Raw genomic sequence first — 144,179 nt, 5'->3', positions numbered from 1 at the left:
CGGGGTTCGAGTTTGCCCCCCGAGGCCAGTTCGATGGATTCGAAGTTGGTTCGTTAGGTTTCGTTGGTTACACATATGTAATCGCTGAGTAAAAAACAAATTGCAACCGTACCTTCACTTAATACTATTACACGAGCAGACGAGAGAACAATAGATTGGCCTTTCTTTTGCCTACCCTGTTCCTTTTTGGTTATTCAGGGGTTTGGATTAACTTAGCGTACCCAGTTCCCCGCCTCAATACTCCTACTTTATTAACTTATTAACCGACGCGTACCGTACCGACTAACGTAAGCGGTACACGTGGGCAGGTATAGGATACAATAGTTCGTTAAATACGATTGACCGTTGGTCACAGCAGTATTTTTGGCGTATTATAGACGGGAAAACTGAATTAAATCAAGCCGAGTCACATAATAGAACAGATAAAGTAACAGTTTAAACAGTTCTAAACGGCCTAAAAAAACAACCATAGAACGGAGTATAACGGCTAAAAAACCACCAATTTTGCCCTAGCGCCTTGACTATAACTGCTCAAAACTGAAAAAAAGAAAACAGAGTGTATAATGTGGTAAACTTGTCGATGAAAGGTGAAAAATGAAAGTGATGGAATTCGTTATGTTTGATAAAAGGTTACGGAGGGACCGTTCATAAAAAAGATTCCCATCGTCAAGCATTTTTGTTAAACTTTTCATAACAGGTGAAAGTACCATCCATTATCGGAAAACCAGGGTTAAATTCTGTCGCCATTTCCGAGAGTTGGTTATCAAATAGAACAAGTCGAGTTCAACGCGGCGCATGCGCATACCAAATACAGTTGAATAGACAGAATGACTCTTGTAAAGGCAAGTCTGATCTTATCCTGTCGGTCCATATGTTAGTCTTGTGATGCCAGTACGTATCGATCGCACTACAGGGAAAGAATAAAAAACAAGGAAGAGTTATGGGAATATAAAACGATTTTATACAAGTTACTTTATTACATGGAAAATTTTGCGCAAGTTTTATTTCGCCATTTTACGGTGCGCGTTTTCGCGAAAAGGGCAAAGAGTGCCGTAATGTGGAAAACTGTGTTGCTTATTGCGGAATCACCACTTTAATTTTAGCGTTTTTAAGTAAGCACACTGATTTTATTTAATTATTCTTGAATCAAAAGACGACTTCATCAACAACATCGTCAAAATTAACAAAAGAGCCCGCGGCGCGGTCTAATGAAACATTACTGACAACAAGTCCTAGTTCTTACAATGTCCACAAGACATTTAACGCCTGATTTTGCCAAACGTTTCAGTGGTTAATAAACGTATTCGTTCTTGATTATGGAAACTTGTGATGGCATTAATTTTCGCGTCATGTTTATGTTCGCGAAATTAGTTTTAGCGTCACTTTAATTTCGCTATTTTTTTTAATCGCGAAATCGCGAAATTAGGGTCGCGAAAATTTTATGTAATAAGTAGAGCAAAAAAAGCAAAAATAGCGTAATAGACAATGATCGTTCGTTTTGTTGCACGGACGTACGGAGCTAACTTTAACGTATATGAGATAGGTTACTAAATAATGTTAAGTTAGTTCAGACCTTTGTAAAAGGCACAGATATACAAGTTCACAAAATAAATCAAGTGTATTCTTACCAGACTTGGTCAGTTCTTAACTTCTTCAAACAACGTGTGGATAGCTGAATGAAAAACATACCGTGCTCCATGTCACCACTTACATAAAGATCTAGGGAAAGCCGTTTCCAAACGTGTTGACGTCAGATATTTTATTATTGTATTAAAATACAATGTGATAAGTCTTATTTTAGTAAAAATAATCTGCCTTACAAGTCTCCACGATAGTAGGGCACTTGTTGCCGGCGCTAGAAGATTAGAGACATAATAAGTTATTATATTATTATTAGTACGTTTGGGACACTTTGCAAGAGTCTTTAAAGTGTGGCATATACGGTATATCATTCCGTTATCTTACAATGAGTAAGGGGGATACAAAATTTCATGATTCGATACCATTTTGGCGTTGAATCTAACCAAAACGATGAAGAAAGAGCGTAAAATAAGTTATAACTTCCGTACGTCACGGGGGTCAAATAAGGCCTTAATTCTTACCAATGACATATAATAGCAGGAGTCCCTAAGGGAAACAAAACTCAAGAGTAAAATAAGGAGTCTAGATAGAAGGGTGTGGGAGGGCGAAAAAATACCATTAAGGAGAAAAAAAATATACAATTTTTTTTAAATACGGGTGGGGTGAGAGAAGTGTTTCGCGAGAGGGGGAGGAATCGAAATGGAGCTCACTGGAGGAAGTCGATCGCAACAAACGACTTCTTTTTCGTCGAAAAACGACCGTTTCCATGTGATCTGATAAAGGTCAAAATTCCAAATTAGAGCTGGTCTTTCGATGTTTGATGTATACAGACTGAGCCAGTCGAGATTTGATTATTCCCTAGGTACAGCATCCATGCCAGAACCTGATGGAATATTTTCATTCGTTTTTAAGAAACGCCCATATGCTCTTCGGACGTTCAGGATTTTTTTTCCGGCTTGAGTTGGCCGAATCCCGAAAACTTCAGCTACTAGTTGTTACTTCCAGTGCCAGCGGAAAGTTTGTAAACAAGAAAACCGTTGCTATGGCATTACAGTTTTAGGAAGCATTGCATTTTCGGAAAAAACGATATGTTTAATACATTACGATCGTACGATCGAAAAAAAAAGTGTTTCCATGATCGCAGGCGACGATCGAAATGGATCGAGACGGATCGCAAAATTAGAACCCGGTTCTAATTTTTCAATCGATTACGATCGTGATCCAAACGATCGTAGCGATCGAAAAAACGTTGCTTCCATATGATTACGAACCATCGAAAAATATCTTATTTCGATCGTTCCGATCGTTTTCGATTATATGGAAACCAGGCTTAATGTAGCAAATCCGAATATTTTTGCGAGCACTGTAATGACGCTGTATTTGCAGCAAGCTATTTCGAATATTTTTGTCGCTGTCGTGCGACACTACTACGAAAATGTTAATACTTGCAGCACAACAGTCTTCGCGAAAAGTTAAAATTGTGCATGCGTAAACTATCGAATCTTTTATCATAAAAAAATCTTCAATCAAGGGAGAGACCTAAAACACTCTTAAGGTATAGTTCCGGACCCTTGCTACAGTGCATCCAATTCGCGCTGTTTATACCTTTACTTGCGCTGTTTTGAAAACTGATTTAAATAATGTCAGAAGTTGAATCCTTTTCTATAACTTATCAAAGCATTTCGCTTAATTCATGGAACTTTTGAGGCAAAAATGAAATGTTTTTACTAACATGCTTAGATTTTTCATTGCCTGACTTGATCACTCTTGACTCAAAACAACAAATTCATAACTTTATAAAAATGAAGTAACAAAAAAATGAATTTGACATGTTATTCTCAAGATCAATTCGAAATACGTCTTAGATTCTCTGGAGATTACAAAGACGATTTGACATGTTTCAGACGGAGGTTAATGTACTAGAACCCAGTCCCACGCGGACAGGATTTGCTTTTTTTGACCAAAAACTTGGATTTAGTCGCTCATAGCTCGTCTATTAGTACGGTGACCCCCCATTTTTTTCTTTTCATTCGGAGCTAGATATCATATTCTTTGGATTTAGTGCGGAAAGAAAAAAAATTATAGTTAAAATTGTCATGAATTTTCAATATCAACTAAAACACACGCATAACTGCGCCGAATTACAAGCAATTTTCGCTTCTAGAATTAACTTTTCACACTACTTGCAAAAGATTTGATGGATTCTTTATCTAGATACGTTTTCTAGACTCAACGCTATAGTTTAAAACAGTTTTCTGTTTTCTTTGTTAAATCGATTCAGGTAATTCGAATTTATTAGAGGAGGAGAGTGAAGCTAGCGTCGGATTGGCAGCGTCGGATTGATATTCATGAGATTCAGAATCATTTTCCGGGGGAGGTCAAACAGGTCATTCTACTAAAATCCCTCTTTGTCCCCTAACGGTGGTAAAATCACAAACGAATTCCGATTTAAACTTTCTTCTCTGATTTCTATTCATGATATTCTACGCTCTTAGTAGAATACACTGCCTATTCTCGACGAATTTACGGATTTTGATCTCAGCCTCGGATTGGACTCGTTATTACAAGTCACGTTCAAAACATTTCAACTGACAACAAACAGACTGACGATTTAATTTTTATCAAACATTCAATTTATCACTTCTAACCTTCATATAGTGAACTCGATTTTACTTTTAACCTTCGTATCGGAATCTACATTTCATGATACTGATTTTGCTCTCAGCCTCGGATTGGGATCGTATTACATCTCAGCCTCGGATTGGACTTCTATTACATCTCAGCCTCGGATTGGGATCGTATTACATCTCAGCCTCGGATTGGGATCGTATTACATCTCAGCCTCGGATTGGGATCGTTTTCGATTCAAAGTTGTTTTATTAACTGATATCTAAGGAATGTTAACTTTATAAACTTGTTCTTGGAAAGCGTGATAGTCAGGGTAATCAATAGCCCGGCAAGTAAACTATAGCTTTAGAATCCGTGTCCAATAATACGAAGCTTAATAAGTTTTGAACTTCGATTTAAAGAGATGGTTACAACTGCTATTAATATATTTTTTTACTTTTATCAATCAAATTAACCATGAATCAACAAAATTTGCTATATCTAATGCCATCGCGATGACAACTGCAGGCGGCGATAATGTAAACTTACTAATTTGTACCCACCTATACAAATTTTTAGCTAATTTCCTCGAGCTTGAATATTAAAACTTTTCGATTAAATAATTTAAACAAACGGCAAGGTGTTTATAAAGTATAATTCTATGAGCCTCACACCACCTTGATTTCATGTCTGCATTGTTTATTCAGTTAAATGTGTTTCTCCATATCTTGTCAAGAAAGATACCTTAATGCCAGTGATCTTTATCAATCCACGCGGCTCGTGTTTCACATCTAAATTCAGTTCCATTGCATCCAACAATGTAACCGGGGGAAGGGAAAAGGTCTTTAAAATGTTGAATCATATTTTTTAAATTTAATATAAAAACATGATCAATCCGAGGCTGAGATGTAATACGATCCCAATCCGAGGCTGAGATGTAATACGATCCCAATCGAGGCTGAGATGTAATACGATCCCAATCCGAGGCTGAGATGTAATAGAAGTCCAATCCGAGGCTGAGATGTAATACGAGTCCAATCCGAGGCTGAGAGCAAAATCAGTATCATGAAATGTAGATTCCGATACGAAGGTTAAAAGTAAAATCGAGTTCACTATATGAAGGTTAGAAGTGAATAAATTGAATGTTTGATAAAAATAAATCGTCAGTCTGTTGTTGTCAGTTGAATGTTTTGAACGTGACTTTGTAATACGAGTCCAATCCGAGGCTGAGATCAAAATCCGTAAATTCGTCGAGAATAGGCAGTGTATTCTACTAAGAGCGTAGAATATCATGAATAGAAATCAGAGAAGAAAGTTTAATCGGAATTCGTTTGTGATTTTACCACCGTTAGGGGACAAAGAGGATTTTAGTAGAATGACCTGTTTGACCTCCCCCGGAAATGATTCTGAATCTCAATGAATATCAATCCGACGCTGCCAATCCGACGCTAGCTTCACTTTGGTTTAACTAAATACATTGTAAATTTGGGCTTAGACTATGAAATTTAAAAGAGCAAAATAAGGTTCAATCAGATGGAAACCGTTCGTGCTGGTCACGTGGTTAGTATATGTAAATCAACCACGCTGGTCGAGTATGATATTGAAAATGAATGATCATCTAGCTCCTTAGAACTTCATTCTTTATTAAGAACTAAGTCTTTGTCAGCTTTGTCTCGGGATGTCAAAAGCTCTCTTAAAACTGTTCGACAATATCACCTAGTAACAAGAAACCCAAGGAGTCGAGGAATATTTTTCGAAGCTTCTCATCATCATTTCCGCTAGTCAATCTTTACGCTTTGAAATTGAATTGAAGCCGTAAAAAAGCGATTAAGTCATCTGATTCCAATTGTACCAAATACAATAAAAAGCTTCTAATTGACTGTATTAGTGAGTGTGTTGTTTAATGGCTAACCTGTGTATCCTGGAACCATGTTTGCTGTTAACTTGTTGTCGCCATTCGGTTGTGGTAAATATAACGATCTTGTGGTTGTATCTTCAAGTTTTGTCGTCCTTAGTTTTTTCATTTCGTGTGTGTCTCTAATCACAAATAAAATAAAGTCAGCCTAAAACGGCTTGGAATATTCTCATCCAAGAATTGGTTTTTTTTTTTTTGCATGTAATATTTTAAAGTGTATATCAGGTCTAGAATTTTTTTACGGTTTTGGCATCTCTAGATGATATGAATAAATATTCCAAAAAAAATTTTTCGATTTCGAATTTTTTTCACCTCGAAATCAGCCTTCAAAGTTAGATTTCTGGCGACGCCCAGTCGTGTTGGCCGTGTTTTAGGAGACTGGTAACTAGTGACGTAAATTCGAGAACCGAGAAAAGCGATTGTCAAGGATACGAGTAGACAAAGTATTGTAAACATTGACCCGTTAGTGACTTTCATTCCTTCAAAAAACATAAATTTCAATATATAATTTCACAAGATGGCTACGAACCATTACGGGAGTGATTGCAGCTCTGAAAGCGAGATTTCAAGTATATATTCAGAGGAAGAGGATGGAGAAATAGAGGACGAATGCCATCAACATGCTGAAACACACGAGTCAGATGATAGCTACCCCAGGTCTGAATCTCACGAATTGGTAGGACCATATTCTTCAGAACCACTTGCTGATGCGGACTGGCTCAGTGAATATAACGAAGAAATTTCAAAGATCGAGAAGAGAAATGAAAAGCTTCAAGAAAGATTTGATGGCGTCACGCCGAATAGCGCTTGGTACGTAACTATCAAGATCTAGCTACAAGCTCACTCTTTTTGCAAAATATTTAGTTTCGTTTTGATTTTTTTACTAACTCGCAAATCTAAACGTTTCCTCTTTTAGGTGTAGATGCGGTCATTGCAAGAAAGACTTACTTCAAAAACCTCAAGAGTGTAATTGCTGTCACGAAATAGAGGGTTGTCTCGAGTCACTGAAGTCTTCCGAAGTGCTCGAAGAATTGGAAGTACCTCCCATTTGTGTGACCTTACATCCAGGGTTTGAGCCTGTTTGTTTAAATCGCTGGTCCCTACGTTCATCATGTGCCAAGTACCGCACTATCGACGAATATAAGTATAGACAAACTGGCAGTGAAGAAGAGTGAGTAAATCCTTTTTTTTCTTCTAAGCTTAGTTTTAATTACATGGGCCCAGAACAAGTAAGATAACTATGACTAATGTTTTCTTCCTTATTTTCTTATATCTTTTACTGTTCACGTGCTTTACAAGTCATACCATGCCGTTTTAAAGTATTACTTATTTCCATGATAATGATGTAAATAGCAATTGTAACTGACAGTTGTTTATTTCAAGAATATATTCTTGTTTGTTTGATAAGTTTATATACTAACAAATTATCATTTCATATTTTAGGCTTCTCCGTGCAACAGCTTACAGGGAATTCACCCAATTGGTTCATGGTTATCAAGGAGGAGGATCCAAGAGAATCCCACTGCCTGCTTGTGCATACCACTCGATAAGAAAACAGTTTCCTAGCACCGATTTTTGTGGATACGAAGATAACGAGTGATACATATTATATTATAAACAGAACATTGCATTAGAGTGATTTTACTCGAAGCATGAAAAAAATTGCACTACATAGTAGTAGATATTCACTGTTTTCTTTTGTTTTACTTCGACTCTCCTCACTAATTATACAACTTTGTATCATGGGTCTAATAGAAATGACTCAAATTGCCTTTATGAGGGTTGTTTTGTATTTGTCACTTTGTATTGCACTTACAACTATAATAAAAAATTATAAAATAATTAATTGTAAAAGTATTACAAAATGATACATTTCTACATATTAATATAAGAGTGAAGTCACTAAACCAGTGAAATGGATAGTAGACTAATACACCTTAGCACTGAGACTCTAATGCCATTGTTTTCTTTTGTGTCTATTTGACTATTACACCTTAACAAGTAATTTCTATTTCACGGGTTTAGTAACTTCACTCTAAAAGCAAGAGAGTATTAACTGCTTTTCTGGTTTTTAGGGCAGTCTTTCACATTCTTGTGTCCTTTCATGGGATTCTTGCAATGAGTGCAATGAGGGATTGATTTCTCTATCCTGCCTTCTCCAATCTTCTTTGTTTTCTTAATTTCGGCAGCTTTGGCTTCTTGTTCAAGTACCTGTGATACTGATAAAAGTAATGCACAAATTAGCATGAAGTGAATAGTTGATGACAAAATTGTTAGTTTATATTATACTTCTATTATGTTATGACTGTTAGATTATTCAACATATTAGAAATAAACCTTCATGACTTAGACACAACAGTCTAATTATGAAGAAAGATCTATAGTGAAAGCACTGAATAAGGACTTGGTGATATTTGAACACTGAAACAGAGTGCAGTCAGTATAACCAGTGAAATAGTACAAAATCTAAATAGTAGTAATAATTAGCACAAATTCATTTGTTTTCTTTTGTTTGGTTAGCACTATTCAGTGCTATTCAGCTAAGCAAATTTCACAGGTATGATGATGGCACTCTTCAAACTTAGAAACATCAATGGGAAATAACATCCTACTCGCATGGTGTTGTGGGTGGTACATTGTCTACAACCATACTCTTTCTTTTTTCCTTTTTTTCCAAAGCCACAGTTTTACTTTCTTTTACCAGCATCGTGTTCATTGATGGTGGGGTCATTTCTTTTAATTCTTTCTGTGCCTCTCTTAACATGTCTTCTTTCTGCAATGCTTCGAGAAAAGTGATGTATATCTCTTCCACATACCCTATTGATAAAAGATAAACAATAACATGTATACAAGTATTTTTTGACCATAATTCTTACCATAATCTGGTTTTATTCTCACATCTCTTACAGTAGCCTCCCCATTTTTAAACTTCGGATAAATAAATCTCACTTGGTCTGATCCATCTGGCTTCTTTTTTGTCTCTCTAATGATATTGTAGTTGAAGTGGCTTACAGCAAGTATTTGTCTTGGAAGGAAAGAAAACAAAGAGAATGATTATAACAAATTATTATTCTTATTATTCGAATATCTTAGTTTGATTTCATTTGTTTCTTTATTTTGCATATTGCAATTCAAGTTTTTGCAAGAATGCAAATATTTAGTCATGCATTTATGTCTTATTTCTTGATAGCTTTTATATGAGAATAATACTATGATTATAATATTAGAAAAATCTATATAGTAAACAAACGATAGTGCTACAGTTGGGGCATATAGTCCAATATGTGTGACATTTTTTTATTATCAATCGACGACTTACCTTTCGGCGATTTCTTTGAGAATTGTTGGCTTCAGCTGAACTAGTCGATGGAACTGGGTAAAGTTTTGGGTATGACACAATTCCGGTCTCATCCCTTACTAAGTGTGCCAGCTTTCTGTCGTCTTCTCCGAAAGAGTAACGCTGACTGTAGTCCTCTGGAGAAAAGTGCTCCGAGCATATTGCCGAAGTCGCCGTAGGCGTCCATTTTGCTCGTCTTTTCAACACAAAATCGACCCATCTTTTCCTTCTAGCCTTTGCTATTGGTCGGTCATCATTAAAATAAGGGATCGTATGAAGTTTTATGCCTTTCTTCGTTATATTTGAACACCCTCCAACCACGCACCTACTAGGCATATTTACAATACTTCGAAAGGCCGATCTAAACTGTGTCACCGAATTTACGTCACAGAAAAACTAGTGCCAGTCCATTAGCGTCTCCCAAAACACGGCCAACACGACTGGGCGTCGCCAGAAATCTAACTTTGAAGGCTGATTTCGAGGTGAAAAAAATTCGAAATCGAAAAATTTTTTTTGGAATATTTATTCATATCATCTAGAGATGCCAAAACCGTAAAAAAATTCTAGACCTGATATACACTTTAAGCTATTTCATCTCTAGTGAGTGTATCGATCATTATATGTTATTTTTCCTTATGTTATTGAATTGAAATCGTGTACTTTTTCCTTGAAGTTTTGTTTTTGCAAGTTCAATGGTGTGTTCGACCAAGAAATATCAATCAAATTTGGATAAGATGTATAAGAATTATTATTAGATACAACGAATGAATTTTTCACGCAACGACCTACAATATTAATACATTGAACTAGCTCCGTCTCATTTTATAAATATATAAGCTTGAATCTTTTACAGTAATTTTTACTATACTTACTGTAGTCAGTTTATCTGTAGCAATACCATATGTGTGACCACATTCGTATTTCAGTTGCGGACAGTATCCACGATATCTGGAAAATAAACAAACATAAACTTGATTTTTTATTTTATGGAAATTTTAAGTGCTTTTCATGAAGTACAGAGGGTTTTAGAATAAAAACCGTGAATAACAAACATGAATTTTCCGCCTCTTTTTATTTTAAAATAATCGGTTTGAAAAACAGAATGACTGACTTTTAAATGCTTTTCGTGAAATATGGATAGCTGTAGAATGAAAACACTAATGATAACAAATGCGAATGACTAAAGAAATGAAAAAAACTGACTATGAGACGAAATTTTCTACCAGCTTTTCCTTCTGTCTAGACTAGATTATACCTTTATCTTTACTTCTTGAAAAATTAAATTTTGAACACTAAAATGGCCTTTAGATCTCAGTAGATACGGTAAATTATCCTTGAGTTAGTCCCTTGAAAAACGCGGCACCTCGTGTTTGCTGGCTTGATAGATACTAATTAAAAGAAGCGAAAATACTAACTTCATGGAGTGATTATTCTAAATAAAAACATAAGTTTTGTATCATCTTACCCAGGAAGATTACTAGCTACATGAGGGTTCGTTAGCTCCGTAAAACCCATGTTGAATTTCGCTCTTTCGTTTCGACCACCTTGCCGTGTAAGCTATAGTTTTCAACTAGTTACTTCACCAACAGTGTCGTTGTCAAGGTACACAATGTGTCGTTGAGAGGCACTTTTGTCTAACAGAGCCGATCGAATTTGATCTTTTTTTTCATCAGCTTGGGTAAACATTTATTGCTAAGTTTAGACAATAAACTTATTCGTAACGACCAATGACAGTCCACATGTGTGAATAACTTTAAGCCAACAATAATGACAACCTAGGATTACCTTGTATTCTCTATATGCAAATACCTTGTCCCATGGGCTTTCGGGTAAACCTGTACGCTGTTTTGTACGCTTGTACACGAGTTTAATAGAACATTACAACACCTCGTCCTTCTCTACTCTTCACTCTTTGACATTTTAACTGTTAATATTGAAAGCAAGATGAATATCTCTTCAAACAATAAAACACTCAAAAACACAAGTGTGTTCCTTTCGGTTTTACTTTTAAGCCCTTTTAATGTCAGTTAAAGTCATTTCGGCCTGAATATTTGGATCAATGTGTCTATCTGGGATATCGTATACGATCTCATGACATCGTACACGATCTCATATCCAACACGTTTCATCTGATCGTACACGATCAGTTTCGTTGTGTGTAAATAATCGTACACGATTCAGCTTTGATATCGTACACGATCAGTTTCATTGCGTGTAAATAATCGTACACGATTCAGCTTTGATATCGTACACGATCAGTTTCATTGCGTGTAAATAATCGTACACGATTCAGCTTTGATATCGTACACGATCAGTTTCGTTGGTTACATTTACAATCGTACACGATATAGTTTTGGATTTCGTACACGTTTCGGGATAAATAAATTTAGGGCTCCCAAACGCGCATGACTATGGATATAACATCACTGGTGACGTAATGATAATGATCATTCATCCATAAATACCGGACATAGATGGGAAAAAGCGATAAATATTGGATAATACATGGAAAAGGAAAAGGGACTAAAGGGATAAAACATAGATGGGACTAAAGGAATAAAACATAGATGGGACTAGAGGGATAAAACATAGATGGGACTAGAAGGATGAAACATAGATGGGACTAAAGGGTTAAAAACTAGATGGCCAAAGGGGATGAAACATAGATGGGACTAAAGGATGAAACATAGACGGACTAAAGGGATGAAACATAGACGGACTAAAGGGATGAACATAGACGGGACTAAAGGGATAAAAACATAGATGGGACTAAAGGGATAAAACATAGATGGGACTAAAGGAATAAAACAACATAGACGGGACTAGAGGGATAAACACTAGGTGGGACTAAAGGGAAATTTAATAAAACATAGAGGCTAAGGGATAAAAACATAGAGGGACTCCTGGGAATATTAAAACATGATGGGACTAGAGGGATGAACATAGATGGGACTAAAGGGATAATAAAAAAAAACGGGATAGAATAAAAACATCAGACGGGACTAAAGGAATAAAACACTAACGGGATGGTGAAACATAGACTCTTGGGATAAGAGGGAAAAAACATAGAACGGGATAGAGGGATGAAACCAAAACATAAAACATAGATAGAGGGATGACTATAGAGGGATAAATAAAACATAGATGATTAAAACAACAAACATAGAGCGGATGATGGGGACGTAAAGGATAAAACATAGACATAGATGGGACTAGAGGGTAAAGGGAAACATAGATATAATTAAACATAATGGGACTAAAGGGATAAAACAACATAGACGGGATAGAGGGAAACTAGAGGGATGAAAACATAGACTAGAGAGATGAAACTGGGACTAAAGGGGGATATGAAAACATAGAGATGGGACTAAAGGGATAAAACATAGACGGGACTAAGGGATGAAACATAGATGGGACTAGAGGGATATGAAACATAGATGGGACTAGAGGGATGAAAACATAGAACGGACGAGAGGGATGTGGAATATAAGATGGGACTAAGAGGATGAACATAGATGGGACTAAAGGGAGAAAAACATAGACGGGACTAGAGGGATGAAAACATAGACGGGACTAAGGGATGAACATAGATGGGCTAAAGGGAATAAACATTAGATGGGACTAGAGGGATGAAAAGATCTAGAGGGATGAAACAAGATGGGACTAAAGGGAAATAAAATATGGGCCTTAAGGGATGAAACACATGAGACGGGACTAAAAGAAAGGGAAAACATAGATGGGACTAGAGGGATTAAACGGCGATGAAACATAAATGGGACTCCTAGAGGGATAAAAATAGACGGGACTAGAGAGGGAAACATAGACTGGGATAGAGGATAAAACATAACGGGATAGAGAGAGAAACAATAGATGGGACTAACTGATATAAAAATCGAATAAAGGGACCAAAACATAGACGGGACTAAGAGGTAATGAAACATCTATGGGACTAAAGGGATCACTCATAGACGGGACTATAGGGATAAAACATAGATGGGACTAAAGGGATGAAACAAAAATGGGACTAAAGGGTATGAAACATAGATGGGACTAAAGGGATGAAACATAGACTAAAGGAAAACATAGATGGGACTAAAGGGATAAAACATAGAGGTCCTTGTGTTTGACTAGAGGGAAAACATAGATGGGACCTAAAGGGATGAAACATAGATGGGACTAAAGGGATAAAACATAGATGGGACAAAGATGGGACTAGAGGAAAAACATAGATTAAAAACAAATGACGGGATAGTAATATTAGGAGATAAAAATAGGGGACTAAAGGGATGAAACTAGAACTAAAGGGAAAAACATAGATGGGACTAAAGGGATGAAACATAGAATAGAGGAATTAATAAATGAAACATAGATGAGACAACACATAGAGGGAATGACATGAACTGGGGACATAGATAGAGTAGACTTACTAGGGAATTGAAACATATGGGACTAGAGGGATGAAAACATAATACTAAGGGATGAAACATAGATGGGACTAAAGGGATGAAACATAGATGGGACTAAAGGGATGAAAACATAGATGGGGACTAAAGGGGATAATAAAAACATAGGGGGACGGGATGAAAAAATAGGGGACCCTATAAATGAAACATTAGATGGGACTAAAGGGAAGAAAACATAGATGGGACTCTAAAGGGATGAAACATAGATGGGAACTAGAGGGATTGAAACATAGATGGGGACCTCTAAATTGGGGATGAAACATAGACGGGAACTTAAAGGGATAAAAACATAGATGGGGACTCCTAAAGGGATAAAAACATAGATGGACTAAAGGGCTTAAAAAACAACATAGACGGGACTAAAAGGAAACATAGACGGGACTAAAGGGAATGAAAACATAGATGGGACTAGAGGGATGAAACATAGATGGGACTAAAGGGATGAAACATAGATGGGACTAAAGGGATGAAACATAGATGGGGATAGAGGTATGAAACATAAATGGGACTAAAGGAATAAACATAGATGGGAATAAAGGAATAAAAACATATGGGACTAAAGGGATAAAACATAGATGGGAACTAAAGGGATAAAAACATAGATGGACTACTAAAGGGACTAAATAAAAAACATAGACGGGACTTATAAGGGATAAAATAAAACATAGATGGGACCATAGAGGGACTAAAACATAGATGGGACTAAAGGGAAATAAAAACATAGACGGGACTACTAGATGGAGGAATATAAAAAACATAGACGGGACTAGAGGGATTGATAAAAAAACATAGATGGGACTAGAGGGATGAAACATAGATGGGACTAAAGGGATAAACATAGAGGGACCTCAAGGGTAAAAACAACATAGACGGGAGTAGGATTGAGACATAAAAATAGATGGGACTAAAGAGGAATATAAAACATAGATGGGACTAAAAAGGGATAAACATCAAATAAAACATAGAGGGACTAGTAGGGATGAAAAACATAGACGGGACTAAGGGATAAAACATAGATGGGACTAGAGGGATAGACTAAAATCACATAGACGGGACTAGAGGGATAAAACAAATGGGCACTAGAGGGAAAACATGACGGGACTAAAGGGAAAAAAACATAGATGGGATAAAGGAATATAAAACATAGATGGGACTAAAGGATGAAACATAGACGGGACTAGAGGGGATATTAAAACATAGATGCGGACTAAAGGAATGAAAATAGACGGGACTAGAGGGATAAAACATAGAGGGATAAATGGGAGAAACATAGACGGGACTAAAGGGATAAAACATAGATGGGACGGGGATGAAACATAGAGGGATGATAAAACATAGATGGGACTAAAGGGAAAATAAAACATAGATGGGACTAAGAGGGATGAAAACATAGATGGGACTAAAGGGATATAAACATAGATGGGACTAAGGGATAAAACATAGATGGGACTAAAGGGGAATAAAACATAGATGGGACTAGAGGGATGAAACTATGGGACACAACATAGACGGGACTAGAGGGATAAAACATAGATGGGACTAAAGGGATGAAACATAGGGACTAAAGGGATGAAAACATAGATGGGACTAAAGGGAATATGAAACATAGAGGGGGAGGGGGGATGAAAAACATAGATGGGACTACTAGAGGGATGAAAACATAGGACGGGACTAGAGGGATGATAAAAGGGGACTAAAGGGATATGAAACATAGATGGGACTAAAGGGATGAAACATTATAGATGGGACTAAAGGGATGAAACATAGATGGGACTAAAGGGATTAAAACATAGAGGGACTAGAGGGGAAAAAACATAGATGGGACTAGAGGGAATAAAACATAGACGGGACTTGAAACATAAGATGGGACTAAGAGGGATGAAACATAGACGGGACTAAAGGGATGAAACATAGATGGGAACTAAAGGGATGAAAACATAGATGGGACGGGACTAAAGGGATAAAAATAGACGGGGACTAGAGGGATAAAACAAACATAGATGGGGACTAAATGATAAAATAAACACATAGGACGGGACTAGAGGGATAAAAATAAAACATAGAGAGATGGGACTAGAGGGATAAAGGAAACATAGATGGGACTAGAAGGACTAGATATTTGAAACATAGAGACGGGACTAAGGGATGAAACATAGATGGGACTAACTAAAATTAAAAAACATAGATGGGACTAAGGGATAAAACATAGATGGGACTAAAGGGATATAAAACATATAAAGGGATAAACGGGGACTAGAGTATAAAACATAGATGGGACTCTAAAGGGAATATAAAACATAGATGGGACTAAAGGGATGACAACAGAGATGGGACTAAGAGGGATAAAAACATAGAGGGACTAAGGGATAAAAAAACATAGATGGGGACTAGAGGGATTGAAACATAGATGGGACTAAAGGGATAAAACATAGACGGGACTAGAGGGATGAAACATAAGACGGGACTAGCGGGTGAAAACATAATGGGACTAAGAGGGAATAAAACATAGATGGGGACGGGATAAAACATCTATGGGACTAAGGGATTAAAACATAGACGGGACTAAAGGGAATAAACATAGATGGGACTAAAGGGATAAAACATAGACGGGACTAGAGGGATAAAACATCGATGGGACTAGAGGGATAAAACATAGATGGGACTTAGGGATAAAAAACATAGATGGACTAAAGGGATAAAACATAGACGGGACTAGAGGGATAAAAATAGATGGGGAACTAATAAGGGAAAACATAGAGGACATATAAAAATAGAACTAGGGACTATGGGGGGGGATGAAACGGGACTAGAGGGGATAACATAGATGGGACTAAGGGATAGATGGGACTAAGAGGGATGAAACATAGACGGGACTAGAGGGAATAAAAACTAGACGGACTAGAGAGGATGGATGGGACTAGAGGGAAACATAGAGGGACTAAGGGATAAAACATAGATGGGGACTAAAGGGATAAAACATAGACGGGAAACATAGATGGGACTAAAGGGATTTGGACTAGGGATAAAACATAGACGGGACTAAAGGGGAAACATAGATGGGACTAGGGGATGAAACATAGACGGGACTAAGAGGGATGAAACATAGCGGGACTAGAGGGATAAAACATAGATGGGGACTAGAGGGATGGAAAACATAGAGGGACTAAAGGGATGAAACATAGATGGGACTAAAGGGATATAAAACATAGACGGGGACTAGAGGGATAAAAAAATGGATAGATGGGACTAAAGGATAAAGGGATGAAACATAGATGGGAACTAAAGGGGATAAAAATAAAACATAGGGGACTAAGGAATAAAAACATAGAATAGACGGGACTAGAGGGATGAAACATAGATGGGACTAAAGGGATGAAAACATAGATGGGACTAAAGGATGGGACTAAAGGGAAAACATAGATGGGACTTAAAGGGATAAAACATAGATGGGACTAAAGGGATGAAACATAGATGGGACTAAAGGGATAAAAACATAGATGGACTAAAGGGATAAAACATAGATGGGACTAAAGGGATAAAACATAGACGGGACTAGAGGGATAAAACATAGATGGGACTAGAGGGATGAAACATAAAGGGACTAGAGGGAAAACATAGATGGGACTAGAGGGATGAAACATAGATGGGACTAAAGGGATGAAACATAGATGGGACTAGAGGGATGAAAACATAGATGGGACTAAAGGGATAAATAAAACATAGATGGGACTAGAGGGATAAAACATAGATGGGACTAAAGGGATATAAAAACCTAGATGGGACTAGAGGGATGAAACATAGATGGGACTAGGCGGATGAAACATAGATGGGATAGAGGAATATAAAACATAGATGGGACTAAGTATGAAACATAGATTGGGACTAGAGGGATAAAACATAGTGGGACTAAAGGGAATGAAACCTAGTGGGACCTAAAGGGTAAAAAAATTCTGGGGTTTAGAGGGATGAAACAGAGATGGGACTAGAGGGATGAACATAGATGGGACTAGAGGGATATAAAACATCGATGGGATAATGGGATGGGAAAATAGGTGTGACTAAGGGATGAAACATAGATGGGACTATAGGATAAAATCATCTATGGACTAAAGGGATAAAACATCTGTGGGACTAAAGGTAAAACATAGATGGGAGTTACAAGGGATTAAAACATAGATTTGGGACTAAAGGAATTAAAAACACAAAGGGCACTAAAGGGATTAAAACATCTATGGGGACTAAGGAATCAAAAATCTGTGGGACAGAGGGATGAAACAATAGATGGGGATAGAGGGATTAAAAACATAGATGGGATAAAGGGTTAAACATAGATGGGACTAAAGGGAATAAAACATAGAATGGGGACTAAAGGGATTAAAAGAAAAAACATAGATGGACATCATATAGGAAGACTAAAGGGAAATAAAACATAGAGGGACTAAAGGGATAAAACATAGATGGGACTAGAGGGACGAAAAAAACATAGAAAAGGGACTAAAGGGATTGAAACATAGATGGGACTAAAGGAATAAAACATAGACGGACTAAGAGGGATAAAACATAGAGGGACTAAGGGATTAAAACATAGATAAAGGGATAAAACTAAAGGGATGCAAAAACATAGACTATGGGACTAAAGGGAGAAACATAGATGGGACTAAAGGGATAAAACATAGATGGGACTAGAGGGATAAAAACATAGATGGGACTAAAGGAATAAAACATAGACGGGACTAGAGGGAATAAAACATAGATGGGACTAGAGGGATGGAAACATAGACGGGACTAAAGGAATAAAACATACATGGGACTAAAAGAATAAAACATAGATGGGACTAAAGGATTAAAACATCTATGGGACTAAAGGGATGAAACATAGATGGGACTAGAGGGATGAAACATCTATGGGACTAAAGGGATGTAACATAGATGGGACTAGAGGGATGAAACATCTATGGGACTAAAGGGATGAAACATAGACGGGACTAAAGGGTTAAAACTTCTATGGCACTAGAGGGATGAAACATCTATGGGACTAAAGGGATGAAACATAGATGGGACTAAAGGGATAAATACCGGATGAGACATAGCTTATTGAAGAAAGTTACCATAAAGAGTTTTATTGTGCCAATTGCTAATCCTTTCAAGTTGATTTAATTCACCATATACTGTTCATACCTTTACGAACATAGCTTATATTTATTTTTATTCTTCGCACTCGGAAACCCAATGCATTTTTGTATGTTATCCAATCAGACAAATTCGAATGTCGCACTAAATACACATAAACTTCTCACAGGTTTCTTGTCGTTTTTGACTTCATATCTCGTCAAACATATCTCCTTATACATACTTGGTAAGCTGTTCTGCTAGGAAGTGCTGTTCTGCTAGTAAGACCCCAATTCCCTTTACATGATCGCATTATGATTATTATGCCTGTCTCGTTAGTTATAGAGGTTTGCTTTTTAGTTCTTATTAAAGTTAATAAACAAATAAATGAACAAAACATTCAAACACACAAAAGAACGAACAAACGAACAAACGGGACGACTGAACAAACGAACAAAAGAACGACTGAAGAGTACTAGTTCTGAATAATACTAGTATTATCCCCTAGCAAGTTATGCAAAGCAATTGACGAACACAAGTTGACCGCTGCGCTACTACTAGATCTGAGCAAGACTTTTGACAGCATACAACATGAGATTTTTAATACATGGAGTCCCACAACGCTCTATATTAGGGCCGCCGTTATGTAACGTCTATATGAACGGCCAATCTCCAACGAGGATATAGACAGGACATGTTAGTAAACATTTGAATGACTTAATATCCGTTGCATCGTTGTGTTGTGCCAATCCACTCCTAATCAACCCTACCAAGATCAAGTTATGATCATTACAACTGTTAAAACGTACCGCTCTACCTTATCGACAATCATTTTTTTATTCTTTCAATTATAATTAGCAAAACATTTATTTTTATTGTCTTCAACGTTTTGTTGTGCTTTCTTATTCTATTGGAATATCGGAAAAACATAGTTAGATTACCTAAACTATGAGAAGATATTTTCATTATTTTCCGTTGTGCATTATTTTTATAGGAAAAATTGAGTACAATTCAGACTTTTATATGTACGAGTGATGTTTGAAAGTTTTCAAAATTGGAGGCGAGTTCTTTTAATAATAATAATGATAATAATAATAATAATAATAATAATAATAATCTTTATTTCACTCTAAAAAAACATACATCCTAGATTACAATACAACTATAAGAATATATACCTAAAAAGAGTTTAAACAAAATACTATTATAGTAAAACCTATCTATACCATAAGATAATAAATGATAATATAAATAAAACTGTATTCCAAAAGAATAACTGTATGCACCTATACAAAACAATTATTAAATCTTTAATCATAAACCTAATCATAATGGTAGCCGTAAACATCATCATCATCATCATCATCATCATCATCATCATCATCATCATCATCATATCAAAGCTGAAATAGTTGACTAAAAACCCATGAAAATGACCCCCAAAAATGTTTGCATAATTTCATGCAGCCCCTCATTTTTGGTTGAACAAAAAGGTATGGCCCCTTCCCATTTGTACCAGCCCACCCCTCCCTGTAATAAATGACCAGTCCCCTATTAGTAAAACACCTATAGCATTTCACACTTGCTTTCTCAATTCTCTCCGCCATTGTTTTTTTTTTTTTTTTTACGCTATCGAAGTATAAAATAGATGGCTCTGATTGGTCAGTTATAACTACCGTGATTCGGGCTTTGTGTTTACCCCCCCCCCCCTCCCCCCCCCCTGGGTTGAAAAGAAACAGAATCAATACATACATAGTGCAGACCTCCTAAGCAACGCATTTGGAATTCCGTCCAGTAAATAGTCTAAAATGTAAGGTCAACAATTTTAGAACTCTCGAATTCTCAATTGAAACGAAAACACAGACTATATTTCCATTACAAAGCTAGCCGGACTATGGAACTGCAGTCCCTTTTTATCTCATGAGCTAGTTTCAAAACATAACTTCAATAATAGCTTTAAAACATCTCAATAATGAATAGATGTGAAAATTGACCGGTGAAAAAGTTAAGATATGTCCACCGTTAACAATTATAACTATTATATTATCAATCTTAATTCTTGTCTGATCACTTCCCATTAAATGCTTATTATCTCAAAAACGAGCCCGGGACGCCCAATTTCTCTTTCCAGATTTGGAAGCATTAAATTTCAATTCGGAAAATCGAAATTTTTAAAAAAGTTTATTTTTCCCCAAGAAGTACGTAGGCAGTCAACCTAGTTTGAGTAAACAGTAATTGAGTAAGCTTCCTTTTTGGTAAATTATAGAATTTTTAATGGAGTTACAAAAAATTCTACGCGTTATTTTCTTGATGTTAAGAATGTTTGTTTGATAAATTAAAAAAAAAATTAATTCGTGTAAATTACACTGGAACTTTTGCTATATCGATATTTAGTATTTGACTGAAAATTACGATGAAATACCTCAGAGGACATAATTGACATATTTTCCATATCCTTATTAGTGAATATAATGTTTAATAGTTTAATATGATAATAATAGTTTAATAATTAATTCACAAACACCTTACAATGGAAGAGGTAATACATGAACAAGTTACATAATCATAAATAGAAGTACAATAAGAATATAATAATAGTTTGAAAATCATCTTTAATATATGGCTAGTTTTTTATACCAGAGTGAAAACAATCATTCCGTGAAACACTAAAATTACTAAATAGTACAAAATAATGCTACTTAAGCAACAGAAAACAAAGGAATTTGCATGATATTGTGCTATTTAGTATTACTAAAGTTTCACGGTTATGTTGTTTTCCCTCTATTGGGAATGGTTTATGTAGTATAGGGGAATCATTGAGGCAAAGTTTTGAAAAGGGATATCTTCGCCTCTAAAATCTCTCCACATTTGTTCGTCCAAAAAGCTTTGCAGGTTACTGGGTCTTATACCCTTCCTGGTTTTTATTTTGGTTTTCAGACGGTTCCATGCCGATTCAATCTCTTGTGTGTGTACTCCCGTTATAGGGTCCACAAAATTATCAGCATGAATCACCACCCTGTGGCATATAATGTTGGGCGCATACTGTCTTAAGTTGCAGTACACTGCACTGTCGTCAGTGTGCAGTTCACTATTAGGCATCAACACCGTTCGAATGATTGGCATCAAGGTTGCCCTATTCCTCTTCTCGACGACTTGGAAATATCCCCGGCAAGGCGATTTTTCAGTGGTTATTATACCAAAAACCCAAGTATCTTGCTGGCTTCGTCTTCCCCGCTGTGCCTATACATTATTAATAAAAATGGGCTTAGAAATATGTTTACAAATTGTGGGGGGGGGGGGGGGGGGGGGGGGTGGGGGGGTAGGTGTTTACAGAAGACTTTCCGGAAAACCATTGCTTGCGTTAATAATAATTATTGTTAATAATAATGATAATAATAATAATAATAATAATAATAGTAATTTAATCACTTATTATGCACGCATTACATTAATAATATATGTAACTATTTTTAAAACTATCTACAAATAAAATGAATAAGTATACATTAATATATACTGAAAATAAAATATGCCACCTCTAAAATATATATATATAGTTAGAGATAGACAGAGGATTCAAAAAGAAACCCCCAAAAAATATCAAAATGCTGATTTGAAAAGGTGGGTTTTAAGATGGCACTTAAACAAACTAACGCCTTTAATGGCGCGAAGGTCCAGAGAACGGGTGCAAGGTTTCAAGGTTTCAAGGTTTTTTTATTTCACAGAATGAGAATTTTATACTTTACATATCTATTAAAAAAATTAACTGAGAGGACCAGAAGAAAACAACCCAAAAGGATTAAGAAAATATTTATGCACCTTGAAACTATATGTAACCGGCGGCAAGGCGCTCAAATCACTAAACAGATTGCAAGTGTGTTGGCAAAAGAGTTTATTCACAACTCAGCTTAGTACATCACAAATCAGTACAAAACGAGAACGAGATTACAGCTCTCTGTCTTCTAACGACGCGAGTTCTTTGTCTTGACTCTGTGGTTCGACGCTCTTCCAAGTTCTCTTGCTATACTGACTAAATTGACTTAAAAAGCTCTATTTATGCTTGAGTCTGCATTCCTCATGTATTACAATAATCCACGCGCAATACGCACAAGGCGCACTTGTTCCGTAAAACGTGGCTTATGCTAACATTACTCATGTAATCCCAGGAAATTAATTAACTACTTGTTTGCAGATTTCACTTGACATAGAGGAAGAACATTCCTTAGTATCCGGAATTATAATTAAACTAATTAAAACTAGGTTAAAGTCCGATTTACTATTGTTCAATATATAAAATAAAGTGAAGTTTGAACTAAATTAAGGTAGGAAATAAAGTTACATTGAAGCAAAACCTAAATAGAATCAAAATTCTAAAGCAACAGATGATTTTTAAGCTTATTTTTAAAGACTTTATGCGTTGAACTGGTTTTTATATTATGTGGTAAATCATTCCAGCTTGTGACAGCTGCATACTTAACACCAAACTTACCATAATTATTCAGGTTTTCTGGAGGGACATATGCCGCCCCATTGTTTTCCTGGTCTTGCGTTTATATGGGGCAAGTAATAAACCTTTGCTAGATCTTAAGTTATAACTCCCCTTATCTTTTATGTTTATAAGCTCAGAAATGGGATGTTACTTTATTGGGCCTTAATTTTTTATGTGAATGTTAAAAAGCTGTCGTTTAATTATTAAGAGCGACTGTCCAGAAATATCGAGCAAAATCGAAAATTTGTGGCCACAATCAAAAAAATAAAAGTCCTTCATTTTTGGTCTGTAGACACTATTTGATGAGTTTATGAACGTACTGGGGTCGGTTTTTCGATCTACGTAAAAAATCCGGATTTTTTTGAAAAAAACGATTTCACCCCGTGTCGGTCTAAAAATTGCTCAAGAAACGGCTGCGAATTACGCTTTCAAAAACATTCTCGCTCCAAGTGAAAACCTAAGTTACAATCAAATTTGTAACTGAATTCAAGAAAAACCAGAGTGAAGTTGGTGTCAGGTTTTAGAGTCAGATTTTGGAGTCAGGTTTTCGGATCTAGGGTCAGATTTTTTCCGGGGGGCGTCACATCATGTTGAACACAAAGTGCTCTATATTCGAAGAAACGCTTTGATTTACCATAAAACCCACACCAAGCTTTACTCACACGATATTTCTTGAGATTCGTTGTTTTTGGGGATCGAAACACTCACCTCAAAGAAAATAAACAGCGGTTTCAGATTTTTTGAGCTGTTTTATCTACTATCAACGGGCTTCATGCCACAAATACTTCGAGTACCGCTCCCTTATATCGAGTTACTGAACCCTTTTATTTCAAAATGTTGACGCACTTTTTCTTAACGAAAAATATCCATGCTTTACGTCGAATAAGCCAAGCCGTAGTTTGATGTCCAAATATACTGTCGATGAAGCAGTACACATAAAAGCATTAAGAAATATCACTTGATGTCAGATTTTTGAGTCAGATTTTTCTGTCACGCCGCGTGAGAGAGTGATCCACAAATTTCTTTTAGTCCCATCTATGTTTTCTTCCTTTAGTCCCATCTATGTTTTATCCCTTTAGTCCCATCTATGTTTTATTCCTTTAGTCCCATTGATGTTTTATTCCTTTAGTCCCTTTGATGTTTTATTCCTTTAGTCCCGTCTATGTTTTATTCCTTTAGTCCCACAGATGTTTTATCCCTTTAGTCACATAGATGTTTTATTCCTATAGTCCCATCTATGTTTTATTCCTTTAGTCCCACAGATGTTTCATCCCCTTAGTCCCATCTATGTTTTATCCCTCTAGTCCCACAGATGTTTCATCCCTTTAGTCACGTCTATGTTGTTTCATCCCTTTAGTCCCATCTATGTTTTATTCCTTTAGTCCCATCTATGTTTTATTCCTTTAGTCACGTCTATGTTGTTTTATTCCTCTAGTCCCATCTATGTTTCATCCCTTTAGTCACGTCTATGTTGTTTTATTCCTTTAGTCCCACAGATGTTTCATCCCCTTAGTCCCATCTATGTTTTATCCCTCTAGTCCCACAGATGTTTCATCCCTTTAGTCACGTCTATGTTGTTTCATCCCTTTAGTCCCATCTATGTTTTATTCCTTTAGTCCCATCTATGTTTTATTCCTTTAGTCACGTCTATGTTGTTTTATTCCTCTAGTCCCATCTATGTTTCATCCCTTTAGTCACGTCTATGTTGTTTTATTCCTTTAGTCCCATAGATGTTTTATTCCTCTAGTCCCACAGATGTTTCATCCCTTTAGTCACGTCTATGTTGTTTTATTCCTTTAGTCCCATTGATGTTTTATTCCTTTAGTCCCTTTGATGTTTTATCCCTTTAGTCCCGTCTATGTTTTATCCCTTTAGTCACATAGATGTTTTATTCCTATAGTCCCATCTATGTTTTATTCCTTTAGTCCCACAGATGTTTTATCCCTTTAGTCACATAGATGTTTTATTCCTATAGTCCCATCTATGTTTTATTCCTTTAGTCCCACAGATGTTTTATCCCTTTAGTCACATAGATGTTTTATTCCTATAGTCCCATCTATGTTTTATTCCTTTAGTCCCACAGATGTTTTATCCCTTTAGTCACATAGATGTTTTATTCCTATAGTCCCATCTATGTTTTATTCCTTTAGTCCCATCTATGTTTTATTCCTATAGTCCCATCTATGTTTTATTCCTATAGTCCCATCTATGTTTTATTCCTTTAGTCCCGTCTATGTTTCATCCCTTTAGTCCCATAGATGTTTCATTCCTCTAGTCCCATCTATGTTTTATTCCTTTAGTCCCATCTATGTTTCATCCCTCTAGTCCCATCTATGTTTTATTCCTTTAGTCCCGTCTGTTTCATCCCTCTAGTCCCATCTATGTTTTATTCCTTTAGTCCCATCTATGTTTTATTCTTTTAGTCCCATCTATGTTTCATCCCTCTAGTCCCATCTATGTTTTATTCCTTTAGTCCCGTCTATGTTTCATCCCTCTAGTCCCATCTATGTTTTATTCCTTTAGTCCCATCTATGTTTCATCCCTCTAGTCCCATCTATGTTTTATTCCTTTAGTCCCATCTATGTTTCATCCCTCTAGTCCCATCTATGTTTTATTCCTTTAGTCCCATCTATGTTTCATCCCTCTAGTCCCATCTATGTTTTATTCCTTTAGTCCCATCTATGTTTCATCCCTCTAGTCCCATCTATGTTTTATTCTTTTAGTCCCATCTATGTTTCATCCCTCTAGTCCCATCTATGTTTCATCCCTTTAGTCCCATCTATAATTTAAAGTACATCTGAAGGTAAATATAACCCAAAGTTGAGGAATGTTTTAAAGCATCAAAAGGCAAAGCTACAAACGGCAATCAATGTTTATATTAAATCTCAAATCTTCGACACAAATTTATGAAAACGTGATTCAAAACAACCTTACTGACTAACCTTGTCGCTCTGTAAAAGAAGACCCATTAAAGAAGATGACACAAACTGTAAACCATGGTTTAGAACTTGGAATTGGATGATAAAGGAACTTTGAGGAGCTATTATGTTCAATGAAATGAGGAGGAAGGAGCGTGACGAACCGAATGACATATCATGCAGGTATCGCTGAAAATATTACACAGGGAACCCAATTCAAAGACAAAAAAATTTGCAAGAAAAATATAGAAACAGTATATTCATAATTATTATTACAAATGTAGTCTATATAGTTTCAAAAACAACAATCAAGGCGAGTAAAAAACGGAGTAAATACATTGTGAATTCCTATTAATACTGATCTTCCTATTCTTTTACAATATCCTCGTGCCCGTGTGAGTAGTGTTTTCGCATTATTATTTTTGATTCTATTTTTAAAGGTAATCGGCATGTTCTCCAACCGTTTCTTGGCAAATTTAGATTTTTTTCTAGACTACTGTTTGTTGCATAACGATCTAAAAGCAGGACTTCAACTATTTATCTGGTCATGATATTACAAGAGTTGACTTTTTTATATGTATCTATTCTATTTGAACCAAACATAGAACGCGAGATAATTGTTCATCTAATCAGAATAATCATACGATAATCCCTTGGTATGTTGAATTCATCGGCTAATCTCTGCCAAAGATCTGGATCTAAAGGAAAAAATAAAAATAAAAATTAACAAATAAAACAGCTTTTTTCCGTGCTTGGTTCAGTAATAAAGCATGCAGGGAGTGACGTAAGCACGAAAGAAGTGTAAGGAGAAGAACGAGCCTTAGGCGAGTGCTTCTCACACTACTTGAGTGCGCAAGGCGCTTTCTAAGTGCCTGATTACTGAACGGAGCACGGACAAAGTTATTTTATTCGTTTTATTAAATAGTTACTAATTTCATTTCGGTATTGAATTTGCTTATGCAAAAAGAAAGAAGGTCGCAGGATCTAGCAGAACCTCGCGCGCGCGGATGGCGTCAGCACTGTGCTCCGTTCACTAATAAAACACATCTGATAGAAATCGGACATTTGGCCCTTTAAATAGAACGGTCATGATCAAGTGCTGATATATCACTTTTATAACAAATCAATTCAGCCCAAGTTCCCTTGTGGAAGGCCCTGCTGAATGGCAAACAAATTTGTAAATGCTTCGTATCTTGAAATCGAAAGCATGTTCGAGAAAAAATAGAATAAAAATAAAAATAACTGGAATATATAATAACATTAATAAAAGCAAAAGTCCTTTCAAATAAGGGAAGGCAGAACAGTTTCTGACGTGATTATGAGCTCCAAAAAGAGTATAACATCGCTATTAACATCGATGTCGTGTACCGTGGCTTTATCTTTTCCAGCAACTAAATATCTGTGTAATCAGCTGAATCTGAGACTTACCACAGAAAGCCCGAGTAATTTCTTGCTTTTCCCTTGAAGCCATTTAAACTCAAACATAGCTGATATTCTCATCTAGAGGAGGGGCTATAAAAGAAATAACTTTAATGTCTATAACGTGCATATTTCATATGTATATGCGCGTTATATCATTCTATATCATATAAAGGAGGCTGGATAGTGTTTTGAGCCTTCACATACACTCGCAATTATGAACTGAAAAATGTTAAATGACTATAATATGACAACAAATTAAACCAGGACAGCCAAAGGCCATAAACCAAAGATCAAATGATGTAAGACGTTGCTATGACAACAACAGAACCCTTGTTACGAGGACGAGGACGAGGACGAGGACGAGGACGAGGACGAGGACGAAGACAGGCACGAGAACTAAGATATTTTAACACAGGAGCTGAGATATAATTAGAAACCTTTTAATATAATAGTTTGAAGAACCTAATATTATGCAACGCAATGTCAGAGTTCCACCAAGCTCATTTCAGTACCACTGCTGCTTTATGTTCCCAGAAGAATCTCTTTTGTTTCTTTTTTCTTTCTTTTATCTGATAATTACAGCTCTTTCAAAAATGATTGTTGGAGCCGAAGCGATAGGATATTCTAAGGCCATTCAAAGATAAAGGGGAAAGTACGGTCATCCGACTATTCCAGCCCCACGACTGGACGAAGATCTTCGATGACCGGTTATTTGGTTTGTACTTAAGTCCTAAAATGAAACGACACTGCATTTTTCCTTGCAATTGGTCTCTTTAGAAGAACTAATGAGCGTTTCTCAGAATAGAGCGGTTTTACACTTTGTCTCGATCGCCTCTCACCTCTGGGTCAGTCTCGGGTTAGATTCCTGTACTCAGCAACAAATGTGAGTAGAGTTTGTTAGGTCTCTCCCTTGATTGGTGGGGTGTGGGTTTGATTCCTAGAGGTTTTTCTCCAGGTTTTCCGGTTTTCCTCCATTCGCAAAACCTAACCAGCTAAATTCAAATTAAATCTGCGAATTAGCCGGTGTTCGATAAAATTTATGAAATAACCAATTTTTTCGCATCATTATGATATTGCAATAGGATAGTTTTAACAATTATTAGTCTAAGGCGAAGTCATTATATATAGGCTAAAAAACAAGTGCTCGGTCTTCCATTCAAATTCAAGACCGAGCACACGATTTTTAGGTTGTTTATAGACCACCATACCCATTTTCTTTTCTTCCCCATCGGTTTTGGAATGTTTACATGCTTCTCTTTGTATTTCAGTAATTAGAAAAATTCATCCGTGCATTTTCTATTGGGAATTATTTAATAGTTATGCCGTATGTGGTTCAGCAATTGCAGATAAAAGAATAATACTAGAGTGGTTTTCATTAACCCGTGAAACAAAAGTTACTTATTAGATGGTAATAGCCAGACTCAAACAATAGAAAACAGAGGAGTTAGAGCGTAATTTAGTACTAAATACGCTAAAATGTATTTCACAGCTTTATGCAAATTACTCTATGGGTGAACTTCTGATGTGACTAAACCTAGAATGCAATAGGACGTTTGCATGATGGTGTCATTTGACTCCCACTTCTATAATGCTTCGCGATCTTTCTTTCTTATTTAAATTTGTATCCCCTCATGAGAATAGTAAGACAATTGGTGCTAATTAACTAAACAAAAGAAAGTGTGCAAGGGAGCTCGAGTCTGGTAGTAGAGGTCAATGACGCCATCATGTTCTTAATTAAACAAAAGAAGGTGAGAAATTCGGGATAAAATCGCATGCACAGTGGAATCGATTCTTAAACTATGAAAAGGCTTATTTCCGAATGATAATTTGGCTTCTTTGTTTGATATCTTTTGACAGGGTTTTTTTGAATACAGTTCAATGCGATCGACCTGCATATTCGCTTTGAACCTGTAATCTTTGATATTCATTTACAGTATGGAATCGGAAGATGAATCGGAGATATTTATAACTCCTTCAAAATTTCAAAGTCAAAAACACGGCTTATTCGAGGTCGATTTGAATTTCGAAGAATTGCTTGGGCCAGAGCTAGCGTATGAAAACAAAGTGAACAAAAAACGCTGTATTGTGAGGTTCATGAATTTGAGTAAAAAATAATTACTAAACTGATAAGTATTGTTCGTTGATACACTATATTAATGGTTTTCCTACTTGATTCTAGTGGAAAAGACGGTAAAGCATTTTATCTAACTCTCTCGAAGCACCTAAAGGCAGTTGCTGGCACAGCTTAGTTCTAATAGGTCATAACGAGTTGTGTTCAACTGTGAAACAACTGAATGAACTTCGAGGTATTTCTGGTTACAGAGCCATTACGTACCATTCCCTTCGGGCTACATTAGCTACGAGACTGTACGAGATGGAATGGGTTGAGCAGCTTATGTGCGAAAAACAACCTGGTAAATGCCATTTTCTACAATTACATGAACATTGTTTATGCCCAGAACTAAAGCTATTTATTTTGTTCTAGGTCATCGAAGTAATGCTGGGAGGTCGTACAAACGAATATCAAGAGAAAAAGAAATCAAAGTTTCTGAAATATCGTATCGTATGCAGAACAGGAATGCCAATTGCAAGAAGAAGAAAAAGATCAAGGACAGTATGTCACGGAACCTGCAAAGTCCAATGTAATGGCACCCGTAAAAAACACTTTGATTTTTTTTTTTTTTTTTTTTTTTTTGGAAATAGATAAGTTTGAATCACGGAAGGAAACAATTTGTCTTTAATTATGTCATAATAAATTAGTTGTTTAACAAATTTACGATGGTTTAGCGTGGTATGTCCTCTTATTTACCACGATATGACGTCAAAAGTTGGTCAAAATGTTATGGACTCACGAGGCGTAAGCCGAGTGGGCCCATAACTAATTTTGACCAACGTTTGGCGTCATATCATGGTAAATAAGAGGACATACCACGCTAAACCATCGTAAATTTGTTTTTTACTACAAAACTCTAGGAAATAGACTGCACGAAATCTAGCATGACGCCATTTGTTGGTATGGCCTCTTATTTACGACGTTTTTTAACCAATCAGCGCGCGAGAAAATTTACAATTGTGGTAAAATAATAAATATTCCACTAAAAACGGTTAATTTTATTGATGGGATTTTTGCTGAGGGACGAAAAGTGGAGAACTCAGTGAAAAGCCTTCGAAGCACATGAGAGAAGCAGAAGTTCATAACTATCTACTAAGATATGAACTTCTGGAGAGAACCAACAAACAACTCTACTCACATATAACCCCAAGCCCGACATGTCTCGAACCCGGGGTCTCATTGGTGATAAGCGTTGCATTAGCAGCGGATGCGCAAACCACCTGTACATCGTGCTTTCAAATTTGACGTTTTCTTTCAAATATTTCTTAGTATTATATTATTTAAGAACACGGAGGTCAAGGTTGAGGTATTCAGTATTTCTTGTAGTAGACAAAGTCATTTTTTTTAAAAAAGAGAGATTTTCCTTCGACCGTGAAAGAACTGTTAGTGTAATACGCAGTAGCAGAGACTACTTCAATTGCTTTTTTTTGTTTTACTTGGGCTGTTAGTCACTGATTATACCAATTTTGTTTCACGGGCCAAGTAAAATTACTTTATCATTATTGACCTACAGCTTTCTATCTCCTTTTCGTACCCTTGCAATTAGCGTACCTGATGGCCCTGGACGAGCATCGTTCGGTCGCGATGGTAGATATCCTTGACGCTATGATTAAAGCATAATAGTAATTTGAAAGAAATTGATCACTAGCTTCAAAAACTGATTTAAATAAGTTATGGTATATGCTTGTTCTCAACATGCTTATTTCCTCCGTGTTCCTTAAGGAGGCTCTGGATAGTTTTCGTCTGGCACACCTAGCAGCATTGAAACGGCTACAACTTCGTCTTGAATGGCTCGATCTGCAAGCGCTTGTCACACAATGTCAGGAAAGAATTAAAGATTTAAAAAATGATAAATTAATTTAAAGCGGACTTTTCATTATGACGTAATGATGACATCATAGAAATCGTTTACCGCTTATTTTCTCGAAAACTAGACCTAAACTTTCAAAGCGACTTGCACCAGTCGATAGTATTCATCAAGGCACCCAACATATTGCAATATGAAAAAAATGTATGAGAGCGTTTTCCAAATATTACGCCATGAATATTTTCATGGACTTTTACTATTATTTCCAGCATGTCAACTTTATACCCTCAAAATCGGGACTTTAGTTTATTGGATTCAATATTTTTAGTAGCTAGAATATAGGTACGGATATAGACACTGTCCTTATTGAGTATGAATCAAATTGTGACTTTCTTTCTAACGTTATGGATTTTTTGATATGAAGCTAAATGACCCCATTTGTTGTCAAAAGCGATAGAAAATATCGATGGAAGCGGCATTCAAAAAGTCGTCGAACGATTTTTTTCTAAATGAAGTCACTAAAAGATGTATCTTTTACAAATATTTTCCTTTAATTTCATATGCATTGAAGGGTTTTAAGGCAGTCAAATAAAAATCAGTACGCTCACAACTAACAGCACACGATAAGGAATAACACGGAAGTCAAGCGTGAATAATCAACATGCATGGAAATGATAGTAAAAGTCCATGAAAATATTCATGGCGTAATATTTGGAAAACGCTCTCATACATTTTTTTCATATTGCAATATGTTGGGTGCCTTGATGAATACTATCGACTGGTGCAAGTCGCTTTGAAAGTTTAGGTCTAGTTTTCGAGAGAATAAGCGGTAAACGATTTCTATGATGTCATCATTACGTCATAATGAAACGGCCGCTTTAAACCAATTTATCATTTTTGAAACCTTTAATCCTTTTCTGACATTGTGTGACAAGCGCTTGCAGATCGAGCCATTCAAGACGAAGTTGTAGCCGTTTTAATGCGGCTAGGTGTGCCAAACCAAAACTACCCAGAGCCTCCTTAAGCGGTGACTGCTACTTTTGAACTCTGGGCGTTTGAGCCCACGATGTGCGCGCGCTCAAAAACCGCAGAGTAATCTTCACGATTTTATTGAAGAACCATAATTAACGCGCTACGATACCTGCAAATTAGCTCAGGCACAGCAAATATTTTGCGATAGTAGTATACGATTTTGTAAAGTAAAATAAACTTAGTTTTCCAAAATCCATTTAGGATTATGTGTTTTGAAGCACGAAAAAAGTTATTGGATTCAAAGTGCTATTTTACCGCACTTCATTTGACAAGGGCCACTTAGATCAAAATCAGAAATCAAAGAATATAGACCAAATTCGAAACTCTCACCGATGTGAGGCTTAAGATGTGAACAAAGGAATCTGGCGTGATTCGTTACTTTTCAATCACGCCAGATTGCTTTGAGTCACGCCAGATCCCTTTGTTCACAACTTATATAATAATAATATTAATAATGATAATATTAATAATAATAATAATAATCATCATCATCATCATCATAATCATCATAATCATAATAATCATAATAATCATAATAATCATAATAATCATAATAATCATAATACTCATAATAATAATAATAATAATAATAATAATAATAATAATAACGGGGTTCTTACATAGCGCATCTTACATGGTCTCAATGCGCTTCACAATCATGATCAGTGGAGGACTTCACGGGCTGCGTATTTAGGTGATATAGTAGCAGCTTACAATCATGAGTGATTTGTTAGTAAGTTAGTATTTAATGCCTCCAGATTGGGATAAGCTGTTGAACCGGGAGACAATCCAATACTCTTATACGATTAATTCAACAGGTTCTTTTGTCCCCCATTTTTACTGTAGGTTAGGAAGGGTTGGGAGACAGGGCCTATGGTTTTAAGTCCTTGTCCGAGAAGACTTGAAGGTCTAACCATTTGCAGATGTAATTACAAAGGCAGCACCTTCTCCTCAGTTATTTCAACACTCTGAGTGTTGGTCCGGCCGAGGCTTGAACCACGACCTTCCGCACAACATACCAACGCTCTTACCAACTGAACTAGCCGGGTGGCCTCACTTCGGTGAGAGTTTTGAATTTGGTCTATAAAGGCAAATAACCATTCAACCAAACGAACAAACAAAACAATAAAACAAAAACAAACAAACAAACAAAAAATTATTAATATGATTAATAATTTTCTTACCCTGGAAAAAGTTTCCCCCGGACTATCTCTTTCAAAAAGTTTAGCTAGGGGAACAAAGAATGTGCACAAACAATCTGTGGCATCATTCTCGCTTGCCAAGAATTTTATAATCAATGTGCTGTCATTTTCGCTGTCATTTTCGCTGTCATTTTCGCTGTCATTTTCGCTGTCATTTTCGCTGTCATTTTCGCTGTCATTTTCGCTGTCATTTTCGCTGTCATTTTCGCTGTCATTTTCGCTGTCATTTTCGCTGCTCTTTTGAAGAGGAAGTTCCTTTCTGCATAACTGATTGGCGATAAACCTTTAAGAAGAGTAAGGTTTAAGATTTGACGTAAAAGAGTACACTTTAAACGAAACTGGATAAAGACTGTGGATTGGGAGAGGATACTGGATCAAAAACGAAAAAATAGTGTTAGGGTTTTCCTTACCGCAGAAAAAATTCTTCTGTTGTTCCTTTTTGGTAGCTTCCTTTTAACCAAGGGTAAGCTTTGTCATTTGGCCTCATCGGCTTATCACCAGTAGAAAAAGCCAGTCGGGTATAGCCTTCATCTAAAAAAAAAAAAAAAAAAAAAAAAAAAAAAAAAAAAAAAGAATCAAAGAGGTTGTCTAACTTATACTAGACTGCACACAATAAACTCTTGCAAAAATTAAAACAACTAAATATTGCTAAATTATATAAAATCAGGGGAAACAGTGATTTGCTAATCAGCCCCATCCAGGAATTATTCACAAGAAACTATATCGATGTGGAAAATTAGCTGAAGGAAAAGGTTCACATGCCAAGTTACTTATTACTTATCGTAAAGCGCTTAGGACAATTAGTGGATTAGCGCTATATTAAAATCCTTTGTTTAAATATTTTAAATACTTTTTAACAAATTTTTCATTTGTTTTCTTTTCAAAGCAGCCGTTTATTGTGAGCACATGATATTGTTCTTTTCGTTATAGTTGGAAACTAATAAGCGTGAACCCTATTATTATTGTTTTAGTACCATAGTACAAGGCCGGAGCAATAAAAAAGGCGCATCGCATAATTTCAAACGTTATAAAACCATGATCCATATAGAAGCCTTTAAGCACACAAGATGCTAATACACCCATTTTCAAAATTACGCTTCCTAGACAGCTCCATATTCGTCTGGATCAGGAGTTTTGGGTTCCGTCAGTCAAAGTTGCCGGAAGGATCGAGTTCAAAGAAATTCCGCTCAACTCGACAGCCATTTCAAGTTGCTATGTAATCGTGGCTACGCTCGAATACTGATAATTAAGAAGAATTCAGTAAGTATCAACAGGTCTTTCTGATTGGGATTAGACTCTCAACAAATGGATAACCTTGAAAATTAGGCATGAAAACAAACTCAAATATACTTTCTTAATTTTTTTAATATCTCTATTAACGTACGTTGAATGGTTGCTCATTTCAAGCGTGGGAACAATGGCCTCTGATTGGTTCAGCGGTAATTTCTTTTAACTCCGCAACTTTGATTGACGGAAGCCTAAACTCCAGACGTCTGAAGCCGTCTATGTCGGGTAATTTTGAAAATGGGTGTAATATCTGGTATTTGACCTTTTAGAAGTTTAGAAACCTCCTTCTGATCATGATTAGGAGCACAAATCAGTGTCGTCGTCAGAGACTCGGCACTATGAGCGGTGTTTTCTTTGTATACTCCAAAACAGACATCTTGAGGAGGGGTGAACAAGTACCGAGACAACTGACGTATCTTTTCTATAGGAGTTTCATACACCCAGACCCAAAACCTTGAAAAAAATAAAACTGTTATGACATAAAGCGCGACATTTTCAGAACAAATTAACTAACTTGTGCATTGAAAAATTAGCATCACACGAAAAATGCTTTTAGGTTTGAACTTTAAAGCTTAAATTTGAAACCGTAGTTCATCTAATAGGGAAGCTTAGAGCTCAATGAACGATTGCGCTCCCTAAATAGTAGATAGTTACATGGTATTGCTTTCAAAGAATTGCCTTCAGTACTACAGAAATTACAAAATCACTGGATCAGACTGTGATATTAGGTCAGCAGATATGCCAAGACTTGGAATAGCCGTTGCCGCTTTCTGTTAAATACTCAAAGTCAATGAATTTAAAGGAAAACTTTAAAGTTTATCCAGTATCTAGATAAATCGATTGTATATTTTCTTTAGTCGGATCTGATTTGCAAAGTTTGTAAATGGAACAATTAACGAGTTACATATTAAGCTGTGATTTCATACATATTTTGATCCACAGCTTCCATGGAAAACTCTTTTTTGTCCTTTTTGTCTAAACCTAGCGTTCTGATTGGCTGAGCTACTAGTGGTCTATTAGTGATAGACCACTAGTAGTGAAAAGTGCCTGTTTTGGACCAAAATAATGACGGTCAACTCGCTAGCCTGCAGAGCAGGCGTTCTTGTGATGGGTTTAAGGAAGAATCGGAGTTTTGGGGTTCCTGTTTCAACTACGTTTCTTCCCCTTCGCTTTCTTTTTTGCTCGGTTTCAATTCTCGCTCGTTCCAAATTTACAGAGTTCCCCTAAAACCCCGCTTTTTCCCCAAACCTACAAGATCGCCTGCTTTGCAGGCTCTCAACTTGCATTTTCAACCTATTTTCAAAATTGCTTGTATACATTTATTTGTAATTGGCCGACCTTTTTTTTTTTAAAGAAAGAATAGAATAAAGAATACAACTTCCATTTCATTATGAAATCATTGTGCTTAAGCAATAGAAAACTTTTTCCGTGTTTACATAGCCTGATAGCAACACGAGGGGAGGTTGGGAGAATTCGAGAATTCGAGAATTCTCCCAACCCCCCGAGTGTTGCTATCAGGCTATTCTCTGGCACGGCGGCCACGAGGCCACTGAGTTTTTACCTTTCGGGGTATTTTTATAGGTTTCATAGTCCCCCTTTTATGTTTATAAAGCTTCTTTAGAAAGTAAATTACTTCGAATGAGTTGTACTCAGCCTCTAGTTATAACTAAAGTTTATTTGTATACCGCCGTGGCCAGTTACGGTAAAAACTCAAGCCAGCAAACTCAGCGTGTAAAAAATCTCAGCAAGACATTTCTTAGAACGACAATCGACGGCAAAATTGGAATAATTCTCAAGGATATTTTTGTTTTATTGCAACGGGACTGGACAACAAGGATTCGCAAGGATTTACAAGGAATACAAGGACAAAATTACGGACATGGAAGGCGAAAGAAAGGGATTTATTAACGTTGAAAAGGAATATTCTACGGCACATTTTGTGGAGTCAAATGTCAACTCGGCGACGGAATCTCCACCGAAGGGAACTCCAACAACGGCCTCTGCGACTAAACAAAACAGCCACGATCCAGAAAAGGTTCAAGGTTCACTGGATGCGGAAGGAAAGGGTTTGGAAAGGAATGCTGAAGAGCTTGGAGTTGGTGCGAGAAGGAAAACTTCGAAGAAAAAAGGTAAACAATATGAATTAGAGAACTTGAAGGAGAATAGAACATCGGCTTTACGACAAGTGACAAGGCAGATGAATAAAATTAGACCACTGCTTCATGACTTTAATAATTTTGAGTCTGTGTCAGGCGAGCAGAAGTTTTGAACGGTTTGATTTCTAAATTACGAGATGCTCATGACAATTATCTGAATTCCTTGGAAAACGACGAAGAGGTCGAGGATGCTGTTACGTAGTTTGACACTCACGATGGAGCTATCTTTAAGTTTAAACAAACAGTATGTGAATACATGTCAAAAGCTAAAGGTGTGTTATTTGAAATTAATTCCACTACTTCAAGGGGGTCTCGTCATTCCTCGAAAAAATCTGGGCGTTCTAAGCATTCCGTTTCCTCATCAATGTCTTCGAAATCAAGGTTAATCGAAACACGCGCTAAGATCGCAGCATTAGAGGTCGAAGCGGCGTTTTTGAAGGAAACCCAAGCGCTTAAGATGGCTTCGGAAGAACTAGAGTTAAAAAAGGGCTTAGCTCAAGCGAAGAAGGAAGAACGAATCTATGAGCAAGCAAACGAAGATGATATGTTCTCAACCCCTACTTTAGCGCGTGGGTTGCCGCGCCTCTCAATAAGTGTGATACCAACTAGTGGTGACAGTGATCCCCTCAACCATGAAGCTTCGGCAAGCACTAAGCCTACAGAGAGTCTGGGTCTTCCTGTTCACACCAGCGTTGCACATAACCCGCCACACAGTCATACAACCCCTACCAGTACGGAGCCCTAGGCGAGCCAGGGAATGGTTAGTGGTACCTCAAGCACAGCCGTAGTTTCAAGCTCACCTGCACCCATAACCCCCAAGAATGTGCCATTAGGGGTAAGCCAGACAACAGTTAAGGGCGTGTCCTCAGGTTCAAACATAATGTCAAGTCCACGTGCACCATAAACCCCCAAGAGTGTACCAGTAGGGATAAGCCAGGCAACAGTTGGGAGTGTGTCTCCAAGTACCACCGTAGTGTCAAGTTTACCTGCTTCTATGAGCTCCACGGGCTTACAGTTAGGGGTGGGCTAGGGAACGTTACATGGAAGCCGCGCAAGCTCATCATTTGCGTACAGACCGCCCCTCCACACTAGCCCTGCACAAGGTATAGCATATCAAACGTCTCTTCAAGGTATCCCTCCAGTGTTAGGTAGGAGGTCAAGGGTTTGACAACTTTGGTCAGCCCTTACAGCATCGTCCCTTTGATATAATGGGAGCAAGTATGACACCAAGCGCATATCCACCGTATATACCGAACAACACATATCAAGAAATAGTTGACATACAAAGGAAAGAAGCAGAATTGTCCGAAACTATCGCCACCCAGCAGGCAAGGAGCATGCTGCCAACGCACAAGCCTCCCACGTTTTCCGGCGACGCAATGGAATTTCCATCGTTCTTAACCGCCTTTGAATCATTAATTGAGTCAAAGGTGGAAGACTCTGTTGAAAGACTTTACTTCCTTGGTCAATACACTACCGGAAGGGCCAAGGAAGTAATAAGCGGTTGCCTGCAGAGGAAAACCGACCATGCGTACGATGAAGCTAAGAATCTCTTACAGCGACAATTTGGTGATCCCTTCAAAATTGCTAGCGCGCACATTAACAGTCTGTCATCCTGGCCGCAGATCAAGCCGAACGAAGGCCTCGCCCTTCAAGATTTTGCGCTTGCCCTAGAACAAGCGAAATCGGCCATGAAGGGAATGTCGCACACGGACGATCTCAACACTGCGCAAGTACTACGCCAATTGTGGGAAAAGCTACCGCGTCATCTGCGCAGCAAGTGGGCCGAAAGGAACAGTAAAACTAGAAGTATGAAGGGAAGAATGGCCGACTTAGAAGAATTTACTCAATTTGTGCGCGAGCAAGCAGAGTTAGCCACTGACCCAGTGTTCTCAGAGGAAGGTGTAACCAAGCTGTCTCTTGAAGACAAAGACAAACCCACTCGCACGACGTTCGGAAGAAGACCTAAGAGAGTAAAGGGTTCAAGTTTTGCGACGGATCTGACGGAGAGAAACAAGTACAAGCCGAACGTTTCTTGCGCCCTTTGCGACAAGCATCATGATTTGAAAGACTGTGAACAGTTCTTGAAAAAACCTCTTAGCGATCGACGTGACTTTATGAAGGAAAAGAAACTGTGTTATGGTTGCTTTAGCAACCAACATGTCGCAAAGAATTGTAAAGATAGACTGTCATGTAAAACGTGCAGCAAGAAGCACCCAACATCTATGCATGATGATGACTGGACAAGTAAGACAAAGAACCAAAGCGAAAAGAGCCAACCTAAAGAAACCCCTCGAGTTAGTAACAAACGTGCGGATGTCTGTAGCGTCACGGAAGCTGGAGATATACCCGTGAACCTGAGTGTGCTACCGCTATGGCTGTCTCATGAGAACAATCCATCAAACAGAGTAAATGTCTATGCACTGCTGGACAATGCCAGCGGTGGAACGTTTGTAAAGGAAGAGCTGGCACAGAAGCTGGGCATAGAAGGAAGCGAGACTGAACTTCTACTGACAACAATACAAGGAACGGAAACCGCGTCATCGAAGGCGATTAACGGATTAATTGTGACTAACCTCACGGATGAAGACGTAAGCTTAGAATTACCTAGAACTTTCACTATGCAGGTCATTCCAGCAGACCGCAGTGAAATACCAAGACCTGATGTAGTAGGCAAGATCGATCATCTAAGAGAAGTGAGCAAGGAGATTCCACCCTACATGGAAGAAGTGGAGGTAGGACTCTTAATTGGTTTGAACTGTCCAAGTACGCTACGACCAAGAGACGTCGTTTACGGAAAGGACCCCGAACCATATGCTGTACGCTCACTACTGGGATGGTACATCAACGGGCCTATCAATTCTTCGAAGTGCAACAGTCTTCACTGTAACAGAATTCTACTGGACAAGCAGATGGCATCTACGACCGCCAAAGGTTACGTTGTGGCACAGAGGACAGTAAAGGAACGGATAACGCCACAATCGGTAGAACGAATGTTTGAGTTGGACTTCTCTGAAATAGAGAAAGGAACTGCTATGTCACGCGAAGATAGGAAGTTTTATCAAACAGTTGAAGACGGGATTGTTCATCTTGAAGACTCGCACTACGAGATGCCTCTTCCGCTGAAGGATCGGAACATTAAGCTACCAAACAACCGCGTACAAGCAGAGAAGCGTTTGGAGAGTCTAAAGAAGCGACTAAAGTCAGATAACAAGTACTACACGGATTACTGCAACTTTATGTCCGAGATCATCTTTAAAGGCTACGCTCGCAAAGTCGACACTAATCTTGAAACCAAAGATGGAAAATTCTGGTACCTGCCACACCATGGTGTGTACCATGCTCAAAAACCAACGAAGGTGCGTATCGTGTTTGATTGTTCGGCTAGATACGAAGGACAATCTCTAAACGACAATCTCCTTCAAGGACCGGATCTGACCAGCAAGTTAATTAGCGTCTTGACCAGATTCCGACAAGAGAGATTCGCGTTTATGACGGATATCGAGAAGATGTTCTTCCAAGTGAAGGTGAGAAGAGAAGACCAAAGCTTCCTCAGATTCCTATGGTGGCCCGACGGAGACACGGAGAAAGAACCAGAAGAGTACTGTATGACAGTACACTTATTCGGTGCGGGATCGTCACCTGCCTGTGCTAATTATGCCCTTAGACGCACGGCAGACGACAACGAGTGTGAGTTCGGTGCTGAAGTTGCCAACACGCTAAGAAAGAACTTCTACGTTGATGACGTTCTTAAATCCGCACACACGGAAGACGAAGCTATTGAACTAGCGAAGAACGTTAAGGAGGTCTGCGCAAGAGGCGGATTCAATCTGACCAAGTTCGTCGGTAACACGGAACGCATCATTGATTCGATCCCGCAAGGAGATAGAGCTGAAAACGTAAAGAACCTCGCTTTGGGTCAAGACAAGTTGCCCATTGAGAGGGCATTAGGAGTCCATTGGTGCATCGAGTCTGATGTTTTTAAATTCCGAATTCAGCTGAAGGACAAACCCTGTACACGGAGAGGGATCCTCTCCACGATCAGCTCTGTTTACGATCCCTTGGGTCTCATCGCGACTGTAGTGATGGTCGGGAAAAGAATCTTGCAAGACATCTGTTATACTAGTGACTGGGACGAACCAGTTGACGACGCCACAAGAAGCAGATGGGAGAAATGGCGGAGTGAGCTTCATCTATTCGAGCACCTAGACGTACCAAGGAGCTTCAAGCCAGAAGGATTTGGGAACATTGCTTCATCTCAACTTCATAATATGTCCGATGCCTCGATGAACGGATACGGATAGTGCTCGTACCTACGTCTAAAGGATGAAAATGGTAAAGTACACGATTCTTTTGTCATGGGCAAGGCCCGAGTAACACCAAGAAAGTCTGTGAGCATCCCGAGACTGGAGCTAGCTGCAGCTACCGTATCCGTGATGATTGCTGATGCCATAAAGGAAGAACTTGAGTACGCAGAGATTGAAGATCATTATTGGACAGACAGCAAGGTCGTCCTCGGGTACATTAGCAAAGAATCCAGAAGATTTCATGCTTACGTAGCGAATCGGGCACAAGTAATTCAAGATCACACCGATACCTCACAATGGCGCTACGTCGAAACAACATCAAACCCAGCAGACGAAGGTTCAAGAGGAATGTCAGCGAAAGAATTCATAGAGAAATCGAGGTGGATCAAGGGACCTGAATTCCTGAAAGAGGAGGAAGATAAGTGGCTGAAAGAGGAAACGCTCGAGGACGGTGTAGATCCAGACTCACTAGAAGTACACCTTTTGCTGTTCATTAACCGCAAAGGAATATTCATTGGAGCGAAGAAGCATTGTCATTAGAGCGAACAGGCATACAATAAGGCGAACGGAGTCTCAATAGTGCGATGGAACTTTCATTATGAAATTTAGCATTGAATTTGACAATCATGAATATGTTTGCGTAAGTTCATTAACGTTTGCAAACTTTCATTAGCTTTTTGGTGCAGACAATAAACCACAACACACATTTAATACAGTGTTTTGGACATTTATTTACGCAATACAATATAAGTATATTTTCCACTAGGAATTTTAGGATTTTAACTGTCTTTTCATTTTTTTTTTACAAGCCGTGAATATGATTTCGTACAAACAAAGCGCCCTTAGGTATAAATATCAGTCAGTTCTGAGTTTTTTAATCCCTCTTTTTTGGATATTGCAATGGTTCAACAAATAAACCAAATTCCAAATGAGTCAGACTAGCGTCTTTTGAGTGCCTATGAAGATCCACAGAAATGCATACAATGGTACAACCACATGTAAACATATCGTCCAAGATGTTTAAATAGAGAACACATTCAAGGATAAATTCACTTTTTTGTTTTTGAAAATCTACAATCGTAAAAGCACAATATACTTATTTGTATTGCGTAAATAAATGTCCAAAACACTGTATTGAATATGTGTTGTGGTTTAGTGTCTGCACCAAAACGCTAATGAAAGTTCAAAAACGTTGATGAACCCACGCAAACATATTCATGATTGTCAAATTCAATGCTAAATTTCTTAATGAACGTTCAATCGCACTATTAAGACTCTGTTCGCCTTATTGTATGCCTGTTCGCTCTAATGACAATGCTTCTTCGCTTCAATGAATATTCCTTTGCCGTTAATGAACAGCAAAAGGTGTAAAGAACATCAGGGTGAACGCAAGCATAGTCAAGGAAGAACCTAGCAGTATACTCAGCAGATTAGAAAGATTCTCAAGTTGGCACAAGGCGAAGAAGGCTATAGCTCTTTGTTTGAAGTACAAAAGAAAGCTTAGAGACAGAATCAAGTGCAGCCAAAATTCACAAGAAAACGAGATTGTAAACAACGCAACGGGGCGTCCTCCACAATGGAAATGACTGTCAAGGATCTAGAAGAAGCTGAGGAAGAAATTATCAGACAAATCCAGAAAGCTGCGTCTCCATCTGAACTAAAGAGTCTCCGAGACATCCAGAACAGCCCAAAGTACAGCAGCCGCGAGACGGACAAAGAAAGGAAAGTCGCATTAAAGAAAACGAGCTCTCTTCACACATTGGACCCCTTCGTGGACGAGAAAGGTATTATCAAGGTTGGAGGAAGAATTCGGAAAGCAAATCTATCAGAATCACTCAAGAATCCCATTATTTTGCCGAAATCGACCCATGTGACGAAACTGGTCGAAGTGTCGTTACCTCAGAGGTACCACTGGAGAACAGAAGATGGCGGATTTGCCTAAGTCACGCCTGGAACCTGCCCCGCCGTTTACATACTGCGCGGTCGATTATTTCAGCCCGTGGTACGTCAAACAACGAAGATCCACCGTCAAGAGATGCTGAAGCTGAACTTAAGAGAGCTATTGATGAGATGGACGACCAGAAAGTGAAAGCAGAACTACTAAAGGACAACGTAGATTTGGTCAAGGATCCAGCTTCCGCAAGCAACTTTGGAGGTGTTTGGTAAAGACAAATTAGATCAATCAGAAACGTCATGAACGGACTTCTAAGAGAGCATGGTGCCCGCATTGATGAAGAAACGCCGAGAACTTTCCTATGTGAAGCAGAGGCTACCGTGAATAGCAGACCCTTGACGGTGGAGACACTCAGCGACCCCCTGTCCGAACCGCCGATTTCTCCAAGTACGCTGCTCACTGGGAAGACAAGACTCGTGTTACCTCCACCTGGAGAGTTCAAAAGAGAAGATCTGTACTGCAAAAGGAAATGGAGAAGAACACAACATCTAGCACAAGAATTTTGGCAGAGATGGAGCAAAGAATATTTGCAACAGCTACAAGCAAGACCGAAATGGACCCAACCGAGAAGGAACTTCAGAGCAGGAGATGCAGTCTTACTAAAGGAAACCCTGTCCCCAAGAAACAAATGGTCGTTGGCTAGAATTGTGAACGTGTTTATCCGGATGATCAAGGTCAAGTTCGATCAGTCACGGTACTGACACCCAACAGATCCAAGTTGGAGAGACCTATAAACAAGCTTGTTCTGCTTGTAGAATCGCAGGGAGACCGGAATTCCCCGACGAGGAGCCAGAACGGTTAAAGAACGTTGATTATGACGGACACATAGAAGAAATGAAGAATATTGTTGAGATTGTTATAGTTCATATTGTTAATTAAGGAAAATGTTATCACAGGATAACATTTTGGGGAGCCATGTAACTGCATTGGGGTCCCTGTGGTAGTTTGGGTTCCCTGTGGTCTGTGGTGCGCATGCGCGGAGTCATTCTCTGGCACGGCGGCCACGAGGCCACTGAGTTTTTACCTTTCGGGGTATTTTTAGAGGTTTCATAGTCCCCCTTTTTATGTTTGTAAAGCTTCTTTAGAAAGTAAATTACTTCGAATGAGTTGTGCTCAGCCTCTAGTTATAATAAAGTTTATTTGTATACCGCCGTGGCCAGTTACAACTTTAAAACAAATACAAAGAAATGTCCAAAGATTGAAACCATCACTGACTTACCACGAAAAGTGGCTCACTTGCAGTTCAATGAGAGATTCTGTTTCAACAAAACGGACTTCATTTGTGATATCCTTCCACTCGTGCAGAGCGTCCATAGTCAGGAGACAAACATTTCCAGTCGGGTATCCCTCGGGATACGAGTGTGGTAATTTAATCTTTACGGGAATCGTAAAATTAACGCCATCAAAGCCATCGATTAAAATAATTGGACAAGGATATGCAGCCATGCCATCAAGAATGTCAATGTGATCTGGCATCATCAACAACTGAAAAAAGATGACTTATTAATTGTTTCTCCAGGAAACCTAACCAAACTCATTACGGACAAAAGACATGACTTTATGGGTATTCAGGATGGTGTGATAGTAAAACGTTCGCCTACCACCTCTGCGGTCCCGTCGCCCCATGTGAGCTGAGTTGGTTGGTTCTGTTTTTGAGTCCGAGGAATTTTCTGGCTTTTCGGTTTTTCTCTTTCCTCTCACTCAAATCAACCCTTACTAATTCAAACTGGTTAGAGCAGTGCTCCGGTGTCATGCATGCATGGACTGTTTAGCGGCTGCCAAAGGCCAACGCTTTTAGTTCTACCCCGTTGAGCTTTGCATGCAACTACTGTTCTTGCGGTGGTATTTTTTTTAATTCGGTTTGAACACCTTCGAAGATTCATTGAAAATCTTATCGTCTATTCCGTCAGGAAACTGAACTGCAGCAGCATTACAAACAGAAAAACTTAATTCAACAAACCTTTAAGGATCCAATGTAAGTCTTGTCAACAGCTCCTTCAGGAAACTCCAATGTCACATCCTCACATACAGATGACCTTACGACGCATCCTTTGTCTGTGACTTCAAAGGTATCTTTGATGAGTCTGGTAACAACTGCAAGAGCTGTGCACCCTTTGATCATGATTTCTACACGAATGTACGCTGAATTAAAGTGTTCACGTGCAAGCGGGATGTCTTCTCGTATTTCTAAAGATTCGTAATAACGAAATTATTAAATATATATATATTTAAAAAATCTGTAAATTTAAACCGTTTGTGTATGTGTAGTTTGAAGAAAACACAGCACAGCACAGCAAAGCAATGCGTTGCAAGACAAAGCGAAATTGAGCTTGCTAAACACACCAAACTAAGCAAATCCAAAAGAAACAGGACTTCTCTTTAACGGATCAAGCTTAAGCAATTAAATTAGAACTAAAGAAGATTGAGAGGATCGATAAATTAACCTTTTTTTTGTTCCCATGAATCCCGAAGTTCCTTCACTATCGTTTCGTATCCTTCCTTCTTGCTTGGACCAGAATGCGCCAGTGTGACAATTATGGGTTTTTGTAGTTCGACTAGAGAATTGGATTCAAATCTTACACAATTACTAACTAGTGTTTCATTTTCTTCTGTTGGAAGACGAATACGGTCTGGGGAAATTTTTCTACATGTAATTACTGTAGGATGGGTGACAGCATTTGGTGGGACTTGGAGTAGAACACCAAATGAAGACAGATTGTGGAAACCTCCTTCAGCGTCTCTGTCAAAGAAAAAAATAAAATAAACTTCAAGGAGTGAAGAAACTCTTTCTTATGTTACTTGTAGGCCAAGTCCAAGTTCGAGTCTATGCAAGAAACAAAATGGAATGAGGTGTTACTTACATTGTGACATTTTTCGATTCTGAAATGACGTCTTCTAGACCTTCTGCTAAAAAGGAAAAACTTCTCTAGTAGCTTGCATAGAGCCCTGTCTGTGGGGTAGCAAAATGAGACTAAAGTGGAACTGAATGTGATATTGATTTCAGCTAATGCCCAGCCACAGATTTATTTGTAGAGCAATGGCCTCATATTGGAATTGGCTCAAATGTGCTTTCGTACCCATACTGTAAACCGAAAAGTAGACCAAATCTAAATCATCAGTTTACTTATCGTTTTTGGAAACTATACGATCACAAATTGAGTTTTTTACTCGTCAAATTTTAATGACGTGCTTCCCATATATTCAGAAAATTAGTTTGAGCAAAAATATGCCAATCCAAAGTGAGCATTGGTGATAATTTTATCACAATGTGTGTGTGCATGACGTTTTTGACATCACTTCCTCGTCTTCCGTATCAAATTTTCTTTCTTTTTCAAATATTTCACAATTCCTTACCAGTGCTACGTCGTTCTGATGAATCTGAAAGGAAAAGACAAAGAAAAATGTTTTAGTCTAAGGCGACAATCATATAAGGAATCATATATATGATTTTCTAAGTTATCAAAGATAAAACTTTACTAGCTTTCCTTGTGTTGTTGCTGTCTCGTTTCCCTCCCAGGACCAAGATACTTAGTGTTAAAACGAAAGATAGCTTTCATGTCACGTCTTACATACAACAAACTTCCTTACCAGTCCTACGCTTTGATATTCTTCTAATCACTGAAAGGAAAATAAAGAAATGACAAGGTTATTGTCTTTGTCACATTTAAGTCTATATATCTACATATACAACGAAGACTCGCTCTTCATAATTCGGGCAACAATAATCATAAATTACTAAAGTTTTAGGGATTGGGTAGATCGTTGTCTGACTTGGGAAGAATTCCGCAGAATTTCACTCGAAAACCGATATCACACGAATCGAGAAGCTATCCTTTCGATATAAGTTTTCTCGTGAAATTCAACGTGGAATTCCCGAGTCAGTCAACGCATTATCCTACAATATATACGCTATTCTAAGTTACAGATACTGCATTTGCGGACTGAGTTTTACTTCAACTGTCTCCCTCCCACGATCAAAATACTTAGCCTTAAAACAAAAGATAGCTTACATGTGACGTCATGATAAATTAGGGCAAATCCTGAAATATTTAATATTTATTCGCCAAAGGCGAAGTGAATATCGTGTGATAATCCGAGTTTATCGACCAATCAGCGCGCGAGATCGTATATTATTATCATTTGGACAAGCATTTTTCTCGACGAATCGACAAATCAAAGACTTTCTCTCAAAACTATCATTGGATGGAGACTGGTAGGGTTAGATAAATATCACCCTCTATCCACCCCGTATATGAAAATATGCAAAAGAGTATCTAAACTACAGTACAGAAATATTGATTTACACTGAAAGAAAATAATTAGAAACTTTCAGGAACTTTTGAAATCGTATTGCCAAAATAATTTTAAAAAATGATACAAAAAATTATGGCGTCACATTTGGTTTAGGAGGGGGACGGAATGGTGAAGAACAATATAAATTTTAACTAATTTCACTCTGCAGCCGAATCGATAGGTCTGATATGTCAAAAAAATGAGCATCGGTGATAATTTTATCACAATGTGTGTGTGCATGACGTTTTTGACATCACTTCCTCGTCTTCCGTATGAAAGTTTCTTTCTTTTTCACATATTTCACAATTGCTTACCAGTGCTACGTTGTTCTGATGAATCTGAAAGGAAAAGACAAAGAAAAACGTTTTAGTCTAAGGCGACAATCATATAAGGAATCATATATATGATTTTCTAAGTTATCAAAGATAAAACTTTACTAGCTTTCCTTGTGTTGTTGCTGTCTTGTTTCCCTCCCAGGACCAGTGTTAAAACAAAAGATAGCTTTCATGTGACTTCATACATACAACAAACTTCCTTACCAGAACTACGTCCTTCACTAATGCTTGCAAACTCTGAAAGGAAAATAAAGAAATGACAAGGTTATTGTCTTTGTCACATTTAAGTCTATATATCTACATATACAACGAAGACTCGCTCTTCATAATTCGGGCAACAATAATCATAAATTACTAAAGTTTTAGGGATTCGGTAGATCGTTATCTGACTTGGGAAGAATTCCGCAGAATTACACTTGAAAACCGATATCACACGAATCGAGAAGCTATTCTTTCGATATGAGTTTTCTCGTGAAATTCAACGTGGAATTCCCGAGTCAGACAAAGCATTTTATTATAAGTCACAGCTATTGCTATAAGTGCTTAAAACACTCATTAATAATTCATAAGCTTATGGTCCAATTGGAGCCACCATACACTTCACGTGCATGAAACTTTATACCCGATAAAGTCCTCTTCATTAGTATTCAAGTGATTTTATATAAAGACACGTGTGATCTTTATATAAAGACCACTCGAATACTATGAGGATGACTTTATCAGAGATGAAGTATGCATCCAAGTTTAAATGAAGACATAGAGCTTCATCAAGGTCATACTCAACCCTACTGATCTTTGACTAACGTGCCTGTCTTTGCCTTGGCACGCAATATCCAACGTGTGGGAGCTCCTATTGAATCTGGTTGTGCATGCCAGTGACGTCAAATCTCTATCGAAGTATAAATACATGTTCGTGATGTGTATGGTGGCTCCAGTTGAACCAAAATCTTATAAATTGTTCATGAGTGTTTTAAGCAGTTCAAAAAACTCGTAGATCGTAGATCGGCTACGCCTCGTGCTTTCATACCTGATAAAACACTCCTATACTCGTTTTTTAAACACTACTCATATTGCTATAAGGCACAAAGGTGAAAAACAATAAGAACTTCAACTAATTTTAATCTGAATTAAGCTGAATTAATCGGTCTGATAAATAATGTCTTGCTTTTCGTTAAACACGTCAAGTATAATTAAATTGGTGATTATCCTACAATATATACGCTTTTCTAAGTTACAGATACTGAATTTGTGGACTTTTATTTTAACTGTCTCCCTCCCACGATCAAAGTAATTAGCCTTAAAACAAAAGATAGCTTTCATTTGACGTCATGATAAATTAGTGCAAATCATGAAATATTTAATATTTATTCGCCTAATTCGAAGTGAATATCGAGTGATAATCTGAGTTTATCGACCAATCAGCGCGCGAGATTTTCAATAATCACCTGCGTATTTATGCTAAATATAATCATTGGAAAAAATTGCCCATACATTTGGAATATTTGTTATTTTCGGGATTTTTTCTCTCTTTACAAAGCAAAAGGTTGTTCTTAAAAGTAAAGTTATATAGCACAAGTAAACTGCGTGACAAAACATCCTAAATGACCCGTAAATCTTCTGTTTTTTTAGCTAACTAGTAGTTAGCGTATTTTCGAGGCTACGAAACCTAAAAAACCATAAGAGGCGAATGTATAGGCCAACAGATAGTTTGAGCTTATAAAATCAGCAAAAATACGGTTCTAAATTTTAACAAATTCCTATGAATTATATACCAAAATGTTCTGGAAAGCCCGGCGGGGTTTTCAAATCCACTTCTGTTTTTTTTGATAGTAGGTTCTGTTTAATTTCAAGGAGAGACGATTTTCAAGCTTGACCCCGGTTATGTCATGCATTTTCTCTTGTAAAATACATCCAACAGCGTACATTCAACTCAAAAAGTACGGTGTTTTTTTCCCAATAGAATTCAATTTAAACCATATAATACAGTCTGTGAATAGTTGAATTAACTGAATCCACTTCTGTTTTTTGCCTAGATAGTCATTATTTCGAGAAAAGATAAAAAACCGTGTTTTTCAGACATAATGTATGGGCTCACATGAGGGGGCGTGAGCATGAAATCGTAGCTGACCAAATGTTAACAGATTTTTTCTGATGAAAAGTTATTCGCCGAAGGCGAAGTGTTTATCGATGGAATATTTACCGAGCCCCGACTCTTCGAGCGGCAAGGTAAAATCACCATAATCACTGAGCCTGAAGGGAATAATTGTTTTAGTATAATTTTAGACATGAATATCAGAGAAAAGTCGAAATTCAGGATGAAAACAAGTTTTAGTATCACTTCTGATCTGGGAAACTTTGGGAGACTTCATAATCATCGTTTCAGCGGTGATTGTCGTCTCACAATAACCTGTCGCTCGACCAATCACAGCTCGAGAAAATCTTAGATTCAAGTCTAAAATTATACCAACAAGCATTGTTCTGCAGATAGTGTGGAATATATACAAAATTACTATCGATAGATATATTGGGGTAGGATATTGTTAGAAAATATGAACATATTCACAATGAGAATACATACCAGGAACACGGTGTGGACGACGACCTGAAATGTCAAAAATCGTAATTAGCAGAGGCCGTAATAGGAGAAACACCATATTTGATTTATATTCGTTAATAAACGTATAGATACACATTAAGTGTACCTATGTACTATGGATTATATAGTTTTTAGGTTAGCAACTATATAATAATTCCCCTCTCTCCCATTTTCTAAAATTGACTCTTCCCCCATATCCAACTGATACCCCGTCCTTCCCGCAACACAGTTAAGAAAATGCCACCGGCATATCACTATCAATAGATATACTGTGAAAAGACCATTGATTGCTAGAAAATATGAGAATATTCATCAGCAAAATACATACCAGGTGCGACTCTCAAATGCACAGAAAAAGTCGCAAGTTATAGATCAACAACAATTAAAAAAAAACTTTCATGTAGTCAAAGATATGGACCAGGAAGTGTTGTTCAAGAATTCAGGTGTGTGTTTTTAACAAACAATCGTATATTATTATTTTTTTGACAAGCATTTTTCTCGACGAATCGACAAATCAAAGACTTTCTCTCAAAACTTTTAATATTTCTATTGATAAGCTTAATTTATTGTAATGCTGGAGGAAATATAATCCGGAGAGCATACAACAACAAATATCCGTCCTTTATTTAGCTTTGTAAATCAATCAATTCGGTTGTTTTTAACCAATTATCGTATGTTTTTCGTTCAAGAAAAGTGCAGCTTTGTTCGCCTCCTATCGCGGGGTCCCATCGGCAAACCAACGAAGACTTTCATTCAATAATTTTATATCTTTCTACAGATAATTTATTTATATATTGAATGAAATGTAAAATTACACCAGATATTCAACTGTTTATTAAGTTGTTCGAGCTAGCCATGATTATACGATGAGCTTATAAATTTGTGTTTTTGAGAGTTGTTTTGTATAAAGACCTTGCCTTTTACTTTATAAAGCTAAAAAATGTTCAAAAACATCTACAAATGCGAATTACTGACAAAGAAATGAGTCATTTTGTATTTTGCATTATTTTCTATTTTGTCTCAGTTGTTCGTGTCAAGTTTTAATACTGAATGTCAACCTTGTTTTTCGAAAACTTTTGTCGTTCGTGCTTTTTGTATCTTTCTCACACATGAAAACAAACATGAAAACTGGTAAAATCGAATCTCAAAATTTAGTAAGCTTAGTTTTCAAGCTTCTCGAAAAGTACAGTACAGAAATATTGATTTAAACTGAAAGAAAATAATTAGAAACTTTCAGGAATTTTTGAAATCGTATTGCCAAAACAATTAGAAAATAGATACAAAAAATTATGGCGTCACATTTGGTTTAGGAGGGGGACGGAATGGTGAAGAACGTCGTTCTGATGAATCTCAAAGGAAAAGGAATGACAAATAAAAAACATTTTAGTCTAAGGCGACAATCATATAAGGAATCATATATATGATTTTCTAAGTTATCAAAGATAAAACTTTACTAGCTTTCCTTGTGTTGTTGCTGTCTTGTTTCCCTCCCAGGACCAAGATATACTTAGTGTTAAAACAAAAGATAGCTTTCATGTGACGTCATACATACAACAAACTTCCTTACCAGTACTACGCTTTCTAATGCTTTTAAAGTCTGAAAGGAAAATAAAGAAATGACAAGGTTATTGTCTTTGTCACATTTAAGTCTATATGTACTGTTTAAAAAACGAGTAGGAGTGTTTTATCAGGTATAAAAGCACGAGGCGTAGCCGATCTACGATCTACGAGTTTTTTGAACTGCTTAAAACACTCATGAACAATTTATAAGATTTTGGTTCAACTGGAGCCACCATACATGTCACGAACATGGATTTTTATACTTCGATAGAGATTTGAAGTCACGGGCATGCGCAACCAGATTCAATAGAAGCTCCAACACGTTGGATATTGCGTGCCAAGGTAAAGACAGGCACGTTAGTCAAAGATCATTAGGGTTGAGTATGACCTTGATGAAGCTCTATGTCTTCATCTAAACTTGGATGCATACTTCATCCCTGATAAAGTCATCCTCATAGTATTCGAGTGGTCTTTATATAAAGATCACATGTGTCTTTATATAAAGACGCATGTATCTTTATATAAAATCACTTGAATACTAATGAAGAGGACTTTATCGGGTATAAAGATTCATGCACGTGACATGTATGGTGGCTCCAATTGGACCATGAGCTTATGAATTATTAATGAGTGTTTTAAATCTATATATATACAACGAAGACTCGCTCTTTATACTTCAGTCGACAATAATCATAAATTACTAACGTTTTAGGGATTCGGTAGATCGTTCTCTGACTTGGGAAGAATTCCGCAGAATTTCACTCGAATCGAGAAGCTATTCTTTCGATATAAGTTTTCTCGTGAAATTCAACGTGGAATTCCCGAGTCAGTCAACGCATTATCCTACGATATATACGCTATTCTAAGTTACAGATACTGAATTTGCGGACTGAGTTTTACTTCAACTGTCTCCCTCCCACGATCAAAATACTTAGCCTTAAAACAAAAGATAGCTTACATGTGACGTCATGATAAATTAGGGCAAATCCTGAAATATTTAATATTTATTCGCCAAAGGCGAAGTGAATATCGTGTGATAATCCGAGTTTATCGACCAATCAGCGCGCGAGATCGTATATTATTATCATTTGGACAAGCATTTTTCTCGACGAATCGACAAATCAAAGACTTTCTCTCAAAACTATCATTGGATGGAGACTGGTAGGGTTAGATAAATATCACCCTCTATCCACCCCGTATATGGAAATATGCAAAAGAGTATCTAAACTACAGTACAGAAATATTGATTTACACTGAAAGAAAATAATTAGAAACTTTCAGGAACTTTTGAAATCGTATTGCCAAAATAATTAAAAAAAAAAAAACCAAAAAATTATGGCGTCACATTTGGTTTAGGAGGGGGACGGAATGGTGAAGAACAATATAAATTTTAACTAATTTTACTCTGCAGCCGAATCGATAGGTCTGATATGTCAAAAAAATGAGCATCGGTGATAATTTTATCACAATGTGTGTGTGCATGACGTTTTTGACATCACTTCCTCGTCTTCCGTATGAAAGTTTCTTTCTTTTTCACATATTTCACAATTGCTTACCAGTGCTACGTTGTTCTGATGAATCTGAAAGGAAAAGACAAAGAAAAACGTTTTAGTCTAAGGCGACAATCACATAAGGAATCATATATATGATTTTCTAAGTTATCAAAGATAAAACTTTACTAGCTTTCCTTGTGTTGTTGCTGTCTTGTTTCCCTCCCAGGACCAGTGTTAAAACAAAAGATAGCTTTCATGTGACTTCATACATACAACAAACTTCCTTACCAGAACTACGTCCTTCACTAATGCTTGCAAACTCTGAAAGGAAAATAAAGAAATGACAAGGTTATTGTCTTTGTCACATTTAAGTCTATATATCTATATATACAACGAAGACTCGAAGACATCACTTCCTCGTCTTCCGTATTAAAGTTTCTTTCTTTTTCACATTTTTCTTAATTCCTTACCAGTGCTACGTTCTTCTGATGAATCTGAAAGGAAAAGGAATGACAAAGAAAAACGTTTTAGTCTAAGGCGACAATCATATAAGGATTGATGTATATGATTTTCTAAGTTATAAAAAATAAAACTTTACTAGTTTTCCTTGTGTTGTTGTTGTCTTGTTTCCCTCCCAGGACCAAGATACTTTCATGCGACGTCATACATACCACAAACTTCCTTACCAGTACTACGTGTTACACTAATGCTTGTATACCCTGAAAGGAAAATAAAGAAATGACAAAGTTATTGTCTTTGTCACATTTAAGTCTATATATCTATATATACAACGAAGACTCGAAGACATCACTTCCTCGTCTTCCGTATTAAAGTTTCTTTCTTTTTCAGATTTTTCAAAATTCCTTACCAGTGCTACGTTCTTCTGATGAATCTGAAAGGAAAAGGAATGACAAAGAAAAACGTTTTAGTCTAAGGTGACAATCATATAAGGATTCATGTATATGATTTTCTAAGTTATAAAAAATAAAACTTTACTAGTTTTCCTTGTGTTGTTGTTGTCTTGTTTCCCTCCCAGGACCAAGATACTTTCATGCGACGTCATACATACAACAAACTTCCTTACCAGTACTACGTGTTTCACTAATGCTTGTATACCCTGAAAGGAAAATAAAGAAATGACAAAGTTATTGTCTTTGTCACATTTAAGTCTATATATCTATATATACAACGAAGACTCGCTCTTTATAATTCGGGCAACAATAATCATAAATTACTAAAGTTTTAGGGATTCGGTAGATCGTTGTCTGACTTGGGAAGAATTCCGCAGAATTACACTCGAAAACCTATATCACAGGAATCGAGAAGCTATTCTTTCGATATGAGTTTTCTCGTGAAATTCAACGTGGAATTCCCGAGTCAGACAAAGCATTTTATTATAAATCACAGCTATTGCTATAAGTGCTTAAAACACTCATTAATAATTCATAAGCTTATGGTCCAATTGGAGCCACCATACACGTCACGTGCATGAAACTTTATACCCGATAAAGTCCTCTTCATTAGTATTCAAGTGATTTTATATAAAGACACATGTGATCTTTATATAAAGACCACTCGAATACTATGAGGATGACTTCATCAGAGATGAAGTATGCATCCAAGTTTAGATGAAGACATAGAGCTTCATCAAGGTCATAGTCAACCCTACTGATCTTTGACTAACGTGCCTGTCTTTGCCTTGGCACGCAATATCCAACGTGTGGGAGCTCCTATTGAATCTGGTTGTGCATGCCAGTGACGTCAAATCTCTATCGAAGTATAAATCCATGTTCGTGACATGTATGGTGGCTCCAGTTGAACCAAAATCTTATAAATTGTTCATGAGTGTTTTAAGCAGTTCAAAAAACTAGCAGATCGTGTTTTATCAGATATAAAAGCACTCGGCTACGCCTCAAACACTACTTATATTGCTATAAGGAACAAAAGTGAAAAACTATAAGAATTTCAACTAATTTTAATCTGAATTAAGCTGAATTAAGCGGTCTGATAAATAATGTCTTGCTTTTCGTTAAACACGTCAAGTATAATTAAATTGGTGATTATCCTACAATATATACGCTTTTCTAAGTTACAGATACTGAATTTGTGGACTTTTATTTTAACTGTCTCCCTCCCACGATCAAAGTAATTAGCCTTAAAACAAAAGATAGCTTTCATTTGACGTCATGATAAATTAGTGCAAATCATGAAATATTTAATATTTATTCGCCTAATTCGAAGTGAATATCGAGTGATAATCTGAGTTTATCGACCAATCAGCGCGCGAGATTTTCAATAATCACCTGCGTATTTATGCTAAATATAATCATTGGAAAAAATTGCCCATACATTTGGAATATTTGTTATTTTCGGGATTTTTTCTCTCTTTACAAAGCAAAAGGTTGTTCTTAAAAGTAAAGTTATATAGCACAAGTAAACTGCGTGACAAAACATCCTAAATGACCCGTAAATCTTCTGTTTTTTTAGCTAACTAGTAGTTAGCGTATTTTCGAGGCTACGAAACCTAAAAAACCATAAGAGGCGAATGTATAGGCCAACAGATAGTTTGAGCTTATAAAATCAGCAAAAATACGGTTCTAAATTTTAACAAATTCCTATGAATTATATACCAAAATGTTCTGGAAAGCCCGGCGGGGTTTTCAAATCCACTTCTGTTTTTTTTTGATAGTAGGTTCTGTTTAATTTCAAGGAGAGACGATTTTCAAGCTTGACCCCGGTTATGTCATGCATTTTCTCTTGTAAAATACATCCAACAGCGTACATTCAACTCAAAAAGTACGGTGTTTTTTTCCCAATAGAATTCAATTTAAACCATATAATACAGTCTGTGAATAGTTGAATTAACTGAATCCACTTCTGTTTTTTGCCTAGATAGTCATTATTTCGAGAAAAGATAAAAAACCGTGTTTTTCAGACATAATGTATGGGCTCACATGAGGGGGCGTGAGCATGAAATCGTAGCTGACCAAATGTTAACAGATTTTTTCTGATGAAAAGTTATTCGCCGAAGGCGAAGTGTTTATCGATGGAATTACCGAGCCCCGAGTCTTCGAGCGGCAAGGCAATAATTGTTTTAGTATAATTTTAGACATGAATATCAGAGAAAAGTCGAAATTCAGGATGCAAAAAAGTCTTAGTATCACTTCTGATCTGGGAAACTTTGGGAGACTTCATAATCATCGTTTCAGCGGTGATTGTCGTCTCACAATAACCCGTCGCTCGACCAATCACAGCTCGAGAAAATCTTAGATTCAAGTCTAAAATTATACCAACAAGCATTGTTCTGCAGATAGTGTGGAATATATACAAAATTACTATCGATAGATATATTGGGGTAGGATATTGTTAGAAAATATGAACATATTCACAATGAGAATACATACCAGAATCAAATATTGAACGACGACCTGAAATGTCAAAAATCGTAATTAGCAGAGGCCGTAATAGGAGAAACACCATACTTAATATATATTCGTTAATAAACGTATAGATACACATTAAGTGTACCTATGTACTATAGATTACATAGTTATTATGTTAGCAACAATATAATATTTCCCCTCTCTCCCATTTTCTAAAATTGACTCTTCCCCCATATCCAAGTGATACCCCGTCCTTCCCGCAACACAGTTAAGAAAATGCCACCGGCATATCGGCTTGAATACTATCAATAGATATACTGTGAAAAAGACCATTGATTGCTAGAAAATATGAGAATATTCATCAGCAAAATACATACCAGGTGCGACTCTCAAATGCAGGAAATATAACGCGGAGAGCATATTACAACAAATATCCGTCCTTTATTTAGCTTTGTAAATCAATCAATTCGGTTGTTTTTAACCAATTATCGTATGTTTTTCGTTCAAGAAAAGTGCAGCTTTGTTCGCCTCCTATCGCGGGGTCCCATCGGCAAACCAATGAAGACTTTCATTCAATAATTTTATATCTTTCTACAGATAATTTATTTATATATTGAATTAAATGTAAAATTACACCAGATATTCAACTGTTTATTAAGTTGTTCGAGCTAGCCATGATTATACGATGAGCTTAAATTTGTGTTTTTGAGAGTTGTTTTTGTATAAAGACCTTGCCTTTTACTTTATAAAGCTAAAAAATGTTCAAAAACATTTACAAATGCCAATTTACTGACAACGACATTAGTCATTTTGTATTTTGCATTATTTTCTATTTCGTCTCAGTTGTTCGTGTCATTTTTTAATACTGAATGTAAACCTTGTTTTTCGAAAACTTTTGTCGTTCGTGAAATTTTCAGGAATTTTTGAAATCGTATTGCTAAAATAATTGAAAAATAGATACAAAAAATTATGGCGTCACATTTGGTTTAGGAGGGGGACGGAATGGTGAAGAACAATATAAATTTTAACTAATTTTACTCTGCAGCCGAATCGATAGGTCTGATATGTCAAAAAAATGAACATCGGTGATAATTTCATCACAATGTGTGTGTGCATGACGTTTTTGACATCACTTCCTCGTCTTCCGTATTGAAGTTTCTTTCTTTTTCACATATTTCACAATTGCTTACCAGTGCTACGTCGTTCTGATGAATCTGAAAGGAAAAGGAATGACAAAGAAAAACGTTTTAGTCTAAGGCGACAATCATATAAGGATTCATGTATATGACTTTCTAAGTTATCAAAGATAAAACTTTACTAGCTTTCCTTGTGTTGTTGCTGTCTTGTTTCCCTCCCAGGACCAAGATACTTTCATGTGACGTCATACATACAACAAAATTTCTTACCAGTACTACGTATTTCAATAATGCTTTTTGAAAGGAAAATAAAGAAATGAAATGTTATGGTCTTTGTCACATTTAAGTCTATATATCTATATATACAACGAAGACTCGCTCTTTATACTTCATAAATTACTAACGTTTTAGGGATTCGGTAGATCGTTGTCTGACATGGGAAGAATTCCGCAGAATTTCACTCGAAAACCGATATCACACGAATCGAGAAGCTATCCTTTCGATATCAGTTTTCTCGTGAAATTCAACGTGGAATTCCCGAGTCAGACAACACATGGTCCTACAATATACACGCTATTCTAAGTTACAGATACTGAATTTGCGGACTGAGTTTTACTTCAAATGTCTCCCTCCCACGATCAAAGTACTTAGCCTTAAAACAAAAGATAGTTTACATGTGACGTCATGATAAATTAGGGCAAATCCTGAAATATTCAATATTTATTCGCCGAAGGCGAAGTGAATATCGTGTGATAATCCGACTTCCTCGACCAATCAGCGCGCGAGATCGTATATTATTATCATTTTGGACAAGCATTTTTCTCGACGAATCGACAAATCAAAGACTTTCTCTCAAAACTATCATTGGATGGAGACTGGTAGGGTTAGATAAATATCACCCTCTATCCACCCCGTATATGGAAATATGCAAAAGAGTATCTAAACTACAATACAGAAATATTGATTTACACTGAAATAAAATAATTAGAAACTTTCAGGAATTTTTGAAATCGTATTGCCAAAATAATTAAAATATAGATACAAAAAATTATGGCGTCACATTTGGTTTAGGAGGGGGACGGAATGGTGAAGAACAATATAAATTTTAACTAATTTTACTCTGCAGCCGAATCGATAGGTCTAATATGTCAAAAAAAAAAAAGAACATCGGTGATAATTTTATCACAATGTGTGTGCATGACGTTTTTGACATCACTTCCTCGTCTTCCGTATTAAATTTTCTTTCTTTTTCACATATTTCACAATTGCTTACCAGTGCTACGTCGTTCTGATGAATCTGAAAGGAAAAGGAATGACAAAGAAAAACGTTTTAGTCTAAGGCGACAATCATATGAGGAATCATATATATGATTTTGTAAGTTATCAAAGATAAAACTTTACTAGCTTTCCTTGTGTTGTTGTTGTCTTGTTTCCCTCCCAGGACCAAGATACTTTCATGCGAAGTCATACATAAAACAAACTTCCTTACCAGTACTACCTATTGCACTAATCCTTGTAAACAGCTCTTAAAGGAAAATAAAGAAATGACAAAGTTATTGTCTTTGTCACATTTAAGTCTATATATCTATATATACAACGAAGACTCGCTCTTTATACTTCATAAATTACTAACGTTTTAGGGATTCGGTAGATGGCTGTCTGACTTGGGAAGAATTCCGCAGAATTTCACTCGAAAACCGATATCACACGAATCGAGAAGCTATTCTTCGATATCAGTTTTCTCGTGAAATTCAACGTGGAATTCCCGAGTCAGACAAAGCATTTTATTAAGTCAAAGCTATTGCTATAAGTAAGTGGGGGGAGGTTTTTAATCTGAATTAAGCTGAATTAAGCGGTCTGATATATAATGTCTTGCTTTTCATTAAACATGTCAAGTATAGGGCAAATCATGAAATATTTAATATTTATTCGCCTAATTCGAAGTGAATATCGTGTGATAATCTGAGTTTATCGACCAATCAGCGCGCGAGGTTTTCAATAGTCACCTTCGCATTTATACTAAATATAATCATTGGAAAAAATTGCCCATACATTTGGAATATTTGCTCTTTTCGGGCTTTTTTCTCTCCTTCCAAAGCAAAAAGTTGTTCTTAAAAGTAAAGTTATATAGCACAAGTAAACTGCGTGACAAAACATCCTAAATGACCCCTAAATCTTCTGGTTTTTTTAGCTAACTAGTAGTTAGCGTGTTTTCGAGGCTACGAAACCTAAAAACCATAAGAGGCGAATGTATAGGCCAACAGATAGTTTGAGCTTATAAAATCAGCAAAAATACGGTTCTAGATTTTAACAAATTCCTATGAATTATATACCAAAATGTTCTGGAAAGCCCGGCGGGGTTTTCAAATCCACTTCTGTTTTTTTTGATAGTAGGTTCTGTTTTATTTCAAGGAGAGACGATTTTCAAGCTTGACCCCGGTTATGTCATGCATTTTCTCTTGTAAAATACATCCAATAGCGTACATTCAACTAAAAAAGTACGGTGTTTGTTTTTTTCAATAGAATTCAATTTAAACCATATAATACAGTCCGTGAATAGTTGAATTAACTGAATCCACTTCTGTTTTTTGCCTAGATAGTCATTATTTCGAGAAAAGATCCAAAAACCGTGTTTTTGAGACATAATGTATGGGCTCACATGAGGGGGCGTGAGCTTGAAATCGTAGCTGACCAAATGTTAACAGATTTTTTCTGATGAAAAGTTATTCGCCGAAGTCGAATTGTTTATCGATGGAATATTTACCGAGCCCCGAGTCTTCGAGCGGCAAGGTAAAATCACCATAATCACTGAGCCTGAAGGGAATAATTGTTTTAGTATAATTTTAGACATGAATATCAGAGAAAAGTCGAAATTCAGGATGAAAACAAGTTTTAGTATCACTTCTGATCTGGGAAACTTTGGGAGACTTCATAATCATCGTTTCAGCGGTGATTGTCGTCTCACAATAACCTGTCGCTCGACCAATCACAGCTCAAGAAAATCTTAGATTCAAGTCTAAAATTATACCAACAAGCATTGTTCTGCAGATAGTGTGGAATATATACAAAATTACTATCGATAGATATATTGGGGTAGGATATTGTTAGAAAATATGAACATATTCACAATGAGAATACATACCAGAATCAAATATTGAACGACTACCTGAAATGTCAAATATCGTAATTAACAGAGGCCGTAATATGAGAAACACCATATATAATATATATTCGTTAATAAACGTATAGATACACATTAAGTGTACCTATGTACTATAGATTACATAGTTATTAGGTTAGCAACAATATAATATTTCCCCTCTCTCCCATTTTCTAAAATTGACTCTTCCCCCATACCCAAGTGATACCCCGTCCTTCCCGCAACACAGTTAAGAAAATGCCACCGGCATATCGGCTTGAATACTATCAATAGATATACTGTGAAAAAGACCATTGATTGCTAGAAATGTGAGAATATTCATCAGCAAAATACATACCAGGAGCGACTCTCAAATGCAGGAAATATAACGCGGAGAGCATATTACAACAAATATCCGTCCTTTATTTAGCTTTGTAAATCAATCAATTCGGTTGTTTTTAACCAATTATCGTATGTTTTTCGTTCAAGAAAAGTGCAGCTTGGTTCGCCTCCTATCGCGGGGTCCCATTGGCAAACCAATGAAGACTTTCATTCAATAATTTTATATCTTTCTACAGATAATTTATTTATAATATTGAATGAAATGTAAAATTACACCAGATATTCAACTGTTTATTAAGTTGTTCGAGCTAGCCATGATTATACGATGAGCTTAAATTTGTGTTGTTGAGAGTTGTTTTTGTATAAAGACCTTGCTTTTTACTTTATAAAGCTAAAAAATGTTCAAAAACATTTACAAATGCCAATTTACTGACAACGAAATTAGTCATTTTGTATTTTGCATTATTTTCTATTTTGTCTCAGTTGTTCGTGTCAAGTTTTAATACTGAATGTAAACCTTGTTTTTCGAAAACTTTTGTCGTTCGTGAAATTTTCAGGAATTTTTGAAATCGTATTGCCAAAATAATTGAAAAATAGATACAAAAAATTATGGCGTCACATTTGGTTTAGGAGGGGGACGGAATGGTGAAGAACAATATAAATTAACTAATTTTACTCTGCAGCCGAATCGATAGGTCTGATATGTCAAAAAAATGAACATCGGTGGTAATTTTATCATAATGTGTGTGTGCATGACGTTTTTGACATCACTTCCTCGTCTTCCGTTTTAAAGTTTCTTTCTTTTTCACATATTTCACAATTCCTTACCAGTGCTACGTTGTTCTGATGAATCTGAAAGGAAAAGGAATTACAAAGAAAAACGTATACTAAATATAATCATTATAAAAATTGCCCATACATTTGGAATATTTCCTCTTTTCGGACTTTTTTCTCTCTTTCCAAAGCAAAAGGTTGTTCTTAAAAGTAAAGTTATATAGCACAAGTAAACTGCGTGACAAAACATCCTAAATGACCCGTAAATCTTCTGTTTTTTTAGCTAACTAGTAGTTAGCGTATTTTCGAGGCTACGAAACCTAAAAAACCATAAGAGGCGAATGTATAGGCCAACAGATAGTTTGAGCTTATAAAATCAGCAAAAATACGGTTCTAAATTTTAACAAATTCCTATGAATTATATACCAAAATGTTCTGGAAAGCCCGGCGGGGTTTTCAAATCCACTTCTGTTTTTCTTTTGACAGGTTCTGTTTTATTTCAAGGAGAGACGATTTTCAAGCTTGACCCCGGTTATGTCATGCATTTTCTCTTGTAAAATACATCCAATAGCGTACATTCAACTCAAAAAGTACGGTTTTTTTTTTTCAATAGAATTCAATTTAAACCATATAATACAGTCTGTGAATAGTTGAATTAACTGAATCCACTTCTGTTTTTTGCCTAGATAGTCATTATTTCGAGAAAAGATAAAAAACCGTGTTTTTGAGACATAATGTATGGGCTCACATGAGGGGGCGTGAGCATGAAATCGTAGCTGACCAAATGATAACAGATTTTTTCTGATGAAAAGTTATTCGCCGAAGGCGAAGTGTTTATCGATGGAATATTTACCGAGCCCCGAGTCTTCGAGCGGCAAGGTAAAACCACCATAATCACTGAGCCTGAGGGGAATAATTGTTTTAGTATAATCTTAGACATGAATATTAGAGAAAAGTCGAAATTCAGGATTAAAAAAAAAAAGTTTTAGTATCACTTCTGATCTGGGAAACTTTGGGAGACTTCATAATCATCGTTTCAGTGATGATTGTCGTCTCACAATAACCTGTCGCTCGACCAATCACAGCTCGAGAAAATCTTATATTCAAGTCTAAAATTATACCAACAAGCATTGTTCTGCAGATAGTGTGGAATATATACAAAATTACTATCGATAGATATATTGGGGCAGGATATTGTTAGAAAATATGAACATATTCACAATGAGAATACATACCAAGACCACGGTTTGGACGACTAGGTGGAATAGGAAGACTACCTGAAATGTCAAAAATCGTAATCACCAGATGTCGTAATAGGAGAAGCACCATGTCATAGGGCAAATTATGTGATATTACAAGCATTAGTTCTGCAGATAGTGTGGAATAAATATAAAATTACTATCGATAGATATATTGGGGCAGGATATTGTTAGAAAATATGAAAATGTTCACAATGAGAATACATACGAAGGGGAAGGCGTGGAAGAAGACCTGAAACGTCAAAAATCGCAATTAGCAGATGTCGTAATAGGAGAAGCACCATGTCATAGGGCAAGTTATGTGATATTACAAGCATTAGTTCTGCAGATAGTGTGGAATAAATATAAAATTACTATCGATAGTTATATTGGGGCAGAATGGTTAGAAAATATGAACATATTCACAATCAGAATACATACCAGGAGCAAGGTTAGGAGAACTACGTGGAGTAGGAAGACTTCCTGAAATGTCAAAAATCGTAATTAGCAGATGTCGTAATAGGAGAAGCACCATGTCATAGGGCAAATTATGTGATATTACAAGCATTAGTTCTGCAGATAGTGTGGAATAAATATAAAATTACTATCGATAGATATATTGGGGAAGAATGGTTAGAAAATATGAAAATATTCACAATCAGAATACATACTACGACCACGGTTTGGAGGACTAGGTGGAGTAGGAAGACTACCTGAAATGTCAAAAATCGCAATTAGCAGATGTCGTAAAACCACCATATCTTAATGTGCAAGTGAATGAACATATGAATACACTTTAAATGTAATTAATGTACTATGGATTACATAGAAGAGATAATTAGCTAAAAACTAGTGTGAGCTGCGTCGGTGTTTCTAATGAAACAGTAATGATGAAATTACTGTGACGTCGTCATAATATATTATAGAAAGTCATGATATACGAAGCATTATTCTGCAGATGGTGTGCAATAAATTCAAAATTACTATCGATAGTTATATTAGGGCAGGATATTGTTGGAAAATATGAACATATTCACAATGAGAATACATACCAAGACCACGGTTTGGAGGACTAGGTGGAGTAGGAGGACTACCTGAAATGTCAAAAATCTTAATTAGCAGATGTCGTAAAACCACCATATCTTAATGTGCAAGTGAATAAACATATGAATACACTTTAAATGTAATTAATGTACTATGGATTACATAGAAGAGATAAATAGCTAAAAACTAGTGTGAGCTGCGTCGGTGTTTCTAATGAAACAGTAATGATGAAATTACTGTGACGTCGTCATAATATATTATAGAAAGTCATGATATACGAAGCATTATTCTGCAGATGGTGTGCAATAAATTCAAAATTACTATCGATAGATATATTGGGGCAGGATATTGTTGGAAAATATGAACATATTCACAATGAGAATACATACCAAGACCACGGTTTGGAGGACTAGGTGGAGTAGGAGGACTACCTGAAATGTCAAAAATCGTAATTAGCAGATGTCGTAATAGGAGAAGCACCATGTCATAGGGCAAATTATGTGATATTACAAGCATTAGTTCTGCAGATAGTGTGGAATAAATATAAAATTACTATCGATAGTTATATTGGGGAAGAATGGTTAGAAAATATGAAAATATTCACAATCAGAATACATACTACGACCACGGTTTGGAGGACTAGGTGGAGTAGGAAGACTACCTGAAATGTCAAAAATCGTAATTAGCAGATGTCGTAATAGGAGAACCACCATATCTTAATATATTCGTGAATAAATATATAAATACACATTAAGTGTACTTATGTACTATGGATTACATAATTATTAGGTTGGTAACAATAAAATATTTCTTAAAAGGGTACTTATGCACTATGGATTACATAGTTATTAGGTTGGCAACAATAAAGGGTACTTATGTACTATGGATTACATAGTTATTAGGTTGGCAACAATAAAAATTTCCTCTTTCCCGGTTTTTTAAAATCGACTCTTCCCCCAAACCAAATTGATACCCCGTTCTTTCCGCAACACAGTTCAGAAAATGCCGCCGGCATATCGGCTTCATTATTATCGATAGATATACTGTGAAGAGGCCATCGATTGCTAGAAAATATGACGATATTCATAAGGAAAATACATACCAAACCAAGGGAGCACATTAAAATGTTGTTTGTGTAAGGAAAGTCATTGTTCTTGGTTGATCTATCTAGCGCGCGCAATCCATCATGTGACAGGCGTTCCTCGTAGTGTTTTGGTTTCGGCCGATCCGAATGGCCTACGATCGTGTAAGGAAGGGAATGACGAGTGTAATAGGAGGGGAGTGAAACGGTGGAAATTTTATCGTTATATGCTCGTAGCAGATTGCTATGCACACAGGCGGTTGCTATGCACGTTGATGGCTGGATTACACGATCAAGTTAGAACGTAAGTACTTTTTCGATAGAAGTCAGCTGAATTTATGAATTAACGTAACATGAGCGTATGAGTTTATGTTCAAGATGAACTGTCGAGTCACTCGTTTGAATTTTTTTGAAATTGTTAATTTGAATTTTGAATTTTTCTACAGAATAATCACTAGTTTATTTTCCGTATCTAATGGGGAAGCTATCAAAACTACGGAGGCATATTTAGTTTACAAGACCGAGTCTAACGAAAAAGGGCTAAAGCCATGTGATCAGGCAAACTTTTCTGCAGTAGGATTATTCTTGATTATGTTCACCAGTTCGTGAGCCGATTTTTTTCCTATCACGCCGGCGGACTGATGAATGTATTGTCGATCCTCATATATTTTGATCCGCAATGCCCGTTGATGAGGTGATAAAAACACCGCTTGCTCCCTTTCTCAACTCCTTTTATATATATCTAATTAAAAATGATTTTCCGCTTCCAGCTATTCCACTAATAAACACCCTAAAACCTTTTTCTACGAGATTAAAAACTTTGTTTTCTTCGCTCAAGGACGCCATTTTGTTTGTTTTCATCTGTTTGACGTTACACGTCATTTTTTTGAATTTGTCACGTAATCCGTTTCTATATAGATACTGCTACCAACATAGAGCGAAAAATATTTTCATTTTGGATTGTTTGATTGGCTGAAAGGGGTCACGTGGTTTACAGTTTCACTCCCCTCCCTTTTTACGCGTCGCTCCGCTCCTCGCAAGAAATTCGTCGGTTTTCGGAGTAAATTCGCTAGCCCGACTAAAGCAAGGAACGCCTGCCATAAAGTGTAGCGCGCGCACGTAAACAAGCACTACAAGGATTGCCTGCTATATCTTAGAATACGTGCGATAAAATCGAAGATAAACCAACACAATCAAAGTTTTAACGTGCTCCCTTGACCAAACTCAAATTTATCACGATAAGCAGAATCCAAACCTAAAATGTCAAAAATCGTAATTAACAGGAGTTGTAGTAGGAGAAGCCCTTTATCTTAATATATGTATGTGTGTCTAGGTAATATATATGGATCACTTATTTATTAAGTTAGCAACATTAAAACATTTTCCCCGGTTTTCTAACGTAATTGCTCACCCATCAAATCACTGTCTTCCCCTTCGCTTTCAAGTCCTGAAAGGAAAAGAAATAACAAATATTTTTATTTCTATTCACATAATGGCCATAACAAGTTTAAGAGAGAGAGTACTATATATCATTCGATAGAGACTGGTGTCATGCTATATGTCATATGATACCATAGCATTGACTGAAACCCTATATCCATCTATCAGACTGTATGATACACATTTGTAGCCCGAATTCATATACTCAAAATAAAACCATATTTCGCAACCACCAAGGAACAGAAATCATTACATGGTGCCACAAGTGAAAGGTAAAACATACATCGACATTCGGTAAGTGGTTAAATCAGATACCAAGACATGAAATAAAAGAAAGCAGCTAGCAGACCGCGTCAGTGATAGAACATCATGGCCGCAGGGTTCACGCCACCCGTTATGAACTGGCAAACCAGCGATAACAACGACGAATTCGCCAGATTCAAGCAATACTGTAATCTAATTTTCAATGGCCCATTTGCAAAAAGGTCAGATAATGAAAAATCCTCGTACATCCTACTATGGATAGGCCGTCAAGGCGTAGATATCTATAATAGTTTCACTTGGGACAGCGAAGACGAGCAAACAAAGCCCGAGGACATTTGGTCAAAATTTTAAAAACATTTAGCGCCAAGAACAAATTTCAGGCTAGCTAGATACCAGCTACAGCAGATGAAGCAATCAAACGACGAGAATATTGATGATTTTATGACCAAATCGCAATCGCAATGTCGCAATCATGCCAACAAATGCAAATTTCGTGACCAGCTTGAAATAAACGAGCGCTTAATCGAGCAGCTTATCATAGGCACCAAATATCGAAAAGCACAAGAGCGTATACTAGAATATGGAGATGACCTTACATTAGATAAAGCCATAGATATAGCTAGAACATATGAAGCTACATTAGCGCATGTGCCCCAGCTCCAGAGCGATGATGACAAACATGTTCAAGCTGTCAGGAAATACGAGAATCGGCATAGGAAATGCGGAAATTGCGGAGGCGAACACGCGCCAAAGAAATGCCCCGCATATGGTTCGACTTGCAATTTCTGTTCAAGATTGAACCACTGGGCTAAAGTATGCCGTCAGAAAGGCAACCCTAGTGAATCAGAAAACCCAAGCGCTAGAAAAGAACAACCATACAAACAACGCAATAACAATAGGGAAGCACGCCAAGGCAGACGCGCTGTGCATGAAATGCAAACAGATGACGATTTCAATGAAGATTTCAATACCCTACATTTCCAATCGATAATAATTGGAACCATACTCCCGTCGGAACGCAGGGACGAAACATTCGCTACTATCAGCACACAACTTCCACATTTCCCGCAAAACCGAGCGCAACTGAAAGCAAAACTCGACACCGGTGCGCAAGCAAACATCTTGCCATTAAAATTATATCAAAGCATGTTCCCGCAGAACGTCGGGACGGACGGTGAACCAAACCAAAATGCGTTGAAGCCATCAAAAAACCATACTCGCAGCATATGGTGGAGCGAAAATAAAGCAACTAGGTACTTGCGAAAAACAGTGCAGCTATGAAGGCATGACTACGACCGCGCTCTTTTATGTCACTGACGCGCCAGGCCAAGCAATCCTTGGGTTAACAACAGCACTAGACCTCAAATTAATCTCTTTGAACTGTTCTGTCGAAACACAGAATGAAGGTACACAACCACGAAAAGAAACTGCAAAACCCACAAACAACACGAACAAAATAAGCAGCAAGGAACAACTGCTCGCGCACTACCCCGAATGCTTTGACGGAGTAGGTAAATTTCAAGGAGAATATCACATCACACTGAACCCAAATGTAACCCCTGTCATTCACTCACCGAGACGCGTGCCAATAAGCCTCAAAGATGACATTAAACGGGAACTAGATGAGATGGCCGCCCAAGGTATCATCACCAAAGTACGAGAAGGGGAGCCGACGGCATGGGTCAATAGTTTAGTATACAGAAGGAAACCCACTGGCAGACTTAGAATATGTCTTGACCCTAAAGATTTAAATGCTGCCATACAACGAGACCATCACGTAACACCCACCCTTGAGGAAATCTTGCCCAAGCTGAGCGGATCAAAATATTTCTCCATTCTAGACGCGAAGTGTGGGTATTGGAATGTTGTACTCGACACACCATCAAGTTACCTGACTACCTTCAATTCCCCATTTGGCCGATACAGGTTTAAACGAATGCCATTTGGACTGAGAATGTCGCAAGACGTTTTCCAAGCCAAGATTGACCAGACGTTTGAGGGTTGCGATGGTGTTATTGGCATCGTGGATGACATCGTGGTTTACGGAAAAAAGGAGGAAGAACATGACATCAATTTAAAGGCGATGGTTGAGAAATGCAAAGAAACAGGCCTAAAACTCAACCCAGACAAGTGCCATATCAAACAAAACAAAATAAAGTTCTACGGCATTATCTGCAGTGAAAACGGTATCCAGCCGGATCCCGTCAAAATATCAGTGCTGAGGCAGATGAAAGAACCGGTTGATCGCCGCGAATTACAAACGTTCCTTGGGCTAGCCACCTACATGTCCCCATTAATCGCCAACCTAAGCATCCTGACCGCACCCCTGAGAGGATTATTGAAGGAAGACACACCCTTCCAATGGAATGCCGACTACCAGGCCGCCTTCGAGAAAATCAAGAACTCGATAAGTGAAGAAATCACCCTCACCTATTTTGACGAAACAAAAGATGTAACGCTCCAGGTAGACGCCTCAACAAAAGGCCTTGGTGCAGCCCTCATGCAAGAGGGCAAGCCCATAGCATTCGCCAGCAAAGCGCTAACCGACGTCGAAACACGCTATGCGAATATAGAGAGAGAGCTCCTCGCAGTAGTCTATGGTTGTGAGCGTTTCCACACATACCTGTTTGGCCGTCCATTTACAGTGCAATCCGATCATAAGCCGCTGGAAAGCATACACCTCAAACACCTCACATCAGCCCCACCACGATTACAGCGAATGTTGCTGAGATTACGACCATACGATATCAAGATCAGATACGTACCAGGAAAAGACTTAAGGAATGGATCATAAGTAGCGTGCATCCATCGAGTTATGGATGCACGCGGGAGGTTGCTAAGCACGAAGAAAAGCGTAAGAGTTGCACGACGCGAAGCGGAGTGCAACTCTAGCTTTTTTGAGTGCTTAAGCAACCTCCCAAGTGCATCCATAACTCGATGGACGCACAGCTACTTATGATCCATTGCTTTTATAATATAGTCAAGTCAACAAACAAGAAATAAATACAAATTATAGACTGTATTTGTTGATCATGCCCTAAATTCTCCTTACGCACCTTGAGTGAATGAAAAGCACAAAGGCGCCAAAAACAGAAAAACAGTCGTTTTGAAAATGGCAGCTTTACACTGAAGACAGTTATGACTACAATAATGGCAAAAATTTAGCTTACAAGTGAATCAAAGATGTCCAAAACTACGGAGAAAGTGATTTTCAACTGTAAGAAGTACATTTCAAATGTTGACATATCTTAGTACAGTAATGCCCGAGAAAATCAGTGAAAAACAAAGTGGCTGTCTTTGTTGTTGTTGACGATGTTCAAGTTTGTTATCGTACAATGACTTAGCAATGGAAATAATCTCGTACACGGATCAAAACTAACTGACTGAACTGGATTAATTTTCTCTGGGTAGTACGCTTTGTCGGCTTTCCCTCCCATGTAGAGCTTCAGAAAGTACTTCACTGCAGTTGTGAAGCTGCGAAGTAGATGGTGAGCAAGATATTTATAGTTAATTACTTTGGAAATACTTTTGTTGAATAAATACACGATAACAATATTTTTGTATTTATTTAATCATTGCTTAAAATCCTTTGAATGTAGACACCGACCGATCGATTTGTGGTTTGCTTTGTCTTTTTGGAGTGACGCTCTGACACAATCTTGTCCAGCTCACTGTTTGAAAGTGATGCAAATCTTGACGTATTATTACTAGGCTGATCAAATGACAACTCTATACTAAATGTCGGAGATTGATGAGTATTTTCGCTAGTTTTTTTCAATCATTTTCAGTTATCTTTTCTAGATAAATTGTCAGCAAAAAGATACAAAAAGTTTTTTTTTTCGCCGAAGCTAAAAAAGCTGACGTGAGCGTGCAACCCATGGGCAAATGGTTCATGCTTTTCAACCAATCAGATCGCGCGGATTTACTTGACTATATTATAAATGCTGTTGGCTGATGCACTATCACGACTCTCCCCAGAAGAGAAATACCCGATAGAGAACGAGAGAATACAAGTGCACGAGATCTATCCACATTTCAGCACCGAGATGATCGAGCGGATAAGAGCTAGCACGGACTTAGATCAAGAGCTGACCTGCCTAAAGCAAATGGTGTATGAAGGTTGGCCAACGATGATTAAGCAAGTATCAAACATATGTAAGCCATACTGGTCCTTTAGAGATGAAATCAAAATTGACGACGGCATCCTAACCAAAGGACAACGGATCATAGTTCCCTCTACCATGCAAAAAGAAATCCTGGACAAACTGCACGCTAGCCATCAAGGAGCAGAAAAAACCAAACTCCGAGCAAGATCAGCCGTATACTGGAAGAACATGAACAACGACATCGACAGCATCACCCAATCTTGCGTAACGTGCCAGGAGTTTCTACCAAGTAATCCGAAACAGCCACTGCTACAAACCGAAATACCACCAAGACCATGGCACACGATCGCTACTGACCTATTCTACATCAACGAGTCTGAATATCTACTTGTAGCTGACTACTACTCGAAATATCCATTCATAAGAAAGATACCCAGAGGGCAGAGTAGCAGTAAGCAGGTTATTGAGTTGATGAAGCAGATCTTCAGTGAACAAGGAGTACCAAAGATTGTAAGATCAGACAACGGGCCCCACTACAGCAGCGCTAGTTTTCATGAATTTGCCAAAGAATACGGATTTGAACATATCACCAGTTCTCCTCACTACCCCCAGAGTAACGGTTTCATAGAAAACCAAGTCAAGACGGTTAAGGCAGTCCTGCACAAGACCGCAAGAACCAACGAAGACCCCTACATGGCTTTACTCTGTCTTCGGTCCACTCCAATCGACAGTAAATTGCCATCACCCTCTGAACTACTCCTTGGCAGGAAGCTCCAAGACAATCTACCGCGCTCGATAACTAGGAACCAGAACAACGAAGAGATCATAGAGAGATTAAAGAAACGATCCCGGATCTTCTGCCAGCGTAGAACATCAATATTCAAGACCCCTCTACAAAGAAATGGGGACCGGCCACAGTCAAGGAAAAGTTGGACCAACCAAGATCATATACAGTCACTACTCCAAAGGGTGGAGAGCTACGTCGGAATAGAACACACATCAGAGAAGCACTGCCATCCCCCATAGGACACCAAAGCCCGCCTGCAGAATCTCCTGGAACAGAAGTGTCTAATCCAGCACCACATAATGGAATGATTACAACACGCAGTGGCAGGGTCGTGAAACCACCAGAACGATATGTATAACTTTCAAAAGAACTGTTCAAGAATAGCACATAATCGCAACATCAGTTGCATGCATGGACAGCTGATATACAGTCATTGTTACTATTGTTTTCGTTGCATATATATATATGTTGGTTTTTTTTTACGGAAAGGAGGATGTCATGCTATATGTCATATGATACCATAGCATTGACTGAAACCCTATATCCATCTATCAGACTGTATGATACACATTTGTAGCCCGAATTCATATACTCAAAATAAAACCATATTTCGCAACCACCAAGGAAAAGAAATCATTACAACTGGTAGGGTTAGATAAATATCCCCCTCTATCCACCCCGTATGCACAACCCAGCACTTTACCACAAATAAATAGAGTGGATTGACAAAATGAAATGACACGAGTTACCTGTTGCTGTTTAGTTTCAGTTACAAAAAAATCGCTGTTTTCAATATTATAATTATAATTATATTACATACTTAATATTATAGCATTATTCTGTGGATAAGTAAAAAGGGACATAGGGAGACCATGAAAGATGAGCAGGAGGAGGGGACGATTTTAAGAGGGATTTTAAGCTAGCTATATACACTTTATTGTGTTTAGAGTCATAATTGCTTACTGAGACCACTGTATTCCCTTTTTTCGTTAGATGTTACTGTTTAGTTTAAGTTACAAAAAATCTCTGTTTTTGCATATATGCAAAAGAATATATAAACTACAGTACAGAACTATAGATGCACTCTGAGGCCCCGGAAATGTTTGCGTCCACACATAGCGTATTCGAATCGTTTTTACCGTCCACGCGTATCCGTTTTCGTAGAATTTAAGGATACGGATACAAAAATTTGCGGACGCGTGTGGAGGCAACCCGTATCCGCAAAAAAATTTTGCGGATACAAAAATTTGCGGATACAAAAATTTGCGGATACACCATACCGGATAGATTTGAATCCGCAACTTTCACACCGAAACCGAAAAAAAGGTTTTCCGTCTACACATGAAAACGGAGAAAAATGTTTCGCGTCCACACTAGTCCGATCAGAGGCGGCAAAAACGCTTCATTGCACATCTGAGCATGTGCATCGAAGCTGAAATTGAGCCCGCGGTGAATTTTTAGCCTTCCCGCCATGTTTCCATGACAACCATGACGTCATCGTATTCGAAAAATTTCGGGTACGAAATGTTCTCCGTCCACACTAATACGGTTAGCCGGCGTTTTCAAATTGTTCCACTCTGGAGACCGTATTCGAAGAAAAATCGTTTTCGGTGAAGAATTGTTCCGGATTCGCCCGGATTAGTGTGGACGGGAGGCCTAACCGAATAAATAAAAATTCGGATTTAAATTTATCCGGCATAATGTGGACGGGGCCTGAAATAAAATGATTCGATGCTCTCGGGAACTTGTGATAATGTGTTGCCATACTAATGAAAAAAAAAACATTGGTAAAATATGTACTCCGAATGTTACTTTTGACATGTGATCATGAAATGTAGAAAATCCTTACAATTGCCATATTTCAATATAGAATTCCATAGCTCATTACAAATAAGCGCTCTGATTGGCCAGAGATGACGTAAACAAGAGGGTATTTCACGTGGAATCGCCTGTTTTTAAGTTGGAAGGGAATGAATGTTAAATTTTGCATTAAATGTTAATTTTTGCTCATTATTTCCCATCAAAACACCAAATAAACGTTAAAACTACTTAAAAAAGAAACGAATGTATGAAATTTTATTATCTTCCAATAAATTTATGCTGGCGGAAATTTTTTTATCACCACTGTTACTTTGGCATGGCGCGTCATGAAATAAAAATAACTTTCAAAACAATGTTTAAACCAAGTGCTAAATAAATAAAATAAAAGGTCGATATTTAGAAATTGAGAAGTTAACACAATATCCTAATTGTGAGTGAAGTGATTTTTCGGGGTTTTTATTCTGTAACGAGTGATGGAGATTTAAAATTTGAGAAATTTCGAAAATGCGGCCGTTCGGTACAATCAAATGAATTTAAAATATTTTCTAAATAGCAAATTATTTAAAACATAGCAAACCAACTAGCTCGAACTACTATAATACTACGTAGCATGCAAATATTCTCATTCTCATTCTCATTCTCATTCTCATTCTCATTCTCATTCTCATTCTCATTCTCATTCGTCATGCTTTTCATAATTCCTTACCAGTTCTACGTGTATGTTTAGAATGTGCTGAAATAACAAAATGTTGGTCCTTAAAAAGTAACAAAAACTCGTTCTTAAAAGAGATACGAAAATAAAAATAAATAAAAACTAATTTTCAAATGTAAATTAATTTTTTTCTTTCTTGAGTCCAAAGAAAGAATGTTTTTAGTAAAACTCGCCCCAGTCCTTCCTACATACATACATACATACATAAACTTTATCTAACCTCGAATTTCAGAGTAGCTTACAAAGCTAATATCTTCGAGAAAAAGAAAAAAAAAAAAAAAAAAAAAAAAAAAGAAAAGGGCTATTGAATAATGATTATAAAACTATTATATAATGGTAATTAATATTTACATATGTACACTATATACACTATTTTGCAGAATCAGTTCAATTTCAATGTTGATGAGTAGTTACTCGAAAGAGTCATACTTTAGTATATTACGACGGAAGTCCAAAAAGTTTGAGGTTCTAAAAGTATCCGGCAGTGCATTCCATAAAGTAGCAGCTAAATAAGAAAAAGAGTGAAGGCCATATGTAGTTGTTTTAGGTTTAGGGAGAGACAGAATGTAGTTACCGTGTAAATTATAGGAAGTAGACCGGAAAGTAAACATACTGTTTAGATATCCTGGGTAGTGAGAAAAAAATAGACTTTTGTACAATATGATTACGAAATTCTGAAGGCGTCTTACTTGTAGTTAGGAAAAGTGCGAGTTTTAGACCATTTTGCGATGTTTTTTCAAAGTAAATCGAAAACAACAAATGGTGACTCAATCCCTTATTTGGGATTTTTCAATAAGATCGGTATTGCGTATCATATATCAAAATATAGAGGAAAGATTATTGGCTAGTTTAAAAAAAAATATTTTGATGAGAATAGCTGAAACATGCGATTTCTGGACGTTCATAGAGTTGCACATACTTGCATTTTGCACTACTATTTCAAATAATTACTCAATTAAATAGATTTAGTAGTATAGCTTAACTAGTAAACCTTGAACTATATATCATTGGAAAAGAATGGTAGGATTAGATAAATATCACACTCTATCCATCCCGTATGCACAGCCCAGCACTTTACCACAAATAGGTAGAGTGGATTAACAACATGAAATTGAACAAATCGTTGCTGCTTAGTTACAGATCATTGGATTGAGATATTCAGGTATAAGTAAATATAGACTGTTTAGGCTTAAAAAGTGTGAGAAGCACTGGCGTGCTTTATTACTGAACGGAGCACGGAAAAAGCTGTTTTATTTGTTAAAGGGGTACTTGGACGTATATTAGAGGATTTTTGAAAAATCTTTATTATTGGGTTTAAGAAGCTGAAAATTACAAGAAATGAAGTCGAATAAATAAATACTCCAAAGTTTGGTTTAAGAGCAGATGTCCACTGATATCGAGCAAAATCAATTAAATTCAAATTCAATAGAATTCAATGTAAACCGTATAATACAGTCCGTGAATAGTTGAATTAACTGAATCCACTTCTGTTTTTTGCCTAGATAGTCATTATTTCGAGAAAAGATCCAAAACCGTGTTTTTGAGACATAATGTATGGGCTCACATGAGGGGGCGTGAGCATGAAATCGTAGCTGACCAAATGTTAACAGATTTTTTCTGATGAAAAGTTATTCGCCGAAGGCGAAGTGTTTATCGATGGAATTACCGAGCCCCGAGTCTTCGAGCGGCAAGGTAAAATCACCATAATCACTGAGCCTCAAGGGAATAATTGTTTTAGTATAATTTTAGACATGAATATCAGAGAAAAGTCGAAATTCAGGATAAAAAAAAGTTTTAGTATCACTTCTGATCTTGGAAACTTTGGGATACTTCATAATCATCGTTTCAGCGGTGATTGTCGTCTCACAATAACCTGTCGCTCGACCAATCACAGCTCAAGAAAATCTATATTCAAGTCTAAAATTATACCAACAAACATTGTTCTGCAGATAGTGTGGAATATATACAAAATTAGTATCGATAGATATATTGGGGTAGGATATTGTTAGAAAATATGAACATATTCACAATGAGTATACATACCACTTTCAAGGCATAGACGAAGACCTGAAATGTCAAAAATCGTAATGAGCAGAGGCCGTAATAGGAGAAAAACCATATTAAATATATATTCGTTAATAAACGTATAGATACACATTAAGTGTACCTATGTACTATGGATTACATAGTTATTAGGTTAGCAACAATATAATAATTCCCCTCTCTCCCATAAAAAAAAAGTTTTAGTATCACTTCTCATCTGGGAAACTTTGGGATACTTCATAATCATCGTTTTAGCGGCGATTGTCGTCTCACAATAACCTGTCGCTCGACCAATCACAGCTCGAGAAAATCTTATATTCAAGTCTAAAATTATACCAACAAGCATTGTTCTGCAGATAGTGTGGAATATATACAAAATTACTATCGATAGATATATTGGGGTAGGATATTGTTAGAAAATATGAACATATTCATAATGAGAATACATACCAGGAACACGGTGTAGACGACGAGCTGAAATGTCAAAAATCGTAATTAGCAGAGGACGTAATAGGAGAAACACCATATTTAATATATATTCGTTAATAAACGTATAGATACACATTAAGTGTACCTATGTACTATGGATTACATAGTTATAAGGTCTAGCAACAATATAATAATTCCCCTCTCTCCCATAAAAAAAAAGTTTTAGTATCACTTCTGAGCTGGGAAACTTTGGGATACTTCATAATCATCGTTTCAGCGGTGATTGTCGTCTCACAATAACCTGTCGCTCGACCAATCACAGCTCGAGAAAATCTTATATTCAAGTCTAAAATTATACCAACAAGCATTGTTCTGCAGATAGTGTGGAATATATACAAAATTACTATCGATAGATATATTGGGGTAGGATATTGTTAGAAAATATGAACATATTCACAATGAGAATACATACCAGGAACACGGTGTGGACGACGACCTGAAATGTCAAAAATCGTAATTAGCAGAGGCCGTAATAGGAGAAACACCATATTTAATATATATTCGTTAATAAACGTATAGATACACATTAAGTGTACCTATGTACTATGGATTACATAGTTATTAGGTTAGCAACAATGTAATCTTTCCCCTCTCTCCCATTTTCTAAAATTGACTCTTCCCCCATATCCAACTGATACCCCGTCCTTCCCGCAACCCAGTTAAGAAAATGCCACCGGCATATCGGCTTCATTATTATCAATAGATATATTGTGAAAAGACCATTGATTGCTAGAAAATATGAGAGTATTCATCAGCAAAATACATACCAGGTGCGAATCTCAAATGCACAGAAAAAGTCGCAAGTTATAGACCAACAACAATTAAAAAAAAACTTTCATGTAGTCAAAGATGGACCAAGAAGTGTTCTTCAAGAATTCAGGTGTGTGTTTTTAACAAACAATCGGATATTATTATTTTTTTGACAAGCATTTTTCTCGACGAATCGACAAATCAAAGACTTTCTCTCAAAACTTTTAATATTTCTATTGATAAGCTTGATTTATTTTAATGCTGGAGGAAACATAATCCGGAGAGCATATTACAACAAATATTCGTCCTTTATTTAGCTTTGTAAATCAATCAATTCGGTTGTTTTTAACCAATTATCGTATGTTTTTCGTTCAAGAAAAGTGCAGCTTTGTTCGCCTCCTATCGCGGGGTCCCATTGGCAAACCAATGAAGACTTTCATTCGATAATTTTATATCTTTCTACAGATAATTTATTTATATATTGAATTAAATGTAAAATTACACCAGATATTCAACTGTTTATTAAGTTGTTCGAGCTAGCCATGATTATACGATGAGCTTAAATTTGTGTTGTTAAGAGTTGTTTTTGTATAAAGACCTTGCCTTTTACTTTATAAAGCTAAAAAATGTTCAAAAACATTTACAAATGCCAATTTACTGACAACGACATTAGTCATTTTGTATTTTGCATTATTTTCTATTTTGTCTCAGTTGTTCGTGTCAAGTTTTAATACTGAATGTAAACCTTGTTTTTCGAAAACTTTTGTCGTTCGTGAAATTTTCAGGAATTTTTGAAATCGTATTGCCAAAATAACTGAAAAATAGATACAAAAAATTATGGCGTCACATTTGGTTTAGGAGGGGGACGGAATGGTGAAGAACAATATAAATTTTAACTAATTTTACTCTGCAGTCGAATCGATAGGTCTGATATGTCAAGAAAATGAACATCGGTGATAATTTTATCACAATGTGTGTGTGCATGACGTTTTTGACATCACTTCCTCGTCTTCCCTATTAAATTTTCTTTCTTTTTCACATATTTCACAATTGCTTACCAGTGCTACGTTGTTCTGATGAATCTGAAAGGAAAAGGAATGACAAAGAAAAACGTTTTAGTCTAAGGCGACAATCATATAAGGATTCATGTATATGATTTTCTAAGTTATCAAAGATAAAACTTTACTAGCTTTCCTTGTGTTGTTGCTGTCTTGTTTCCCTCCCAGGACCAAGATACTTTCATGTGACGTCATACATACAACAAAATTTCTTACCAGTACTACGTATTGCAATAATGCTTTTTGAAAGGAAAATAAAGTAATGAAAAGTTATTGTCTTTGTCACATTTAAGTCTATATATCTATATATACAACGAAGACTCGCTCTTTATACTTCATAAATTACTAACGTTTTAGGGATTCGGTAGATCGTTGTCTGACATGGGAAGAATTTCGCAGAATTTCACTCGAAAACCGATATCACACGAATCGAGAATCAATTCTTTCGATATCAGTTTTCTCGTGAAATTCAACGTGGAATTCCCGAGTCAGTCAATGCATTATCCTACAATATATACGCTATTCTAAGTTACAGATACTGAATTTGCGGACTGAGTTTTACTTCAACTGTCTCCCTCCCACGATCAAAGTACTTAGCCTTAAAACAAAAGATAGTTTACATGTGACGTCATGATAAATTAGGGCAAATCATGAAATATTTAATATTTATTCGCCGAAGGCAAAGTGAATATCGTGTGATAATCCGAGTTTATCGACCAATCAGCGCGCGAGATCGTATATTATTATCATTTTGGACAAGCATTTTTCTCGACGAATCGACAAATCAAAGACTTTCTCTCAAAACTATCATTGGATGGAGACTGGTAGGGTTAGATAAATATCACACCCTCTATCCACCCCGTATATGGAAATATGCAAAAAAGTATCTAAACTACAATACAGAAATATTGATTTACACTGAAAGAAAATAATTAGAAACTTTCAGGAACTTTTGAAATCGTATTGCCAAAATAATTGAAAAATAGATACAAAAAATTATGGCGTCACATTTGGTTTAGGAGGGGGACGGAATGGTGAAGAACAATATAAATTTTAACTAATTTTACTCTGCAGCCGAATCGATAGGTCTGATATGTCAAAAAAATGAACATCGGTGATAATTTTATCACAATGTGTGTGCATGACGTTTTTGACGTCACTTCCTCGTCCTCCGTATTAAAGTTTCTTTCTTTTTCACATATTTCACAATTGCTTACCAGTGCTACGTTGTTCTGATGAATCTGAAAGGAAAAGGAATGACAAAGAAAAACGTTTTAGTCTAAGGCGACAATCACATAAGGATTCATGTATATGATTTTGTAAGTTATCAAAGATAAAACTTTACTAGCTTTCCTTGTGTTGTTGCTGTCTTGTTTCCCTCCCAGGACCAAGATACTTTCATGCGACGTCATACATACAACAAGCTTCCTTACCAGTACTACCTATTTTACTAATCCTTGTTAACCGCTCTGAAAGGAAAATAAAGAAATGACAAAGTTATAGTCTTTGTCACATTTAAGTCTATATATCTATATATACAACGAAGACTCGCTCTCTATACTTCATAAATTACTAACGTTTTAGGGATTCGGTAGATGGCTGTCTGACATGGGAAGAATTTCGCAGAATTTCACTCGAAAACCTATATCACACGAATCGAGAAGCTATTCTTTCGATATCACTTTTCTCGTGAAATTCAACGTGGAATTCCCGAGTCAGACAATGCATTTTATTAAGTCACAGCTATTGCTATAAGTGAGTGGGGGGAGGTTTTTAATCTGAATTAAGCTGAATTAAGCGGTCTGATATATAATGTCTTGCTTTTCATTACACATGTCAAGTATAGGGCAAATCATGAAATATTTAATATTTATTCGCCGAATTCGAAGTGAATATGGTGTGATAATCTGAGTTTATCGACCAATCAGCGCGCGAGATTTTCAATAATCACCTGCGCATTTATACTAAATATAATCATTGGAAAAAATTGCCCATACATTTGGAATATTTGCTCTTTTCGGGCTTTTTTCTCTCCTTCGAAAGCAAAAAGTTGTTCTTAAAAGTAAAGTCAAATAGCACAAGTAAACTGCGTGACAAAACATCCTAAATGACCCGTAAATCTTCTGGTTTTTTTTAGCTAACTAGTAGTTAGCGTGTTTTCGAGGCTACGAAACCTAAAAACCATAAGAGGCGAATGTATAGGCCAACAGATAGTTTGAGCTTATAAAATCAGCAAAAATACGGTTCTAAATTTTAACAAATTCCTATGAATTATATACCAAAATGTTCTTGAAAGGCCGGGGTTTTCAAATCCACTTCTGTTTTTTTTGATAGTAGGTTCTGTTTTATTTCAAGGAGAGACGATTTTCAAGCTTGACCCCGGTTATGTCATGCATTTTCTCTTGTAAAATACATCCAATAGCGTACATTCAACTCAAAAAGTGCGGTGTTTTTTTTTTTCAATAGAATTCAATTTAAACCATATAATACAGTCTGTGAATAGTTGAATTAACTGAATCCACTTCTGTTTTTTGCCTAGATAGTCATTACTTTGAGAAAAGATCCAAAACCGTGTTTTTGAGACATAATGTATGGGCTCACATGAGGGGCGTGAGCTCGAAATCGTAGCTGACCAAATGTTAACAGATTTTTTCTGATGAAAAGTTATTCGCCGAAGGCGAAGTGTTTATCGATGGAATATTTACCGAGCCCCGACTCTTCGAGCGGCAAGGTAAAATCCCCATAATCACTGAGCCTCAAGGGAATAATTGTTTTAGTATAATTTTAGACATGAATATCAGAGAAAAGTCGAAGTTCAGGATAAAAAAAAAAAGTTTTAGTATCACTTCTGATCTTGGAAACTTTGGGAGACTTCATAATCATCGTTTCAGTGGTGATTGTCGTCTCACAATAACCTGTCGCTCGACCAATCACAGCTCGAGAAAATCTTAGATTCAAGTCTAAAATTATACCAACAAGCATTGTTCTGCAGATAGTGTGGAATAAATATAAAATTACTATCGATAGATATATTGGGGCAGAATGGTTAGAAAATATGAAAATGTTCACAATGAGAATACATACCAAGACCACGGTATGGAGGACTAGGTGGAGTAGGAGTGCGACCTGAAATGTCAAAAATCGCAATTAGCTGATGTCGTAATAGGAGAAACACCATATCTTAATATATTCGTAAATAAACATATAAATACACATGAAGTGTACTTATGTACTATGGATTACATAATTATTAGGTTGGTAACAATAAAATATTTCTTAAAAGGGTACTTATGCACTATGGATTACATAGTTATTAGGTTGGCAACAATAAAGGGTACTTATGTACTATGGATTACATAGTTATTAGGTTGGCAACAATAAAGGGTACTTATGTACTATGGATTACATAGTTATTAGGTTGGCAACGATAAAGGGTACTTATGTACTACGGATTACATAGTTATTAGGTTGTCAACAATAAAGGGTACTTATGTACTATGGATTACATAGTTATTAGGTTGGCAACAATAAAGGGCACTTATGTACTATGGATTACATAGTTATTAGGTTGACAACAATAAAGGGTACTTATGTACTACGGATTACATAGTTATTAGGTTGGCAACAATAAAGGAGACTTATGTACTACAGATTACATAGTTATTAGGTTGGCAACAATAAAGGGTACTTATGTACTAGGGATTACATAGTTATTAGGTTGTCAACAATAAAGGGTACTTATGTATTAGTTGGCAACATTAAAACATTTTCCCCGGTTTTCGAACGTAATTGCTCACCCATCAAATCACTGTCTTCCCATTCGCTTTCAAGTCCTGAAAGGAGAAGAAATAACAAATATTTTTATTTCTATTCACATAATGGCCATAACAGGTTTGAGAGAGAGAGAGAGAGAGTACTATATATAACTGGATAGAGACTGGTAGGGTTAGATAAATATCCCCCTCTATCCACACCGTATGCACAACCCAGCACTTTACCACAAATAAATAGAGTTATAGAACTATAGATGCATTCTGAGGCCCCGGAAATTTTTGTATCCGTAAATTTTTTTTTACGGATACGAAAACGTTTGCGTCCACACATAACGTATTCGAATCGTTTTCACCATCCACGCGTATCCGTTTTCGTAAAATTTGAGGATACGGATACAAAAATTTGCGGACACGTGTGGACGCAACCCGTATCCGCAAAAAAAATTTGCGGATACGTGTGGACGGGGCCTCATGCCCCGTCCACACCATACCGGATAAATTTGAATTCGCAACTTTCACACCGAAACCAAAAAAAAGGTTTTTCTCGTCCACACATGAAAACGGAGAAAATGTTTCGCGTCCACACAAGTCCGATCAGAGGCGGCAAAAACGCTTCATTGCACATATGAGCATGTGCATCGAAACTGAATTTGAGCCCGCGGTGAATTTTTAGCCTTCCCACCATGTTTCCATGACAATCATGACGTCATCGTATTCGAAAAAATTCGGGTACGAAATGTTCTCCGTCCACACTAATACGGCTAGCTAGCGTTTTCAAAATGTTCCACTCGGGAGACCGTATTCGAAAAAAAATCGTTTTCGGTGAAGAATTGTTCCGGATTCGCCCGGACTAGTGTAAAATATACATTGGTAAAATATGTACTCCGAATGTTACTTTTGACATGTGATCATGAAATGTAGAAAATCCTTACAATTGCCATATTTCAATATAGAATTCCATAGCTCATTGCAAATAAGCACGCTGATTGACCAGAGATGACGTTTACAAGAGGATATTTCACGTGGAATCGCCAGTTTTTAAGCTGGAAGGGATTGAATGTTAAATTTTGCATTAAATGTTAATTTTTGCTCATTATTTCCCATCAAAACACCAAATAAACGTTAAAACTACTTAAAAAAGAAACAAATGTATGAAATTTTATCATCTTCCAATAAATTTATGCTGGCGGAAATTTTTTTATTACCAAGTTACTTTGGCATGGCGCGTCATGAAATAAAAATAACTTTCAAAACAATGTTTAAACCAAGTGCTAAATAAATAAAATAAAAGGTCGATATTTAGAAATTGAGAAGTTAACACAATATCCTAATTGTGAGTGAAGTGATTTTTCGGGGTTTTTATTCTGTAACGAGTAATGGAGATTTAAAATTTAAGAAATTTCGAAAATGCGGCCGTTCGGTACAATCAAATGAATTTAAAATATTTTCTAAATAGCAAATTATTTAAAACATAGCAAACCAACTAGCTCGAACTACTATTATACTACGTAGCATGCAAATATTCTCATTCTCATTCTCATTCTCATTCTCATTCTCATTCTCATTCTCATTCTCATTCTCATTCTCATTCTCATTCTCATTCTCATTCTCATTCTCATTCTCATTCTCATTCTCATCTCATTCTCATTCTCATTCTCATTCTCAGTCTCATTCTCATTCTCATTCTCATTCTCATTCATTCTCATTCTCATTCTCATTCTCATTCTCATTCTCATTCTCATTCTCATATCTCATTCTCATTCTCATTCTCATTCTCATTCTCATTCTCATTCTCATTCTCATTCTCATTCTCATTCGCATTCATCAGTCTCATTCTCATTCTCATTCTCATTCTCATTCTCATTCTCATTCTCATTCTCATTCTCATTCTCATTCTCATTCTCATTCTCATTCTCATTCTCATTCGCATTCTCATTCTCACTTCTCATTCTCATTCTCATTCTCATTCTCATTCTCATTCTCATTCTCATTCTCAGTCTCATTCTCAATTCTCATTCTCATTCTCAGTCTCATTCTCAATTCTCATTCTCATTCTCATTCTCATTCTCATTCTCATTCTCATTCTCATTCTCATTCTCATTCTCATTCTCATTCTCATTCTCATTCTCATTCTCATTCTCATTCGTCATGCTTTTCATAATTCCTTACCAGTTCTACGTGTATGTTTAGAATGTGCTGAAATAACAAAATGTTAGTCCTTAAAAAGTAACAAAAACTCGTTCTTAAAAGATATACGAAAAAAGAAAATAAATAAAAACTCATTTTTAAATGTAAAATTAATTTTTTTTCTTTCTTGAGTCCAAAGAAAGAATGTTTTTAGTAAAACTCGCCCTAGTCCTTCCTAGGAAAAGTGCGAGTTTTAGACCATTTTGCGATATTTTTTCAAAGTAAATCGAAAACAACAAATGGTGACTCAATCCCTTATTTGGGATTTTTCAATAAGATCGGTATTGCGTATCATATATCAAAATATAAAGGAAAGATTATTGGCTAGTTTTAAAAAAAATATTTTGATGAGAATAGTTGAAACATGCGATTTCTGGACGTTCATAGAGTTGCACATACTTGCATTCTGCACTACTATTTCAAATAATTACTCAATTAAATATATTTAGTAGTATAGCTTAACTAGTAAACCTTGAACTATATATCATTGGAAAAGAATGGTAGGATTAGATAAATATCACACTCTATCCATCCCGTATGCACAGCCCAGCACTTTACCACAAATAGGTAGAGTGGATTAACAACATGAAATTGAACAAATCGTTGCTGCTTAGTTACAGATCATTGGATTGAGATATTCAGGTATAAGTAAATATAGACTGTTTAGGCTTAAAAAGTGTGAGAAGCACTGGCGTGCTTTATTACTGAACGGAGCACGGAAAAAGCTGTTTTATTTGTTAAAGGGGTACTTGGACGTATATTAGAGGATTTTTGAAAAATCTTTATTATTGGGTTTAAGAAGCTGAAAATTGCCAGAAATGAAGTCGAATAAATAAATACTCCAAAGTTTGGTTTAAGAGCAGATGTCCACTAATATCGAGCAAAATCAATTAAATTCAAATTCAATAGAATTCAATTTAAACCATATACTACAGTCCGTGAATAGTTGAATTAACTGAATCCACTTCTGTTTTTTGCCTAGATAGTCATTATTTCGAGAAAAGATAAAAAACCGTGTTTTTGAGACATAATGTATAGGCTCACATGAGGGGGCGTGAGCTTGAAATCGTAGCTGACCAAATGTTAACAGATTTTTTCTGATGAAAAGTTATTCGCCGAAGGCGAAGTGTTTATCGATGGAATATTTACCGAGCCCTGAGTCTTCGAGCGGCAAGGTAAAATCACCATAATCACTGAGCCTCAAGGGAATAATTGTTTTAGTATAATTTTAGACATGAATATCAGAGAAAAGTCGAAATTCAGGATGAAAAAAAGTTTTAGTATCACTTCTCATCTGGGAAACTTTGGGAGACTTCATGATCATCGTTTCAGCGGTGATTGTCGTCTCACAATAACCTGTCGCTCGACCAATCACAGCTCGAGAAAATCTTAGATTCAAGTCTAAAATTATACCAACAAGCATTGTTCTGCAGATAGTGTGGAATATATACAAAATTAGTATCGATAGATATATTGGGGTAGGATATTGTTAGAAAATATGAACATATTCACAATGAGAATACATACCAGGACCAAGGTATGGAGGACGAGCTGAAATGTCAAAAATCGTAATTAGCAGAGGCCGTAATAGGAGAAACACCATATTTAATATATATTCTTTAATAAACGTATAGATACACATTAAGTGTACCTATGTACTATTGATTACATAGTTATTAGGTTAGCAACAATATAATATTTCCCCTCTCTCCCATTTTCTAAAATTGACTCTTCCCCCATATCCAAGTGATACCCCGTCCTTCCCGCAACACAGTTAAGAAAATGCCACTGGCATATCGGCTTGAATACTATCAATAGATATACTGTGAAAAAGACCATTGATTGCTAGAAAATATGAGAATATTCATCAGCAAAATACATACCAGGTACAACTCTCAAATGCAGGAAATATAACGCGGAGAGCATACAACAACAAATATCCGTCCTTTATTTAGCTTTGTAAATCAATCAATTCGGTTGTTTTTAACCAACTATCGTATGTTTTTCGTTCAAGAAAAGTGTTCGCCTCCTATCGCGGGGTCCCATCGGCAAACCAATGAAGACTTTCATTCAATAATTTTATATCTTTCTACAGATAATTTATTTATATATTGAATGAAATGTAAAATTACACCAGATTTTCAACTGTTTATTAAGTTGTTCGAGCTAGCCTGATGATTATACGATGAGCTTAAATTTGTGTTGTTGAGAGTTGTTTTTGTATAAAGACCTTGCCTTTTACTTTATAAAGCTAAAAATTGTTGAAAAACATTTACAAATGCCAATTTACTGACAACGAAATTAGTCATTTTGTATTTTGCATTATTTTCTATTTTGTCTCAGTTGTTCGTGTCAAGTTTTAATACTGAATATAAACCTTGTTTTTCGAAAACTTTTGTCGTTCGTGATTTTTGTTTTTTTCTCACACATGAAAACAGACATGAAAACTGGTAAAATGGAATCTCAAAATCTAGTAAGCTTAGTTTTCAAGCTTCTCGAAAAGTACAGTACAGAAATATAGATTTACACTGAAAGAAAATACTTAGAAACTTTCAGGAACTTTTGAAATCGTATTGCCAAAATAATTAAAAAATAGATACAAAAAATTATAGCGTCACATTTGGTTTAGGAGGGGGACGGAATGGTGAAGAACAATATAAATTTTAACTAATTTTACTCTGTAGCCGAATCGATAGGTCTGATATGTCAAGAAAATGAACATCGGTGATAATTTTATCACAATGTGTGTGTGCATGACGTTTTTGACATCACTTCCTCGTCTTCCCTATTACAGGTTCTTTCTTTTTCACATATTTGAAAATTCCTTACCAGTGCTACGTCGTTCTGATGAATCTGAAAGGAAAAGGAATGACAAAGAAAACCGTTTTAGTCTAAGGCGACAATCATATAAGGATTCATGTACATGACTTAATTCTAAGTTATCAAAGATAAAACTTTACTAGCTTTCCTTGTGTTGTTGCTGTCTTGTTTCCCTCCCAGGACGAAGATACTTTCATGTGACGTCATACATACAACAAAATTTCTTACCAGTACTACGTATTGCAATAATGCTTTTTGAAAGGAAAATAAAGAAATGAAAAGTTATGGTCTTTGTCACATTTAAGTCTATATATCTATATATACAACGAAGACTCGCTCTTTATACTTCATAAATTACTAACGTTTTAGGGATTCGGTAGATCGTTGTCTGACATGGGAAGAATTTCGCAGAATTTCACTCGAAAACCGATATCACACGAATCGAGAATCAATTCTTTCGATATCAGTTTTCTCGTGAAATTCAACGTGGAATTCCCGAGTCAGACAACGCATGATCCTACAATATATACGCTATTCTAAGTTACGGATAATGTATTTGCGGACTGAGTTTTACTTCAACTGTCTCCCTCCCACGATCAAAGTACTAAGCCTTAAAACAAAAGATAGCTTACATGTGACGTCATGATAAATTAGGGCAAATCATGAAATATTCAATATTTATTCGACGAAGGCGAAGTGAATATCGTGTGATTATCCGACTTTACACTGAAAGAAAATAATTAAAAACTTTCAGGAACTTTTGAAATCGTATTGCCAAAATAATTGAAAAATAGATACAAAAAAGTATGGCGTCACATTTGGTTTAGGAAGGGGACGAAATGGTGAAGAACAATATAAATTTTAACTAATTTTACTCTGCAGTCGAATCGATAGGTCTGATATGTCAAAAAAAATGAACATCGGTGATAAATTCATCACAATGTGTGTGTGCATGACGTTTTTGACATCACTTCCTCGTCTTCCCTATTAAAGTTTCTTTCTTTTTCACATATTTCAAAATTTCTTACCAGTGCTACGTCGTTCTGATGAATCTGAAAGGAAAAGGAATGACAAAGAAAAACGTTTTAGTCTAAGGCGACAATCATATAAGGATTCATGTATATGACTTTCTAAGTTATCAAAGATAAAACTTTACTAGCTTTCCTTGTGTTGTTGCTGTCTTGTTTCCCTCCCAGGACCAAGATACTTTCATGTGACGTCATACCAGTACTACGTATTGCAATAATGCTTTTTGAAAGGAAAATAAAGAAATGAAAAGTTATGGTCTTTGTCACATTTAAGTCTATATATCTATATATACAACGAAGACTCGCTCTTTATAATTCGGGCAACAATAATCATAAATTACTAAAGTTTTAGGGATTCGGTAGATCGTTGTCTGACATGGGAAGAATTTCGCAGAATTTCACTCGAAAACCGATATCACACGAATCGAGAATCAATTCTTTCGATATCAGTTTTCTCGTGAAATTCAACGTGGAATTCCCGAGTCAGACAACGCATGATCCTACAATATATACGCTATTCTAAGTTACGGATAATGTATTTGCGGACTGAGTTTTACTTCAACTGTCTCCCTCCCACGATCAAAGTACTAAGCCTTAAAACAAAAGATAGCTTACATGTGACGTCATGATAAATTAGGGCAAATCATGAAATATTCAATATTTATTCGACGAAGGCGAAGTGAATATCGGGTGATTATCCGACTTTATCGAGCAATCAGCGCGCGAGATCGTGTATTATTATCATTTTGGACAAGCATTTTTCTCGACGAATCGACAAATCAAAGACTTTCTCTCAAAACTTGTAATTTTTCTATAGATAAGCTTAATTTATTTTAATGCTGGAGGAAATATAATCCGGAGAGCATATGACAACAAATATCCGTCCTTTATTTAGCTTTGTAAAATTCAAAATTCAAAATCTATAAATAAATTGAATTCGTTCGCGACTAACTTGTCATCTTTACTGAATGATCTATGCTGAGTATTCAATTTCGATGGAGTGCACATCTTGATTGTCTTTTACAAACAATTCGTATTGTTGACATTGTTTTTAATTTGTTCAAGCACGAATTCCCTCTCAGCCATTTTGATCTCGCGTTTTACTTCTCTTTTAAAATTTTCGTAAGCTGACCATAATAAATTTTCAATAAGAGAGAAAAATATATATATAAAGTTTCATTAAATAATGACATAATATTCTAACTAATCATATTTGAATGTTATGAAGTCCTCTGGGGGAAACACTTTAAAACAAAAATATACTCTCTATTCCATCGCCTATCAATACCCCTCCACGTGGAAACACTTCATACAACACGACTCACACGATTTCTCGTTCAATTTGAGATAATTTGCACTCGTATGTTTTTCAAAGAGCTGAAATTGCACTCGACCTAAGGTCTCGTGCAATTTAAACTCTGAAAAACAAACCAAATTTGATCCCAAATTTAACTCTAAACCGTGTTATTACCTATACATATATACAAAGCTAAAAGTACAAATTTTCGGAGTTTTACTTTCGTTGCTGTCTTGTCCCCCTCCCACGACCAAGATACTTAGCGTTAAAACAAAAGAAAACTTTGTTATGATAAATTAGGGCAAATTATGCTATATTACGAGCATTATTCTGCAGATAGTGTGGAAAAAAATACTAAATAACTATCAATAGATTGTGACAAGCTATTGCGAGAATATATGAAGATATCCATAAAGAGAATACATACCACAAGGAAGTCTAGGACGACAGTTTTGCTCAGCTTAAGACGAAGTTCGAGGAGACATTTTAGAAAACGTTTTTACGATCCATGGAAAAGCAATCGTATTTGATAACCCGTACGGACGATTTTAAGGGGGATTTTAAGCTAGCTATATACACACTTTTGTGTTTATAGGCCTAATTGCTTACTGAGACCACTGTATTCCCTTCTTTCGTTAGCTATTACTGTTTAGTTTAAGGTATCAGGGTACCCCTAGCGAGCATTATGCATTCAACTCTTAATAGCACAAAACCTTTTAAACGAAACCCCAACAAAGTATACATTTTCTGAAAGCTGAATAAATGTAGAAACTATTCCTTTTTTTCCTTTTTGTAAAATACATTTATCCTTTTAAGTTAGAGCGAATTATTCAAATTTTCACCGTGGCATCTTCGCGGAGTTCGATGACAGCCGGTAATGATCGGAAACCAATGCTTATTACCTTTCCGAGATCACAAGACATCACTTTTCAAAAGTATGTCTCCGATTTTTGATTAGTTGCCCCATTGCTTTTTTATACGTTCTCAGTTAAAGTTATGACGCTGCTATATCACCGGTATGCAAGCCAAAATCCACGATAACTTTGGAAATAAGCAAAAAATGAAAAATCGGAGATACCTTTTGAAGAACAACTATCCAAGATGACTTCCTCAAAATTTCAGTTAAATCGGTCAAATTCCCTTTGACATCGGACTCAAAATGTACGGGTAAACGAACGCAAAATCACTTCCGAGATAAACGCAAAAATGTTTCCGACTGAGCGGAAGCGCCTTTGTTGACACAAACCGTATTTTTTTATTAAATCACTATCGAATTTTTTTGGGGGGGAAATCAAAGAATACTATATATTTTATCGCAAAACGGAAAAATATAAAAATCGATACTTCTAAGCAATTTTGGGGTACCCTGATACCTTAAGTTACAAAAAATCACTGTTTTTTATATATGCAAAACAATATCTAAATTACAGTACCAAAATATTGATGCAATCGGAAAGAAAATGATAAGAAGCTCTCGCGAACTTGTGTTAATGTGGTGCCATACTAACGAAAAAAAAAAAAAACATTGGTAAAATATATACTCCTAATATTACTTTTCACTTGTGAAATGTAGATAATCTTTTATAATTGCCATATTGCAATATAGAATTCCATAGGTCATTGTAAATGCGTATACGTAAGGGTGTTTCACGTGGAATCGCCAGTTTTTGAAGCTAAAAAGAATCCCACGTTAATTTTTGCATTAAATCTTAATTTTTGTTCTTTATTTTCATCAAAACACCAAATAAACGTGAAAACTACTTAAAAAAGGAACAAAGGAATACAGCTACTTAATATAATTAGTAATTATTATGTTCCCGAAAATTAGACTTATAACTGAGGACATTTAAAATTCTCAAGAACTGTCAAGAAAAAGATTGGACAGCCCTCTATGGTATTAATAGGTAGCTATACAATTATAAAGCGAATTATATGATTTGATATAAGAAGGGCATGAAAGACGATAAGAGGAGGTAAGGGGATTTTAAGTTAGCTATACAACACTTTTGTGTTTGTAGTCATAATTGCTTACTGAAATAAGCTCAAGAGAGACAGACAGACAGACAGACACACCTTTATTTGAAAACGATAGTTCCATAAGTATAAAACTTCTTTACATGGAAGTCGTTATTGATTAATAAAATATAAATATATAATCCTAAAAAGTTGAAAAATATTAGAAATGATTTAAATAACAAAGAGAAAAATCCTACTGAGAACTGACAGCACGCCATCTCATCAGACGTTTTTTAAATTCATTCTTTGTTGGAGCAGATTTAATTTCAGAGGGGAGAGAGTTCCACATCTTAGCCCCTCTGTAATAAAAGCTACTCCTGAAAAAGTCTGTTTTTGGGATGTATGGTATTTCAATTTGATCGTTCCCTCTTAATTAAGATTTATAGGTGCTCGAATCCGAGGACCTCATATTAAATAAATTGCTTAAATACGATGGGCAATTTTCATGGAGAACGTCAAACATGAATGAACGCAGTCTTTCCTCTCGTCTTTCTTTCAATTTGTCCCAGTTTAACTGTTGCAAAATGTCAGCAGACCTCACATCATAACCCTGATAGGTTATGATGCGAGCAGCTCTGTTTTGAAGCTTTTGAAGACGTTCTGCTTGACCCTTGTTCAAATTGCTCCAAACAAGGTCGCAGTAGTCAAACGTGGGCTGTATTAATGCTTTATACATTGTAATAAGGGTAGAAATTGGAACAAAATCTCGAATTTGTTTTAAACTGTAGATCGACTTGCCAACCTTCTTACAAATTTGTTCAAATGTGTATTCCAATTTAGGTTTTGGTCAATATAGACCCCAAGATGTTTAAGTGAACTAACTTTCTTGATGCCTGAACCATTAATCTCTATAGGTGCAAAACTGCCAAGACTCGAAATTTTAAATCTAGAGTCTATCAACATGTATTCAGATTTTACCACATTCAGACTAAGTTTGTTAGCCAATAACCAGACACTGATCCTCCTTAAATCAGAGTTAACCTTTCTTTGAAGTTCAGTGGCTGACTTTCCTGCAAAACTTACCAACGTGTCATCTGCACACAAGCGAGGTTTGGTATAGTCGAGGCAACATGGAATGTCATTTATGTATATTATAAACAGTAATGGTCCTAATATTGAACCTGTGGAACGCCACAAGAAATGGATCTTGGTTTAGAAATTGAGTTTTCAACTACACAACATTGCATTCTATCGTGTAAATATGATTTGAAAAATTCTAGACTTATCCCATTAATTCCATAGTATTGAAGTTTGGATATTAAGATTTGATGTGATACGGAATCAAAGGCTTTAGCTAGATCTAAGGCTACTACTAGATTAGTCAAGCCTTTGTCCATATTGACATACCATTCATTTGTTGCATCAAGCAGAGCAGTTAGAGTGGAATGTAAAGGACGAAAGCCTGACTGATATTTAGTAAATAAATTATGAACAGCACAATAGTGATAAAGTTGGTTAAAAACTGCCCTCTCACACAGTTTTGACAAAATAGGCAGAATAGAGATAGGCCTATAATTACTTGGATCATCTCTATCATTAGCTTTGAACAGAGGGATAACTTTCGCTATCTTCCACCCTGATGGAAAAATCCCTAATGAAAGGGATTTGTTAACAATATTAGCTAAAGAAGCCGAAATAACTGGTGCCTCTTCTTTAAGCAATCAACATGATATATCATCTAAACCTGTCGCTTTATCTACCGGCATCTTGCTCAAGAACTTAATTACGAAATCAATAGAAATTGACTGAAAAACAAAATCTGATTTTACTTGTCGTAGAAAGGCACGAAGAGAGAGAAAATTTCATCAATGTACAAATTGGTTTTCATGAAAACCGAGTTGATAGGTAATATATATCAAAAATTGATAATAACGTTAAGAATATTTAGACAGATTATGAAAAAAATTCTCATCTACCCCCCAAAAATATTATAGTAATTAAAGTGTTAAGGACCAACAGACGAAAGATTCCTCTTAAAAGATTTTAAATGATTGGACAGTCTGACACTTTGGGGTAACGAGTTCCACACTTTTGCACCGTCATAAGAGAGAGCTCTTTTTAAAAACTCAGCGCTGGGTTTCGGTAACTTTAAGCACTTCTCTCTACCACGAAGATCGTAGGTATTTTCTTGAAAATAAAAGAGTTCCCTTACAGATTTTGGTGCAAGTGCGTTTAAAGTCTTAAACATCATTATTGCTTTATGCTCCTTTCTTCTTCTTTGTAAGCTTTTCCAGCCTAAAGAAGTTAAAATATCACTAGATCTGACATCGTAGCTGCTTTTTGTTATTATTCTTGCAGCTCTATTTTGCATTTTTTGCAATCTTTCAGCAGACGTTACTGGTAAATTATCCCATACCACGTCACAATAATCAAACCAAGGTAAAACGAGAGCCTCATATATGGTAATAGCTGTCTCTAAGGGGATGTAATCGCGGACTCGTCTTATGCCACTCAATCCAGAAGATATTTTTTTACAAATGTAATCAATATGAGCAGCCCAAGACACCCGTTCGTCAATCACAACACCCAGAGTTTTTGCTGTAGAGACTCTAGTAATTGGTTTGCTATTTAAATATATGTGTGGTTCAGAGGTAATTTTCTTTAATTTTTCGTCAGAAGCAATAAACATGTGCTCTGTTTTAGCTGAATTTAAGCTAAGTTTGTTAGCTTTCAACCAGTTATGAATATTGGAAATATCAGTGTGACAATATCAGCGTTGCGTGACAAAAGCCCCGTATGTAAAACGTCGTTGCTACGTTGTTGAACTCCTTGTGAAATCTTGGTGCAGTTAATACTTTGTACTCGTCTGATTAAAACTGCTTTAAAGTACTCCTAGCTAGGTTGATCAAATCTTGTTACATGGTGGCAGCGGTGGGAAAAGACAATGTCGGCAGCCGAAGGAGAACCAAAATTTACCGAAAACAAAGGGAAAGTCGCCGCTTCATCGTCAACAAACTCTTCGCAAGCAGGAATGTTCTCGGCGTCTACGGTTCACGTGAAACCACCAAATCAACTCAACATTTCTGAAAGCCAAAGCGCTACAAAAGAGTGGAAACTGTGGAAGCAAATGTGGGAAAACTATGTAATCGTCACAAACCTGTCCAAGCAAAGCAATGTCTATCAGAAGGCCGTATTTCTGTGTACAATTGGCCAGAGTGCGATGGAAATATACAACTCGTTTCAATATGGTGATGACGAAGACACAAATGACCTACAGACCATCATAAAAAAGTTCGACGAACACTTCACAGGTGAAGTTTACGAAACGTATGAACGATTCCAATTCAACAAGCGAACACAACAGCCAGGTGAGAGCTTTGAACAGTATTTGACTCAATTACGAAACCTATCTAAAACATACAATTTTTGCAAATGTCTGAGTGACTCGTTACTCCGTGATCAAATAGTGCTTGGAATTAGCGATGACAACGCTCGAAAGCGCCTTTTGCAAGAACGAAAACTAGACTTAGCATATTGCATTGATATTTGTCGCTCAACCGAATCAGCTAATGTCCAACTTGGAGCAATAAGTGAGAACTTTGCGTCTTTGTGCAAGGTAGACAATACAAAGGGGAGGGCAAGCAATCCCAAGCCCCAGCGCAAGCCAAGAGCACCACAACAAGCAGGCAAATGCCAGTTCTGCCTCATCGTGCATACATTCCGCAAGGAGTTATGCCCTGCGTGGGGAAAACGCTGCAGTGTATGCGGAGAAAAAAATCACTGGAGAGGATCAAATGTATGCAAACACAAAGAGAAAGTCAACACGATTGGGATAGAAGACTCTGAATCAAACTCGGACTTTGAAAACTTACACACAGTACAACACACAGTCAATGGGGTGGTTGGTGACGCAAACAAGAATGCTATTATGTGTGAAATGTATGTTGAATCTAAGAAAGTAAAGATGCAAATAGACTGTGGGGCGACCGTCAATGTCATACCTTTCAACCAAATAGGAAACGCGCCAGTTACCCCCACAACTGTCACCCTGCAAATGTGGAACAATGACACAAAAGAAGCACTAGGAACAACAAACCTCGTTGTCACAAATCCCAGCACTCAGCACAAATATTTGCTTAAGTTTGTTGTTGTAGATGACGAACTGACGCCGCTGTTGAGCAGGAAAGCTGCGGAAAGAATGAACTTGATCACTGTGAACTACGACCAGTTCAAGAATGTCAGCGCAGTAAATGCCACATACCCACAGCAGATAATGTCGCAGTTTCCAACACTATTTGATGATGACATAGGGACACTGCCAGGGACGGTCAAGCTAACCCTAAGAGAAGACGCACAACCCGTTGTTCGCCCTCCAAAGCGGATACCAGTAGAAATGAAAGACCGTGTCCAAGCAGAGCTGGAACGACTCGTAAACATCGGTGTAATAGAACCAGTCGACCAACCTACAGACTGGGTCAACCAGATGACAGTCGCAACGAAGCAATCGGGAGAACTACGAATCTGTCTAGATCCCAGGAGTCTTAACAAAGCCCTGAAGAGGGAACACTACCAACTACCAGTACTTGAAGGCATGCTGCATGACCTAGCGGATGCAAAACTGTTCAGTAAACTAGACCCAAAACATGGCTATTGGCACTGCGTCCTTGATGAACAGTCTTCCCTACTCACCACCTTTGCAACACCATTCGGGAGATTTAAGTGGCTCAGACTCCCATTTAGCCTAAATGTAAGCTCCGAAATCTTCCAGAAGCGCTTGATCCAGGCGCTTGAGGGTCTACCCTGCACAGCACCCATTGCTGATAACATTCTTCTATATGGAAAGGCACCCGATGAAAGACAAGCAGAGTCTCACCATGATAAAAACCTCGTACAACTCCTCAATCGCTGCAAAGAGAAAGGAATAAAACTCAACAAGGGCAAGGCTGTTTTAAAGACGAAAGAGATAGAGTTCATGGGACATCTTGTTACCTCCGATGGTCTCAAGGCAGACCCAAAGAAAATTGAAGCAATAATCAAGATGGACACACCCACTGACAAACAAGCAATTGAAAGGCTAAACGGCACTGTGAACTATCTTTCGAAATTCCTACCGAAACTCTCTGAAGTGATGACACCACTTAGACAACTAACGCACAAAGGTACGGAATGGCACTGGGATGCGGTCCATGACAGAGCATTCCAGGACGTCAAAGATCTTGTCACACAGGCACCAGTACTAGCCTACTACGACCAGACCAAAGACCTCTCAATCCAGTGCGACGCTAGCAGCAAGGGACTTGGAGCAGTTCTGCTCCAGGAGCAAAGGCCACTGGCCTACGCCAGCCGAGCACTTACTGAAGCTGAAACTCGTTACGCTACAATTGAAAAGGAAATGCTGGCAGTAGTCTTTGCACTTGAAAAGTGGCATCAATTCACTTACGGCCGACCCGTAAAAGTCTATACTGACCACAAACCTCTTGTAAGCATCACGCAAAAGCCTCTTGACAAGGCACCTAGACGACTACAAGGAATGCTGATCAGAAGCCTGAATTACAACTTCGAAGTTTAATATGCTCCTGGCACTCAGCAACACATTGCGGATATGATGAGTCGGTCGTTCCTACCACTCAACGGACATGAAAGCCAGAAAGAATTTGAAACAGTGCACGCAGTCAAATTCGTACCGATGTCTGAGAAGAAGATCCATGAAATTCAAGTGGAAACGGGTAAAGATGAAACTTTAAAGCTACTAAGGACAACTATCCAACAAGGTTTCCCAGAACACAAGGCAAAGCTACCGCCACAACTGACCCCATACTTCAACATCAGAGATGAATTAAGTGTATACAATGGCACATGAACTAGCAGACAGACCCTGGGAGAAGGTAGGAGTTGATGTACTGACCTACAAAGGGACTGACTACCTCATTACGGTAGATTATTACAGCAATTACTGGGAAATTGACAGACTTGAAAACACTAAAGCCTCAACAATAATAAGGAAGTTCAAGGCACACTTTGCAAGGTTTGGCATACCGTCCATACTTGTAACAGACAACTGTCCAAATCTCGTAGCCGATACAGTCCAAAGATTCACTAAGGAATGGGATATAGAGCATACCCCAAGCTCTCCTCATCACATTCAATCAAATGGTAAGATCGAAGCTGCAGTCAAGGCAGCGAAAAGAATGCTCCGTAAGACAGGCAAGACTCGGGAAGACCAATATCTTGCACTACTTGCCATACGAAATACGCCGTCACAAGGAGTGGGAAGGAGTCCAGTACAGCGCTTAATGAATAGACGAACAAGAACCACGCTGCCAACAACGGAGATACTATTACAGCCCAAAGTCGTCAAGAAAGAAGCGGAACATTCAAAACTCAGAAACATTCAACAAAGACAGGCGCTCTACTATAACAGAAGAACGAAGGACCTCACACCTCTACAAGAAGGACAAGCAGTAAGGATGAAGCCTTTCACCCTTGGAGATAAGGCATGGCAGAAAGAAACAGTGCAAACCAAGCTAGACGACAGATCTTACTTAGTAGCAAACGAAGAAGGGACAGTGTATCGTCGCAACCGAGTACATCTAAAGAGCACAAAAGAATCCTCAGGAAGAAGCAAAGACACTGAGGGACAACAGTCCCCCAGTAAGAACACACCTGGCAATGATGAACATGTAACACAACATAATGAAGCTGGTCAGGAGGACAGAAGACAGGAGAACAACACACAGGTGACAAGATCTGGCCGTGTAGTTAGAAAGCCAGCATATCTAAGTGACTACCAAACATGAACAAAAAAAAACACAATCAGTATCGAACAGTTGCATGAGGCACGAACTCAACTATGATGTTTTGTTGTTATATAAAAAAGAAAAAAGAAAAAATAAAAAGGGGGGGGGAGGATGTGACAATATCAGCGTTGCGTAACAAAAGCCCCGTATGTAAAACGTTGTTGCTACGTTGTTGAACTCCTTGTGAAATCTTGGTGCAGTTAATACTTTGTACTCGTCTGATTAAAACTGCTTTAAAGTACTCCTAGGTTGATCAAATCTTGTTACAATCAGCGTTCACCTCGTCAAATAGAGTCTTTTGTGATGTGCAAGAAGTGGTGAGACTTGTGTCATCAGCATACATTCTAGCATTTGAAAATTTGACACTATTTGGCAGATCGTTTATGTAAATAATAAATGATAATGACCCAAGGATTGAGCCTTGAGGGATGCCGCAATCGAGTGTTCTAGAGCTAGATAAGGTATGGTTTATGTAGCATCTCTGACTACGATCTGTGAGGTAAGATTTGAACCACTTTATCGACTCTTCTGCAATCCCATAATAGTATAATATTTGGAGAAGTATAGAGTGATTTACTGTGTCATAAGCTTTTTTAAAATCTAGGAAAGTGACACAGTTCAATTTACCTTCATCCATATTGGTAAGCCACTCAGTTGTGGCTTCTAGGAGTGCAGTAGTAGTCGAATGAAGCGGTTTAAATCTCGACTGCTTTTGAGAAAGTAAATTATTTGAGTTTAGATACTCATATAACTGGTTAAAAACTATTCTCTCGAAAATCTTAGCAATAGTAGGTAAGACCGAAATGGGACGGTAATTATTCAAATCATCTTTGTCATTAGCTTTATGAATTGGCGTAACTTTCGCAAGTTTCAAGCCGTTAGGAAAAATCCCTTTATCAACTGATTGATTGAATAGCTTCACTAGTGATTGGTTTATTACTGGTGAAGCAATCTTGATGAAATGAGATGGTATACCGTCAAGACCTGTTGCTTTTTTAATGTCAATAGAATTTATGATTTTCGTAAGTTCATCAACTGATGTGTGTCGTAAGGTGAATGTTGAGCCCATTCTAATTAAATAATCATTATAAGCAGTCGGTCCATCGGGAATTAAACAAGCTAATTTAGTCCCAATTTCAGAAAAAATGACAATTGAATACCTCAGCTATTTCCTTCGAGTCACTCATCGATGTATCACCTGTTTTGATAGATGTTACATAAGAGCCAGATTTAGTCCTTCGTGAGAGGACTTCATTAATAGCTTTCCAGACCTCCTTTGAGTTTTTTGAATTATGTGCAAAATGATTTTCATAATATGACTTCTTGGCTCTTTTTATCTCGTTGTTGACGCGATTTCTAATAGACTTATAATCACTCCAGTCGTCCCTCGAATTTGTTTGAGTAGCTTTTTGTTTCATTTTATCTCTATCGTACATAGCTTTCCTCAAATCAGTTGTCATCCAGGGAGACTTCTTGTTTCTTATTCGTTTTGTTTTGATCGGAGCGTGCGAGTCAAGAACAGAGAGAAATAACTCTTTCCATCTGTCCCACATGTCACCCGAGCTTTCCTTATTATCCAAACAATCCCAAGGGAGATTGCTAAATCCATAAGAAACTTGTCGGAGTCAAAGTTTTTAGCCGATCTAAATAAGATCTTACAGTGATTGTTGTTTGTCGAAATTGCTATTTTCCGTATTGTATAACCAGACTATGGTCACTGATATCAATGTGAACCACTCCACTTCGGACCACCCTATCTGGGCTATTCGTTAAGATCACATCAATGAGGGTTTTACTTTTTTCAGTGACTCTAGTCGGTTCAGTGATTAACTGCGTAAGTTGAAACAATTCAGCAGTCGTATTCAAATAGCGGGTTTGCTGATTAATATTAGTAGATAATAAATCACAGTTTAAATCCCCTAGGATATAAACTTCCTTAAACTCAGAATCTATTTTTGTTAACACATTTTCAAATATATTGAAAAATGAGTGTGTATCATAGTTAGGAGGCCTATAACAGGCTAAAACGGCAAAATACTTGCTATTTGGCTTCATGATTTCAAAATACAGGGACTCTACTTTATCATCAGTTAAGTCACTACGGTTTTTCCCATTTACGCCCTTTTTCAAGTATAAACAAACTCCCCCTCCATTGCGGTTTCTATCAGACCTATGGATGTCATAGCCTTCGATGCTCACCATTGAACTTTGGGATTGATGGATAAAGAGAGAGAGAGAGACTGGTAGGATTCGATAAATATCACCCTCTATCCGCTCCGTATGCACAACCCAGCATATTACCACAAATTAGTAGAGTCGGGATTTTAATAAAATGAAATAAATAAATAAATGAGAATTAGGATCGGAGTTGATTTTTGCGGAGGGAGGAAAGCCGGGGAACCCGGAAAACCCTCGAAGCACAGGAGAGAACCAACAAATAAAATGAAATGGCACAAATCGAGTTACCTGTTGTTTTTTAGTTTCAGATACAAAATATCGCTGTTTTCCATATATGCAAAAGAGTATCTAAACTACATTACAAAAATATTGAACTATATATTATTGGATTGAGACTGTCAGGTATAAGTAAATATAGACTGTTTAGACTCAAGAAGTGTGAGAAGCACTCGCCTACGGTTCGTGCTTCTCCTTACACCTCTTTCGTGCATACGCCACTTCCTGCGTGCTTTATTACTGAACGGAGCACGGAAAAAGTTGTTCTATTTGATAAATACATACCATGAGTAACACGAGGAGTAATAGTACGACGACCTGAAGTGTCAAATATCGTAATTAGCGAAAAAAGAAGCACTTTATCTTAATATATGTGTGGATATATGTAAATACATGGATTACATAATTATTATAATAACAGACATACGTACCTCGGCCGGTTATAGATCTCCACAAATTGGATATATAGGATGCAACACGTTGAAAAATTGATTGGTGAGCTAAAACAGAAGCGTGATAATAAAGCGTACAATTATCATAGTTAACCCAGGCTTACCAGGGTTACATTGCTTGTCATTGGGTTGCCTGTGGTGCGTACAAGAAAGGACCCTCCTAATCAAAAAGCACAAATGTGCTTCGCTTGTCACGCACAAAGGTTTCAATGCGAGGCTTCGTGTATAATGCTCAGTGATAAAACTGGTCATATTTGCAAATGATATTACCATATATTTTAAAAATAAATCTTTGTTCCGAATTCTTCAAATAATCTTAAGTGATTTTTACGCTGTTTCTGGCTTAAAAATGATGGGGATTCTATTTTAGATTTTAAGTCTACTTTTACGGTAAATAACAAATTATTAAATCCTTCACAATCCCTAAAATATTGCATTGTACTTCAGCAATCTCTTCCGATAAAGATTTTGTTAAAGAAGTAAACCGTGTACCAAGAGAATATGAACTAAGAGAAGGAATCCCCGTGCCCCATTTTGTGCACACTTTGATGCTATTTTTTAGAATCTATTCTGAAAATATCATCCAATGATATCATTTATTTGATCGTTTGATTTTCTGCACGCGCATAGTACGCGCGCGCTCTACGCTGTTTGCTAATGTTTTCTAGTGCTTTTCTTATGTTCAAATGTTCAAATCTGCCCTCAAGATGGCGATGTAGATCGAAGGCTTTGGAAAATAAATGTAAAAATACTCCAGAAAGTTGAACAAATTACGACTTCAATTTCCTGTCGTATTTTCCAAGCTTTCGACGGGAACATTCATGTTAAGGGCAGAGTCGAAATAACAGAAAAACTCCAAAGACGTAAGCAAACAGCGTAGAGCGCGCGCAGTAAATGCGCGTACAGAAAAACAAATGGTTTAAAAATAGCATCAAACTGTGCACATGATGGTTACAAGGCTATATAGGGGGAATTCCTTCTCTTAGTTCATTTTCTCTTGCCGTGTACTCTATAGTTTTGTTTGGAAAGGGAAAGACAAAGTGAAAAGACAAGTGCTAATAAGAAATATAGCAGAGGGAGGTCTTAGAATGCCAGATTTTGAAAACATTGTACAATCCCAGAGAGTAATTGTGTGAAAAGGGTTCTTGATGGAACGCCTTATTCATGGAAAGAATCCTTAAATTTTTATTTGAATAATGTAGGGGGATTTTTGTTTTTTCATTGTAATTTTGCTTTGTCCAAAGTTCCTTTAAACCTGCATGGTCCAAATTAAATTCTCAATTTCCTACCTCGATTGAGGGTATTGCAAACCAAAATTATTTGGAACAATCAGTTTATTTGCATTTCTGGCAAGTCACTTTTAATTATTTTAATTATTTTACTCAATTTCCTACCTCGATTGAGGGTATTGCAAACCAAAATTATTTGGAACTATCAGTTTATTTGCATTTCTGGCAAGTCACTTTTAATTATAATATGCATTCTAAGGGAGCCACTCAAATCGGTAATCTTTACGGGAGAAATGGGTTGGACCAAAGCATAATAGGAATACTTACTCCATTAGAGGTATTCAAATTGAGAGGTATTCTAGACTCTATGCCAATAGAATGGCCAAAGATTATCAAAAAGGATTTAGTTATTTTACCATTAGTAACGAAACCTATTGTCGAAAATGAAATGAATCTATATTTAGATGATAAGACCTACTCCCTCCAAGCACTCGACTCTATAAGGATTTATAGTCTTTTAATTTCTAAGATTACTCCAACTGCACAAAAGTCATATTGAAATAAATTTAATCTTCAAGGTACATTTATTTGGTCGCTGGTTTACCAAATTCCTTTTTAATTTCATGTCCTTTAGAAGCAAAACTTCGTGAATTCTAATATAAGGTTCTGAAGCGCATACTGTTTACAAAAAGCCTTTTGGTATAAAATTAAGATGATTTACTCTCCTTTGTGTTCCTTCTGTTCTAAGCACGATGAAACTATATTTTTTATTTGTGAAAAAGTACAATCATTTTGGGAGTCCTTAAAGTGCACTTCAAGTGTAATTTTCCCCCTAATTTGGAAGAAATCCTCAATATCTCAGTAATGCTTTTTTGTATCCCCCCGCCCCCTATTTTTGAGAAATTCTTAAGAATTTACAGTGTTTTAAAGTGCGCAAAAAACTAGTGTCCAGTCACTCGCAACATGTCAGCACCGTGTCACAAGGAGTCCTCGTACGAGAAAAATATACGCCATCGGGGTGAGATGAAATGCGGCCTGTTGTATAGCAAAGCTTTGTACAAATTTCGTAAGAAGTTATTTTGTATAAGCGCTATATAAGCCATATATTATTATTATTATCATTATTATTATTACTATTATTATTATTATTATAAAATGCCTAAATATTGTGTTGTAACTCACTGTAAAAGTGAATCCAACTTGAAAGAAGGCATAGCTTTGGTTCTTCCACCCCGATGAGATATTCGCACCAGTCCCCCGAATGAGCGGAGCTGTTATGAAAACCGGGAAGTTCAAATCTTTAAAAAAAATCAAGAATTCTTCAATTTCTTTTTTTTTTAATTTATCGTTATTATATGTGTATATCTCCACTTCCAAATAGGGGAAAAATTACACTTGAGGTGCACTTTAAAGGTTTTTTCTTTCTAGCACTAACTTCTACTTTCTTTTCAGAATATCAGCGAGGTTGATATTGTTCTGGGTATTACGAAGGATATACAAGACCTAATTTTACTGAACCATGTTCTATTACTTGCTAAACAATAAATATACTCTTGCAGTCTAAAAAATACACTACCAAAAATATCAATTTTTATCATAAAAATCAAATTTGTCTACCACTTAGGATTCAAGATAGCATCTAAAAAAGACAAACTTTCATTCCATCTGAAAAAATAGAGTAAACTGCTCCCTTTTATTTCTAAATTTTAGAGGGTAATCTCTTTGAAAAACTATATCTTTTACGATCATTGTGATTTCTTCCTTTTCCTATTTTTTTCTTTTTTCCTGTAAATGTGTGTCTTCCTTTTCTTTGAAAATTTCTTATTTGTGTAATTGTAAATTTGTACACACACACACAAAAAACAGCTATAGATAAAAACAAAAAATGAAAAAAAAAAAAAAAAAAAAAAAAGAAAAAACAAACAACAACAACAACAAAACAAAAAAAAAAAAAAAAAAAAAAAAAAAAAAAAAAAAAAAAAAAAAAAAAAAAAAAAAAAAGGACAGTGATTCATGAAAGGAGAAAAGATTTAGTTTAATTTAGCACGCATCCTCGTACTAAAACCTCTGTGTGTGACATGCGAAACATATCTCGGAAGTGGACTATTACACCTTTTGCTGTTCATTAACAGAAAATGTACATTCATTTGTGCCAATAGTTGTATCAATAACGTGTAATGTACTTTCATCAACACCACAAGTAACATCATTAGCGCGGATCAACTTTCAATAACGTTTGTTTTATTTCTGTTTTAACGATTGTTTTATTTCTTTTATTGTTCATTCGAATCATGCAAATGTTTGTCGAACCACGCTATAGAATATAACGTTGACCCTCATGATTGTCCAAGCGCGTTATAGATTGTCAATGATTATGCTAATAGCACTAATGAATTTTCACTTTTGGGTAAATGATTGTCCATAAATGCAATTGTTTGTCATTTGGTGTTATTGAAGTTGAATTTCGCTCACAAGAAAATACATTCCGCGCATATGAATGTACAAACGCGCTATTGATTGTCCATTGATGCCTATGAATGTACACGCATATTCAATTGTCGTTATTGAAAGTTGATCCGCGCTAATGATGTTACTTGTGGTGTTGATGAAAGTACATTACACGTTATTGATACAACTATTGGCACAAATGAATGTACATTTTCTGTTAATGAACGGCAAAAGGTGTATGTTAAAAATTCTATTCACATGAAGAGAAACCCCCAAAGAATAAAAATATTTAAATATATAAATAAATGAATAAATAATAAGAATAATTTAAAATTTTAATTCTAGTTTTGAAGATATATTTCCACATTTGAAATGATTATTTAATTGAAATCATACAATAAACTTTAATGAGCAAGTGTTCGTTGTTGAAGCTGTGCATTTGTACTTGATAGTTGATATTTGTGAATATTTGGAAACAGAAATAAGTCTAACCCTGTATAAATAAGTCTGTGATCGAGGCTAGAACACGCGGTATTTGACTTTTTTCAAAAACGGTATATTTGGTCTTTCATGTCTTTTGTTTCATTCATTTATTGAGCTACTCAATTGGGACTGGAACGGTTTAATACACGAGCACTATGCAATATTTTTTTCTCACAGCTTGCAATGCAACGCCGTTGAATTGCAATTTGCAGAAGAGATTGCACGTGTAGCCACCCCGTTCTGCAATGTTGCAAGTTGCAGAAAGGTTTGAACGAGCTTCAGTACTTTTCGCAACTTTACCAATTAATTTTGCAGTGTGTAACATCTATCCCACAATCTGCAATGCAATCAGTGTTGCAAATGACCGATGAGAACACAGCTCGTCCATGACCGCTGACATATCCTGTTTTATCAAAGGCCAAGAAAACATTATTTTGCAAATTGCGAAGAGAATTGCGCGAGTGCAACATCTCATTAACACTTGCAATTTACAATGCTCTGCTTTTGTCAGCATTGTGTTGCAAGTTGCAAGAAAAAAAATCTTTATGTAACAGGGTCTTGACACAAACACCCACGTGATGAAAGAATGTATGAAAGGAGAAGCCCATTGATTACGATTTTTCTATATTAAGTAATTGTTTACTACACCTACCTTCTGTTTCCCGGGCAACCGCACCTTCTACGTCAGAGGAAGTCTTTACTTTCTTTTCAAATTCGGATAATTCCTGAAGTAAATCTTGCCTTTCGATAGCCAGAAGTAGCTCTTCTAAAAGTTCTAAATTATCTTCAGCCAGATATCCTTCTTCTTGTAGCTTTTTAAGAAACTTCAGGCCTGAATGCCATTCACGGCTGTCAATATCATCCAGCAATGAAGAAGGAACCCTTTCTTTTACTTTTAGTTTATTTTTAAAGATTTCAACTTCGCGTGGTCGGATTTTGCTTCCAATTTCAGTCAATAGCTCTAGAAAATTCATCGACTGCAGTTCTGTTGGGGTCTCCATCTCACGACTTCAATGAATAGCGTTGGCTATAACTTTTAAAAAATCCATGGAAAAACCATTAATAATAATAATATAATAATATCGCTCACTTCGCCAAACTAGGTCGTCAATTCATAACTCCGGAAGATGACCTTCAGTAAATAAATCTTTATTTCACGATATTTTAAGGTTTGATGCATATTTTATGCGAGTTTCGTTAAAAACATTTGAACATGGGCATTTCAAAAATTCAAGGCAATCCATTAAATGGTGATTTTTCTACAGCGCGATCTATGTTTTAGATCCGTCGACTGTTCGGGCTCAGTGCAGTATCAGACGTTTTGCCTATTATTAACATTTCAAAGACAATGAAGGGAGGGGACGTTACCGTTGTCGCGCTTCAAAATTAATAGGCTTTTTGAACCATTTTTAAAAGTTTTATTTATATTATCTGTTATTTCATTTACTGTTCTAAATGTTAATATATTCAAATCATTCAATGTTGCACTCATCCCCAACAGTCAACGGAACTCAGCCGATCGGCCAAAAGCGTTTGAAAATGAATACATGAACTTGGTTGCCGTGACAACCGTGTAGAAGAAAATTAACCACCTCTCTACATTCTTGTTCGTTGTGTTGAAACAGAGGGCTTTAGTTTAAGATCAACTAAATAGCCTAACATGTTATAGGAGTGAACTCGCTGAGGCGAGCGGCTGTTCTTTATTTTTCAAGCGTGTTTTTTGAGAAAACTAATATAATTCGTGATTTTTAGATTTTTGTCATTTTACAGACGTTTTTGTTGCTGTGGTCAAGCTTAAATTATTCAGCTAGTTTAACAGCTTCGTCTCTGAAATTAAGAGAGTGTATACGTACTGATAAAGAATTGTGCATTGCCACCCCCTCAAAGATGGCTCAAATAGGATTTATTGTCGCTGTTCTGTTATAGTTTGTTGACACTGCATTATTTGTATGGTAAGTTTTTTAGGCCTATCTTACGACGCAACTTTCACTCTATAGATTTTCTCCAAACTCGGCAGACAGAATTGTGGCAATCTATTTACGGCCAAGAATCTTAAGTTTCATGAAAATCGATAGTTTCCTAATGCAGACGTTCTTAGCGTCTGTCACGGAACTTTTCGTGACAGACACTAAGAACATCTGCGTAAAAGGCTAGGAAATAGATTGATCGTTTTTTTTTAGAAAATCGGCCTCGGGACGACAAACGCGACGAAATAAAATTTCGAATACTCCGTAAAAAGCCCAAATGTTCGAGCTACATGTGCTAAACTCTTAATAAAAAAATGTACTTTACAACCTAGCAGCCTCAGTTTCTATAAGGGTTTAAAAGTGCCCAAATTAAATTAAGGAAACGAAAACAGCAAACGACATTTCACCAAGTTTTAAGGCTTGAAAATTCTCAGATATATTGTTTTGTTACAAACACAAATACACCAGTCGGGCTTCCTGTGCACATGTCTGGCTTGCTCAAATACAAAGTAAACTTCGGTCGGTTCTACAACATGATGTATTTTTCATCGAATATCAATTCAAGAACGTGTTGCATCATATGAATGAGTTCTAGACAGAAATGAAGCAAAATAACACTTGTTACCTTACCTTATAGTCTACAATCGATCGAGTTTTATCGAATTTCAGTTCGAGGTATTCGTTCCAGTTCGTTACTAAAAGATCAGGAAAAAATCAAAACGGAAGTGTTTGAGAGGAGAATGGCGTCTTTATGACCGTCTTAAAATACCCAAATTGAGAACCACTGCTTTAGTCTGGTACTCTAAAACCATAAACATGATGTATTAGAGTAGAGAGATTGAATTTTGCGCACTTTTGATCGATAATCACTAACCTTAGCTAGCTTCAGACACAACTGAAAATTAACGTGGCGGAGTAAATGAACTAGGGATTCCAGTAAGTTACAAATTTTACTATTTTTTTCTGTGTAGGGGTATTGTGAGTATAAGGCACAGGCAACCCAGAACACTTCATTTTCCCCCCTACTTTTTTGTGTGTTCCAATTGTCTTGAAAGTATTATCCCCCTTAGTTTCTATTTTTAAGTTATTGTTATTACACAGTCGAGGTTTGACGCGGGCCAAGGAAAATTATTAGCTACCTCTCCTGAGATATAAATTTTAAAATGATAAGAACTTTTCATCTCGGAACCTATACAGAATTCAAGCCTGGATAATACTCGTGAGATTCAAATAAGGAATATACTTTCTATTAAGAATAACAGGGAGAGCTTAATCATTGCAAGAGAGATTGAACAAAATGAATAAGTTAAGAAAAACATGTCACTGATGAAGCACAAAGTTGACTACATTAAAATATTGGTTACCACTAGATTGTTGAAACTTACCACTAGATTGTTGAAACTTTCCATTACATATTCAGTTACTTACTAAGCTTATAATCTAAATATAGGTTCCTATTATTTAAGGTACATCTGAAGGCAAATGGAACCCCAAAATGAGGAATGTTTTAAAGCATCAAAAAGCAAAGCTACAAACGGCATTCAAGGTTTATATTAAACCAAAATCTTCGAAGCAAATTTATGAAAATGTGATTCAAAACAACCTTACTGACTAACCTCGACGCTCTGCAAAAGAAGACTCATTAAAGAAGATGACACAAACTGTAAACCATGGGTTAGAACTTGGAATTGGATGATATCAAATGATTTTGAGGAAGTATTATTTCTCGCATTCAAGTGACGCGAAGAAGAGTGACGAACCGCATCGAATTAAACAAAATATTTAAATCAGTGAAACTGCTGAAAAAATATCTTATAATACACAGGGAACCCGATAAAGAGATAAATAATTGCTTGGGGGGGGGGGGGGGGGGGGGGGGGAGGGGGGAGGGATAATCCCTTTATTTTTTCATTAGGTGTAATTATTAACACACCAAGCAAAAAATAAAGTAAATGTGAATTGAATGTTTTCTATTATGGAAACTTCATTTTCAATTTCCCCTGCAAGTGCACGGTGCTGTTGTTTCGTATGTACAAATGCTAGCGGATTGTAAAACGCTAGTTGGAATTGACCAAATAAGGTTATTTCTTTTTCAGGGGGGAGGGGGTACTACAATTAATAATTCAATTTATGTATTGTTTATTGTTATCATGATTATTTACCGTATTTACTCGTTTAAGCGCCGCCCCCGAGTAAGCGCCGCTTTTATCCATACAAAAACCTTTGTTATTTCATTTTTTTTAAACGGTCGTATTCACTTTGTATTAAGTCTATTGGTTACACATCATGTATATGGCTCCAGAACCATTCTTTTCTCTGTACAGTCTTCTTACGTCATGATTCACCAGAACGGATTACCTGTTTAACAGGTAAATATGTAAATACGGTATTAAAAGATGAAACTGTGTTAGAAACGTCCTTTGTGAGTATATGGTTTTAGATGAGCCAAAAGGGATTTATTAGATATTGTAACCACTCCGCTGGAATAGAGGTTGCTAACAAAAGCATATCAAACTTTCCACATAGAAAAGTTGTCGTTCCGCTCGAGCCGTTTCTTTTACCATATATGGAATGTACTTACCATATTAGGAAATTGGAATATAATTTTCTTCACTAAATAGGCGAATTTCTTGCTCAAAACTGCTCAAATTTACAGTAAATCGAGTGAAAACATCACTAACTAGTCAGCCATCTTGGTTTTGGCCGAAAAAAGACTGGACATTGTGTAGGGGAGGGGAGCGTGGTTTGTCACCACAGGAAGCCCGCGAATGACAACAATTGTTTGATATGGTTACGAATAATAATAAATGTCTTCATTAGAAATTACCACAAAAACAAACGTTTGAGTTTATATTGAAAATTTTAAATAGTGAACTTAACTAAATGAAATTGTACAGGCATCTATTCATAAAACAGCGTTTAATACGCTCACTTCTAAATACTGGGATACCTGTGATATCTCAGTCATAAAATGTCTTCTTTTTTTTTTTTTCTGTCTTCTCCACGACAAAATGGGAAAGTTGCGCAATAGTACCCAGGGGTCTTCGGGAACTTACCCAAGAGACCTTTGCGGGCATCTGCTGTCCAATTAATTATCATGTACCAGATGTCAATCAATATCACTATGTTGTCAAGTGATTATGAGTGGGCGGAGCTAGCAGATCACGTGGCAGAGGTTTATTTCTATGCATGCTCTATTTCGTTGACCGCCGTAATTCAAGACAGCCGAACTAGAAATATTAATTTATCAATTTCTTAAATAAGGATTTCAAGGCAAGAAGATACCGATGGTGTCGAAGTGATTATTTCTAAGAATTTTCAATGAACTTCATGAGCAATAGCTTGTTTTGGTTTACTCTTCATGATTAATCTACTCGAGCAATATTTTCTGCACGAACGAGTGAAGATCGATAAGGAGAAAAAGGTTCAAAAATCAGAATTTATACGATAAACGATACTGCAAATTCATTCAGCATTACAATATAGATATTCTTATAGCTTACATTTATGTATTTATATTAACTGTTTTGGCTTTAAAGTCTACTCACAAAGGAACATGAGGTACATAGCAATATTTATTTTAAGATTCTATTTGATTTAAGAAGCAAAATAAATAATTTGCTAAGCACATTCCAGAGTTTGATCTTTGCCGTTCGAAGCGTTATGGTCTCCTTTAATTTTTCTTCAAAAAAATGGTGATTCATTAAAAAATATCGATAAATTATGAACAACATTAAACCTGATGAACTGAGAATTGAAATAATTACTTTAAAGGGGTCATACAAGGCCTGTTTTCACATTGAATTTATCAACATAATTCCATAACTCGACCAGTCTTTGGTTTGCATCTTCCATATGAAAATAAGAACCTAATTAGCCTAAAATTTCACTAAGCACCCGCTCTATAAGAAACGGTTTAGGCTACTTTAAAGGAACTTTGAGGAGCTATTATGTTCAATGAAATGAGGAGGAAGGAGCGTGACGAACCGAATGACATATCATGCAGGTATCGCTGAAAATATTACACAGGGAACCCAATTCAAAGACAAAAAAATGTGCAAGAAAAATCTAGAAACAGTAAATTGATAATTATTATTACAAATGTAGTCTATATAGTTTTAAAAAACAACATTCAAGACGAATAAAAATCGGAGTAAATACGTTGTGAATTCCTATTAATACTGATCTCCCTATTCTTTTACAATATCCTCGTGCCCGTGTGAATAGTGTTTTCGCATTATTATTTTTGAATCGATTTTTAAAGGTAATCGGCATGTTCTCCAACCGTTTCTTGGCAAATTTAGTTTTTTTTTCTAGACTACTGTTTGTTGCATAACGATCTAAAAGCAGGACTTCAACTATTCATCTGGTCATGATATTACAAGAGTTGACTTTTTTATATGTATCTATTCTATTTGAACCAAACATAGAACGCGAGATAATTGTTCATCTGATCAGAATGATCATACGACAATCAGAATGATTGGTGTTGGTGTTGGTATAAACACAGGGAGCCCGGCTTTAGAATTTGTACATGAATAAAAAAAATCAATAAGTGCTTTATTGGGTTTCCTGTGTTGAGATTTGAAACAAGACGCTGATACGTTGAATTTCCGGTAATCGTACTAACCAGTAACTTGATAGCAGATTAACGTAACGTATAGTAACGCACGTCCTAGGAAATTGTACTAGAGAGTACGTTACACTAATACGTTAAATTTGAATCATAAGCTGCTGCTCTCAAGTTACTTACGTTAATCTGCTATCACGTTACGTTAATCTGTTATCACGTTACCGATAGTACGATTACAGGAAATTCAACGTATCAGCGTCTTGTTTCAAAACTCAACACAGGAAACCCAATAAAGCACTTATTGATTTATTTATTCATGTACAAATACTAAAGCCGGGCTCCCTGTGGTATAAACCCCTCTTGTTCCTTTCTTCCATCTGACTCTAGCTACAAGTATTTGTCAGCAAGCGCATTGGCACCACACTTCACCAGTACATCATACAGCTCTCCTATTGTTAATTCTCTAGTACTGCATACTTCTTCCAGTAATTCTTCCACTGGGTTTTTCAGCCTGTCATAGTAATTTAAGTGCTCCCTTGGTATGTTGAATTCATCGGCTAATCTCTGCCAACGATTCTTATCTATAGAAAAAAATAATTAATAATAATTAACAAATAAAACAGCTTTTAAGAACGAGCCTTAGGCGAGTGCTTCTCACACTTCTTGAGTGCGTACGGCGCTTTCTAAGTGCTTGATTACTGAGCGGAGCACGGAAAAAGTTGTTTTAATCGTGTTATTATATAGTTACTAATTTTATTTCGTTATTGAATTTATATACGCAAAAAGAAAGAAGGTCGCAGGATCTAGTAGAACCTCGCGCTCTCGGATGGTGTCAGCACTGTGCTCCGTTCACTAATAAAGCACAGTTTTCGACCAATCAGCGCGCGCGTACTATCCTAACTCTAAAATAAACTATGATAAAAGATAGAGAAGCATCAAACAGTATTAGAAGCTACGAAGACCAGAATATATAGGGTTAATTACCATACAAAAGTTGGTCTGAATAGGGAAAACTGCATGTGCTCGAGGTCTCAAACATATGGACCGAGGCGGTTACGCCAAGGCCCGTTTTCTTTTGTCTTATTTCTTTTTTCATATTTACTTTCCATCTCGTTTTGCAATTTTGTTTTGTGCTTAGCAATGCGTTATCCCAGGATACCCGGACCGCAATATAAAGAGATCGCTCGCACTGCCAATCCATTTTAGAATACCGGTTTGAAAAAAAAAATTCAGTAATATTTTAATTAACAATTTACTTTCCTTCAATAAAATCATGAAAAACAAAACAAAACAAAAAACAAAACTAAAAATAAAAATAACTGGAATATAAAATAACATTAATAAAAGCAAAAGTCCTCTCAAATAAGGGAAGGCAGAATTTCTTTGCTAATCAGTAACAGTTACTGACGTGATTATGGGCTGCAAAAAGAACATAACATCGGTATTAACATCGATGTCGTGTACCGTGGCTTTATCTTTTCCAGCAACTAAATATCAGTATAATCAGCTGAATCTGAGACTTACCACACGAAGCCCGAGTAATTTCTTTCTTTTTACTTGAAGCCATTTAATTATAAAGAGCACTCTCATCTAGAGGAGGGGCTATAAAAGAATGTTGCTAGTCATTTTGTGCCATACTGTTATATATAATAACTTTAATATCTATAACGTGCATATTTCATATGTATATGCGTGTTATATCATTGTATATCACATATTAAGGAGGCTGGAAAGTGTTTTGCGCCTTCACATCATGAACTAAAAATAATAATATGGCTATAATATGACAGCAAGTAAACCTGGAAAGCCAAAGACTATAAACCAAAGATCACAATGAGCATGAAAAAATGACGTCAGACGTTGCTATGACAGTATCAGAACCTTTGGTATGCCATCAAGAATGTTCATTTAAAAAATCATAACTCAGGAACTAAACGGCGAAATTTTTTAAAAACCCGAATGGTTAAGGTGGCTCGACCCCCTCACGCTTGACCGCTACCTTCCACTTTTGGAACGCTAGTGCATAAATGCCTTTTATCCGATTGCAAATCTTTTTTGCACATAAGTCACATAAAGATTGAATTAATGTTTGATGCAGTTTTTAATGAGATCCGACGTCATAACTCGTGATTATGATGACATATTTGTTTTCGTTTAGAAAATAAATTTAGCCTTGCAGAGCGTTCAACACTAAAATGCTTCGTACCACATAATTATATGCTAGATGCCTCCATTTGTGGGGATTTTTGAAAAAATCTATCTAGCTAATTATGAGATATTTGAGATTATTTAAATATAGTGCAAGTAGTATAGGGGATGGGGGTTCCAGCGCAACGACCACCGGAGGATTACCCGTCTAAAGTGAATTCCTCGATTCGTACCGCGATTACCCGCATCCCGTGTTTATGTAGTTAAATATGTTAGTCTATATATGGAGTGCGAAGATTGTAAAGAGTTCGCTTATGATTTCTGTGTAAAGTGCTTGAAACCCAAGTTTAACCCACTAAACCAAATAAGTATATTTGTTGTGGTAAAAAAATGCAAATAGAAGACGACACGTCAGCACAGTGTTACGAGTGTGGTAAGAATATTCGTAATGCCGTACCAAATGCTACCAGAGAGCAGTATTACGCCAATGGAGGTCGTAAGAAGACTCCATACAAAAGAATAAAATACTTCCGAGACTGGATGAGTCATATCCAAGGTTATCGACCGGTATATTTAGACGACAAAGTAAAGAAGAAAATCATAGACCACTTAGAAGAGCCAACCCCACAAAGTCTACGGAAGACATTGAAAAAATTAAAACTAGGGAAATATTACAAAGCTATTCCCTATCTTTTGTCTGAAATTACCGGTAAGTCTATTCCCGAGGTTTCTGATATGAGCAGAGCCGAGTGGATGTTTTGTCGGCTGGATAAGGATATTCCTTATTACCCTGACGTAATCTACGAAATATTTTACAAAATCGACCCCAACCACCCGCTGTTAGAATGGATTCCGAGAAGATAGTGAATCTTATGGCATAAGATGAGTAATTAGCATAAATCTTATGGCATAAGATTACGCGTAATTTCCAGACTGTCGTTCGATATGTAAACGAAATCCTGTCACGCTCTTTTCAAAGCAGATTTTTACTGAGCAAGCTTTCTTTGAAGCTCTTCTTTCGCTTCTTGGTAGATCTTTTTGCGAGATTCCTCGGAAAGATCTTTTACGACTGTTTTTTTATTCCTTATGTCCGTCTTTAATTTCTCGTACTTTTCCTCTTCGGCCAGAATAAGCGAGAATTCTACGTCGTCTATCTTTCTGTCACACAAAGCCTTTGAGACAAGATCGGTAATTGTATTTACTTTAGCCCTTGACAGAGCTATTGTCGTGTCATGCTTGGATATTTTGCTTGACAACTGTTTCATAATGCCCGTAGCAACAGCAGAAATAATACCACAGGCTGCCCCAACGCCGGCCAAAGGAACTCCAACGATTATTCCCGGCCCAGTAAGCGAAGTAGCAACGCCGGAGCCCGTTAACACAACAGATATGGACCCCAAAGTTATCGAAATCTTATGTAGCGTACTCCGGGCTCTGACGTACTTTTTTCGGACTTTTTCGTAGTGTTTTGCCTGCCCTTCCAAGTAAGCCAAGATTAAGTTCGCTTTATTCAGACGAAAGTTTTCGGCGTTTAGTTCGTTAGGTGTAGTATAGGAAACATCTGGGTACAACTTAGGTGCTGATGGTATAACATCCATTATATATACTAATGTACGACGCTTTTGGGAATGATATACAGGAGCAGCCACATCACAACAACCGGGATTACTGGAACTGGAGGGCCTTCAGGAAGATGTTTCCGCACGCGGATGCTAGTAAGTTCGAAAGGAGGCCTGATGGGATTTACTTCAACGGCTCTAGGATGTACAGCAACGAGGATTTGAAGCCTACGCTGGTTAATCAAATAGACGATCAACTGAAGCATTCGCCAATGCATAAGCCAACGCCAGCGCCAACGCATGTTGAACCCGGTTGGTCAAAGGAATTATTGCTGGGTACCAGTACTTATCCGATACCCGCAGTTTCATTTGATAAACACCCAAGCTTGGGCCTAACGCTGAATATGCGGATCTCTAACAACCATTCCTTTCCGTTAAAGGTGCGAGATATCTTCAAAAACGTGCCCATTGTTCATACCACCGCTAAGGAATCTCATGAATGGTTAAGTGGTCCTAACATGCGTTATTGGCCGCAGCAACTAAACTTTGCGGTTTGGTGTGCCACTAGCGGCTGTGGTGTGAGTGCGAACTTGATGAAGAATTCAATATTTATGTTTCACTTTCACTTCACGGTTAGAAGAATACTGCATGAGATGGGTGTTATTGCGCTGCCGGGAGATGCCGCGTTTTATCCAAGAGATAACAAATACAGCGTGCCGGCTTATGATAGACTTTGTAAGGAGTTTGGTGTTGTAGGGAAGGATTTCCGATGCACTACGGGCGCTAACAATGGTTTGGGACATATTTGGGCTTATTGGGGGATTGGTGGACACGAGCTAAGCGATAAGGAAGTTCATGCATTGCGGCTACGGTGGAACACGGGATATCATAAGGAAACTCACGACAGTAGCACCTTCTTTGAACCAAACGCTAAGACCACTAAGGAAGTTAGAGACGGGCCTCTGTTTAAAGACGAGGGTGGTAAGTATGCAGGGGCTAACCCGCTGATTATTAAGATTACCAACGACGAGCAAACGAAGCAATACTTTAATTTCATACCCCCAGAAGGTAAAGGACTAACCAAAGCCGGCCTTGCCCGTTTGAACCGCAGCATAGAAGCTTACGTGTATTCTATCCTTGGAGCTCAGGTAAATACCCGATCTAGCATAGTGGGAAATACCGGCGCCGCAGAGGAGACGCGAGCCGAAGCCTTGGTCTTATTCGAAAGTTCGATCTTGGAGGGCGACATTAGCAAGGGCGTACAGCGTTACCAACTAGCTATACAAAATTCTAAGGCGAGGTTGGACTATGCAGTAGCCCCGGGTTGTTGGTTAATGCCTAGTAATTTATCTATAAATACTGGTTCTGTAGTAGGATACAACAACAAACTTCAACGAGCTACTAAGGATATGAAGTTTGGGGTGAACGACGTGAACTCTGACACTCTTAGGAACATTCCTCACTTCGTAGAGAAGCCAAAAAAGTCACACGAAACGAAGCTACCCGTAGTTAAGAAACCATCAAAGAAGGTCCTACCTGCGATACCTGAGGAATATGACCATAACTTACTAAAAGCCGGCTTAGCCGCCGCAGGCGTTGGTCTGAGTTATTATATATGGCGATGAACAACCCCTACGTAGCTGGAGTAGATTGTGTCTATGCGACTTACGCAGGCGAGAAAAAATACAACCAGGCATCTTGGGTTGATGTCACGGGCATGTCCGTGAATTTGAATTACTCAGGAAAGAAATTGATCCTTTGTAGTATTTGCATTGGCACGAGCAGCCATGCCAACGTGGGCTTTAGGTTCCTGGATGAGAATGGCGTACTGCAGCCTATGCGTGTGAAGACGAACAACAGGGAGCCTGCGCATTTCTCCGTGGAGCCCAACCCAGCCAGCACCGAAAATCATTCCGTTTGGACTTTCCACATGGTCGCCGATTGCCATGGGAAGGTAAAGCTGCAAATGCGCGTAGATGACACCGGGAGCGTTTGCATAAACAGCATAGAAAATCAGAGAGATACGACTTATAATCACGAGACCATTAGCACTCTTACGGTGCTTAGTCTTTAAATATATGAATAACCCGTACGTAAAGGAAGATTGGTTCCTTCATTATTTAGGGGAGCAGGAGTATAAGAACGATAATAGTTGGCACGACACTGGATTGTGGGTGCAGGTTGAGGGTTTAGGATTAATTATGTGTACTATTTGCATTGCAGCGTGGCGTTCGGCCAATGTTGGGTTTAGAATTGTTGATGAGAATGACCACCCATTACTACCCTACAGAAAAAAAGATAAGAATAGGAACCCAGTTCATTTCTCATATGAACCCTTCGCAAACAGCGCAGAAGATTTAACTCCAGTATCTTTTCATATAATAGCTAATTGTCGATATGCAAAGCTTCAAATGCGTTCCGATGAGGTAAGTAGCAACGACAGCCGCGTTCGGATAAACGTTACTTCGATGAGCACCCCTCCACTGGATGAGACTTGGAATCATAAGCCCATTAGCACCATGAGCGTGCTGCCGCTGGTTCCGCATTATCAGGGCGGCGCGAATACTATCTTTACTTATCCCCAGTCGAGAACACCTCGGGCGCCCGACGACGATAAGCCACCAGTAATACACAAGGATAAGATCAACCCTTCATCTTCTTCAGGAGTACCACTCCAATAGCGACAACCAAGATCCAAATGTTATTCCCCACAAACTTTAGCAGTTCTCCGCCGGCCCTAAGTGCCAGGCCAAGAACGCTACCCAGCAGCCCAGGAAGACCGGCTGCCATCTTTTTCCCCAAGTCCGTTAGTCCATAGCCTAATTTCTTTACGCCCGCGCCTGTAGCCTTAAGCGCGGACAAGATCACGCCTACTACGCTCGAAATAGCGACCGCAAATGCCAGTGGAACGCCATACTTCAAAAGGGCTCTTTTTACCTTTTCCTTGGTGGTAAGCCCCAGCTCTTTTTCCAGGTTTTCCTTTTGAGCCCGCAATTCCGCAAGGCGTATTTCGAGCGTATCTACTTCCTTTTGAGCTGCTTCCCTTTCTTCCTCGGTACGAGTTTGGTCCTCGATTACTTCTTGCTGCCGCTCTATTTGCCCCTCCAGGTCCTCAATGGCCTGATCTCTTTGCCGGATTTGTTCCTCCTTGGTGTTAATTTCAGCCATTAACCGTCGCCGTTCCACTAAAGAGCCGGCTATGGTGGTTTGCAGGTTATCGGTATCGTCTTTAATTAAGTCTAACTCTTGCAGGGCGAGGTTAAGAGCCCTTTGAGTTTGATTTCTTTCACGTCGAATTTGGGTTCTTTGGTCTACCAGCTCCCTTATTTCTTGATTTTTAAATTCGACCTCCCTCCTATGCGCGTCGGCAAGCCGCTGGTTTTGCTTCATGTATTCCTCCTCCCTTTCTTCCAACGTTTCCCGCAGCGCTTCCACTGAGGCGCCAGAGCTTTGGGCTTCTCCTAAGTCTCTTTGTGCTTTATCCCTTTCGCGCAGGGCCTGATCCACCTGATTTCCTATTTCTTTTATTCTTTCATCTTGATGGGCGGACTTCTTTTCAGCATCGGCAAGTAGCTGACCTTGCTTTCCATATTCTACATCTTTTTCTCTTAACTCCCTTTGCAGATCCGCGGCACGTTTTTCCGCGTTGGTCCTTTCGGTTAAGTTGTGCAGCCTTTCTAACAGGCTTCTAGTAGCACGCTGAAAGCCTCTTAATCTCAAGACGTCACCCCTAACGTTGCCCTCCTCATCAAAGAGGTTTTGCGGTTTTGTACAGCGGTCTTTGTCGGGAAATCTTAAGTCTTGGACGCTTATGAGGACTTTGTTTCCCTTTTCCGTGAGCTTTACGTCGTCAGCATCAAAGTTGTCGTAGCGCAGCTCTAGCTCCCGCGCTGCCCACTCTACGGTTTCCCGCGCGGCTGCTTCCGGCTCGCCCATGTTTTGAAGCTCTATGTGCTCACGCGGAAACGTGTACTCGCGTGCTTTGGGATGTCTTAGGGCCTTTGCAATCCTATCCCTTAGGGAATCGTCGACTTGTTGGGTGGGAAGCAGCGGTTCTTCATCACCGTTGTTAATGTCAGCCTGACCTTCCTCAGTGGTGGGATCGAAGTCGGGGTCTGTTCCTTCTACTTCCATTATATATGATAAGCTCAAAGTTAAATCCCAACGTATTACCTAAGCAGGTTGGCGGACTGAAAGCAGAACGCACCTTTCACCGGGTCACCTTTACCCCCAGCAGCGCTAAGCCAGGGGAAACCCTGTACGTAGGCGTGCCCCGCCTAACGGATAATCTAGTCTTAGTTCCTGGCACCTTGGCTTTGAGGTTTGACCTAGCGGTGCAATCAAGCCCCACAGATGAAAGGATTATCGTTAACAACGTGGGTCGCAACATCGTTTCTAAGATGCGCGTAAAGTTCGCCGGGGAATCCTTGCTGGACTTAAATAGGTACGATCTGTATACCACGTACAAAGACTTATGGTTGACAGCCTTTGACCGCGCGCAAAGGATAGAACAAGGAATTGGTAGTGTCATTCTACGTAAGGTCCGCACACCTACGAAAACGCAACCTACTGACGGCAGCGGAGAAACCGCAGTGGCAGACGCAAAGCGAATAAAGACCGCCTATGGTAGTAAGTATGTCATACCACTGGACTTTGAAGTGATTACGAATCACGGTGTGTATTACCCAAGACAGTTATCCGAACTGCAGTTTGAAGTAACTTTAGCAGATGCTAATAACATCATTGGTGGGCTAAGCAGTGCACTTACCACGACAACCCCATACTCTATTACCAACTTAGAGCTGCAGTACGAAACGGTATACAGCGAAGAGCTGGCCCGTAGCGCCGGTATGGAATATAGCGCCGGAAAGGCATTCCTTTACGACCACGTGGTGATGTATAAGACGTTTAGCTTCTTGGATAAGACGGATGAGGTTATCAACCAAAGCATTAACCTCCCCCGAAGAAGTCTCACGGGGTTAATGCTGGTGTTTGCTAAGCCCTACGATGCCGGTAAGCGTGACTCCGAAGCCTTTCACAACCCCAACATTACTAACGTCGGCGTGAATATCAACGGCGTTCCAAACAAGGTTTACTCCCAGGGAATAAAGCCCGCAGACGTGTACAGAGAAGCAAAGCGTAAGTTTGGCGACCAAATTAGCCCCGAGGAATTCTTTAAGGATAAGTATGCGCTGTGGATTGACATGCGCACCATTAACGACGAAGACCTACATGGTCAGGGTTTACGTCTAGTAAATACGCAGGATGGCATAACATTGGAGATCAAACGCACCAAAAACGCCAGTGCCGGCGACGGCGACAAAATAAACTGCTACGTCTTCGTCGTGTCTGACGCGCAACTGAGCGTAGAAATGAATCAGCTAAAGAGCGTTGCCTATTGATCCACTCGCTCATCCTTTTGATAAAAAAATATCGTTGGTATATAATGCTTCGCGTATTCGAAAACAACGAAACCAAACTGCAATGCATAGTGCAAGGCGATAAACTATACTTCAAAGCAAAGGAAGTGGCGCTGGCGTTGGGTTACGAACGCCCAAAAGATGCAATTAAGGTGCATGTTCGTGAAAAGTATAAGGTAAAGCTTAGCAAACTTAGAGTGGAGGTGAATCGCCTCCCCTCGTATTCACAGCCTAATTCCCTGTACGTAACCGAATCTGGGTTGTATCAACTAATATTTAGCTCTAAGATGCCAACGGCAGAGACATTCCAGGATTGGGTCCTCGAGGACGTTCTTCCCGCATTGAGAAAGACAGGTAAGTATGAAATAGAAAGGCGGTTCGATAGTCCTAACAAGTTAGTCTTCAAAATGGAAAATGAGTTTGACCTGCATAAGAAAGTCGTGGACTACATACGCCGCTTCTACCCACAGATGCTCATAGCGCCCGGCTTAGGGGAATTGCAGGATTCTGACGGCAAACGCATAAAATGCTGGCAGAAGGGTTATCAAAAGGGTCAACCCGACCTCTTAATACTGAACGCGCATTTAAGGTATGAAGGGCTTTGCATCCAATTAAAGACGCCGAAAGGAAATGGCATACTCTCCGCAGACCAACGCAAGATAATTTCGCAGTATGACGCGAATGGTTACCTGACCATGGTTAGCAACGATTATGACGTCATCTGTCGTGCCCTTAGCAACTACGCGGAAGGCATCCGTATTCCCTGTCGGTGGTGCTGCAAACGCTTCAAAACTACGGAGACAAGGGCAACGCATTTAAGAATATTTCATAGATATAATGATCGTCAACCAAATACACTGGCGTGACCTGATTTGCGGTAAAGCATACGAAATAAAAAATTACGTCGTCTTCGAAGACATCGACCGTTTACGGTTAGTCCTCAAAGACTTAGAAGGCAAGGAATATTCCCTTTGGGCGCCGGATTGCGTGCGGTACGTAATTCAGGGCGAGGAATTCACCCACTTACGCAGCTATGGTAAGGTAAATGGCCGATGGAAGTTTGACATTGAAAGAAGAGTCACTCCATCTCCTCTTTGTAGTTAAGCGCGTCTGCTAAAGTCCGCTGCGCTTTAGGATCCGCGGAGCACCAATGCCCCACAAAGGATCCTTCGGAGAATACCCTGTCGCAATGAAGGCAGGTGAATTTTTTACGCGGTTTGGGTATCGGTGGCTTACGAGGGGTAATGCAGTCGGCAGGTAGTTCGCAAGTAATACAGTCCATATATTGAAAGGGTAATTAGGAATCCTCCTAAGAAGGCTGCTGCGTAGGCTAGCATATACCTTTAAAAGGGGTCCTTATTTTTATTTATTATTATTAAATATCCTTAATTCATTATTATCGAATATTCTTAATAATAATAAATAAAAATAAGGATGGGATTTGAGACTCTTTGCACAAACCCTCTCTTACTATCTTAAGCCGCCTACTAATCCTTACGGGCTTTCCTTGCGGCCTCATTGCTGGCATGCCAAGCTTCGAAGCGATCTAAGTACTCTTTAAAGCCGCCCTGGCCGTCGTAAAGGCACTGCCAAATATGTTGGTCACTTCTTTGACAGCCGCAGCGCTCACAAAGCGCCTCCCAATGTTCCCTGTTTTCCCACCTTACGCCTTCGACGCAGTCAAACTCCGCAAAGCGCTGGTCAATTTCCTTCTTCCGGCGCGTTAACTTCCTTTGGGTTTCCTTTGGGCAACATCGTGCAGCAACGTCGCCGTGCTCCTCGCAAGCCACGCTTAGCAGGTCGTAATTGCCGCGGCACCGATGTCGATGCCATTCGTCGTTCTTGTCCTCCTCGCAGCGCTCACATACGTTCTTTAGGCAAACGCGGTTATCCACGTGGTAATCCAACATCTGCCCGCTGCTAAAGAGTCGATTACACTCCTTACAACGCCTTTCGCGTGCCTTCTTAGCGCACACCTTCTTTTCAACGTGGTATTTTAACATTTGCTTCGAGCTGAACTCCTTGTTGCAGTGCACGCACTCCATATATAATAAGGATTTAATAACCACTATAAGGGATACCGCATGAAGTCCTTAACAGCCAGAAACTATTCCAAAGAGTGTCTCAGAATGTTAACAATAAGGTTAAATCTTTGTTAAGGATACCTGGAAACTATTCCAAAGAGTGTCTCAGAATGTTAACAATAAGGTTAAATCTTTGTTAAGGATGCCTGGAAAGCCCGTAATGGTTAGTAGGCGGCTTAAGATAGTAAGATAGGGTTTGTGCAAAGAGTCTCAAATCCCATCCTTATTTTTATTTATTATTATTAAGGACAATGAATAATAATAAATAAAAATAAAGACCCCTTTTAAGGGCGCTTGCGGGATTCAAAATAGTAAAGCTAAGACACTTTTTAAATAGTTTCCAGGCATCCTTAACAAAGATTTAACCTTATTGTCAACATTCTGAGGCATTTTTTGGAATAGCTTATGGGCGACTTAACAAAGATTTAACCTTATTGTTAACATTCTGAGACACTCTTTGGAATAGTTTCCAGGTATCCTTAACAAAGATTTAACCTTATTGTTAACATTCTACAGGGGATATCGCATGAAGTCCTTAACGGACTCTTTTGCCCAACCGGCCATCGTCAAAAGCGCACCAAACCTTTCTGCGCGCTTCAGACCGCACATTTCATCATACAATTCCTGCACGCGCTCCCGCAGCCGATCGATCTCCTCCCTTTGCATTTCTATGGTGTCTCTTTTATCTTTTGCGTCGGTGGCAATCCTTCTTACTGCGTCCACTGGGTCCATCGTATATATAATGGATCCGAACCATATTCCTTGTAACGCTCTGATAGTAGGACCCACCGGCTGCGGAAAGACCCAGTTCGTGGTAGAGCAGCTATTAGGACCCTTTAGATACCGCTTCGACTACATCGTGCTGCTTTGCCCCACCTACGTGAACAACCGCACCTGGACGGGCATAGGAGTTAAAGACGACGACTCCTTCGTAGATATCTTAGACCCCAACGAGTTATCCAGCCATCTTAAGTTCTGGCACAAGCAATTCCCTAAAGATACGCAGACGCTCCTCATATTGGATGACATTGCCTGTGGGGACGACGTAAAAAGACGCACTTCCGAGCTCGTTAAACTCGCCTTCAGCGGTAGGCATGACAATATCAGCGTTTGGTTGCTTTCCCAGCAGCTTACCAGTGTCTCTAAACCCTTCAGGGAAAACATAGGCTCTCTCGTAGTATTTTATACTCCGAGCAAGTCTGACCTGGAAACCATCCTTTCTGACTACGGCGGTGAGATATCCAAGGAACAGTTACACGAATACATGCGGCACCTAAAAACGCACCAACATTCCAAGATGATCTTCTCTTTGAGGTTTCCGTATTCCATAAAGATCGCAGATCTTTAAAGTCTTTGATTCCTAATGTATATGGACATTGAGCAACTCTTAGATGAAGTCCCCACGCAGTTAGATGAAAGTAACCTCAAGGAACAACTTAACATCCTTGTGTCTTCTGGGAAGTGTAAAGAAATGATAGGCAAGGAACTTACCCATGAGCAGGTTAATAAGTTGTCAGAAGAGGAAGTCAAAAAGTTCCATAAGAGGTACGAGGCTGCCCTTGCAAGTAAGACCACCGACGCCGTCGCAGACTCCGCCATCCGACTTGCAACTAAATTGCTTGGACTTGCGCTGCCCATAGACGACGTGGAGCAACTACGGAAGGACATAAGCGAGGACTATGTCATCGCCCAAGAACTTAAGATAACCTGCGGGTGGTTGTCTTTGAAGTGCGGTAAGTTAATGGCAGTCGCCTCTGCGGCACTTCACGTAGCTCAGCACGTCGACTTGAAGGAGGTACTAGGTTCCTTTGGAACATCTTGGAAGGACTTCAAGAAGGACAGAGAAGTCGAAAAGGTCTTCCAGGCGGCACTTGCTGAGGTACCTGATCACTTAGTCAAGTCGTCCTCAGGAATTACCCAGGTCGCCTCAAGTACTTAGTCAAGTCGTCCTTAATTACTTAGTCAAGTCGTCCTCAAGTACTTAGTCAAGTCGTCCTTAAGTACTTGCTCAGGTCCTATTAAGTTACTTATCAAGTCCTTCAAGTCCTTAGATATAAATGGAACCAGAGTCGAAGGTAGAGCAGCCCCAAGAGGAGCAGAAGATTACCACGGCTAAATCTCCAGGCAGAGTCGCTGCCGGAAAGAAGCTCGCGGAGATGAATAAAAAGAACAAAGCCAAAAAAGAAGAAAAGGTGGAGGAAAAAGAAGAGGAATCCTTCATTAATCCTGGGTACGTCATTGGCGCGTTAGGAGTTGCTATAGCAGCAGGCAGCCTTTACTTACAATGGCGGGCAACGAAGCCAAAAGTAGAACCACCAACATATCACGCGCCCGTGCACGCACCTGTGGAACCAGCTGTTAGAAAAAGTAAGATCCCTGAAATGGAGTAAATTTATCACCACGTGCCGTGGCGACCTAGATTTTCCTTCTCGCTTTGTAATATAATGTCAACCGCGTTATTGAAAACTGTTGAAGAAGCAGCTATTATTACTTCCATCGTTGCGGGTATTGGTTGGGTAGGTAAGAAAGTGCTCAAAGAAGACTTTACTGAAGACCCAAGCAAGAGCTTCGCTAATTTTGCTAAAATGACCGCTGCCGTAGGCGGGGCTATCATGGTAAAGGATTACCTACGGAAGGAAAAGTACCTACCTACGACGTAACTCGTGAAAATCCCTGTGATTTTCTAATATATAATGGCTAGCGTGGTCGCAGGTGGAGTTATTGCAGCTTTAGCATTCACTGGAGCTAATTATGGTGGTCAGTATTTGGATAGATTAGTTAGAGGTGGTCGCAGCGGAGACTTGGCCGCCGAAAGGAAGAGACACGACTTAGCGCTGGAGAAATATCAGCGAGACGTGGTGGCTTGGAATGAAAAAAGACAAGCTTACAGGGATTGGTTGGACAAGAACTACCAAGACAAAATGCAGGCGGATAAGAACTTTGAAAACACAGACTACGCCTTTAAGCTCTATGCGCAAGCGCACCCCGCGGCATTAACGGGGTTAAGAAAGCCTCAGTTTAAGAATTACTATCAGCCTTCTAAGAAACAAAAAGATAGTGAGTTGGTCTTTGTAGGAGTCGCAGGACTGGCGGGAGGCGTAGCTTTGGCGTATCTGTTCTAACGAAGGGGAACTGTGTTTCTTGTAATATATGATCGTCTTTTTGGAAAGCGACAAGAATGACTTTACCACTTATCTGAATCCCCCCATCAAAGCCCATAAGGTTAGGCTGGTTAGTTGTTATTTGTACAATTCTTGGTATAATTTAGTCAATGCCTTGGTCACTGAGCATAAAGGCGGCGGCAATTATCAAGGCGTATTGCTGCCCGATGGACATTACACACCAATCACCCTTGCTAAGGAATTAGCAAAACACGGTTATACGCTCACCACAGGATTGCCGCACGAAATGACCCTCAAACATAATATGCCAAACTATTCAGTAACTTTTGGAAAGTCTGACCCATTGGGATCTTTATTATGTGCCTCGGGCAAGACAATTACCGACACAGCCATACCCGTGAAATGGAAAGTCGCATCCTCTTACGAAGTCTATTACGACTTGGTCCATAGTTACAACAATGGAGAAAAGTCTTCTCTTATGTCCAAGTTTCTGCCCAAAGGTAATCCATTTGACCCAGTAGAATACACTCCCATTTCTTTAAGCTATGACTTGTCTAATTTGGTAGAAAGCATAAACATCACCATCAAAGTGGACGGAAAGACGGTGGATTTTAACGGACGTAAGATCAATCTTGTTTTGGAATTCATATAATGGGCCGCGTAGAGGACAAACTCAAAAGGATTTACTATGGGCCCGAAGGTTATTGGAAAGGAGCGTCAGCTATCAAGAAACTCGCGACCGCGGCCAGGGTATCAGAAGAAACGGCTAAGAACTGGCTAAGAAAACAAACCATCTGGCAGGTTTATCTTCCCGTGCCGAAGTACATTCCCAGGCCCAGCTTTACCGTAAATACCCCCAATGAAGTTCATCAGGCGGATTTGCTTTTCTTGCCGCACGACAAGGTGAGAAAGAAGACCTATAGATACGCTTTGACCGTAGTTGATATCGCAAGCAGATACAAGGACGCCGAACCCATAACCAGCAAGGATTCTGGGGAAGTCGCAGAAGCCCTAGGTAGGATTTATAAGCGCGTCTTGAAATGGCCTAAGCTGCTGCAAGTGGATGCGGGGACAGAGTTCATGGGCGTGGTTACTAAGACCATGAAAGACCACAGCACTAAGATTAGGAGATCCGAGGCTGAGTACCACAGGGGTCAGAGCATCGTCGAAAGATTCAATAAGACCTTGGCCGAGCGTCTCTTTGGGTACCAGTATTGGAAAGAACTGGAAGATCCCTCCAAACGCAACAGGGAATGGACTCAGAGGCTCCCCCAGGTCGTCGCGGCTTTGAACAACGAGGCGGCCAGGGCTACGGGAATGAAACCCAAGGATGCTATGAAGAAGAAACACGTGGAACACAAGTCCTTCGTCAGAAGTTCGAGGGCGGTCTTCCCCCAGGAAAAAAGATTAGGCGATGTCACGGTTCGATATCTCTATGAGCCGGGTGAATTAGAAGGAGGATCCAAAAGAGCTACGGATCCTAATTGGTCTTTGGAAACTTACCAGATCCGAAGTGCGATAGCTAAGAAGGGTCAGCCCATCTTGTATTATCTTCATGATGGTCCCACGCGTGGGTTCGTCAAAGAAGAACTGCTTATCGTGTGATGTCCGAATGCTATCGTATGGATACCATCATCACACATCCACCTCTTACCGTCAAATGCAGACAGTGACACCTTCTCCTGTGTAACGTTGTGTATTTGATGTCCGTAGCTGCGCAGGCTGTTCATTTTATGTCGCTGTTCCTTACGCGTACGCAGGACCTTTAAGTAGGAATCGTGGGTTATGTCCTTCTTAACCACGTATTTTTTTACGCCTTTAGCTTTCTTTTCTACACCGTCCAGCTTTAGCACGCTGTACATCTTGGGTTTCAGGCCCACGTATTCCACGATGGGTTTTCCTTTCATCTCATCCTTCATTTTCCCGATTACTTTCTTGTTTTTAGGGGAGTAAAGAAAGTGGTCGCGTGGGTAATCGCTGGTGTCGTATTCATCGATGTCGGGAACACAGTCTTCGTAAATGTCTTCCATCTGCACCTCTAGTATCAAGGAATCGGTGTCGGTGTATAAGAGGCGGCACTTATCACCGTATTTCGGTTTTAGCTTGTCGTAGTAAAACTCATACATGAGCAGCTTTGATAGGTCTAACACTGTAAACCCCGTGTATACGGGTTTATTCAGGAATAGATTCGCTTTCTTCATGTGAATCACGTAGAAGTTTAACATTTCTACGTATCTAACGAATCCAGGCTGTGACACGTATGCTTCTGCTTCCTCTCTGGTGCTGGCTATCTTTATGCTTACGCGCTTGCGGATGTTCTCCATTGTCTTACCAAATACGCTATTGTTCATTAGTTTAAACAGGTTCTTTTCGAATTCATTCTTTGCCTGCGTACGCTTTTGTGTGTTAAAGTCAATGTAGGAGCGCATCCATGGTTCCTGCGTGAACTTCAAAACGCGGTGGATCTTCTTCACGCGTAAGCCGTGGCGCACATAGAACTGCAGGTTGCGGTAATGCACCACGTACTTCTTCTTGTCCATCAGGTTCATCGTTAGCTTCCTGTATGGCTTGTATCCGGGACACATTTGCTTTTGCAGCGGAGACAGCTGCTTAAATGGTATCTCTATCGCTTCTGGTGCTAACGGGAACTCGTCGTGCGCGTCGTGCAAGTGCTCTGGGTATTCCAAATCAACCTCCAGCACGTAACCTTTGTCGTCTTCTTTACCTACGTTTAGGTAAAACTCTATGGGCTTTATGTTGTCCCATTCGAAGTCGCGTACAGGTAAGTACTGCGACATTGCCCAACCGTAGAGGTTGTTTGCGTCTAAGTAGAAGATGTATGTGGTTGGCTTCTCCGGGTCGTACTCCACCGTGGGATTGTTCGCTTTTGCGTATCGTCTGCTGGGTCCGCAAACACCGCCGCGGATACCGTCTTCCATAAAGCGGTACATGTCGTATTCCGTTAGGAGATCCAGTTGCGCGTTTCTCTTCTTTAGAAGCGCACTCCAACTAAGCCCAGGAGCCGTGTAGAAGTTCGCTGGATCCAACCCGTAGTATTCCATTGCCATCTTTCGAAAGCTTTGGAAAACATCTGCGAGCAGCACTACGTCTGAACGTAGGTAGATGTCGTGGTATTCTCCCATATTCTCACAGGAGTACTTTTCCCACACATCTAACGCATGCTGGTACTCCTCGTCCTTTATACCGGACTCGTTTAGGGTGCTGTAGAATCTCTCTTTGGGTGGTAGGGGTTCTTCGAATCGCTCCCAGGAATCCATGTATTCGTATGGGTAGACTCCTTTCCTTTCCGCGCCGTATTGACTGGAAATGGGGAACTCCGTGTTGTATTTAACCAAGTTTGCTAAGGAGTCCGCCATGAACTGCTGCGAGTCTAAGAACTTCAGCTTGCCCACAGTTACGGACATGTACCTTTCTTTGTTGTTGGGTATGCACTTTACTTCGGAGCCGTCTGTTCCTTGTAAAAGTAAGTGACTGTCGTAACCCCTTAAATTGTGAAAGAATACGGGTATTTCCATTTCTGGGTCTACTTTGAAGTTTATATTGCATTTCCAATGAGCCGCTCCTCTGTATTTACCCGTGATGTGGCAGTGATCTCTAACCTTATCCACATAGAAATCCTCAACGAATGCTTTATGACAATGAATGCAGTGGGTGGAAGGCTTGTTGGGCTTTTCCCCCTTCCTTGCATACCTGCCACATTTGAAATGAGCTTCTCCTAGATACTTTCCATCTTCGTCCCACGCTTTCTTGGCCCGTCTTCCAAACTGAAGAAGCGTATGTTGGCAAATGTGGCATTTCTTTGCCTTGGTAAAAGCCTCCTGGTTCTCTTTGGTAAATACCATCTTCTTTGGGCGTCTTAATTGTTCTCTTATCTCTTCCTCCTCTTCTCGCAATGCTTCTAGAAACTCATTAGCTGCGTTCTTACCTCGGTAAATTACAGGAGGGTCGGCCTTACCATCTGATCTGACTACTATGTAACCAAAGGAGCAGATCTCGTGTAATCCCACCTTATTCGTGGCACCACTTTTCTGCTCTTCCTTAGTTATCAACGCTTCAAAGTCTGCATATATCACGTAAGGCACCTGCATCTGCTTTTGATGGTCTGAGTACAATAGGTTCTTATCTGTGGGCATTTGGATCCGTTGCGCCACTTCTTCGACTCCGCGACATATTTCGTCGTGATCCTTTAGAGCTTTAACGCTGGTAAAGGATAACAAACAACAGTCGCAGAAGTATTTCTTACCGTTGTGCTTGGTGTGTCTGTAAAACAGTCTGCTAACATGTTTAACCCACGAATAATGTCCGCCGTGGTAGAAGAGGTGTATTCGTTCTCCTTTACTCTTTGACAGCACTAGTGGCACTATCGTTTGGTCTCTGACTCCGTAAACGTTAATGGCTAGGTCATTTTCCTGCTCGAATATCGGTATGTCTGTCAGCTGCATTGGGAACTCTACGCCATCCCACTCCAAATCATCTGTTGGGTACTTGCTTGGTCTACATGGATCCTTATCTACTGGATACAGTGCGGATCGTATTGCCCACATAAAGCAGCGGTTGTCGTCATTCTTTACGTTAACGATTGCCTTCTTCCTTTCTACCCACACCGGCAGGGGCACGTAACTTCCTCCTCGTATTGGCACGTACCTTGCCATGCTAACCTCCATACCTTCTACCTCCTCCACTGTCCAACCTGATCCTTCTTTCGTGTAGTTAGACAGCGACTCCATTATTGCTTCTAAGGCTTCGCTGAGTGACCTATCCAGATTCGTGGACTCTAATATAACCAGTGACTTTGATCGCAGCATTGCTGTCGTCGTTACCTCATCTTTTGATAAACTTACTCCTACCATTATACTAGCTTTCAGGGCTCCTAATTCTTCTATGCCTTTTCGAAGCGTTCTCTTGACCTTCCTTTCTGACTGACGCCAAAACTGTCTAACGTCAATCTCACCGTTACCGGGTATTGACACCGTTTCGAAATTGCTTTGGGATTCCATCTATATAATAGGAAATATCTTATACCTAATTCCAGACCCTTTTCAGATCGTCGTAGTCATACTCACAATCCTGACAATGCCAAAACAATTTAACCTTAGTCTCAAACTTCTTACCACATCCACAATTATAGCTGCTCATACATTTCGTCTTCATCTTCAAATGCTTCTTCAAGTCCACTTCTTTCTTAAAAGTTCTCTTACAATCTTCGCACTCCATATATAGACTAACATATTTAACTACATAAACATGGGATGCGGGTAATCGCGGTACGAATCGAGGAATTCACTTTAGACGGGTAATCCTCCGGTGGTCGTTGCGCTGGAACCCCCATCCCCTATACTACTAGTGCATAATCTACTTCAAAACTAAACAATGGATTTCATACGGCCGAAATTAATATTTCAGAGCTATATATTCACAAAAGTTATTGCTCATTTAGTTTTACTCTGTATCTAGTTTTAAAAGGAACATTTTGAAGGTAATCGACTTATACGATTTTGTGAAAACGTATAGTGCAGAAGACGGGGTAAACATTTGATGCGCACTTTTCATCGCAGTTTTCTAGTCAATCTTACTAGATCTTCCATTATTCTAAAATTCGCTGATCATTTCTCTCAAAATTACGTCAGGACACAAATTTGAACTTAAACTAATATTACACAAAATTGCAAGACTATTGAACTCATTTAAAGCGATCTAAAGCGAACGAGAAATACAGAAAACATTTTCCCTTTCCCAACAATTTGATGCTCTGGGAATTCTATTGTTTGCTAATGATCATAACATCAAATTCTTTAGCACCATGCACGGTCTCATCTCGCTTGGCTGCTTTCCGATTTACCCCCGAAGTTTGGTAACAAACAGTTTTTTTTTTTATTCAAACGTGGGACGTTTGTCATGATGTACTTTGTCAGTGTGAGTGAATAGAATCGGCGAACCTGCCTCAAATTAAAACTTCAAGAAAGAAGCGAGCAAGACTTTTGAGTTTAGATAAAGAACCAAACTTCGGGAGTAAATCGGAAAGCAGCCAAGCGAGATGAGACCGTGTATGGTGCGAAAGAATTTGGTGTTATGATCATTAGCAAACAATAGAATTCCCAGAGCATCAAATCGTTGGGAAAGGGAAAATGTTTTCTGTATTTCTCGTTCGCTTTAAATCGCTTTAAATGAGTTCAATAGTCTTGCAATTTTGTGTAATATTAGTTTAAGTTCTAATTTGTATCCTGACGTAATTTTGAGAGAAATGATCAGCGAATTTTAGAATAATGGAAGATCTAGTAAGATTGACTAGAAAACTGTGATGAAAAGTGCGCATCAAATGTTTACCCCGTCTTCTGCACTATACGTTTTCACAAAATCGCATAAGTCGATTACCTTCAAAATGTTCCTTTTAAAACTAGATACAGAGTAAAACTAAATGAGCAATGACTTTTGTGAATATATAGCTCTGAAATATTAATTTCGGCCGTATGAAATCCATTGTTTAGTTTTGAAGTAGATTATGCACTATATTTAAATAATCTCAAATATCTCATAATTAGCTAGATAGATTTTTTCAAAAATCCCCACAAATGGAGGCATCTAGCATATAATTATGTGGTACGAAGCATTTTAGTGTTGAACGCTCTGCAAGACTAAAATTATTTTCTAAACGAAATCAAATATGTCATCCTAATCACGTGTTATGACGTCCGATCTCATAAAAAACTGCATCAAACATTAATTCAATATTTATGTGACTTATGTGCAAAAAAGATTTGCAATCGGATAAAAGACGTTTATGCACTAGCGTTCCAAAAGTGGAAGGTAGCGGTCAAGCGTGAGGGGGTCGAGCCACCTTAAACTTTGTATCGTAATGTTCTCTTTGACGAAAAAAGGAAAACTTTTGTAAGAGGCAAAAATCAATAAAATTTGTTTGAAATACGTTGCCATAATTTTTCCCCCTGAAGTTTTCAGTTGAAAACATAAAGCTAAGTCATATGCAAAAATTGAAGAATTTTCAGGGCACAGTTTTCGAGTCTTTTTCAGTTTGGATGTTAAGATTTTTGATAACAAAATTTTCCTTTTGTAACTTCAATTGCAATGCCTACGTCACTCGGCACTCAAGAAAAAATTGCTCACGGAAAACCCAAAGGAGCAAAAAAAGGATAAAAGATGAGATTCAAGACAAGGACGGGGACGAGCACGAGGACTGGGACGAAGAACTAAGACATTTTAACACAGGAGATATACTTAGAAACCTTATAATATAATAGTTTGAAGATCCTATCATGTAACACAATGTCAGAGTTCAACCAAGCTCAATTCAGTACCACTGCCGCTTTATGTTCCCAGAAGAAAGTCTGGCCTATTTCTTTTGTTTCTTTTTTCCTTCTGTCATCTAATAATTACAGCCATTTCAAAAATGTTTGTTAGAGCCAAAGGGATTCAAAGATCAAAGGGAAAGTACGGTCATCCGACTATTCCAGCCCTACGACTGGACGGAGATCTTGGATGGCGAGTTATTTGGTTTGTACTTAAGTCCTAAAGTTAAACGACACTGCATGTTTCCCTGCAATTGGTCTCTTTATCTTGGATGCGAGGCTAGCGCGAAAATACAAAGGAAATGAAACAAATTCCATCGAGAAAAGGCGTGATTTCTTTTGTATTTCCATGTTAGCCTCGCATCCACGATACTTCTTAGAATGGTCTATTTCAAAGAAAAAAGAGCAGCTATAACTAGATTTAACAAGCACTACTGGTAAAACTGTGATAGTTACTTTACCAGAAGGTTCCGGAGGGGCGCTTTCCAGTCCAACAGTCTCCAATTTTTGAACCAGAAATGCCTAAAAAAAAAAAAAAAAAAACAACAACAAATAAGCAAGATAACGAAAAAAAAAAGAAAAAAGAGCACCAAAAAAACAACAAACACAAATGTATAAAAAATAAAATAAAAAGAACAAAACAAAAGAAAACAAAATTAATCAAATATAAAAAGCTTCTCGCGAGGCAAATCATAAAGCAATTTTAGTTTAATGCTGAAAAGAAAATGCTAAAAAGCAAACAAATGCATAAAAAATAAAATGAAAAAACAAAAACAAAAAATTAATTATAATCATTAAAACCATCTCATAATGCATATCAGAACGTAACTTTACTTTAATAGTTTAAGAAAGTATATAAGCTAATTGTATGAAAATCATTAATGCATCTTAACCTCAAACGCCTTGAAATGTATATATCTAATTCAAAAAACGTTGTCGGTCGGAAATCAGGAATCTGGGACCGCGCCTGAGTAACGTGCAGACAATTGTAATACTTTAACAGCCGAACAAAGTAGTTTCCTTTTGGGTTGGAATATGAAGCGTGACCCAAATTATAGAGTTTGAAGAGCATAGATGAAAGAATATGATTTTTTTTTTTCATTTTATCCAGAAAGTCTCAGATCACCCATTTCAGATCTCGGTCGGAGCGTCAACGCTTTTTGAAACAGGTGTACTCAGCATCATTAAGGCATGGCTCTCAGATGAAAAACTGATTAGCTATATCAAAGCCAGTTTTCTACGAATCTTCCCCAAACTTGGCAAGTTAATGTCTTTTGTGAAAAGAAGGAACCTTAGAGCTTTGGTTACCATGGAAACTAAGTCACGTGACCACAAGGCCGCCATCTTGGATTTTTAAACAAGACGTTTGTAAACGTACCGAAACATCTTTAAAAGTCATGAAAATGCAGATTACTATTCATATTTACAATGCCTATATGGATCTAATTGGATATCTTGGAAATTTTTTTAAGTTTGATTTTTAGAATATTTTCTATTTTTTCCAAAAAATTGAAAATATTCTAAGAATTAAACTTAATATAATTTCCAAGATATCCAATTAGATCCATATAGGTATTGCAAATATCAAAAGGAATATGGATTTTCAGGACTTTTGAAGTAGTTTCAATACGACTAAAAACGATTTTTAAAAACAATCCAAGATGGCGGCCTTGTGGTCATGTGACCTGGTTTCCATGCTAACAGATACGCGGTAATTGCTTGCCTTGAAGAATTACTACTACGAGCCAAATTTGGGAAAGATTCATAGTAAACTGTCAAAGATATGAATAAATAACTGATTTTCCATCACTTCCTCAAAAGAGCCATGCCTTAATGGTGCTGAGGATATGCTGAATGCAGGGAAATGGAATTTATTACATTTCAGTAAATAACTCTTAAGCTTACCTCAGTGGTAGGTTGTTTCTTGGAAATATCTGGAGAAACAACTCTTGTTTCTTCGATGCAAAATTTGCACAAATTATCTTTAGAATCACCATCTTTCTTTTCCAGGAAGGAAATGACCAGTTCTGTACTAGTATCGCTATCGTTTTTTTTGACCAGAGGCAGCTCTTTTCTGCAAATGTCGTGTTCGATGAACCTATATAGGAAGATCAGAGTAATGTTGGATCTTGCAATATGGTGCGAGGTTAATGTTTGCCTTGTTAGGTTATCTCTAATCATTCAGATCATCATAGTTAGCTATATTCAGATGTAACTTCTTCTCCAAGTTGCCTTATGAACGGCTTTTATATAAATTGATTTAGACTATTAGCCGTTCCGAAGTTGCCATTATAGTGCATCGTGGGACTGTTTTAAGGGAGATATTTTCAACATGGCGTATATTCCGTCCCCTAAAATTATCCCACAATGCACTGCAATGACAGAGGGCTAATATAAACTAGAAATGTTTAAGCTATTTTATAAAGGCTATGATAAAAATTTACCAGAGTACTTATCTAAATGTGGTTAAATGAAATTTAGGCAAAGTTAAACTCGAAATGTGTAGCGGCGAATAGTCTACGATAGCCGCTGTTTTCATTTGTTGTCTGCCCGCTGGCCACCTACATTTACATTTACATCTACCAAATTACAAGCACGCCCTCTCTTCGAAGTGCCCTGTATACGTTAAACACACGCTATCACAATCAAACGCTATTTCGGTGATTACGCTAGCATTAACTTTGGTCATCAGCAGGGCTGAGCTATTTCATCGGTAATTACCGCGATATCGATCAACGCTATTTATTGCTAATGGGTCAACTCGATCGCATGCTATCCATGTGATCACGCTAGCTTGACCTTAGATTCGGCCAACAATCGTTTGCATTACGATATTCGCTGTCGCTAGCCTCTGGCAACCACACGCTAAACGCTTTTTTTTTTTCCGCCCTCCCTCCCTATGGTAGGTATATGTAGGTGAGTATTCCACTGACCAGGCCGTCAGTGTGACAGGTGCACAGTGAGTTGCGACAGGGATGCCATGGTTACCGCGTTGTTATGTGCCAGGCCCCTCTCATCCCGCCGAACAAGCACCTAAAGCCAAACTCATCTACTAGTGAGGAGTTTAGCAATATTTTTAAGGGAAAAGTAAATGCTTTTTATGTTTCGCAGATTTCAAAACAAATTTATTAAACTTTCATTGGTTTACCCATGTCGAAGAGATCTAGTTTCATTTTAGAAAATGTTAAGGGCGCATGTACAACTACAATGATAATTAAAGTTATACATCTAAATTGTAAGGAAAAAAATACGGTGTGCCAAAGAGTACTTTAAACAACTTTTAGATTTGATTGAACTGTCTTAACTTTTCGTTTTATACAGGATAATATATGTATATAGATGTATTTAGTAATTGCAAAAACCTCTTTACTTAACATCATAACCTTACCGAAGAAAAATATCTTCGTTTAACTTCTTCTCGTAGCATCCTTCTACTTTCGTATAGGCTTTGTCATCTGGTCGCATTTTCTTGTTTCCGGTAGAGGACGCAAGTTGCGTGTAGCCTTGCTCTTTGAGCGAGAAAAAGAAAAAGAGAAAAAACCATAATCTGAGAGATTATTATGAACGGTCATTCACAATTTTTTTTTTTTTTGGATCAGAGTCACGGAATAAAACATCACTGTGCATGCAGCATTGCATTAGCCAACTACTCGTGTGGTCTCTCGTTTTCTATTACTAGAATCAGCATCAAATATATTGACATCATTGTGTTTGTTTAGCTTGTTTTTAACTCTTACTTTCCAATAACTTTGCTTTTTCAAACTGTTCGTGGTTTGGCACACACACTAAAGTCATGGTGAGGGATGTATGGCTGCATAATTCAGTTTTTTTGAAGACAGCAAAGCTGACATCTTGGGGAGGTTTAAACAAGTACTTGGACAACAAAGACGCCATTGTTAAGGGAATTTCATATATCACGGTCCACAACCTTAACGAAAAATAAGTATAGAATCAATGTAGTTTTTAAGGGCATGCATATATATTTGTCGGCCTAGAATTTAGAGCGCCACGGATACTTCCGTAGCCACCTAATTAACGCCTAATAGACCGGTTCACGATAGTCGTTGCATTATGGGTAATCAGGGCATTGAAAATTAAGAAGCGACGGGAAAAGAGATACGTTTTTCGTAACATTTTCACTCTGAGGTTAATTTTCGAGACCAAACCTTTTCCGTATATCGAGAATCCTCAATGTTTTGTGGCGTTTTTGAGCCGATCGAGTCATTCTTGTTGAGGCACGATTGTTTCACGGTCAAATTGAACTATTTTGATCGAGTCGCAAAACCCGCAAACCTGAAACCTTCTTTTCTTTGTCTTATGCGCGGTTCGATCAGCTCAAAAACACCACAAAACATAGTACAGAGACTTTTCCTTGTACAAAACAAATCTGGTCTCCAAATGTTACCTCACAATGGAAATATAATGAAAAATGTATTTCTTTCCTCATCGCTTGTTAGTAATCTTGCCCTGATTACCCACGATGCATTGACTATCGTAAACCGGTGTATTGACTCAACCCCTGAACAAAACCCCATAGCACACATCTCACTGTATTCGAAGTTGAGTTCTTACTGTATTAATATTTGAAGAAAAGCAAATCACACTAAAGTATGGTCACTTTAAATTTATAAATGACCACCTTGGTAGCCTCAAATTTCGTTTTTAACATGAAAACATCAGTTTTAAGATCACTTAAAAGTAAAAGAGCTAAAAGAGCTACGTGCCAAACACAATGTCGATCCACTTATATTGCGGCAAAGAGGCCATCGCCGAAAGAAAGAAAAAAAAAAAAAAAAATCGAGACCATCACTGACTTACCACGAAAAGTGGCTCACTTGCAGTTCAATGAATGATTCTGTTTCAACACAACGGACTTCATTTGTGATATCCTTCCACTTGTGCGGAGCGTTCATAGTCAGGAGACGAACATTTCCAGTCGGATATCCCTCGGGATACGGGTGTTGTAATTTAATCTTTACGGGAATTGTAAAATTAACTCCTTCAAAGCCATCGATTGAAATTATTGGACAAGGATATGCAGCCATGCCATCAAGAATGTCAATGTGATCTGGCATCAACAACAACTGAAAAAAAGATGACTTATTTTTAATTGTTCCTCCAGGAAACCTAACTAAACTCATTACAGACAAAATATCTGACTTTAGGGACTGTGCAATAATTATCGGGAGGGGGGGGGGTTCTAAAATTCTCCAAATTGGGCATAAATTGAAGCTAACCCCCCCCCCCCCCCGTGCTAAATGTAAAATAACTTCTCACCCCTCCCCCTTTTGAAATGAAATAACTATCAACCCACCACCCCCCCCCCTCCACCCCCCATACATCATGACACATCGCGACAATTAAAATATTGTGAGATGCAAAAATGAGGCCATTTTTTACTACAAAAGTGTGAACAAATAAAAAAGAAGGTAAGTGATCATGATGATAGCTTATTTTCGAAAAGAAGTGGGAAAACTCCCAACTGTACTGATATGAGCTGTCATCATAAATTCAACACTGCACTCTATTACTACTGGTATTGAAAGAAACATTAGAGATTTGTTGGATAACATGGATAAAGCTATGGAAAACTACTATGCTACCGAAACAGAATTCATCAGTTTCACGGAAGAAAAAATAAAATAAGAAAAAAGCTGATAACTTTACAGTGAACAAAAACCCAAATCGACTTATGACCCCCCCTCTCCATACTTAAGCAATTAGCTTCTAACCCCCTCTACCCTACATTCCAATTTAACTTTTTTACTTCCCCCCCCCCCCCCCCCCTATTAATTTTAGAACCCCCCTCCCGATAATTATTGCACAGTCCCTTATCCCGGGTAGTCAGGATGGTATGATGGTAAAACGTTCGCCTGTCACCTCTACGGTCGCCCGATGTGAGCTGATTTGGTGACACTGGTGAAAAACGCACTGCGCATGCGTTGGGAGAAAAAACAAAATGGCGGACAATATTAATTGATCACATCTACAAGGTAGGTTTTATTTTAACTGACAGGGCTATTTTTTGAATATTTGTTTTGGAATTTCACAGATATCCTTGGATTTCTTTACATAGAATCCGACCATGTGATTATCTGCAAATTAGCCATGCGTGATATCGACGTCGGGCAGCGAGTGGCGACATTTTCAAAGATAAATTTTGCTTTGTATAAACAAAAGTTTTTTTTCCTTTAAATCAGCAGTGTATCATGCACAATCGAAATTATCTTGCTATTGCGAAAAGGACAACCTTAAGTTTTCAGTATTTTTCTTAAGTTTTGCGATTTTGTAAAACAATCAGAAAACAATCAAAACACTGGCATCAAAAATATAAGTTGCCCTTAGTTACGCTACGCCATCTCCGAGCGTGCGCAGTGCGTTTTTCACCAGTGTCTGAATTGGTTGGTCTGATTTTGATCCCGAAGAATTTTCCGACCTTTCGGTTTTTCACTTTCATCTCACTCAAATCAAGCCTAACTAATTCAAACTGGTTAAAGCAGTGCTCCGGGGTCATGCATGCATGGACTGTTTAACGGCTGCCAAAGGCCAATGCTTTTAGTTCGACCCCGTCGAGCTTCGCATGACATTTCTGTTGATCTTGCGGTGATAAAGTTAGTTTTGTTTTTTACTTCGGCTTGCAAACATTCGAAGATTCTTTGAAAATCTTATCGTTTGTTCCGTCAGGAAACTAAACTGCAGTAGCATTACAAACAGAAAAACTTAATTCAACAAACCTTCAAGGATCCAATGTAAGTCTTATCAACAGCTCCTTCAGGAAACTCCACTGTCACATCCTCACATACAGATGACCTCACGACGCATCCTTTGTGTGTGACTTCAAAGGTATCTTTGATGAGTCTGGTAAAAACTGCAAGAGCTGTGGTCCCTTTGATCGTGATTTCTACGCGAATGTACGCTGAATTAAAGTGTTCGCGTGCAAGCGGGCTGTCTTCTCGTATTTCTAAAGATTCGTAATAACGAAATAATGAAATATATATATATTTTAATCGGTAAAACACAGCACAGCACAGCAAAGCAGTGTATTGCAAGACAAAGCAAAATTGAGCTTGCTAAACACACAAGCAAATCCAAAAGAAACAGGACTTCTTTTCAAGCTTAGCTTAAGCAATTAAATTAGAACTAAAGGGATCAATAAATTAACCTTTTTTTTGTTCCCATGAATCCCGAAGTTCCTTCACTATCGTTTCGTATCCTTCCTTCTTGCTTGGACCAGAATGCGCTAGTGTGACAATTATGGGTTTTTGTAGTCCGACTAGAGAAGTGGATTCAAAGTAAACACAATTACTAACTAGTGTTTCATTTTCTTCTGTTGGAAGACGAATACGGTCTGGGGAAATTTTTCTACATGTAAGTACTGTAGGATGGGTGACAGCATTTGGTGGGACTTGGAGTAGAACACCAAACGAAGACAGATCGTGGAAACTTCCTTCAACATCTCTGTCAAAGAGAAAAAATGAAAAAAATTACAAGGAGAGAAGAAACTCTTTCTTATGCTACTTGTGGGCCAAGTCCAAGTCCGAGTTTAGACAAGAAACAAAATTGAATGACGTGTTACTTACATTTCGACATTTTTCGATTCTGAAATGACTTTGCAGTCTTCTAGACCTTCTGCTAAAACAAAAAGGAAAAACGTCTCTAGTAGCTTGCATAGCGGCCCTGTCTGTGGGGTAGCAAAACGAGACTAAAGTGGAACTGAAGGTGATATTGATTTCAGCTTATGCCCAACCACAGATTGCTTTGTAGAACAATGGCCTCATATTGGCATTGGCTCAAATATGCTTTCTTACCCAATTCTAAATCATCAGTTTACTTATCGCTATTGGAAACTATACAGTCACAAATTGACATTTTTACTCGTCAAGTTTTATGACGTGCTCCTCCTATTGTCAGAAAATTAGTTTGAGCAAAAATATGCCAATCCAAAGTGAGCATCGGTGATAATTTTATCACAATGTATTTGTGCATGACGTCACTCCTCGTCCTCCGTATTACATTTTCTTTCTTTTTCACATATTTCACAATTCCTTAACAGTGTTACGTTCTTCTGATGAATCTAAAAGGAAAAGGAATGACAAAGAAAAACGTTTTAGTTAAGGCGACAATCATATAAGGAATCATATATATGACTTTCTAAGTTATAAAAAATAAAACTTTACTAGTTTTCCTTGTGTTGTTGCTGTCTCGTTTCCCTCCCAGGTCCAAGATACTTTCATGTTTGATGCTTGGGAACCCCGAAAGGAAAATAAAAAATTGACAAAGTTCATTGTCATTGTCACATTTAAGTCTATATATGTATTTATTTCTCAATTGAAACGGTTTTCTTTGTTATTCACATGGCATTATTTTTGTTATAACCCTCATTATAAATGCGAGGTCAATATATAGCTAGTTATTAACCCGGTTAGGGGTTAGGGGGTTGCAGAATGGTGAAAGACAATAAGAACTTCAACTAATTTTAATCTGAATTAAGATGAATTAAGCGGTTTGATATATAATGTCTTGGCGATTATCCTACACTATCCATAGATGAGTATACTGTAAAAAGAACATCGATTGCTAGAAAATATGACGATATTCATGAGGAAAATACATACATATCACGTTTAAATATATCCTGAACTAAAATGTCAAAAATCGTAATTACCAGGAGTTGTAGTAGGAGAAGCCCTTTATCTTAATATATGTATGTGTTTCTAGGTATTATATATGGATTACTTATTTATTAAGTTGGCAACATTAAATTATTTCCGATCCCCCCGTTTTCTAACGATAGCTCTCCCCCCGCCCCCCTTCCTCCAGGTCACTGGACCTTCAGGCGACACAATGGTAAGACAAGGCAGGCTGCTTTTTGGGGGATTAGGAAAGGAGAATGAAGAACTTATGATAAATGAACGTTAATTTTCCTAGCAGTTTTGCTTAGCTTACGACGAAATATTTTTTTCGACTATGGCTCGTGCTTCTCATTACATTACACTATTTTTTGCTTACGCCACTTCTTGCGTGCTGTATTACTGAACGGAGCACGGAAAAGGCTGTTTTATTTGTTAAATACATACCATGAGTAAGACGAGGAGTAGTAGTACGACGACCTGAAGTGTCAAATATCGTAATTAGCGGAAAAAGAAGCATATTAACTTAATATATGTGTGGATATATGTAAATACATGGATTACATATTTATTATAATTACAGACATACGTACCTCGGCCGGTTATAGATCTCCACAAATTGGATATATAGGACGCAGCACGTTGAAAAATTGATTGGTGAGCTAAAATAGCATAGTGATAATTAATCCCACTTCCGAAATATTCTTCGCTTGTCACGCACAAAGGTTTCTACGATGGCCGAGAAGGGCCTTTTCGGAGTTCCGACTTCTGAGTTCCGACTTCCGACTTCCGACTCCGACTACTGAGTGGGGGTGGGAACAAAAGTGTTCCGAATATGCGTTTGGGG

General features: G+C 37.7%; 5 protein-coding genes and 1 long non-coding RNA gene across 18 annotated transcripts; 2 read left to right on the top strand and 4 right to left on the bottom strand.

Annotated features, from left to right (window-relative positions):
- Nucleotides 1-6,102: 6,102 nt before the first annotated feature.
- On the bottom strand, nucleotides 6,103-11,118 carry LOC148905466 (ciliary microtubule inner protein 2B-like). The gene is made up of 3 exons (XM_089039873.1): nucleotides 10,906-11,118; nucleotides 10,313-10,388; nucleotides 6,103-6,225 (listed from the first exon to the last, which is right to left on the bottom strand). The coding sequence occupies exons 1-3, from the start codon at nucleotides 10,953-10,955 to the stop codon at nucleotides 6,184-6,186; spliced, it is 168 nt and encodes a 55-aa protein (XP_088895999.1). The 5' UTR covers nucleotides 10,956-11,118; the 3' UTR covers nucleotides 6,103-6,183.
- LOC148905468 (uncharacterized) lies at nucleotides 6,321-7,945 on the top strand. Its single transcript, XM_089040350.1, has 3 exons — nucleotides 6,321-6,913; nucleotides 7,020-7,274; nucleotides 7,547-7,945. Exons 1-3 carry the CDS (start codon nucleotides 6,621-6,623, stop codon nucleotides 7,701-7,703), a joined length of 705 nt encoding a protein of 234 aa, XP_088896476.1. The 5' UTR covers nucleotides 6,321-6,620; the 3' UTR covers nucleotides 7,704-7,945.
- LOC148905467 (uncharacterized) lies at nucleotides 7,460-10,029 on the bottom strand. 2 transcript variants are annotated; one of them, XM_089040352.1, is made up of 3 exons: nucleotides 9,423-10,029; nucleotides 8,980-9,128; nucleotides 7,460-8,322 (listed from the first exon to the last, which is right to left on the bottom strand). In XM_089040352.1, the coding sequence occupies exons 1-3, from the start codon at nucleotides 9,512-9,514 to the stop codon at nucleotides 8,156-8,158; spliced, it is 408 nt and encodes a 135-aa protein (XP_088896478.1). In that variant the 5' UTR covers nucleotides 9,515-10,029; the 3' UTR covers nucleotides 7,460-8,155. The 2 variants fall into 2 exon arrangements, with proteins under 2 accessions (XP_088896478.1, XP_088896477.1); XM_089040351.1 differs by lacking the exon at nucleotides 7,460-8,322 and adding an exon at nucleotides 8,351-8,920 and having other exon boundaries at nucleotides 9,423-10,027.
- Nucleotides 11,119-26,663: 15,545 nt separating the features above from the next.
- Nucleotides 26,664-110,228, bottom strand: LOC116287439 (uncharacterized). 12 transcript variants are annotated; one of them, XM_089040376.1, is made up of 52 exons: nucleotides 110,091-110,228; nucleotides 109,105-109,169; nucleotides 107,160-107,540; nucleotides 102,327-102,395; nucleotides 102,181-102,213; nucleotides 89,392-89,415; nucleotides 88,373-88,396; nucleotides 87,071-87,094; nucleotides 83,381-83,416; nucleotides 82,668-82,709; nucleotides 81,017-81,052; nucleotides 80,801-80,824; nucleotides 79,584-79,607; nucleotides 78,188-78,211; nucleotides 77,737-77,760; nucleotides 77,287-77,310; nucleotides 67,525-67,560; nucleotides 65,652-65,693; nucleotides 65,422-65,463; nucleotides 65,041-65,082; nucleotides 64,660-64,701; nucleotides 64,430-64,471; nucleotides 64,218-64,241; nucleotides 63,986-64,027; nucleotides 62,805-62,828; nucleotides 61,638-61,661; nucleotides 59,985-60,020; nucleotides 59,769-59,792; nucleotides 58,550-58,573; nucleotides 57,381-57,404; nucleotides 55,061-55,093; nucleotides 54,845-54,868; nucleotides 54,648-54,695; nucleotides 54,447-54,470; nucleotides 54,265-54,297; nucleotides 54,040-54,063; nucleotides 52,491-52,520; nucleotides 50,906-50,929; nucleotides 48,532-48,564; nucleotides 48,307-48,330; nucleotides 47,288-47,317; nucleotides 47,054-47,077; nucleotides 46,561-46,606; nucleotides 46,144-46,439; nucleotides 45,660-45,886; nucleotides 44,919-45,184; nucleotides 35,545-35,735; nucleotides 34,406-34,526; nucleotides 33,978-34,278; nucleotides 31,506-31,557; nucleotides 27,848-27,931; nucleotides 26,664-27,117 (listed from the first exon to the last, which is right to left on the bottom strand). In XM_089040376.1, the coding sequence occupies exons 3-51, from the start codon at nucleotides 107,506-107,508 to the stop codon at nucleotides 27,897-27,899; spliced, it is 3,111 nt and encodes a 1,036-aa protein (XP_088896502.1). In that variant the 5' UTR covers nucleotides 107,509-107,540; nucleotides 109,105-109,169; nucleotides 110,091-110,228; the 3' UTR covers nucleotides 26,664-27,117; nucleotides 27,848-27,896. The 12 variants fall into 12 exon arrangements, with proteins under 12 accessions (XP_088896502.1, XP_088896504.1, XP_088896505.1 ...); XM_089040378.1 differs by having other exon boundaries at nucleotides 46,561-46,603; XM_089040379.1 differs by having other exon boundaries at nucleotides 54,663-54,695.
- Nucleotides 37,162-41,742, top strand: LOC116290176 (uncharacterized). The gene is made up of 3 exons (XM_031697168.2): nucleotides 37,162-37,411; nucleotides 37,705-38,081; nucleotides 38,587-41,742. The coding sequence occupies exons 1-3, from the start codon at nucleotides 37,162-37,164 to the stop codon at nucleotides 41,740-41,742; spliced, it is 3,783 nt and encodes a 1,260-aa protein (XP_031553028.2).
- A 3,146-nt stretch (nucleotides 110,229-113,374) lies between the features above and the next one.
- On the bottom strand, nucleotides 113,375-114,632 carry LOC148905465 (uncharacterized). The gene is made up of 2 exons (XR_016121702.1): nucleotides 114,572-114,632; nucleotides 113,375-113,628 (listed from the first exon to the last, which is right to left on the bottom strand). It is a non-coding gene; the product is annotated as an uncharacterized LOC148905465 (long non-coding RNA).
- Between the last annotated feature and the right edge of the window lie 29,547 nt (nucleotides 114,633-144,179).

The sequence above is a fragment of the Actinia tenebrosa genome, unplaced genomic scaffold (assembly GCF_029948245.1).
Source record: "Actinia tenebrosa isolate PJP-AT-01 unplaced genomic scaffold, QUT_ActTen_1.0 PGA_scaffold7__59_contigs__length_16204524, whole genome shotgun sequence".
NCBI lineage: Eukaryota > Metazoa > Cnidaria > Anthozoa > Actiniaria > Actiniidae > Actinia > Actinia tenebrosa.
Note: the sequence above shows the minus strand (reverse complement) of the source record. Positions and strands in the feature narration are given on the sequence as shown.

Bases quoted from the DNA above. Each gene is read 5' to 3' on its own strand.
- LOC148905468 (XM_089040350.1), top strand. From the start codon at position 6,621: ATGGCTACGAACCATTACGGGAGTGATTGCAGCTCTGAAAGCGAGATT. The intron at 6,914-7,019 runs GTACGTAACTAT...TTCCTCTTTTAG, and splicing joins GTCACGCCGAATAGCGCTTG to GTGTAGATGCGGTCATTGCA. The intron at 7,275-7,546 runs GTGAGTAAATCC...TTCATATTTTAG, and splicing joins CAAACTGGCAGTGAAGAAGA to GCTTCTCCGTGCAACAGCTT.
- LOC148905467 (XM_089040351.1), bottom strand. From the start codon at position 9,514: ATGAGACCGGAATTGTGTCATACCCAAAACTTTACCCAGTTCCATCGA. The intron at 9,129-9,422 runs GTAAGTCGTCGA...TTTCCTTCCAAG, and splicing joins CTCAAAGAAATCGCCGAAAG to ACAAATACTTGCTGTAAGCC. The intron at 8,921-8,979 runs GTAAGAATTATG...TTTTATCAATAG, and splicing joins GAGAATAAAACCAGATTATG to GGTATGTGGAAGAGATATAC.
- LOC148905466 (XM_089039873.1), bottom strand. From the start codon at position 10,955: ATGGGTTTTACGGAGCTAACGAACCCTCATGTAGCTAGTAATCTTCCT. The intron at 10,389-10,905 runs GTAAGATGATAC...TTTATTTTCCAG, and splicing joins GTAGCTAGTAATCTTCCTGG to ATATCGTGGATACTGTCCGC. The intron at 6,226-10,312 runs GTAAGTATAGTA...ATTTGTGATTAG, and splicing joins CTACAGATAAACTGACTACA to AGACACACACGAAATGAAAA.
- LOC116290176 (XM_031697168.2), top strand. From the start codon at position 37,162: ATGGAAGGCGAAAGAAAGGGATTTATTAACGTTGAAAAGGAATATTCT. The intron at 37,412-37,704 runs GTAAACAATATG...ACATGTCAAAAG, and splicing joins GAAAACTTCGAAGAAAAAAG to CTAAAGGTGTGTTATTTGAA. The intron at 38,082-38,586 runs GCAAGCACTAAG...CTCCAGTGTTAG, and splicing joins CCCTCAACCATGAAGCTTCG to GTAGGAGGTCAAGGGTTTGA.
- LOC116287439 (XM_089040376.1), bottom strand. From the start codon at position 107,508: ATGGAGACCCCAACAGAACTGCAGTCGATGAATTTTCTAGAGCTATTG. The intron at 78,212-79,583 runs GTAAGCAATTGT...TTGACATTTCAG, and splicing joins ATCAGAACAACGTAGCACTG to GTCGTCGTCCACACCGTGTT. The intron at 61,662-62,804 runs GTAAGGAATTGT...TTGACATTTCAG, and splicing joins ATCAGAACAACGTAGCACTG to GTAGTCGTTCAATATTTGAT.